Below are 144,179 nucleotides of genomic sequence, written 5' to 3' on the forward strand. Positions count from 1 at the left end.
CACAGACCCCCCACCCCATAACAGTGCCATCCACAGACCCCCCACCCCAAAACAGTGCCATCCACAGACCCCCCCACCCCATAACAGTGCCATCCACAGACCCCCCCACCCCATAACAGTGCCATCCACAGACCCCCCACCCCATAACAGTGCCATCCACAGACCCCCCCACCTCATAACAGTGCCATCCACAGACCCCCCACCCCATAACAGTGCCATCCACAGACCCCCCACCCCATAACAGTGCCATCCACAGACCCCCCACCCCATAACAGTGCCATCCACAGACCCCCCCCACCTCATAACAGTGCCATCCACAGACCCCCCCCCCCCCCCATTGCAGCTCCAGTACAGACTAGTTATAAAATGTGTACAATTAATAAGGATTCTATTCATGAGGCCCCCTCTGCAGTAGATCATTCAATACAGCCACATCCTACTCACAGGGCTGTTATCTTAATGCTGGCCGGCCGGGCAGACGAGCGGCAGCATCACGACTGACGTCACATGCCTGCGCCGCCTCCTTCATTCAGAAAGTAGGCCGGGCACATGACGTCAGTCGTGACGCTGCCGCTCGTCTGCCCGGCCGGCCAGCATTAAGATAACAGCCCTGTGAGTAGGATGTGGCTATATTGAATGTTCTACTGCAGAGGGGGCCTCATGAATAGAATCCTTATTAATTGTACACATTTTATAACTACTGGAGCTGGGGGCCGGAGCACAGTGAACGCACCGGCCCCCAGCTCCTCCTCCCAGTCCCTCCCCGCTGATACATCGCAGCCTGCCATGCTGGAGCATGGCAGGCTGCGATGTCAAAAGGTGGCAGAACGCCGTTCCGGTGCGTTCCGCCAGAAAAAAAGCCCTGCCGCTCATTATGCGATTTATTATCACTTCCTGCAGGGGCCGCCTGCAGGAAGTGATAATAAAAGGTGAAGGCTGGCGGCCGGCGGCAGCTACGTGGGCCACATGACGAGGTCTGGCGGGCCGGATTCGGCCCGCGGGCCTTGTGTTTGACACCCGTGCCCTATACAATTGTTGCATATTTAACTGTTTGTGGTGCAGCTTACCTGGAGTGTGATACTCCATATTGTTGAGCCCCAAGAGAGGCTCAGTCTTCATGTCCTGTCCCTTTTGACTCTACTTGTATTGATCGTGTTACTGTATTGAATAAAAATTATACTTTTTATCATTAAACATCCTTGTTTTTTTTTGGTGTAGTTTGTAGTTGCTTTGAGGAGTGTTGTATTGTAGCTTGGGTTGTTGTAGGTCTAAAAAATCATTTAGTCCATGACGATCTCTTTCTAACAAAGCTAGAACCAGCCCTGCACCTCACATGGATCCAGAGATCTCCACATTCATTGCTCCAGTTGCTCTGCTAGATTGATTTCAAGCCTACAGTGCAGGGGGCGTGTCCTTTCTCAGAAGGTGAGCTCAGCGAGCAGGACAGACAAAATTAGAAAAGAGCAAACAGCAGGTGGCGCTATACAGATAGATTTCATTGAATAACTCAATAGCTATAATACATTTTTCATTACAAACAATTACAAATGTTTTCAGATCCAAACCCACTGACACCAACCCCACCTACCACCAGGCAGGAAACCCCAATCCAGGGTGTGCCCTGAGGGAAAGAAAGGGTGAGCCCCTCCTTTCACCCAGGAAGAGCCAGAGTGAGGAATGCCAGCGTGAGTACTACTACCACCATCATTGCAGCCACCGCCAGTCCCATCCTCCTGCTCTCATCTGCTGGGTTTGCAGCAATTGCAAATAATAGAGAAATGTTATTATAGACTCACAAGAATGGATGTGTCAGAATTGTTATTACTCGGCGGATGAAAGTAGTTGCTAAAACGGAAATGTCAGGAGAGGGGTAGGTTTTCTTTAACCCCTTCAGCATCGCCGCCATAAACAGTGGAAGTGCGCGGTTAAAAAATGGCGGCCGCTTACAAGTACCGCAGGGTTATTGCTATTTTTAAGGCTGATCGCAGACTAATGTGACCATTGCATCCGAGAGAGGAAAACCGGAGAGCGTGGCCCCCCTGATCACCACTAGAGGATCGCCGCTCTGAAGGACCCCAGGCCTGCCACGGCTATGTTTCTATGAAGCCCTGCCTGTGGCTCCTCAGGAACATAGCGAATTTCTAATAGAGTCTATGACAGAAATGATCGGATGATCATTTGGTCAAGTTCCATAGGAGAACTTGTAAAAAGAAAAAAAAGTTTAAAAAATGTAAAAATATATAAAAATTCTAATCATCCCCTTACCACATAATAAAACTAAACATTATAGGCATCCCAAAACACCTATACTATTAAAATATATAAATATTTATCCTATACAGAGAATGGCGTATTAGAAAAAACTGCCAATTCGCCGTACGCTGTAAAAATAAAACCCATAAAACTGTGGCAGAATTGCTTTTTTTTTCCCAATCCCACCCGATTTGTTTTTTTGATTTTCCAGCTTCCCACTGCATCCTATACAATATTAAGTGGTCTGGTTGGAACGTACAACTTGTCTCGCAAAAAACAAGCCCTCCTCCAACAATGTTAAGGAAAAATCTCTGTTTTGGGGTCACAGTGAGGAACGTGGATTCAGTAGGAGACCAGTGGTGGGCACGGTCTAAACAGGTGACCATCAGGGTCTGCCTCGTCGAGGACCTCAGTGTCACACGGAGGTTGTCATAGCTCTTGGATTCAGAAGAAGAACAGCTGATAGAAGCAGGAGACGTGAACCTAAAAATGGAGAAGATCCAGACCTGGCCAAGGATGATGCAATGTGGTACCACTCAGATGAACCGAGACAAAACCATATCAGATGAGACTGGAAACATGACCGAAAGCCAAGATTCGCAAAATCAAAGGCGAGGAGATCGAGGCACTCGTAGAATAAGAGGATGGAGCGTTTCCAAGGTGCATTGATGAGACTTGTGGAACTTTATCTGCTTTCCTTATACCGTATTCTGCTACGGGATCTCTGTGAGCAAATCCGCAGCAGCTCAATTCCTCTCTCTCCCCAGTCTTGAGGTAGGACCTGGGCTGACGACCACTCTGCTTCAACCACGGGAGTGAAAGGAATCTTTTGCCCTGGGTGAAGAAAGTCCAGCTCTAGCTCTGCCGATGTGGCATCTCAGCTGATGACTAGCGTGCAGGCCCGGCCTAATACGTGACCTACATTTGCCGATCCATTTCCTTCTCCATGCGGATGTCTTATGTAAACGCAGTCAGTATTTTCTTGTGGAACACATTTAATAGCCAGAGGATCTTCTGGCAAGGAGGCCTTATGTAAAATTCACCTGAGACACCTAGAATATGTGCACCCATTGTGAAGGTGAAGAGGACTATACAAATCACCGCTGAAATCCTGGCTCCCGTCACGGAGCGGTCATGTCAGTGGCAGGACACCATGGTCATCAGCATCTGATCGGTGAGGTCTGACACCCAGCACCCCTGCCGATCACCTCCCTGTAGGGGCCGTAACACGTGGATGAGGGCTGAAGCCTTAGCACAGCGCCGCATATTGTATAGTGGCTGTGCTTGGTATTGCAGCTCCATCCCATTCACTTAATTGGGACAGAGCTGTAGATAGGTTGTGTGACCGGTGGATGTGACGTCATCAGCCAAGGACGAGGCCCCAGGGCTTGCCCAAGCATCACAGACCCTTGCAACACATGATAATAATCTTTATTTCTATAGCGCAAACATATACTGCAGCAGGTGTGCCACAAGTCAGACCCACTGATCAGATATTGATGGTCTATGAGTATAGCTCTCCTGACAGGTCTGTTTCAGAAACCACTTGCATTCCCCATATAATAATAACAATTACATAGTTACATAGTTAATACGGTTGAAAAAAGACATACGTCCATCAAGTTCAACCAAGGGATAGGTGGGGACGCGAATCCCAAGGAAGTGAGACTCAGATTTCTACACGTTTTCATAAGCATTAATGTTATTTACTTTTAAGAATTAGTCTAAACCCTTTTTAAAACTGTCCACTGTTCCTGCTGTGACCACGTCCTAAGGTAGACTATTCCACAGATTCACAGTTCTCACAGTAAAGAAGCTTTGACGCTTCTGGAGACTGAACTTTTTCTTCTCCAGTCGGAGGCAGTGCCCCCTTTTGAGGGCATTTTACATGGAACGGTTTTTTATTGTATTTTTTGTACGGCCCATTTATATACTTGCACAGGTTAATCATGTCCCCCCTTAGACGTCTCTTCTCAAGACTAAATAAATTAAATTCTTTTAATCTTTCTTCATAACTAAGGATCTCCATGCCCCTTTATCATTTTAGTCGCTCTCCTCTGTACTTTTTCCAACTGCAGTGCGTCCTTTCTATGGACTGGTGCCCAGAACTGGACTGCATATTCCAGATGAAGCCACACCAGCGCTTTGTAAAGTGGTAGTATTACATCCCTGCCCCGCGAGTCCATGCCTCGTTTAATGCACAACAATATCCTGGTGGCCTTAGAAGCAGCTGATTGACATTGTGCTGTAATTTAATCTACCATCCACAAGGACACCCAAATCCTTCTCTATAAGTGACTCCCCCAGTGCTACATCACCTGGGACATATGATGCAGAGAGATTTTTGCTACCAAGATGCAGAACTTTACATTTAAGCCTCATGCGCACGTCCGTGGAACATGGACCGTGTGATACCGGCCTGGATTTCTTCTGAGTGTAGGAGCACAGGCCGTCATTGGTTGCTATGTCGCCGTGCGCTTCCTGCTGCCGCCGCTGCTGTACAGTAATACACTGGTATAGATCATACCAGTGTATTACTGAACTGCGGCGGCGGCAGCAGGAAGCGCACGGCGTCATAGCAACCAATGACGGCCTGTGCTCCTGCACTCAGAAGAAATCCAGGCCGGTATCACACGGTCCGTGTTCCACGGACGTCTGCATGAGGCTTTATCTACATTGAACCTCATTTGCCAAGTTGATGCCCAATCACTCAGAGTGTTCAAGTCAGCTTGTAGTTTGTGGACATCTTCCATAGACCATACAGTTCTACACAGCTTAGTGTCATCTGCAAAATAGATATGGTGCTATTAATCCCGTCCTCAATATCATTAATAAATTAAATAATAAAGGTCCCAGCACTGAACCTTGGGATACACCACTTATAACCTGGGACCATTCTGAATAGGAATCATTGACCACAACTCTCTGGACACGGTCCTTCAGCCAGTTTTCAATACAATTACAAATTATACTTTCCAAGCCTATAGGTCTATAATTACCTGTGGAGGATCTTGATCCTTTTTTGAATATGGGCACCACACTTTCCTTGCGCCAATCACTTGGCACTGTACCAGTCCCTAGAGAATCTTTAAAAAAAACAGGGGCATAGAAATGACTGAACTGAGCTCTTTAAGCACTCTTGGGTGTAAACCATCTGGACCCGGAGCTTTGTTCACATTTACCCTATTTAACTTCTCTTGGACCATCTGTACAGTTAGCCAATTGAGTATATTACTGGATGTACTAACAGCCCCAGCACCACAGATATCAGCTCCTTTCTCTTCTTTTGTATATACAGAGCTAAAAAAAAACATTTAGTAACTCTGCCTTTTCCTTATCTTCAGTGACTACCCCCCACCCCCTTTACCATTATTTAGGGCACCTACCTGCTCGGACCTTTGTTTTTTAGCATTTATATATTTAAATAATTTGTGGGGCTTTGTCTTGCTCTCTTTTGCCACCTGCTATTCGTTTTGTATTTTTGAAAATGTTATCTCCTTTTATTAAGCCTTTTGTAATCTTCAAACGCTACAGCTGACCCCTCAGATTTGTATTTTTTTAAATGCCCTCTTTTTGTCTTTTATTGCCCTTTTTACAGTAGCTGTAAGCCATGGGGGGTTTAATTTTAGCCGTTTATACTTGTTACCGAAAGGGATAAATTTTTTTAGTGCAATTACTCAAACCACTGAGGAAGGGACCAAAAGTGTCCCGAAACGCGTCTGGTCTAAGGAAGCAGTGAGGACGAAAGGACATTCACCACTTGGAATTATTAAACTTCCGCAAAGAACATATTCTTCTCAGCGAGAATCTTTTCAAATACCCCGCAGCAAAAGAGATTGGCCAATCAGCAACCACATCACCGTGTGACGTTGACCCGCATCATCATCACGTGCAGCATCACATGGTAAGGCGAGAGATCACGTGGGACGCCACGCAGGTCCTTGCACAAAGGAGTACATCGTAACGGAAGAAGAGGGGTAAAGTACAACCTTCTAATTACTAAGTATTCCATTAAACAGGACGAATATGTGAATAGACTGCACCGGGAAACTATATAATATATAAAAGACTACTTCTATATATATTCTATATATATTACCAGCAAGGTACCGGCTCTACCATTAAAGGGCGGATGTTCCAATATTGGTAAATCCAACGAGTAGAAGAACAAGCAATGCAGATTCCCTACCAGCAAATATCGGACATTGTTCTTAATATCATTCACACCATTTGATTCTATAATCAGTACTGATTATCCAATTTTTTATTTTATTATTTTTTTATCGTGCACATTTATATTTGAGTAAACCAGCACCAAGTTTGCACTAATTCTTCTCCCTTTTTTCACGTTTTTCTACTATTTTCACGATTATTTTTTGATCAAAATCATACTGGAATACCTTTTACTTACAAAGTCAATGTACATGCACTGAAGAATACAAATACTCCAGAAAAACATCCCAACTATATGACTCTATATTCCAGGACTCATTGAATAGACTCTTTCAATATTTTGAACACCAGATACAACTTTATTTAAAACCTATTTTTATTATATCTTTTAACATATGTCCAGATAATTTTTTATACATATAATCAATTAAAAATTAGAAATTAAATAAGCCAATCAAATACCCAACTGAAACTAATAAATACTATTCATCCAACCAAATGTGAGTGTGCCATCACAATTCTGTTTTCAATTACTCAATGTGCATTTGAAGCTCTCCCATTTATCCTCAGTATTATTATGTGACAGTACCTGCTCCCAGTCTATGCCCTGAAATGCTGCCCTCAACCCAGGGAAATTGGCCTTTTTGAAATTCAGTGTCTTTGCTCTGCCTGACAGAGTTTGCTTCTTATAGTTTAGGGGGAATATAATTATATTGTGGTCACTATTACCTAGTGTTTCTCGAACAGTAACATTACCGACAAGCTCTGCATCATTAGAAAATATCAGATCCAACAGAGCATCGCCCCAGTGGGAGCTTCTACAAACTGGCCCATAAAGTGGTCCTGCAGCAAGTTGAGGAATTTTCCTCCCTTTGCAGTTGAGGCAGAACCATGACCCCAGTCAATTAAGTTAAAATGTCCCATTATGACCAATGTACCAGCCTGTGCCGCCTGCTCTATTTGGTTATACATTCTATCCTCTGGGGGGTCTAAAGATTACACCAAGTATTATTTTTTCAGTGTTTATATCCCTTTGAACTTCCACCCATAAGGTTTCCACATCCTCCTCATCCTCACCCACAATTGCCTCTTTCACACTTGTCTTCAGATCACTCCTCATATACAGGCACACGCCACCGCCTTTCTATTGACCTGGTCTTTCCTAAATAGTGTAAAACCCTCAATATTAACAGCCCAGTCATGCGAAGAGTCCAACCATGTCTCAGCCACACCAACTACATCTATGTGTTCTTCTAGTACCATAGCAATACTGGAGCATTTTTTCTTATACCTCTGTGTTTTGCCATTCCTTTATTATTCCTCCTAGAATCTTAAAGCGAACCTTTCACCAGGATTTCACTTAATAAACTATTACCAGTACCTTATAGATCATCCTCATTGTGTTTCAATGCATTCTTGTGCCGCTTTCCTGGGACGGATATTCATGAAAAAAACGACTTATAAAGTCCTCGTATCCAGCTCCTGAATTCCATTAGTGCCGATTTACGCAATCGCGAAAATAATGACTGGAGATCGCGAAATTCTAGAATTCACAAATTTATTGGTGAATATATCGCGAAAACAAATATTGGCTATGCCGCTCATCGCTACTCTGCAGAATACAGATGCGGTCCATGTGCATCCCGCAATTTTCATCCACTGTAAAAAAAAAGCATATGGAACAGGTTCTATAATTTGTGGCCCCACGGAGGCAGACAGCGTTTTTTTGTGGACCTGTAGAGATGAATGAAAAAAATGCAGATTGGACACGAGTCAAAAATACATTTGTATGAATGCAGCCTAATTCTGGACAACCTCTTCCGCATTTCACGTATGTATAGATCTCATACAGGACGACATCAAGATGTGCGGATGTCACCGATGGAATTAACAAAAATATACCATAAATAATAGATATATATGTGACATCTGATACTAGGGCCGGGTGTGACAGCTACATTATGGCCGCTCTCCCAGCCCGCAGACTGCACTCATTCTTTCCACATGAAATCTGATCGATGACATCACATGACGTGGATTCTGCTCACACTGTCATGTTACACTGTGTCCCAGCAGACTGTGGGCGTGACCTGGGTGTGCTTGGAGGGTGTGGCCAGCAGGAGGCGGTGTGCACAGAGCAGGAATCACTCCTGACTCCTGAGCAGCTTAAAGTTACTACTAGTCTAGGAAACCTGGTGTCTATGCTTCTCAGGTAAGTGTCCTTACTTATCCTCCCATGACTTATACCATAGGACTCAGTATAGGGAGGGGGTCTGCCTCCTCTGTCCTATTCAAACGCAATAAACTTTATTAGCGAGCTTGTAAACAGATATAGCAGAGCTGAATGTCTTTTAACTCTTTAGGTCTTCATTAGTTCAGCTAGTGTAATGCATTTACCAGCAGTCCTGTGTAAAACCACAGATCATAGTGATATCGGCATGAGTTGTGCTAGATGGCAGCCTCAGCTCTGCTACATCTGTAACTGTCCCGTTAAGTTTAGGGAATAGCAAAAAAATAGTATATATTCAGGCAGCAGGACCGAATAAGTTAATATAATGTAGTAGTAGGTTAACTTGCAGTCCTATGTAAGAAAAAAAATACCCGATAATCTTGTGGTATCATGATTTTGTGCCTGGTGACAAACTCAGCTCTACTACGTGCACAGTGAACGGAACGTCAGAGCAGATTGTTTGGAAATAGATACAGATAGGTGCGAATAGGAGACGTCTTGTGTCTGTCCGCAGCGATGACGAGTGAACTGGTTGGTGCAGTTTTCTCATTCCTAGTGTCAGATACCGTATACAGGAAGCCATGATGTCAGACCTGACACGAGCAACCTACAACTACAACTCCCAGCATGGCACTTTAATCAGCACGGTTGATTAGAACTAATTAATGATCCAATATGTTTGGGCCGTTGCTTAGCGACAGACACCATAGGCAGTGGGTGACAACACGGGACCTCTATGCTGCTGTGAAGACTCATCACTGACTATACAGGAGAGGGGATGGCGGTGTGTGTGATGCGGAGACGGCACTCACTCCTCACAAGCCTCTGTGACAGGTCACTACTCAGACATAGGTTTAAATACACCTAAACCACCAAGTGTGAACACGCACTTAGGATGCAAATACAGATTCATATCTGGCAGGAACTAGGAGGCAGTTTTTGGCAGATGCTGTCTATGAGAGCTCTCTAGAAGGAACGTATGTGGAGCAGGAGCTGTGTATGGGGCACTCTCTGACAGACATGGTGTATGGGGCACTCTCTGACAGGCATGGTGTATGGGGCACTCTCTGACAGGCATGGTGTATGGGGCACTCTCTGACAGGCATGGTGTATGGGGCACTCTCTGACAGACATGGTGTATGGGGCACTCTCTGACAGGCATGGTGTATGGGGCACTCTCTGACAGGCCATATGTATGAGGGCACTGCTTATGGAACCAATCCCACAGGGTCACAATTGCATTTAAAGAGGACCTTTCACCTGGAAAAACATTGTAAACTAAGCATCCTGACATATAGAGCGGCGCCCAGGGATCTCACTGCACTTACTATTATCCCTGGGTGCCGCTCCGTTCTCCTGCTATGCTCTCCGGTATGTTCGGGGACTTGGTTATAGTAGGAGGAGTCTGCCCTTGTTCTGCTGGGCGTCTCCTCCTCCTAGGCTGTAGCGCTGGCCAATCGCAGCGCAGAGCTCACAGCCTGGGAGAAAAAGAACTCCCAGGCTGTGAGCTCTGCGCTGCGATTGGTCAGCGCTACAGCCTAGGAGGAGGAGACGCCCAGCAGAACAAGGGCAGACTCCGCCTACTATAACCAAGTCCCCTAAGTCTCCGCCCACTATAACCAAGTGAGCGAAGATACCGGAGGGCATAGCGACCGAATGGAGCGACTCCCAGGGATAATAGTAAGTGCAATTATAGGTGCATTCTTAAAGGGGTTGGCCACGTTGCAATATTTATAGTTTACTTACTGGTTTTGTGTCTCCTTTCCTGTTATCGTCAGTAAATTTCTTCCATTAGTCTCTCTGCCCTGCTGGTTTAGGATGGGACTGCTGCTTCTGTATATAGTGCCTGTGCATCGGCCCCTCTAGGTCTGCAAAACACTGTAAAAAGGCCAGTATTACTCCCATACAGTGACCATATAGTGGTAGATATTAGTCCTACAACGGCTTTCTGCCCTATAAGACGCACCTAGGTTTCAGAGGAGGACAATAAGAATAAAATATTTTTCATTAGACCTCAGATCAGACCAGCAATCAGACCCCCAAAGTTAATCAGACATCAGCTCACAGTCCCAATCAGACCCCCGATGTTCATAAGACCCCAATACGACCTCAGATCAGGCCCACAATCAGACCTCAGCTCAGACCCCAATGTGAATGACCCCCAATCATACCTCAGCTAATAGCCCAATATAAATAAGACCCCCCCATTCAGACCTCAGATTAGCCCCCCCATGCCTCAGATCAGCCCCCCATGCCTTAGACCAGCCCCCAGCCATCAGCCATATATCAGCCTCCAGTCATATATCAGCCCCCAGCCATCAGCCATATATCAGTCCCCAGCCTCCAGTCATATATCAGCCTCCAGTCATATATCAGACCCCAGACATCTATCAGACCCCAGACATCTATCAGACCCCAGACATCTATCAGACCCCAGACATATATAAGACCCCAGCCATCAGCCTCATGTAAGCCCCCAGCCTGAGAGCAAATAAAATAAAATAAAATCAACCTAACTCTCCTTCTCTGGACGCCACCGCTCCTCACCTCCAGTGCTCTCTGTCTTCTTCCTGCCGCAGCTGTGCTGTGATCCGACGCGCTTTCCCGGTCCTCCAGTATTAATGAGTGCTTCCATAATGGAAGCACTCATTAGTATTCACTCCATAAGACGCAGGGACATTTTCCCCCCACTTTGGGGGGGGGGGTGTCTTATGAGGTGAAAAATATGGTGGCAGGGCAGTTATATCCAATGACTTACTGTCACGGTCCCTCCCATGATAGAGAGGTTAGAAGATCTGAGAGACTGGCGGCACGAGAAGTTATCTGACAGTCTCTCTGTTTTCACTTGCTGCAGTGTTGTTGTTGGTAATGCCCACACCTCTTGTCCCAGGTGCAGCTTGTGGTCATTACTGCTCTTCTATTTAGTCTGGACTCACACTTCATACCATGCGGTTGATATTATCTGCTTGAAGTTGGAAGAGCTTGTGTGTGGTTCTGATTTATAGATAAGTGTTCTTTGCTTTGTATTTTGTTGTTCTCAATTGCTCGTTGTCTACTAGGCTTAGTCTCAGACCCTGTCACTACTCCTAGGAATTTTCAGGGTTACTAGGGCCTAGGTTTCCGGTGTATGAAAATTCCCACCTTCAGGGTCTATTCATACTGACAGGAGTGAAGGCTAGGTTTAGGGTTACCTAGCTGATCACCCATTCCCTTTCCTTAGCCTTGAGGCCTACTTCCTGGTAATTTTCCTTCTGTGGTCATTCTGGTGTTTATCCCCTCCCCCGTCTTTGTGACACTTACAGTTGACTTCTCCTTTGATTGCAGTTATTCACTTTTTCTGTCTTTTCCATCCATGATGACTTCTTTAAGCTGCAGTATGTGTCTACAGAGACATATTTGGCAACTGCCCTACTTTTCCTCAAGCTACTGTGAGGCAGTGACAGGCCTCACGGCTGCTAGGGGAGAGATGTGGCAGGAGTTTCTATTTCTTCGCTGTCAGCAGAGGCCTGGGAGGCCTGTGTGCAGCAGAGGCCTAGGAAGGCTCTGTATAGGTGGGCTCAGCCGAGCTGGCTGAGGGGCCACAGGGCTAGGTGTTAGCCTGAACTTTGGGGGACTCCACGAGGTCTTGGAATCGACGGTCGCTAGGCCAGAGTCAGGAGGACTTCTGGGCCACAATCCCCCAAAAGGTACTGGACTTTGTTACAGCCTGGAAGTGCTGGATTGTTAGGCTGGGAAAAGCCGCATGTTCTTCCCGTGTGTGAACGGGGCTTTCAGTGAGGTAGGGAGTCCTCATGTTTAGTTAAATCCCAGCAGGGCAGGTGTTTTATTTGTATTGTTTGTTTTGGTTTTGCTGAGGTGCCAAATAAAAGCAATGTTTGGCCCCTAACCCTGTGGTCAATGAAGATCATTGTGAGAATGACCACCGAATATGAGGCGACCCCTTACAATTGGTGGAGGATGCGGGCATGTTGTCCATGAGAGAAGGGCAACGGTCGGTTGCTAGGGGCAATGGCGAGACAGCAGGTGCTGCTGAAAGCTGTTTTGCGAGTTTTGTGGAGTTAAAGGGCCGGAAGCCTGTTTGTTCGGTGGAGCAGGTGCTGCTCGTGCTATTGTGGACTATTTTTGCTGTGGTGCAGAGATTTAAAGAGCCAGAAGCCCAGAGAAGAGACTGACTGACTTATTGTTGTCACTATGAGGTCTGTGCAGACCCACCTGCAGCAGGACTATGCAATGGATGATTGTGAGGTCAGAAGATCTGATACAGAAAGATCCTGCGAGTTGGTGATTGGGGGAATCCCTCTGTGGATCACTTTAGATTCCCGCCAACGCGTGTCCTGGGTTAAGCCCAAAGTACTGGACTTTCTAAAGAGGGGGCCAGAGACAGATATCACCGTGTCTCTGACCTTTATCACAGACTATGGCCCTATGCAATGGGAGCTCTTAAAATGTGAGACCCTGGAAGTGGAGTTTGTGCTTGGCAAAGACTTTCCGTTCTTCTGGCAGCTATGGAGCGGAAAAAAGGCTTTGAGTTGTGCCGCTGGAGTTGCAGAGGAAAAGATGTGTGCCGTTGCCAAAGGCAACTGTCGGGAAGAAAAGGAGGTGGAGAGCAGTGCGACTCTCTGGAGATCCTATGTTTCCTGCACGTGTGCGCAAAGTCCTAAAGAGTGCGGCTGGAGTTACGGTCCAGGAAAAGTCGGGACTCCAGGCCATGCTGTTTCCGGTGGCAACGTTTGCAGTAAGGAGTCTGCGGGTGTTCGGAATACCAGGAACCAAGAGAAGGCTGGTGATCTTGGTAGAGATGTCCTGGGAATATCGTCGTCTCCCGAATCCACGACGTCAGGCGGTAAGACTGTTCCTGTTAATAGTTGTGTGGCAGATCCAGTGACCGTGAGCCGGCCGCAGTGGAAACCGGCTGGGTCAGTGACGAAAAAAATCACTGAGGCGAAAAACCGTCTCGGAAGTGTATGACATTGGGAAAAACACAGTGTCTGAACAGGCGGGTAAGCCTGTTGCGGTTACTCCCTCGCAGGAACCTGCAGGGGAGAAGGTTTCTGGGTCGCCCAAAGAGCCTGTGATCAAAGCTAGATTTGGGGTGGTGAAAGTCAGAGATCCCATGCTAGCCCAGGTAAGAGGTAGCATGATGGCCGCCTCAGAGACTGATAGAGTGTTACATGTTCGGGACAATTATGTGAATAATACGGACTCTCAGGTGGTTCTCACTGAGGGAGAGTCTCCGGTGAGAACTGGGACTTGTGAACCTGATGTTACAAATACGCTCATACATGAGGGAATGGTGGGCCGTAATTTCCCCTTATGCTTGGAGGTTTTAAGTAATGGAGACACTTCTGCAGAGAGTGACAAAACTCCTGCAGAATCTGTACCTGTCCCTTTAAATGATAATGTGAAGGAGCTGCACATTGAGAACAAGGGTGCAGATAAGGTGCAAAGTGATGGTACCATGTTTGACGAAATGCATAGTGGAAATGTGATGTCATGTGAAATATGTGATAATAATGACATGCCTTTTCCTTTGCAGGCTGTGATTGGGGAAAAAGCTCCCCCTGTTGGTAAACATGTGTCTGATATAAAAGTGTTGATAAATGTTGAAGAAACACCGCTAGGAGACCCCCTTGTAGACAATGTGGCGGGGCTAGAGGGTGTACCACACGTACCAGATGTGGGTGTGCAGTCTCCACAGGTTTCTATGATTAATAAAATGTCCCAGGTGGGGATTGACTCATAGGTGCCCCTAGAGGTCAGGGTTAATAATGACACAAGCAGTATAAGTGGCGTATGTGCCGTGACAGTTAGCAACTCCGAGAGTGAGGCTACCATGTCAAGACCCAGCAAAACTAAAGTGGTTACTAGTAGCGACCAGATGACAGTTATATCTGACGAGACGAGAGTTCAGTCGGGTGACAGCCTAGTGCCTGAAGCTCATATCCAGACAGTTGTAGATGACCTGACAGGACAGTACAGCTACAAACTTGAAGATGTTTTCGCTCGCTCTGCACAGTCCCTAGATACACTAGAGATGGGGCTAGCGGGTCTCGCAGAGCAACTGCAGGAATCTCCAGAGGAGTCACAGAAAGAGATGAATGAACTGAAGGAACTAGAGTCACTAATAGAAGCGGAAATTCTCCAACTTCAAGAGGAACTTGCAGCTTCTGAGCGATCCAGACTTCATGCAGAGCAGAAAAAAGATGAGCTGGCTGATGAGGTTCTAAACAGCGCCTCAGAAAAATCTGCTCTCTTGGAGGAGAAAAGACATTTGGAAGCCAGGATGGCTCAACTTGATCAAGAGTTGCGTGATCGGATGGTAGACCTGGACCACCAGAAACAAATTGTGTCTAAATTGGAGAAGAAACAGAAGATGTTGGACAAGCTCCTGGCTGAAGAGAAAACCACCTCGGCCAGATATGCCGAAGAACGTGACCAAGTGGAGACTGATGCTCAAGAGAAGGCGACCAAGGCCCTCTTCTTGGCCAGAGCTCTTGAAGAAGTACTTGAGGAGCGAGATGAATTTGAGAGGCTGAACAGGCAACTCAGAGCAGAGATGGAAGATCTCATGAGCTCAAAAGATGACGTCGGGAAGAACGTCTAAGAGTTGGAGAAGTCTAAGCATGCTCTCGAGCAGCAGGTGGAAAATGAGAAACCTGAAGAGGAGAGTCCTTTGAAGGATGTCAAGAGGTCTAAGCCAGAGCCTGTTAGGAGGCGGTCTGGAGATGATGGCGCTGTAGTACCGCCCGAGGCAGAGAAGATGGAAGGTCTTTCTGCTGAACCCGTTGATGGGGCTGATGTGGATGCAGAGGCCAAGAGTCTCATGACAGTGTGTAACTAGGACCAAGTCGCAAAAGACGTCCCCTCCGCCTACAAGGTCTTCCAAGTAGCCAGCAGCCTGCTGGGGAAGAAATATGAGGAGATGGACGACCAGTATGCAGATCCTGTCTACTACTGTGGGCTGGCTCTCCCGAATTCCTCCTAAAAAGAGAACAGTGTCCTGGGTGAGCCACTGAAGAAAGAGGAGAAGGACTTAAAAGGGCAAGTATATGATGCCGGGTCCAAGGAAACAAAGGCTGAAGAAGTTAAGGCCGAGGTGTTGGGGGACGTGAAGTCCTCAGGTGCTGCAGAGACCAAAGGAGTGGCTACTGATATGGAAAAAGCCACTAAAGAAGCAGAGGTCTCTGAAACTGCTGCCAAAGTGGGGGAAACCACAGCTGGGAAGATGGAAGATGTGCACCGGAGGCACATTTAAAAAATCGTGCAGGGACAAGCCTGCTCTGCTGAAGGAGAAAGGGTCGAGACACAACCATGAACTGGAACCGTTCAGTCAAGAGTTGCAGCAGTCCAAGAAAGGACATGAGGAGCATGTACAGAAGCCCGAGAATCAAAAAAGAGAGCTTGCCGATCATATAAAAACATCTTCTGAGAGAAGTTCCAGAGGCCAAAGGCCAAATGTGGAGAGAAAAAGAAAGAAAAGAAGAGGCCACGGGTGCGAAGGCGTAACATCCTCGCTCGTGAAAGAGAGTACCTGCTCATGAGATGGGGAAGAAAGTCCCATAGATATGATCTACTCCATAATAAACTCGTGTTCGTGACAAACCAAGCGCTGTTGTCCAGGGTCTGGCAGAATAAAGGGAAGACTGTATGCCAGGTAGATGCCCTCTCACAAGCATCTGGGTTTGGTGCTAGTGTTCACCCTACGGGCTTGAACAAAGGGGGGGATATGTGAGGCAGTGACAGGCCTCATGGCTGCTAGGAGGGAGATATGGCAGGAGTTTCCATTTCTTTGCTGTCAATCAGCAGGTCAGAGGCCGCACCAGGTGGAACAATCAGTCTGGGATAAGAGCCCAGTCCAGATTGTTAGGAGGAGGAAGAGTCTGTGTGCAGCAGAGGCCTGGGAAGGCTCTGTACAGGTGGGCTCAGCTGAGCTGGCTGAGGGGCCACGGGGCTAGGTGTTAGCCTGAACTTTGGGGGACTCCGCGAGGTCTTGGAATCGACGGTCACTAGGCCAGAGTCGGGAGGACTTCTGGGCCACAATCCCCCAAAAGGTGCTGGACTTTGTTACAGCCTGGAAGTGCTGGATTGTTAGGCTGGGAAAAGCTGCATGTTCTTCCCGTGTGTGAACGGGGCTTTCAGTGAGGTAGGGAGTCCTCATGTTTAGTTAGAGGCCAGCCAGGCAGGTGTTTTATTTGTATTGTTTGTTTTGGTTTTGCTGAAGTGCCAAATAAAAGCAATGTTTGGCCCCTAACCCTGTGGTCGATGAAGATCATTGTGAGAATGACCACCGAATATGAGGCGATCCCTTACACTACACAAACTCTAACTACCTGCTTTGTTTTGTGGTACTCCCCTGAAAACAGCAGTACTCCCAAAAATTTTAGAGCCGGAGACATAATTTTCCATATTGTGCCTCAGACGGTTATAGTAAAAGTACCATCTTTTATACCCCACAGAGTGATAGTGATCTTCTCAGTGTCCACACAAAGTAATGAAGCTGCTGATGTCCTACATAATATTCATGCACAATATGCGCCTATTTTACCCCCCAAGAAGCAACAGTGCCGCTGTGAGCTCCCTAGAAAGTATGTGCCCCCTAGACAGTTATAATGCCCTCTGTATATAATGCCCCATGAGTGCCCCCTAAAAAGCAATAATGACCCCTTAGTGCTCACTAAAAAGTAATAATGCTCCATAAAAAGTAATGCTTCTGGGTAGCCCTAAAACTAATAATGCCCCCTAAAGGGGTTATCCCATGAATAAGGTAAAAAATGCAAATCATACATAATCTAGTACATGACAATCTCTTTCTAACAAAGCTAAAACCAGCCCTGTACCTCACATTGATCCGGGCAGCTTAGGGGGGCTGTCCTTTCTCAGGGGGGCATGCCCTGTCTGCTGCAGCTGGTGGCAGTTGACGGATGGAACTGAGCATGTGCTTCCGTCTCAGTAAGCAGGACAGAGAAATTTGAAAAAGAGCAAACAGCAGGTGGCGCTATACTAAATATTTAATTACATGCAATTGCAAATGTATTCAGAGCCAGATGCTGGTTTGAAAACTGGAGAATATTTTTTGTGGGACATCCCCTTTTTGGGAGTTGTAGTTTTACAACAGCTGGAGGGCCGCAGGTTGAGCATGCCTGCTCTAGGAAAACCACCATGTTTTTCTAAATCTGGTTACCCTTTAAGGCTAGAGCTCCAATACAAATTTTGCAATTATTACAAAACGTTTTCCCCCTATAGAAAAACATTGAGTTGTGTTAACGTTCCTGGGAACCAAATCATTGTGGAGCCCCCTATTGGTGAACTTGCAAAGACCAGAAATCTAGATACCATAAATCATGCCCAATTCCCTGGGTGCTGATATTAGGACAGTGCATTAATCATAGTAACCCTAGTAGTAACCACGAGTAGTCACAGTGATGGGAAACTGAATTTTTCAGAAATAGATGCAGAAACATGGCTTGTGTTAGTCAGCATACCTCCTTAGATCCAAGGGGGCTCAGTTTTCTACTTCTGGCCCTAAAAATTCACTAGCCCTGTACCGCACATGGGTCCAGAGATCTCCCATTCACTGCTGCAATTGCCCTGCTACATTATCTTCAGCTTGGCAGCTCACGGGTGTGTCCTTTCTGCTGCATCTCTCACCCTGTAACTGCCACAGCTTCTAACAGAACATAGGCTGGTGGCAATCGAAGATTTAAACTGAGAACGTTCGACCGGCTCATGTGAGAAGGATAAACAATAAGGGAAAAAAAACAACCAGCAGGTGGCGCTATACAGATACATTTTATTGAATAACTCAGTGTCTATACAAAAATTTTTATTACATGCAATTACAAAAGTATTCAGATCCAGGTGCTGGTTTAATAAATGCAGAATATGAATCGTGACACAAACCCTTTAAGGGGCCGTTCACATGGAAGGTTTTACTGCAGAATTTTGACGCAGACTGCTGAAATAAAATTTTGCCAAAATCCTGTCGGCATCCGCCTGGTTTCTGCCTCCCATTAATTTTATTGGGTGGCTGAGCTGTGGATCATGGAGTCCCTTTTCGGCGCAGCTGCAGATTTAAGCTGCTGCTCCGCAATCCTTAATTACCAGAGGAACTTCAGCGCCAAAGTTCCACGGCAAAATAGGTCATGTGAACATACCCCAAGTCTTTTTATTTTTATCATGCCTTCTCCAGACATTCTGTGTTTGCATAATCTCTCGTCAAAGTAAAAAATATCCGGACGTTTCTCAGAAACTCTGACATTTGCGTAGCCTTGGCAGGACCAGACGAGGGCTTAAAAAAAAATAAAAAATCCGCCTGTGTGAGTTTATTCAGAGAGGTAAATGGGTTTAATAGGAGATATAATGGCCGCCATTCATCGCACAGGAACCTGGGGGCTGTTAGGGGCCGACTGTTTACTGGGACCACAGAGCAGTTTCTTGTATGATTCATTTTCTGGTTTTACTAAAAGCTGTGTCTGGATTTTGCTTTCCTTTCCAGTGTTTGCTCCTTACTGGCACAATGGATCCTTGCTGAATCGGAAACAAGATAATATGGGGGAAAATCACAACTGCGTCCAGGTGAGTTACAAAATCAAACTGGGATTGTAAAAGCAATTCTGGAAGATCAGCTACTGCAGGTACTAAAGAAACTGTACAGGCCAGGGGACTACTACCAATACCAGTAAACAGGGACTAAAAAAAAACACACTATGCAAAGACTAGTATTACCGCCATATAGTGGTAGTTATTCATACAGACCGTATAAGTGATTGCAGTACAGTTATATCCAGTGACTTACAGTTCACGCACGTGTTCTCCGATTGGAATCATTCACTTTTCCCATCTTTTCCATATGGCCCGGACCACCATGACAACTACTTTCAGCCTTAACTTGTGTCTGCAGAATTTGCAACACAGACATCTTTGGCTCCTCACTTTTCCAGCATGCTTCCTACACGATACCAAAATTTTGATTCGATTTCGATACCATAAAAAAGTATTGCGGTACTCGATACCGTTCGATACCACGCAAAAAAAAATAAAACACCCAAAAAATCCATTCTGTATTTTATGTAATGTCCGGCCCATAATAGAACATTCCTATCCTATTTTTTGGGGGAAATAAGGTGACTAAAAAATGGCGAATCACGTGTTTTTTTTTTTTTTTCTGTTACGGCGTTCACCGCATAGGAAATATTTTTTTATATTTTAATAGTTCGCACTTTTTCGGGCGTGGCGATATGTAATATGTTTATTTTTTATTGTTTATATATTTTATATGTAAAATTGGGAAAGGCGGGATTTAAACTATTAGTTACTTTTTACTTACTATTTCCCCCCTTAGGGGCTAGAACCTGGGATCTTTTAATATCTTGTCCTATTCACCCTAATAGAGCTCTATTAGGGTGAATAGGACTTTACTCTCTCCCTGCTGTCCTGGGCTCTGTGCACACAGCAGCAGGGAGCTGACCATGGCAGCCAGGGCTTCAGTAGCGTCCTGGTTGCCATGGTAACCTGATCGGAGCCCCAGACTTCATTGCTGGGGCTCTGATCAGAACTTCCACTGCCACCAATGAGGAGGAGGGGAGAGGACCCTGTGGCCACTGCCACCAATAAATATAACAATGAGGGGGGGGGAGCCTGTGGCCACTGCACCACCAATGATTATACTTTACAATACTGGGGTTGGGGGGACGTACTGTGCCACCAATGAATATAATTAACACATTAATTTAAGTGTAGGCAGAAGGTGCCGTCGTATCACATATCCGGCAACTGCCCTCTATGACCTGGCGTTGCGATCCCCGGCAATTAACCCCTCAGGTGCCGATCACAGCTCCCTGTCATAGAGGGTGGGTGCCAGGTATGTGATACCGCTGCCTACACTTAAATGAATGTGTTAATTATATTCATTGGTGGCGCAGTGGCCACTGCCCCTCCCCTCCTCTTCACTGCTATCAGTCACAGGGGGGGGGGGGGACTGCCTCCTTCTCCCCTGTGCTGCTGAGGAGAACATGGCATGAGCCGAGAGCAGCGCGTGCCATGTTCTCTAACAGATACGAGGCTGCGCAGCCTAGTATCATTAAATTGTGACACCCGATATCGTATCGATCCGGGTCTAAAAGTATTGATTAGGTATCGAAACTTCGATACCGGGTGCAGCTCTACTTCCTACCTTTCCCAAGCCTGCACAAACTCCCCATCCTGCTGATGTCCTTTCTCAGGGGGCATATCCTTCCTGCTGCAGCTTTCTCCCAATGACAATTAAGGGGGCCTAACCTTTCTCAATGGGTTGTTTCTGCTGTAGCTCTCTCCCTTTCACAGCTCAACGAGCATGTCCTTTCTGCTGCAGCTCTCTCACTATTACAGCTCAATGGGTGTGGCCTTTCTGCTACAGCTCTTTCCCTATCACAGCTCAGGGGAGCATGTATTTTATGCTACACCTCTCTCCCTGTAATTGTCACAGTTTCTAACAGTAGATCCGGCTGGTGGCAATTGAAAGATGGAACTGAGCATGTGTGACCACCTCACCAATGTTACTGTGGCAGACTGAGAAATAAAGACAAACAGCAGGTGGCGCTGTACAGATACATTTTATTGAATAACTCACTGGCTATACAAAATTCTTAATAACATGCAATTACGAAATTATTCGGATCCAGACGCTGATTTGAAAAATGTAGAATTTTTAATGTTTTGATCTAATAACACCCTTGGGACCTCAGATACAGGCAGTGGTTTCATAAGCAGATTAAAAAGCACTTTAAAAAGTTTCAAAGCAAACAAAATTTGTACCTTATTGTAGTCCAATCCAGAACCCCCAGCAACCCATTCAATTAGCTTCCACCTTGTCTTCATTGGACCAGTGCGGGGGTGGAAATACATCATATTTTTCTTCCATGATTAGTGGGGGGGGGGGGGGGGGGTCCAGATGAAGGTCCTGCTATTTTTTTTTTAAAACTTAAATGAAAAGACTAAAATCTGCACTATACAGTATAGGTTATACTGTAACTAATGCAGATTCATCACACATACACTGTCATAAATACATGTGAAAAAGTCCCGCTAAATGGAATGCCTGAGGCTATATGCTGGCAGAAAGTGGGACATATGGCCTCTATGGGTCTTTTTACCAGAGCTGTAGACCGCTGTGTCTCCATGCAGAACCATCCCTGGAAAGGAATGCTTCTCGGGGAGCAGAGAGAATGAGTGGGCCCTCCAGAGGGAACGATTCTGAGGGCCGCCCTTCTATCTATACAGAATATGTCTAAGTCTACTTTAAATTTCCATGATCATTTTTGTCGTTATCATTGAACACACAGGGCATTTCATAAACAAAAAATACTAATAAATAGGTCATTTATGAATCAGTTCATAAGAAATAGGCCCTGGGGGGATTCAAAATCACCTACAGATGGGAGTGTCTTCTGCTGGACCTTTGAGTCAGGCTATTATTAGCGGCCCATTATTGTGTCAGGTCCACTGGATGATCCATATGAATCCACAAGAAACAAAACCTCCAAGCAATCATACAGATGTGTGAAGAAATGGGAGCCCTCCTATATATTTCTTCATTCTTTTTGAACAATACTTTAATGGGTTCTATTATGTACAGCTTCCACATCCTAATTTTGACATAAAATGTCTTCATTGACAATCCTCACCTGCAACAGTACCGGCATTACAAGGGCAGAATCACTTAAAATAGAGTAGTACTATAGGGTTGTTCACATATCAGAACCAGGGCTGAATATGGAAAGGGCATAAGGAGCATTGACCTCCCGGTTGTCTCCATTGTTTCCCATACACTCCTGGTAGCAGTTTATTGACATAAGGAGATACAGATAGGCAGCTACTTATCTCCTGGTTCAACAAAATATTGAGCTGATGTTTGACCCCCCAGTAGAGATCAATTACGTTACGTTACGAGGGTAGACTCAATCTTCAGAACCTTTTGAGAGTCAACCTTGCTCAGGAGCTGCCATCCACCCTTCAGAACTTTCAAGATTCAGCCTTGTCCAGGAGCCTCCACCCTTCAGAACCTTTGAGATTCACCCTTGTCCAGGAGCCTACCCTCTTCAGAAATTTTTATATTCACCCTTGTCCAGGAGCCTCCACCCTTCAGAACCTTTGAGACTCACCCTTGTCCAGGAGCCTACCCTCTTCAGAACCTTTGAGATTCACCCTTATCCAAAAGCCACCCCCCTTCAGAGCTTTTGAGATTCACCCTTGCCCAGGAGCCTCCACCCTTCAGAACCTTTGATAGTCACCCTTGTCCAGGAGCCTCGACCCTTTAGAATTTGACTATCCTGTCTACACTGTACGGTTATATGACCATTTCCATATCTAGACCAACATTTGTTACTTATAGAAACATTCATTTTTAGACCATGATAGGCTCCAATAATTTCAGTGTCATGTTTATATTTATTGCCTATAAAAATTTTGTTTTTCAGCAGTTATCCGGCATGGCAGAGGAGGAGATGCCCAGTTCTTGTACCTGCAATGGCAATGTCTGGGCACCACAACAATGGAGAAGCATGGAATGCAAAATGAAGTTGGTAATATATCACAATAGTTGGTAATATATCACAATATGAATTATAGAATCTACTTTATACTCCTTGGAAGTATACTTTGTTGGGTAGTAACCTTCCTTCAAGTGGCCAAATATTCTATAACAGGGATCAGCACCCTCTGGCACTCCAGCTGTGCTGAAACTACAACTCCCATAATCTTCCTTTTATTTCTATGGGAGTTACAAGAACAATGGATTAAGTGTGCATGATGGGAGTTGTCATTTCACTGGAGAAGCTGGAGTGCCGAAAGTAGCTGATGCCTGTTCTATACCACTGTCCCTTAGTTGTATCCTTATGTGGAAAGCTGTGTGACAAGCATTATGGATTTTATCCAGCTTTTCCATACTCTTGAATGTCATAGTTGCCTGATTACAGTAGTGATTCAAATATAATCAGGTAGGTTTGCTTGTCAGAAGCCTGGGAAAGCTAGGTAATAGCCCCTGAGGCACCTAAGAACCATGATGTTTTGCACAGGAATATCCTGCAAATGGGACCTCGAAGAGCAGGGCTGATTTCCATATAAGGAGTGTTTCAATACAATGCAGGGGCGTTCCTAGGTTAAGCAGGGGTTGGGTCTAAAATATTCCACAATGTGGTGTTTAAATGTTGGAGGTTATATCACGTGGTGGTGCAACGGCAGTCAAATTCGTTGTCAACTAGGTTTACCAAAAGTGACTGAAGAGACTATTTACTAGGAGGCGAACACTCTTTAAATTTCATAAAGTATTCTGAATATAAGAGACAAGTTCTTCATTTGAGAACACAAGCATCTGCTGTTAGCCCAAACTGCAACTGTGGTGCTCTCTGCCAATGAGGAGACTGGCAAGCTCAGAACCTGGGCTCCCAGCCAGATCAGTGCCCGCACTGTACTGTTATGCAGACAGGTGTCAAAACTCCATATGAGGAGCGCAGTAACAAAAACAAAGGTGCAAAGATCTGTCGCATCAGACTCTGCACTCACAGTTTTGATTGGTCATGGGACAGATATGTGAAAGTTCCTCGGTGGGAAGCGATCAGCACTTCTTTTGTTTTCATGCTCTGCAATCAGTGAGAAGAGGACTGCAGCATAAAACGTTGTGAAAAGTGGTAATCAAGAAAGCTAAAAATAATGGAAAAACATCTTCAGACCCCCAAAATAGCGATATATTGGTCTGATGGCACATTTGTAATATACATCCATAAGCAGAGGCCTTCATTTATTAAGACTGGGGTTTCATAAAAATGTAAAATAAATGTCAGAATTTCAGTAAAAGTCAAAAAGTGAAATCTGTGCCCTCCATTAGCAGGTGCAGATTGGCACCAGAATTTGTGCTATTTTCTGTCTTTTCTATTCTGGCCCACACCCATTGTGTTTCTTCCTGGTTCTGTTATAGGTGCACTGTTCTTTGCTGGTTCTGCTATAAGTGCACTGTTCCTTCCTGGCTCTGCTATAGGTGTACTGTTCCTTGCTGGCTCTGTTATCCTTGCTGGCTCTGTTATAGGTGCACTGTTCCTTGCTGGCTCTGTTATAGGTGCACTGTTCCTTGCTGGCTCTGTTATAGGTGCACTGTTCCTTGGTGGCCCTGCTATAGGTGCACTGTTCCTTGGTGGCCCTGCTATAGGTGCACTGTTCCTTGCTGGCTCTGTTAAAGGTGCACTGTTCCTTGCTGGCTCTGTTATAGGTGCACTGTTCCTTGATGGCTCTGTTATAGGTACACTGTTCCTTGCTGGCTCTGTTATAGGTGCACTGTTCCTTGCTGGTTCTGTTATAGGTACACTGTTCCTTGCTGGCTCAGTTATTGGTGCACTGTTCCTTGCTGGTTCTGTTACAGGTGCACTGTTACTTCCTGGTTCTGTTATAGGTGCACTGTTCCTTGCCGGCTCTGTTATAGGTGCACTGTTCCTTGCTGGTTCTGTTATAGGTGCACTGTTACTTCCTGGCTCTGTTATAGCTGCACTGTTCCTTGCTGGCTCTGTTATAGGTGCACTGTTCCTTGCTGGTTCTGTTATAGGTGCACTGTTACTTCCTGGCTCAGTTATTGGTGCACTGTTCCTTGATGGCTCTGTTATAGGTGCACTGTTACTTCCTGGTTCTGTTATAGGTGCACTGTTCCTTGATGGCTCTGTTATAGGTGCACTGTTACTTCCTGGTTCTGTTATAGGTGCACTGTTCCTTGCTGGTTCTGTTATAGGTACACTGTTCCTTGCTGGCTCTGTTATAGGTGCACTGTTCCTTGCTGGCTCTGTTATAGGTGCACTGTTCCTTGATGGCTCTGTTATAGGTGCACTGTTACTTCCTGGTTCTGTTATAGGTACACTGTTCCTTGCTGGTTCTGTTATAGGTACACTGTTCCTTGCTGGCTCTGTTATAGGTGCACTGTTCCTTGCTGGTTCTGTTATAGGTGCACTGTTCCTTGCTGGCTCAGTTATTGGTGCACTGTTCCTTGCTGGTTCTGTTACAGGTGCACTGTTCCTTGATGGCTCTGTTATAAGTGCACTGTTACTTCCTGGCTCTGTTATAGGTGCACTGTTCCTTGATGGCTCTGTTATAGGTACACTGTTCCTTGCTGGCTCTGTTATAGGTGCACTGTTCCTTGCTGGTTCTGTTATAGGTGCACTGTTCCTTGCTGGCTCTGTTATAGGTGCACTGTTCCTTGCTGGTTCTGTTATAGGTGCACTGTTCCTTGCTGGCTCTGTTATAGGTGCACTGTTCCTTGCTGGTTCTGTTATAGGTGCACTGTTACTTCCTGGTTCTGTTATAGGTGCACTGTTCCTTGCTGGTTCTGTTATAGGTGCACTGTTTCTTGCTGGCTCTGTTATAGGTGCACTGTTTCTTGCTGGCTCTGTTATAGGTGCACTGTTCCTTGCTGGTTCTGTTATAGGTGCACTGTTCCTTGCTGGTTCTGTTATAGGTGCACTGTTCCTTGCTGGTTCTGTTATAGGTGCACTGTTCCTTGCTGGCTCTGTAACCCTGGGTTCACACCTGAGCGTTGCGCAAACGCGCGTTTTACGCGCGTTTTTGTCGCGCGTTTTTATGCGCGTTTTTTGTAATAGTAAACGCGCGTTTGACGCGCGTTTGTGTCATTGACTGCAGTGTCCTATGGCCACAAACGCGCGTCAAAACGCCCCAAAGAAGCTCAAGTACTTGTTTGAGCGTCGGGCGTTTTACAGCGCGTTCGTACGCGCTGTAAAACGCCCAGGTGTGAACCATTCCCATAGGGAAGCATTGGATTTCATGTCTTGAGTGTTTTACAGCGCGTTTGAACGCGCTGTAAAACGCTCAGGTGTGAACCCAGGGTTATAGGTGCACTGTTCCTTGCTGGTTCTGTTATAGGTGCACTGTTCCTTGCTGGTTCTGTTATAGGTGCACTGTTCCTTGCTGGTTCTGTTATAGGTGTACTGTTCCTTGCTGGCTCTGTTATAGGTGCACTGTTCCTTGCTGGTTCTGTTATAGGTGCACTGTTCCTTGATGGCTCTGTTATAGGTGCACTGTTCCTTGCTGGTTCTGTTATAGGTGCACTGTTCCTTGCTGGCTCAGTTATTGGTGCACTGTTCCTTGCTGGTTCTGTTACAGGTGCACTGTTCCTTGCTGGTTCTGTTACAGGTGCACTGTTCCTTGATGGCTCTGTTATAGGTGCACTGTTACTTCCTGGCTCTGTTATAGGTGCACTGTTCCTTGATGGCTCTGTTATAGGTACACTGTTCCTTGATGGCTCTGTTATAGGTGCACTGTTCCTTGCTGGTTCTGTTATAGGTGCACTGTTCCTTGCTGGTTCTGTTATAGGTGCACTGTTCCTTGCTGGTTCTGTTATAGGTGCACTGTTCCTTGCTGGCTCAGTTATTGGTGCACTGTTCCTTGCTGGTTCTGTTACAGGTGCACTGTTACTTCCTGGTTCTGTTATAGGTGCACTGTTCCTTGCCGGCTCTGTTATAGGTGCACTGTTACTTCCTGGCTCTGTTATAGCTGCACTGTTCCTTGCTGGTTCTGTTATAGGTGCACTGTTACTTCCTGGTTCTGTTATAGGTGCACTGTTCCTTGCTGGCTCAGTTATTGGTGCACTGTTCCTTGATGGCTCTGTTATAGGTGCACTGTTACTTCCTGGTTCTGTTATAGGTGCACTGTTCCTTGATGGCTCTGTTATAGGTGCACTGTTACTTCCTGGTTCTGTTATAGGTACACTGTTCCTTGCTGGTTCTGTTATAGGTACACTGTTCCTTGCTGGCTCTGTTATAGGTGCACTGTTCCTTGCTGGCTCTGTTATAGGTGCACTGTTCCTTGATGGCTCTGTTATAGGTGCACTGTTACTTCCTGGTTCTGTTATAGGTACACTGTTCCTTGCTGGTTCTGTTATAGGTACACTGTTCCTTGCTGGCTCTGTTATAGGTGCACTGTTCCTTGCTTGTTCTGTTATAGGTGCACTGTTCCTTGCTGGCTCAGTTATTGGTGCACTGTTCCTTGCTGGTTCTGTTACAGGTGCACTGTTCCTTGATGGCTCTGTTATAAGTGCACTGTTACTTCCTGGCTCTGTTATAGGTGCACTGTTCCTTGATGGCTCTGTTATAGGTACACTGTTCCTTGCTGGCTCTGTTATAGGTGCACTGTTCCTTGCTGGTTCTGTTATAGGTGCACTGTTCCTTGCTGGTTCTGTTATAGGTGCACTGTTCCTTGCTGGTTCTGTTATAGGTGCACTGTTCCTTGCTGGCTCTGTTATAGGTGCACTGTTCCTTGCTGGTTCTGTTATAGGTGCACTGTTACTTCCTGGTTCTGTTATAGGTGCACTGTTCCTTGCTGGTTCTGTTATAGGTGCACTGTTTCTTGCTGGCTCTGTTATAGGTGCACTGTTTCTTGCTGGCTCTGTTATAGGTGCACTGTTCCTTGCTGGTTCTGTTATAGGTGCACTGTTCCTTGCTGGCTCTGTTATAGGTGCACTGTTCCTTGCTGGTTCTGTTATAGGTGCACTGTTCCTTGCTGGTTCTGTTATAGGTGCACTGTTCCTTGCTGGCTCTGTAACCCTGGGTTCACACCTGAGCGTTGCGCAAACGCGCGTTTTACGCGCGTTTTTGTCGCGCGTTTTTATGCGCGTTTTTTGTAATAGTAAACGCGCGTTTGACGCGCGTTTGTGTCATTGACTGCAGTGTCCTATGGCCACAAACGCGCGTCAAAACGCCCCAAAGAAGCTCAAGTACTTGTTTGAGCGTCGGGCGTTTTACAGCGCGTTCGTACGCGCTGTAAAACGCCCAGGTGTGAACCATTCCCATAGGGAAGCATTGGATTTCATGTCTTGAGTGTTTTACAGCGCGTTTGAACGCGCTGTAAAACGCTCAGGTGTGAACCCAGGGTTATAGGTGCACTGTTCCTTGCTGGTTCTGTTATAGGTGCACTGTTACTTCCTGGTTCTGTTATAGGTGCACTGTTCCTTGCTGGTTCTGTTATAGGTGCACTGTTCCTTGCTGGTTCTGTTATAGGTGTACTGTTCCTTGCTGGCTCTGTTATAGGTGCACTGTTCCTTGCTGGTTCTGTTATAGGTGCACTGTTCCTTGCTGGCTCAGTTATTGGTGCACTGTTCCTTGCTGGTTCTGTTACAGGTGCACTGTTCCTTGCTGGTTCTGTTACAGGTGCACTGTTCCTTGATGGCTCTGTTATAGGTGCACTGTTACTTCCTGGCTCTGTTATAGGTGCACTGTTCCTTGATGGCTCTGTTATAGGTACACTGTTCCTTGCTGGCTCTGTTATAGGTGCACTGTTCCTTGCTGGTTCTGTTATAGGTGCACTGTTCCTTGCTGGTTCTGTTATAGGTGCACTGTTCCTTGCTGGTTCTGTTATAGGTGCACTGTTCCTTGCTGGCTCTGTTATAGGTGCACTGTTCCTTGCTGGTTCTGTTATAGGTGCACTGTTCCTTGCTGGTTCTGTTACAGGTGCACTGTTCCTTGCTGGTTCTGTTATAGGTGCACTGTTCCTTGCTGGTTCTGTTATAGGTGCACTGTTCCTTGCTGGTTCTGTTATAGGTGCACTGTTCCTTGCTGGCTCTGTTATAGGTGCACTGTTCCTTGCTGGTTCTGTTATAGGTGCACTGTTCCTTGCTGGTTCTGTTATAGGTACACTGTTCCTTGCTGGTTCTGTTATAGGTGCACTGTTCCTTGCTGGTTCTGTTATAGGTGTACTGTTGCTTGCTGGCTGTTCCTCGGGCTTGCTGGTAATACCCAGTTGTCAATGTATTCATAAATTCCTAGGAGGTATAACAGAGGAAAGTCACAAGAAAACATGCTCCAGAATAGTTGTTTCATGAAGGCTATAAGTATTTATTAAAATAGATATGTCGGAGGATGTGATAGATCAGAGGTCAGCAACCTCCACTACTTAAGCTTGGGAAACTACAACTCCCATCATACTCATTTAAATTCTATGGGAGTTCCTGAGAACCACCAAGCAAGTGTGCATGCTGGCATTTGTAATCTCACAATAGCTGAAGTGCTGTAGGCTGCTGAACTCTATGATAGGTCCCCATTAGAGGACACCATGGACATGCTATGTCGACTGTTGGAGGGGAGGGATCTCCAAGTGACATTTAGGACCCGGTTTACAAACCCAGTGCATTTTATTTAAGAAATATTCACAGAACTGCTTCTTTCACCACATATGCACATCACCATCTACAGGCTGCATGTGTAAAACCCTAGAGTGGTGTTACCACTTCTGCACCCTGCTACTGTCTTTATTGGTCTAACCTCATGTCATCTTGTGTATTTATTCCAAGTCCTCCACAATGTGCATTACTATTTTGTTATGCAACTGTTATGTTCACATGTAATGTGCCTGGTCACGAGCAGGTGACAACAAACACGGCAGAGCTGTATGTAGATAGAATGGAACTTACCATTCCATTCTAACCCCCCTCTGGAGAGAAGTGGGCGAGTCCTACTTCCTGCAGGAAGGGTGGGGACCAGTTAGCTTCAGTCTAGCTTACCCCCAGCTAGGTGAAGGGTGTGCAGGGTCAGTCTCTGCTGGATATGCCCATGCCAGCCAGAGCACCCTAAGCTCTGCTGGCCATGGAGGCCAAAGCTTGAAGCCTCAGGAGCCAGGAAGAAAGTATCCTGGCATAACCTAGAGTCAGACTACAAAGTGAAGTGCTGCATACAGAAGAAGCTGAGTTATACAGTCTGTCAGTACAGCAGATTCAGAGAGAAACAGATATAGCAGAGTGGAGTTTGCCTGCCAGTTTCATGCCAAAGCCTGCTGGAACCAAAACAAAGCCTGTAAACCGTTTTGGAAAAACTTTTACTCATGTAAAGCTGCCATTGAAGGTCTGGACTTAAGTTCTTCCTTAATCCCTCAATGTTTCCCTTTTATTTATTGCTTTTGAGCCAAAGCCTGGGGTACAGCCGTATCAAGGTAGGAGCACCGTAACACATATAAAGAGACATTTTAGGCTGCAACATACCACCCGGCATTTCCTACACCTGGGATGGTTATATAGAGGGCCCTAGGGAGAGGTGCCCGTTGCACATGGTCAATTACCTAAGGTGCCAGTCATGCTATTTCCCTATAGGCTCCAGACATGGAAACCCAGTACTGGCATTGTGTGCTGTTCCACTGGAGTAAATCATGAGGTTGACACCGGCTCTATCTTTGTGAATCGCAATCTACAAGCTCTTTTCCTTCATCTTTCATTGTGCTATGGCATGCGTAAAATTTTTGTCTAGAAGATCAGTCCCTGCTGTTGCATCAGCTGTTCTGTTGTGAGAGATCTAACACGTTTTTACACTGGGACAAAAACATCTAACCCTAAGTTCAGACCTGAGCGTTTTACAGCGCGTTCCTACGCGCTGTAAAACGCTCAACACGGAGAAACCAATGATTCCCTATGGGAATGGTTCTCACCTGGGCGTTTACAGCGCATACGATCGCGCTGTAAAACGCCCAACGCTCAAACAAGTTCTTGAGCTTTTTTTGGGGCGTTTGTTGCGCGTTCCTGCACATAGATATTTGGGAACGCGCGACAATGTGTGAACGCCTGTCTCTGTATGCGCGATTGTAAACGCCCGTACAATCGCGCATACAGAGCGCTCGTTTCAGAACGCTCAGGTCTGAACCCCCTGTAAGAGATCAGGGCATCCATAAAAACATCTGAGAGATCAGGGCACCCTCTCCATAGATTTACGCACGTGGACATTCAGAATTATTTACTGCAGCAATGCACATTGTGGGTTCATCTACACGGCAACCCGTGTCGCCCAAAGTTTGATATAGTGATTGTTAATGGTGTGGCGATGCGACACACGACTGCAATGTGACAGTCACAAAAAAATCCAGAGTTAAAGGGGTTGTCTCATCTTGGACATTGGAGCATATTGCACCGATATGCCCCAATGTCTCATAGGTGCAGATCCCACATCAGAATGGAGCCCGCAAAGTGATGGAGGGCGCACCGCGCATGTGCGGCTGCTCTACATAAATTTCTGTGGGAGCGCCGAAAATAGCCAAGCGCTGGCTTGGCTTTTTTCGTCAGCCCCATAGAAGTGAATGGAGCAGTGGTCTGGCTTGCGCGGTGCTCCTCCCATTCATTTCAATGTGCCCTCACTTTCTGGGCTTCATTCTAAGGGTAGGTGCAGATCTCTACGAGGTATGGCCTGCACGTTTCAGACATTGAGGGCATAGCCTAACGATATTTCTCCAATGTCCAAGATGAGAGAACCCCTTTAATAGATTTGTTGTAAGCCGGGCTCAACTTTTAATGTAAGTTGCAAGCAACACGTGACTCCAGCATAAAAGAAGTGGGCAGACACAGCAAATATATGTGCACCCTGCGGAATCATTTTGTATAAAAAAAAAAAAATATGCAGAAAGAATTAAAAAATCTAATTTTTACTCACCGATCCCCCTGCTGCCGTTCTGCTGCTGCTCTGGTTCCCGTTGATCCCCACTTCCTGTTGCTTGTCACATAGTAAAGATCTCAGGCTGCTCGCTCAGCCAATCACAAGCTAAGGAGGGTCATCTCTGTGGCCTGTGATTGGCTGAGTGGGTAATTCAGGATATTTCCTGTGTGTCAAGCCTGACATCAGATAGTGGAGGGTAGTTGAGACCGGACCAGCATCCGAACGGGATCAGAGAGCTAATTCATTATTTATAACACCGTCTGCAAAATCGTTGGAAAAACCCTTAAGGCTGGAAACGCACACAGTTTTAGCTGCAATTTGAGATGTGTTTTTTTTTTTTTTTTTTTTAATGGGAGGAGAAAAAGCTTGTTTTTTTATATTTCCCATTATCTCCCCATTTATGTGGCTAAAAAAAAATGCACCAAAAGCTGCATGTGTGATGTCAGTCTTAAACAGGGATTCTCAACCTGCGGCCCTCCAGCTGTTGCAAAACTACAACTCCTAGCATGCCCTAATAGCTGTAGGCTGTCCAGGCATGCTGGGGTTTGTAGTTTCGCAACAGCTGGAGGGCTTCAGGTTGGCCATCCCCGCTCTAAAAGGAGGGCTCCTTTAAAAAAAAAAAAGATCACTAGAAAGAAAAAAAAACACAAAAAAAGGAAAAGAAAAATATACTGTATTATAAAGTTGTATATTTTAAACTTGATGGCCAAAACTGACAGAAATGTGCTATAACCAGGGCAGTGACTGAGGAGGCGGAGCATGACACAGGTTTTCTCTTTGGTGTTCTTTGAATCCTTGTTATGCTCCGCCCCTTAGCACAGTGTAGGTATGTACAGTATGATCATAGTACATGAGTTGCAGGTACAGTCTCCTAAAAGTCCTAAGCTCCACATTCAGATGATCGGCGTGCAGCTTCCGTAATAAACATTTATAGCTCCCTTAGACTAACATTTGATCAACGATCTAGATTTTATTTCTGGACTCTGGACTTTTTTTTATTTATTTTGCATTTCAAATCCGGAAGTGATTGACGTGAAAAAAAAAATAAACAAGAGGCGATGTAGATTTGATGCTGTATTTAAGGTATCACATTGGTTTGAAAGTACAGATGCAGATGTTGCAAGTGGTAAAATTGTCAGACGGTGCACTACACCACTATTAACACAGATTGAGGTTCTAATATATTTGCTATAACAACTGCGGCTACATTAACAGCATAGCCTCACCAGGGCAGGCTTTGTTAATAGCTTAGCTCGCCATCTGACAATTTAACCCTTGCTACTGTACATTTTATAATATACTGTATGAGGGAATGCAGGTTCTCTTTGAACCATCCTTGCCCCTGACAATAAGTTAATCATAGACTGTCCTGCTGCCAGATCATCTGTAATCTGTTGGGGAATCCAGCCAACAGGTGTTTAATTTCCTCACAGCGCCCCCACAGGGGAAATTAAGCATTACACTGTTCTTGGTGACATCAGCAGTCTGTGTAATGTATGGATTTATAAACACCAATAATAAATGACTCACACAAGTGAGTACCCGTGCCAAGCCTGCACGTAGGGTTAAACGCCAAAGAAGAAAAACGGGGCTAGCACAAAATAGTAATGGATATAAACTTTATTATAGTCTCAATACGAGACAAAATGCAATAAAATACACGTAAAAAACAATGTAATGGTGGATAGAGGACACACAAGATGACATGGAACACCACTAATCACTCGACATGTCGAGGCTAGAGAAATCATATAAATATCATAAATAGTACATATGGCCGAAACAGGATGTCAAATACATATAGCCAACCAGAGCTATCAGGACAGAGTGGAGATCTAATACAGTACACAAAAAGGTATAAAGTGGATAGTGCAAATATAACAAAGTACATAGATCAATTATACTGAACTGCCCACTAAGGAGCCATGGAGTAAATACCTGAGTGGTGAACCAGAAAGCCCCAATGCTTGTTTCACGTAAGCTTCTTCAGAGGGAAAAAAGTGTGTGTGTTCACTCCAAGCTAATGTACACAAACCCCCCTCTGCCTGTGATACAATTAACAAAATACAATGGGCATTGTCTGTGACACAATTAACTAAATACAATGGGCATTGTCTGTGACACAATTGCCAAACACAATTAACTTAATCACTCACAGGCAGAAAACACTCATTTTTCCCTAAAACACAGAAAACACCTCAAAACCCCACATACCCCCATAAATTATACATCCATGGATAGCTCTGAGCTGGGCTAACAACATATCCAAAAATCACCCAATACGAGCTGGGGTTCCCGAATTCCATGGAAGTCATATTTGACCGACCGCAAGCATGGCTTTCCTGCCCAAAACAGTTCCACAGATTTAGGCTGTGCGGCCGGTCTATCTTCTCCTTAGTTAGTATATGGGACATAATCCTGAGGCAAGAGGCTGGCAAACAGGCCCCTCCAAAACCCAGTGGCGAAGTTATTTTCGCCACACATCTCCCCCTCCCAGGGAAGACTAACCAGATACCTGACCTCACGCGGGTCGGTACCTGAGTTAGTCTGGCAGCCCACCCACAACCAAATACTGGACCTGTTGAATTTGGTAGCCTGTCTCTGTCCAGTGAGTCCACCAAGGTTATGTTGGTATCTGGTACCCCGTCTCTGTGTTGCTCCCTGGCTTGGAGTGGAGGTTGCTTTGTGGGCAGGGAGGGATCAGAGGTACTCTGCCCTGGTGCCAGCGCATCAGCTAGGGTAGCCTGTGTGGAGTCAGGCTCTGGACAAGAGGATAGGGGAGGGCAGAGGCTGACTGCGCTCTGCCCAGATGCCAGCTCTTCCTCTGGGATGGGGTCAGGGAATCCTACCCCCAGGACCTGGTTGCAGATCTGCTGTGGAAAGTAGGGATCGCTTACCTCCTCCTCCTGGTATTCCTGTGGAGTTGGTTGGGGATCTGTACCGGCTGTAGGTCTGGTGCAGAGAGCGCGGTCCCATCTGCACCATCGGATTTAGGGGTGCTGTCCCCCTGTAGTTGGGGAGAGAGACTGGTTGTCTGCTCTCCCTGCAAGGTACACTGCCGCTGGGGAATGGAGACGCTGTTCTCCTCTCCTTGCAAAACATACTGCCGCTGGGGAGTAGGACCAACTGTCCCTACTCCCTGAAACTCCGGCTGCCGTTGGGGATCTGGGCCGACCGCCCAGCATCCCTGTAGGGCCGGTGGAGAGACCTCAGTCCCATCTCCACCTGCCATATGGGGTTCCCCCCAGGACCAGTCTATGAGGTCCCCTACCTCCCCAGCTGGTACTGAAGCAGGGGATACTTCAGTCGGGTCTTCCCAGCTGTAGGGTTGTAGGTCTGGGACTGCCACCCAGCTCTCCGGCAGTGTATATTGGGGCCGAATTGAGTTGAGGAAGTATTGGTAATCCTGCTCCAGCTCCCACTCCATTGTCACTAGAGATGCCAGGTCTTGTCTCACCTCTCTCGCTGTAGCCCAATCATGCATACCCTCCCTGTAGTCATAGATATCCCAGAAGCGGGACTCTCCAACATCTCCGAACTCTTCCCATAGCATCTCCATACCAGGCTCTCGAGTTCTGTCACCCACTCATCCAGGGGCTGCTCTCCCAGAAGGGGCATTCGCAGGGCCACTCACATCCACAACAGCTGCTCCTCACTGGGGAGACTCTCGCCCCGCCGACGCTGTAAGTCTTCCAGGGCCTCGTGCCAGACACCTTTCCGGACTGCATCCCTCCAGTCCGGATCATCCTCCTCGTAGCGGAACGCTGTTCGGGAACTAGCCGATTCCATACTGCTGTAGCCAGGGGTGCAACTTTGTACATCCACGAACGGTGTCTCCAAGCTGCTTTTCCTCGCACTAAGACGCCATCCCGCTGCTGCCACCACTGTAACGGATCTCCTAGCACCCCGACTGGGTACCTCCGTTGATAGATGCTCCTAGCGCTTCCCGAGGGCTCCAAGCACTCCCCTTAACACCGTAACCACCACAGACCCCACGAACCGCCAAAGCTTGGTTGGGGTTTCGCCGTCCTCCACCCACGCTGGACCAAGATCAGGCTTCAGCTTCCAGTGGGTAAACCTCTCCTAAATCCAGAAACTTAGAATCAGGAACAAGCTCTTACAAGAGCTTATACTCAGGGGAGTTGCGTGATATAGCAATCCCCAAGAGTGTAGTTATCCCATCCCCCAAACATGAGCCAAGACTTTATGAAGGGGTAAAGCAGGTCCCTTTAATGAGCACAAAGGCATTTCTTATATACAGTTTTCCCCACAAGGTTATCATCCATGTGGACCTTGTGGAGCACAGGACGCAAAGTCACAACAGCCAATCAACACAGTATTGTACAGTTAGACACTCCAAGCTAATGTACACAAACCCCCCTCTGCCTGTGACGCAATCAACAAAATACAATGGGCATTGTCTGTAATGCAATCAACAAATACAATGGGCTTTGCCTGTGACACAATTACCAATCACAATTAACTTAATCACTCACAGGCCGAAAACACACATTTTTCCCAAAACATAGAAAACGCCTCTAAACCCCACATAGCCCCATAAATTATACATCCATGGATAGCTCTGATCTGAGCGAACAACATATCCAAAAATCACCCAATACGAGCAGGGGTTCCAGAATTCCATGGAAGTCAAATTTGACCGACCGCAAGCATGGCTTTCCTTCCTGCCCAAAACAGTTCCACAGATTTAGCCTGTGTGGCCGGTCTGTCTTCTCCTTCAAAGTTAGTATATGGGCCGTAATCCTGAGAGAAGCGGCTGGCAAACAGGCCCCTCCAAAACCCAGTGGCGAGGTTATTTTCGCCACACAGCTCTTTTCTATGGAGTCCTGGAGTGGCGGCAATCTGACATGAAGGGTCTTTAGCATTCTTATAGTGTTTGAGGACACCCCTGTACATTTAACGTTTATTACTCTTTTTTCGCAGATTGTCTTTGATGGGTCTTGAACCCAGGATCTGCCGTATGGGAGACAGAAACCGTAGCTACAGGTTTAACTGTGGTCAATGGGAGGATTTACATATTCAGTGGAGAGAGAGAGACATAAAGGGGGTGGGGAGGATTTCTGATATGGAGGTTTCAGTTGGGAACATTTCCTGACAGAAACATGGGGTGCTTGTGTTTAACAGATGCCACCCATCACCCATAGGCGCCAATTTTTTAAAAATTTGTACATTTTATACATTTTTTATTGAATGTCTTTCTATGGAAAAGAGCAGTAAAGAAGAAAAATTGAAACCCCGGTGGATATCACCTAATGGAGGCAAAAAAAACCCTCATATAATGGGTGGCCTGTGGGTCCATTTAGTATATATGACGGGTGGTTTTGGTAGAAAACATACACTTGGAACTGCCTTTGCAGACATGGTTTGAAAAGACTCTTAGAATATTTTATAAAATGACAAAAGCAGACGACATGAGGTTCTCAGGTTTTAGACAAAATACGATTATGAGCTGCGCTGCTTTATGCGGCCTCATTAGTAAGGTACATGGCGGGCACTCTCCATTAACCTCCGTGTCTTCTGCCTCCCACTGCCTCATTACTGGGACTGTTCCCCTCGTTATCGTGTGAACCAGGAAAATATTGTTCCATTCAGACCATGACAATGGGTCCTGTCTCACGAGCTCAGGATGATGGCTTCTCGTGTAGCTGTCCATTTCAATTTAAGTTTACTCCTAAAAAAACTATCAAGTTGCTGAGACGTAAAAAGTTTATCTATTTACTAAAGCTTATCCCATATTGCTACACTTATCACTATTCTTCAGGACTGCTGTGTGACAACTCATATAGCCACTATTACAACTCTTGAAGGGGTTGTCACCCAAAATCCTGAGTTAGAGGTAAATCTACCTATTTATGCGGTGAAGCATATCTCAGATATATTTATTTCTGTTGGGATTCTGGAACATCTAGGTGACAACCACTCTAAGGCCCCTTTCACACGGGCGAGTTTTCCGTGCGGGTGCGATGAACGTATTGCACCCGCACTGAATCCTGACCCATTCATTTCTATGGGGCTGTGCACATGAGCGGTGATTTTCACGCATCACTTGTGCGTTGAGTGAAAATCGCAGCATGCTCTATATTGTCCGATTTTCACGCGACGCAGGCCCCATAGAAGTGATTGGGAAGCGTGAAAATCGCATAGCATCCGGAAGCAAGTACGGATGCGGTGCGATTTTCACGCACGGTTGCTAGGAGACGATCGGGATGGAGACCCGATCATTATTATTTTCCCTTATAACATGGTTATAAGGGAAAATAATAGCATTTTGAATACAGAATGCATAGTAAAACAGCACTAGAGGGGTTAAAAAAAATAAAAAAAAATTTAACTCACCTTAGTCCACATGATCGCGAAGCCCGGCATCTCCTTGTGTCTCCTCTGCTGAACAGGACCTGGGGTGAGCATTAAATAGAGGTTAAGGACCTTTGATGACGTGCAATACGGGTGCAATACGGGTGCAATACGTTCACCGCACGCATCGCACCCGCACGGAAAACTCGCCCGTGTGAAAGGGGCCTAAGAGTTGTGATAGTGGCTGTATTAGTTGTCACTCAGATTCAAAAGTTTCATTTGTTAACAATTTGACAAAAGAAGAGACAAGCTGAAGCATTTTTAGCTGGAAGTGCCCTTTAAAATGACAAACCAAGTAGTGCCAATGTTGTCCTCTGCCAAACCAGTTGTTCCTGAGCTTCACGTCAGTCCAAACATAACGTCCTGTTGTTCCCTGAGGGCACTTTGGATGACGTTCTCGCTGTGCTAGGACAATCATTCATCTCTTGTGGAAGTGAAAATGACAGGAGGATCTCGTGCATGCTAAGAGCTTATTTGTATACCCTCTAACCAGAATCCAGAGGAGCATTGCCCGGCCTATAAGACTCTTCTCACCGAATAGACGCTCTCCATAAGGAGATCTAGTATCCCCTGAATGCTTTAGGGATAGTAATCCTTTCCAACTAATGATAGTGAGTTACATGAAATTATGGAATTTATCATTCATGGAGGTTACAAGTATCTTTGAGCTCTCAGACCCCAGAGGACATACCCTGTGGTCTTGGGTGCCATCAAGAGGAGGGAAAAAGAGACAGTTTTTAGAGACCATCCATGGTTAGTGGTATCTCTATAATAATTCTGCAAAAATGTGGTCCTTGGGAGCAAGAAGAATGATGTAGTCATGATGTCGTTTTTAATTGTCAACATGCCAACGAATTTGGGGGCATAACTAAACCAAAATAGGCTCTTCCTTTATCAGTTGACTTGCATTGTTGGACTCAACACCCTATAAGAAGCTGTGAATGTTTAAGGCTATTGACACCTTTGGGATATTTTTTTGCATTTTAGTCATTTTGGGTCCAGTTCTTGCTGTGGGGAGCCAACTCCTATCGAACATTTAAGGCATATCCTTGGCTATGCCATAAATGTCCAGTTGGGAACACCCCTTTAATTTATAACGCAGAAAGCTCCTGAGCTCCCCCCAGTGGTGACTGCCAGCAGGTAGCATTTTATCATTTTGCTCTATGACTATGCAGAGAACTTAGAGTTTAGGAAAAAAATAAATAAATGCAAACACTCAGGGTTTCTTAGGAAATTAATCTGTTTAGGCTTTTGAGACTAAAAATAACATGGTGGTAAAAGTTGGGTAAAAACTTAAAATGGAGATTTTCTGTTTTTCTTTTCCTAGAGTATAATTTTGTTTCATGTTTTTATCTCGTGTCCTTTATAGAATATGGATTTACAGCTGAGCAATGACAACTGTGATCCTGACAACCTTGAAAGGGCGAATTACTATGATGTCTATGACTGGGACTCTGCCAGCATCACCGACAAGAAAATGGAACTGTTTCCAAAATGGCGACTACCAGCCAAAGTAGCGTTTTCACTGACAGTGCTCTTTTTCATATACACATTCCTCCGAGAAGTTCTGCACCCGTATCTCATGCATGAGAGAAACGAATTCTACAGAATTCCAATTCTGGTGATTAACAAGGTTTTGCCGGATGTTGCCATCACACTGCTGACTTTGGTATATTTGCCTGGAGTGTTAGCCACAATTCTTCAGCTTCACCGCGGCACCAAGTACCGAAGATTTCCACAATGGCTGAACACATGGATGCTTAGACGGAAGCAGTTCGGACTATTGGGTTTCTTCGCGGGAGCCATGCATGCCATCTACAGCCTGTCCTACCCTATGAGAAGGTCCTACAGATATAAACTTCTGAACTGGGCCTATGAGCAGGTATTTCCTATAACTATAAATGTACACAAAATGAGCACATGCCTCTACTGAAATACTCTGTGCTGCTGTGGACAATACATCTTCCTCTAACAGACTTTCCAGCAACATGCATCCATGTAGTAATCAGTAGTGTAATGAAATGCTACTTTAAGGGGGTTGTCCTGCCTTGGAGCCAACAACTCCTATGGCCTGAACATAAAAAAGCAGACCCTCGTGCCCATGGCCCCACTGCTGATTCATTTCCAGTTCCCAAGGAACCAGGAAGCGACTGGGTTCCCTGACTGATGTGACCAATCACAAGCCTCAGGGCTCCCATCGACTTGTACGTTACATCTTTGCTGTAGGCACCATTCAAGCTGATGTGACTACTGAAGCCTGTGATTGGCCGCAGTGGTCACGGGGATCCAGCCGCTTCCTGGGCCTGTGGGTACCAGAAGCGTCCGAGAATGGAGCAGCGGCGGGACCGAGGGCAGGTGAGTCTGCTTTTTTATGTTCAAAGGGAACCGGTCCAAAACATAGGGGTTGTCTGCTAGAGAGCCTCTTTAACATCTCTCTACTGACCCAATTCCTGTAGACATGTCCCAGTAATATTAGTGGAGGAGGGGGAGACAAGTGACTACCGGACACCTATAGTGCTGCTTATCTCTGGAGGAAACAAACGGGATTAGGCAGGATTACTCCATGTGAGCCAAGCAGTGAAGCACCTGGAATTCACCATAGCTATTAGATTGTTGCCAAGATCCTGCTACTAAAACCAAAACTGCAGCACCCCCACAGGAGAAATAAAGCATTACACATGTCCACAATGAGCTGTTTAACGAGCAGTCCTCCAGGACACGTCACCCTTTGTAGTCGCTCTCTGTTCAAGGTAATAGATGAGGGTTCTAAATGCGGGGACACCAACCTCCATGAACTCTAATAAAAAGGTATATGAGTATGGGTTTTGTCTACCAAAAAACTCCTCTAAAAGCTGAATGTTATAATTGTTATTGCTACAGGTTCAACAACAAAGAGAAAGCAGTTGGATTGAGCATGACGTGTGGAGGATGGAGATTTACGTGTGCCTGGGAATTATAGCACTTGCTATATTGGCTATATTGGCTGTAGCGTCAATCCCTGCCGTTGGAAACTCCTTGTCATGGCGAGAATATAATTTCATCCAGGTACTGACAATAGAGGATTTCATAAGGCTAGGATTTTATCATTTAAAGGGGTTACAGTGTCTACAGTGGATAACTCTTTACTATTAGAAGAATCCAGTGCCTATCTGACTGCAGGGAGTGCCACAGCTGGGCACATTCTCCTGGTAGTGATGCTGAGGGAGTAAAGAATTACAGGTCCAACCATGTCCTGTCTCTTCTCTCACCGTGTATGTCTCTCTTAACAACCAAGTCCTATCTAGTCTCCATCCATGTCCTGTCTCTTCTCTAACCATGTGATTTCTTCTTTCCAACCATGTCCTATTTCTTCTCCTTTTATCATGTATCTTCTCCCATTATGTCCGGTCTCTTCTGTTTCCCAACCCTGTCTCTTCTCAATCCATACCCTATCTCTTCTTCATCCATGTCCTTTCTCTTCTCAATCTATATCCTATCTTTTCTCCATCCATCCCTCTTTGTCCCATCTCTGCTCCTACTATGTCTTCTTCCTCTATGTCTCAGATCCTTTGTCCATATCCAGTTTCTTCTCCCTCCTTGTCCCTTCTCTTGTCCCACCATGCCTTGCCTCTTCTCACACCATGTTCTGTCCCTTCTACCGCCATGTCCTGTCTCTTCTCCTACCATGTCTGGCATCTTTTTCCTCCATGTTTAGCATCTTCCTCTGTGTTTCATCCCTTTTTTTTCTTCATGTCCAGTTTCTTCTCCCTCCATGTCTTTTCTCTTGTCCCACCATGTCTTGCCTCTTCTTGCACCATGCTCTGTCTCTTCTCCTTCTCTGTCCCATCTCTTCTACCATGTCTCATGTCTTCTTCCTCCAGGTCTCATCTTTTCTTTCTCTATGCCATCTTTTCTCCCTCCATGTTCTACCTCTTCCCCTCCATGTTCCATCTTTTTTCTCTCCCTGTCCCACCTGTTCTCCCACCATGTCCTATGTCTTCTGCCTCCCTTAGGCCTCTTTCAGACGGGCGTTTCGGGAAAATGTGAGGGTGCGTTGCGGGAACACACGTGATTTTTCCGCGCGAGTGCAAAACATTGTAATGCGTTTTGCACTCGCGTGAGAAAAATCGCGCATGTTTGGTACCCAAACCCGAACTTCTTCACAGAAGTTCAGGCTTGGGATCGGTGTTCTGTAGATTGTATTATTTTCCCTTGTAACATGGTTAGAAGGGAAAATAATAGCATTATGAATACAGAATGCATAGTAAAATAGTGCTGGAGGGGTTAAACTCCGGTCATCACATGATCCATCACATGATCTTTTACCATGGTGATGGATCATGTGATGACTAGAGTGACGTCACCACAGGTCCTGTTGCTGCACAGAGCTAAGATGAAGACAGAAGGAGATGCCGGCTACGCGATCAAGTAGACTAAGGTGAGTTAAATTATTTTTTATTTTTTTAACCCCTCCAGCGCTATTTTACTATGCATTCTGTATTCAGAATGCTATTATTTTCCCTTATAACCATGTTATAAGGGAAAATAATAATGATCGGGTCTCCATCCCGATCGTCTCCTAGCAACCATGCGTGAAAATCGCACCGCATCCGCACTTGCTTGCGGATGCTTGCGATTTTCACGCAACCCCATTCATTTCTATGGGGCCTGCGTTACGTGAAAAACGCACAAAGAGGAGCATGCTGCGATTTTCACGCAACGCAGAAGTGATGCGTGAAAATCACCGCTCATGTGAACAGCCCCATAGAAATTAATGGGTCGGGATTCAGTGCGGGTGCAATGCGTTCAACTTACGCATCGCATCCGTGCGGAATACTCGCTCGTGTGAAAGGGGCCTTATTGTTCTGGCTCACCTTGACTATTCAGTATTTGCTCCTTTCTTGCCTTTTTACTTTCCTACCTTGTCCTATTTTGTATTCTCTCTCTGCTCTCTCCCTGGCCTTGTTGCCCCTCCTCCATGTCTCTGTTCCTTCTTTGTCCTGTCTCTGTGTTTATTCCCTATCATCTTTTGATTGCATAGTCCCCAATGTTTACACAATAAAACTATAAAGCTGTTTTCTGCAAAGGAGCATGAAGGGAAGAGCCTTAGAAAAGCAGAAATCTATATTTCACACTGCTGTGCGGTGGAGGCAGAGATGTCATGATGTCAGCCGTCTAGGGAGTCCATGTCACTGATTTCTATCTACACCCACAAAGCCATACCATTTTATACAGGCACAGACAAAAAGTTGTAAAGCTGAAAATCCCATCTAACGGCCGCTGGGCTGTCTCACTAATCCGGTGACTCAGCACTGAAATTAAAGTGCTCCTAAAACAGCCAGCCTGGGAGGAGGACACCTCTGCCTGATATAATGGGACATAATAATAGTAGTTTACAAATTACGAAAAAGAAACTGTAAATTGTGAGATGAGGCGCCATTCGTACGCTTTATCCTCCCAGTAATGCAGCCTCTTAAAGGGGTTTTCCAAAGCCTAGTCTATGCATGGCAAAAAAAACTTTGGCACTTTTCTAATATACTTCATATTTAAATTCAAGATCTCTGCTTGCTATCAGTGAATGGGAATATTCCTGTTTCACTCCATTGGGTGAGAACCTGTACAGATCTAGTCCTGCTCGCAGACCATTCAGACAATGCTCTGAGAGCTAAACACTCTTTTGCTTCAGGCTGATACATTGTAACAAATCATTAGGACAGAGAAGAGATTTGTGCAGCTTTTGCTGATGTATTTGGCTCAAATAGGATTACAATTCCTCAACTGTATCTATCAGAAGTTTAAAAAATACCAGCAGTCTGCTATAAAGTTCCAAATGGGTGTTATCAGTTGGTGGTTGGGAGCCTCACACAGTCTGACACTATCCAATCAGTGCTGTCAGACTGTGCAGGGACACCCCCCCTCCAACTGGTAACACCCAGCTGAACCTTTATTGTAGACTGCTGCCAATTTGTTCAAAAGCTTCTAGCAGGAATAATAGAGGAAATGCACAACATAGAGTCATAGAATAGATGCATTCAGAATTGTTATTACATGGGGAAAGCAAGTAATTACTAAAACAGATGTGTCAAGAGAGGGGAGAGGTCCCCTTTAAGAAACTGAATAGAATCATCTTAATATTTAGTGAATTTTTTCATGGTCCTAGTTTTTTTTATTGCTACTTTATTTCTACTATTAGGGTGTGGTAGAAATGAAGCGATATAGACTGTTTCTTTTCTTTTTATACAGTTGTGAATAGATGAAACACTGTCCTTGACGTTACATGATTGCCAACATTTCCAAAAAGAGACTTTCAGACTTCAGATCCTTGTAAATTCCAGTTATTATTAACTTCAAAGTAAGATGAGACATTATCCTCGCCCTCCGCTGCATCCAGCCTAATCCCTGCAGACTGCATAGTGTGTAAAAGGGCATTAGAAATCCAATAAAAAGCAATATCAGGATATGCACACAGGTTGTATTGAGGTGGTGAGGTGCAGCACAGATGGCGCCTGAAATTATACCGCCATCTATTCCAACCTCTCCCTATTTAAAAATGAGCTTGCATCCCCCTTGTAATAACAATTCTGGAACATCTACTCTTATGACTCTATGGTGTGCCATCGCTTTATTATTCCTCTCAGAAGTTATGTATGGACTTGCTATTAGGGATGAGCGAATCAACTTCGGATAAAACATCCGAAGTCGATTCGCATAAAACTTTGTTTCCATACTGTACGGAGCGAGCACAGTATTAGAATGTATTGGTTCCGATGAGCCGGTTAATATAAATTGATTTGTACTGTAAAAAAATAACATTTCCCGAACTCGGGTTCGGTTCCATGCTACCACTTTCTTCATCTGAGGTCGATTCGCTCATCCCTAATTGCTAGCAGTCTAGAATGATCACCCAGATAGCTACCAGTTGGGTAGACTGACAGGTAGTGCTGCCAATGTCTGTGCAGGGACACCCCCCCCCCCCCCAACTAGTAACACCCAGCTGAACCATCATTGCAGACTCCTAGTAATTCATTCTGCTAGTTTCCAGTTATACCACCGTACATTGCCCAAGTAATATCACCAGACTGATTATTACCATTGTACAGTAGGGATAAGCAAATCGACTCTAACTTAATCGTTTTGTCTCATTAGCAAGAGTTCTTCACCTGTGTGAGGCTGTCCATTGGGGGTGAAGAAGCACCCACCTATCTGTTGATTGACATCTCACCTGGCACTGCCAATTTTGCACCTGTGCCATGCTCCGAGTAGTGGCGCAGAGGCTGTGCTTCCACTTTGGAAACAGCGACTGTTCAAGCGCCGCTACCTGGAAGTACAGTATAGGGGCGCATGCACAGTTGCATCTTCTAAAGGAGAAGCAGATCCTCTGCACTTGCACCGCTACATGGAGCAGAAGCGCAGGCACAAGATTGTCGGGGCCGGTGTTCCGTTAGATTTCCCAACCTCATGAGATTTCCCTACTCTCGTCACTTCCGTCCGCATCGGACATGACATGAGGAGGTGTGCCGCGCCGCGCACAACTACGGGGTAGGGAAGTTTGACAGCAGAGTTAGCTGGACACAGGCCGACACTGCGCATGCGCCGGGAGCCTCACCAGAAGTTAGGGTAGGGAAAAATTACGGGCCAGTGCGCAGGAACGGCGATCGGATGGATGTTCTCAGCTGGACACCGGCCAACACTGCGCCTGCGCTGGGAGCTTCACCAGCCAGTGATTTTTCCCTAACCTAACCGCTGGTGAGGCTCCCGGCGCATGCGCAGTGTCGGCCGGTGTCCAGCTAACTTTGCTGTGACATTTCCCTACCCCGTCATTGTGCGCCTGCACGGCACACCTCCTCACGTCATATCCGGTGCGGCCGGAAGTGACGAGGGTAGGGAAATCTCACGAGGTAGGGAACGCTAACGGAACACCGGGTGAGATGTCGGTCAACAGGCAGGAGGACTCTTCTTCAGCAGTGGGGACAGCCAGAAATCCTGCTAATGAGTCAAATTGATTTGCTGATGCCTACCATACAGAACTCACCCAGACAGTGGAAAGGCGATGGTACGGGACACCACCATTCCTGCCTAAATAATACCACCATGCAGGGTTCAGATAATACAACCATAGACTGGTTAATCCAGTGCTGTGCACAAAGCGCTCAGTGGTCAAAAAACCGTCCATCACAATGTCGTTACCCACAGTGAACCTGCTAGTCAATATAATTACAATGATGGATGCATACATACAGTATAATATACACACACACATCTATATGGACGCGAATTTGCTGTATATATCTATATCTCTATCTATATATGCATACACCCAACTTGCTGATCACTTATTGTCTATAGGTACCAGGATACAAGGCAATCCTATGAGACAGAATTTTTATGGGGCAGGTTCCCACATTTTGCCGTGATATGTGTATTGTATATTGACACTAAGTTTTTGGTTTTGTCCTCACAGAGTAAGCTTGGCCATATAGCATTATTCCTCTGCACGGTCCATACGCTGGTATTCGCCTGGAACAAATGGGTGGATGTGAAGCAGTTTATTTGGTACACTCCCCCCACGTTCATGGTGGTGGTCCTCCTCCCCTCGGCCGTTCTTCTCTCTAAAGCTGTATTAATATTACCCTGCTTCAGTAAAAGAATCCAGAAGATCCGGTGTGGATGGGAGTCCAGCAAAGGAACGGGCACTAGATGTGTTCTTACCCACTTGTAGTATTTATTTCCAATATATAATATTTCTACAATGTTGTCTTATTGCCCGTCTCTTCTTTGTACTATGTGAGCTCCGGACTTTTCCAAGGCCCACTTGCTGCATGGTGAATGTGACGTAGGTTTGTGTTCTTGTGGGTTATGGTTGATGACTGCATATCACATCTGCAGAATACAAACTGCTGTAAACTGCACTATGTCCTCTTTAGGCTAAGCCGGAGTGACACCATGTAGAAGTGGATTCCTTCTAGGAAATTTTTGATTGCTCCTGATGAGACGCAAAGCCTTATTGGTGATACTGACCATCATGGTCTCCATTCCACACACTCAAGTGCATGCTGCCATCCACCCTCACACACTTACCGGTATATGAACCCAGATAGGAGTCTCTTATAATTACGGCCCTCTTCCTGCTGGAAGCAAGCAAAATCTACTGCCATTTAAAGTAACAAGCAGGTAGGTGCAAGCCAGTAGATGTAGATTCAGGACTCCAGACCATACTCCAGGATTTTCGAGCAGTGAAGTTTTCCAACAGAACATCTAGGCAGGGTAAAGCCACCAAAGGCTATGAGGGCTTGATACTTTGGCCTTGCCTATAAGGCCTATTGGCCGGTATTTCAGAAACACAGTGAACATATTCAGTCGCCGAGTTTGGTGTTACCACGTGTTGCTGTTTTCCAGAAGGTATGATAAGGCAACCCAATGGAAAATAAGTCCATAGAGTCAGGGTCTTCAGAAAACCTTCTTTACTGGAGGAGCCCAAGTGCAAAACAATACAGGCAAGGCACTGAGCTGGCTTCTCCACTCCAGTCTCCTGCCTGGCAGAAGAAGGTCTCGTGCTGAGGAAAGGTTTGAGCTAGCTGTCCCTGTCTCTCAGAAGGCTAGTGATCCAGGGTCTATGGCAGAGTATCCACATCTGAGCGTTTTCTTCTGGTCACTCATGCAGTCTGGCAGAGTCTCTTCTACTAAGCTCTGGTCCCCATCTGAAGACAACTAAGGGCTCTGACTGCTCCACTTATATACAGTTCCTAGCTGAACTAGAACCTTCTATTGGGAGGGGTGGAGTGGAGAAGCACAGCTGAAACAGAAACATTGTTGCAATTTATGTCTGTCATCGATTTGTATAGAGCTTCAATGCAAGTCGATGGGAATGAATAAGCAGTTTTCCAGACATAAACAAGTCTTCAGACATAAACAACAGAGGCAAACCAGACAGTCAGAAGTTCAGTGTGTCTGTTATACAGTGCCTTGCAAAAGTATTCACCCCCCTTGACTTTTTTCGTGTTTTGTTACATTACAGCCTTAAATTCAATGTTTTGTTAATCTGAATTTTATGTGATGGATCAGAACACAATCGTCTAAGTTAGTGAAGTGAAATGAGAAAAATATATAAATAAAACTATTGATTAACCCCCTTTGTTAGGAAGCCCATAAAAAGCTCTGGTGCAACCAATTACCTTCAGAAGTCACATAATTAGTGAAATGATGTCACCTGTGTGCAATCTAAGTGTCGCATGATCTGTCATTACATATACACACCTATTTTGAAAGGCCCCAGGGGCTGCAACACCTAAGCAAGAGGCATCACTAACCAAACACTGCCATGAAGAGCAAGGAACTCTCCAAACAAGTAAGGAACAATGTTGTTAAGAAGTAGAAGTTAGGGTTAGGTTATAGAAAAACATCCCAATCTTTGATGATCCCCAGGAGCACCATCAAATCTATCATAACCAAATGGAAAGAACATGGCACAACCGTAAACCTGCCAAGAGACGGACGCCCACCAAAACTCACAGACCGGGCAAGGAGGGCATTAATCAGAGAGGCAGCACAGAGACCTAAGGTAAACCTGGAGGAGCTGCAGAGTTCCACAGCAGAGACTGGAGTATTTGTACATAGGATGACAATAAGCCATACACTCCATAGAATTGGGCTTTATGGCAGAGTGGCCAGAAGAAAGCCATTACTGTCAGCTAAAAACAAAAAAGCACATTGTGAGTTTGCGAAAAGGCATTTGGGAGACTCCCAAAATGTATGGAGGAAGGTGCTCTGGTCTGATGAGACTAAAATTTTACTTTTGGGCCATCAAAGAAAACGCTATGTCTGACCCAAACCCAACACATCACATCACTCAAAGAACACCATCCCCACAGTGAAACATGGAGGTGGCAGCATCATGCTGGGGGGATGGGACTGGGAAACTGGTCAGAGTTGAGGGAAAGATGGACGGTGCTAAATACAGGGATATTCTTGAGCAGAACCTGTACCACTCTGTGCGTGATTTGAGGCTAGGACGGAGGTTCACCTTCCAGCAGGACAATGACCCCAAACACACTGCTAAAGCAACACTTGAGTGGTTTAAGGGAAAACATGTAAATGTGTTGGAATGGCCGAGTCAAAGCCCAGATCTCAATCCAATAGAAAATCTATGGTCAGACTTAAAGGGGTTATCCGAGTTATTTTTTTGTTCTTTCTATGTTCCTAACTAAGCAAATGTAACAGCTTTCTAATTCACTCACTTTATCCTCCAATGGCTGGTTTCTCAGATTTCACTGAGGGTCACATGACCTGTGATGTCAGCTTCTCTCCCTGCTCTGATAAAGGTTGTTTACAAGCCTGTAAACCAGACGTCACTGTGCTGGCCACCCCCCCCCCCCCCCTCACTGCCGTCTACTCTCTGCTAGGATTCTTAACCCCTTCAGCTGCACAGCTCTGCAGGCAGTGAGGAGACAATTCTGGGCACTGGAGCTGAATGGCTAGAGAGAGCATTGCACAAGAAGGTAGAGGGAAGATCCTGTGTGTATTAGCAGTGTCATTATACAGCTGGGACATGTAGTTCTACACTTACAAGTAGCTGTTGATTCTCCCAGCACTCAGGGCAGCTCTTGTATCCACTCCCTTAGCAGTGTCATTATACAGCTGGGACTTGTAGTCCTACACATACAACATGCTGCAGAGTCTCCCAGCAGGCACATGTCACTCAGGGCAGCTCTTGTATTCACTCCCTTAGCAGAGCAGGGGGAGGGGCAGAGATTGTTTTTATTGCATGTAAACAAAGGGCCAAAAAGAACCAGGGAAATTAGGAAATATATATCTTATTTTTTTTGCATAAAACTTGCTTAGCTCAGTTATATATCAGATTTTCAGTGCTATATTATTTTTTTTCATAACTCGGACAACCCCATTAAAGATTGCTGTTCACAAGCGCAAACCATCCGACTTGAAGGAGCTGGAGCAGTTATGCAAGGAGGAATGGGCAAAAATCCCAGTGGTAAGATGTGGCAACTGCTCATAGAGACTTATCCAAAGCGACTTAGAGCTGTGATTGCAGCAAAAGGTGGCTCTACAAAGTATTGACTTTAGGGGGGTGAATAGTTATGCACATTGACCGTTTCTGTTATTTTGTCCAATTTGTTGATTGCGTCACAATAACAAAACAAAAAACATCCACATAGTTGTGGGCATGTTCTGTAAATTACATGATGCAAATTCTCAAACAATCCAGGTTAATTCCAGGTTGTGAGGCACCAAAATACGAAAAAAGTCAAGGGGGAAGGGGGTTGAATACTTTTGCAAGGCACTGTATGATACAGTATGAGTACACGCAACAGCATAAGTCACAATGCAAGTTAACCCTTCAAGGTGCAATAAAGTAGGGTGTTGATGGGTTTGTATTATAACAAGAGGGGCAAATGTCCATAGTCCAATGTACCCTTGCTCCACTGCACTAGACATGGCTTCTCCCTTTTATTATCTCTCCCTCTCCCCTGCTTCTCCCACACATAGTGGTGCAAGCTCCCTCTACCTCTATCACGTCAAGGGGGAAATTCTCCCTTTCAGTGATGGTGCCTCCTGAGCACACCAGCTTTGGAGAAACAAAAAAGGGGGTAAGACATTACACACTGGGCACAATCACTCTACATGGACTTACAGACTGGAGGTTAAACATGGGGACAACATTTAATAACTGTTCTGGTCTCCCCTTACAAGCAGCTCACGTCCCAAACCAGCGCTATGGGCATTTGCCAGATGGACAGGCTCACACTGAAGACTGATTACTTATACATAACAGAAAACCATATTTCCAAGTCAGAGTTGGATGGGGTTCCTTGGGCCCACCGTTGGAGACTATGCTGAGGACCACTCTCCATCTATACAGAACATATCTACTTTCATTTGCATCATAATTTCGGTTGTCATCAAGGCACACACACAACTTAACACCAGTGAGATGTAATATATTATTTGTGAATTATCCAATATGAAATTGACAAGTGATCCAAATGGAGCAGGACGTTGCAGCCTATTATTGTGCTGGAGCCCACACAGAAGAATCTTCTGGAACCGTGGTGGGCCAGTCTGACCCTTATCTGATGGTACAGACTGATAGGACTGGACACTCTCATTTGTAAACTAAATATCATTGTAGATTGAGTGCATATATGAGAGGCCAGGCTTATCTTACAGACTTTTATACCCTATTGCTGCAGTTTTTCCTTTTCCCTATTGAGTAAGCACACAGATATCTTTACATACAGTGCCACTTGTGTTTTCCTAAAAATAATCATGAGGACATTTTTCCACAGTGGTGCAGTATACAGAGCTAATGTTCAATGGAGCTATTCACATGGTTGTATGTCCTCACTTCTGTGTGTAGTCAAAATATGCAGCACGCTCCACTGGAGATCTTACTCTTCACACTTAAGTGCTTGTGTCACTAATAACACTTATCCCCATCCCCTATCCACAAGAACTCTGTGCATCTCCTTCTAGACTTGTCCTCTGCCTTCTACATTACTCTTTGCTCCTCTTTCTAGACCGGTCCTCTGGTCTCTATGCTCCTCCTTCTAGACCTGTCCTCTGACTTCTATGTTACTCTGTACTACTCCTTTTAGACCAGTTCTCTGCCTTCTATATTACGCTGTGCTCCTCCTTCTAGACTTGTGCTTCTCTTTCTAAACTGGGCCTCTGCCCTCTATGGTACTCTGTTCTCCTCCATCTAAACCTGCCTTCTATGTTACTCTGTGCACCACCTTCTAGGAATTTGTCAGGATAGACAGTGGTCTAAGGCGCAACCTTCTAGACCTGTCCTCTACCTTCTTCATTATTCTGTGCTCCTCCTTCTAGACTTGTCCTCTGCCTTCTCCATTATTCTGTGCTCCTCCTTCTAGACCTGTCCTCTGCCTTCTACATTACTCTGTGCTCCTCCTTCTAGACCTGTCCAATGCCTTTTACATGACTCTATGCTCCTCCTTCTAGACCTGTCCTCTGCCTTCTACATTACTCTGTGCTCCTCCTTCTAGACCTGTCCTCTGCCTTCTATGTTACTCTGTTTTCCTCCTTCTAGACCTGTCCTCTGCCTTCTACATTATTATGCGCTCCTCCTTCTAGACCTGTCCTGAGAACTCTGCCTTCTACATTATTATGCGCTCCTCCTTCTAGACCTGTCTTCTGCCTTCTACATTACTATGTGCTCCAGCTTCTAGACCTGTCCTTTGCCTTCCATGTTACTCTGTGCACCACCATCTAGGAATTTGTCAGGATGGCCGAGTGGTCTAAGGTGCCACCTTCTAGACGTGTCCTCCGCCTTCTAGGAATTTGTCAGGATGGACAGTGGTCTAAGGCGCAACCTTTTAGACCTGTCCTCTACCGTCTTCATTATTCTGTGCTCCTCCTTCTAGACTTGTCCTCTGCCTTCTCCATTATTCTGTGCTCCTCCTTCTAGACCTGTCCTCTGCCTTCTCCATTATGCTGTGCTCCTCCTTCTAGACCTGTCCTCTGCCTTCTACATTATTCTGCGCTCCTCCTTCTAGACCTGTCCTCTACCTTCTCCTTTATTCTGTGCTCCTCCTTCTAGACCTGTCTTCTGTCTTCTACATTACTCTGTACTCCATCTTCTAGACCTGTCCTTTTCCTTCTATGTTACTCTGTGCTCCACCTTCCAGACCTGTCCTCTGCCTTCTATGTTACTCTGTGTTTCCTCCTTCTAGATCATTCCTCTGCCTTCAGCCTCATGCGCATAACCGTGTCTGTATTGGGGTGTACAAACCATAGATCCGCAAAATACAGATACTTTCCATGTGCAATCCACATTTTTCTCACTCCCATCACTAGAAACTATTCTCATCTACAGTATAGATAAGAATATGACCTCTTCTATAATTTGCAGAACGGACATTACATTTGTGAACAGCTTACAGATGACATCCGTGTGCTCTCCGTTTTTTGCAGACCCATAGAAATGAATGGGTTTGTGTGCTATCCCCCAAAAAGTGGATCATCTGCAGATGTAAAATATGGTCATATGAATGCCTTGAGCTCTTCTACACAGTCGACCACTCCCTCTTGTTACAAACGCTTTCATCCCTCGGCATCAGAGTCTTTGTACATTCCTGGATCACTTCATACCTCACCAATGAACATTCAGTGTCTCTCAATCACACAACTACCTCCTCATTTCGTCTTCTCCATGTTGGTGTCCCTCAAGGCTCTGTCTTGGGACCACTACTATCTTTGGCCTGGAACATGCAGTCTTAAATGCTCTCAGTACCACGTCTATGCTCAAATTTACGTCTGGCCCAAACAACACTATCCAACATCCCATCATGTCTACCTGGAGAAAACCAACTTCATCACCTTTCACCCATGTCACTCAGCCCCCAGCAGACCTATCAATCAGAGTTCATGGCTCCACACTTTGTCCAGTCTTACAAGTCTTACCACTGCCTTAGGATAATATTTGATTGTGACCTGTTCTTCAAACAGTACATCCATGACCTTACCACTTCCTGCCGCCTCCAACTAAAAAATATTTATTATCCTTGAGTCGACTAAAATGCAAGTTATCTCCTGCTTAGACTACTGCAATTCACTCTTCTGTGTCCTCCCATCCCAACACTCTTGTGCCTCTTCAATCCATTCTCAACTCTGCTCCCAGTTAATCCACCTTGTCCTCCGTTTCTCCTCCCCCTCTCCCCTCTGCCAATTCTTTCACTTGCTCCCCATTGCCTTAGTGAAAATACTAACAATAACATACAAGGTTGTCCACAATCTCTCCCCTCCTTACATTTCTGACCTACTCTTCCGACACATCCCTAGATGTAATCTCCGATCCTCACAAGACCCCCTTCTTTGCGTTCCTCTTGTCTGCCCCTCATATAATCTACAAAATTTCTCCCGTGCTTCCTCCATGCTCTGAAATTCATTACCCCAGCACAGCAGACTCTCCCCTAACATACAGGCTGTCAAAACCAACCTGAAAAGCCACCTTTCCAGAAAAGCCTTGTCACGACCATGGTTATGGTCGTGACTCCTTTACCCGCATGCAGTTGTCAGCGGTTTGTTCTATGTTGTCAACCACAGGTGAGGGCTCTGGGTTTGTTGCCTCACGTGTGGTTGCCGTTGGCAACATATTGTTGTTGGCAGTGTAGCAGCTGGAGCTGTTGGCTAGGCAGCTCGCTGTCACAGCATGCGGTTGCCCCTGTCTGGTGTGCACGGGGTTTAAGTTATGTGTGCACTTCCCCTTTAAGTGGCTGCACTACCCTGTCTGGTGTTGAAAGGGTTAATTTCCTTTCCAGAGTGTGTCTGTTGGGTGTGGCTACTTGGGCTATAAAGCTTCTGCTGAGATCAGAAGTCTGAGGGGTACTCCAGCCTTCTTGTTAAGCTGGAGTCATCATCCTGGTTCATTTACCATCTGCCAGTGTGGTCATACGTTTATGTTACATGATGTTATTTTATGTTTATGTGGTGTCTGTGTGTGTCTTATGTGTGTGTGCTGTGTTGGGTGTGGACATCAGCAGTTGAGCACGGGATCCAGTCAGTGTGTCTGTGGCAGGTAGGGGTGGAAGTCTTTCACTCTCCTGCCATATCCATAGGCTGTTGATATTTCTCTTCCCTTGCAGCTTGGCCAGTTTAGACTCCTGTCCGTCCGTATCCAGGAGGAACAGGTTGTCTTATCCAGCTCCTAGCTCAGGGACCTGTCCAGGGCTAGTAGGGAAGCTAGGTTACTGAGTATGAGCCCTCCTACCATCAGGGTCGGCTCATACAGCTAGGAGTCAGGGTCAGATTAGGGATGCACTAGGAGGTGACCTGCTCCCTAATTCTGTTGTCCAGGTCAAGCAGCTTCCATTTAAGTTAACATCACACGGATTAGAGTTACTCCCACTCTAATCCGTGACAAGCCTACAACCTACTGGAGACACTACAAAGCCATCTACTGTCTACTTCTCCCTTCCCTTGTTGATTGTAAGCCCTCATGGGCACGACCCTCTCCCCTTTGTATCCATCTGTCTCTAAATTATTTGATGTTTATTGCACTTTTTGTGTTTTTTTTCTATATTATGTACAGTATATATCCTGGTACCACATCTTCCTCTGGAGATAAACACACACCATCCATATGATACAAAAGAGAATGTACTGATTCATTAGACCACTCCGCCTTCTTCCATTGCTTCATGGTCCAGTTTTGATGCTCATGTACCCATTGTGGGTGCTTTCAGCAATGGACAGAGGGTCCACATGGGTGCTCTGACTGCTCAAAAGCTATACCTGCCTCATACACAGCAAGCTGTGATGACCAGTACCGACACCTTTCAATCATAACCAGCAGTACGTTTTTTTAGAAATCTGTCCTACAGTAGCTCTTCTGTGGGATTGGACCAGACGAGCTAATCTTCACTTCCCATGGCCACCCATGACCCTGTCAGCAGTTCCTTGGACCACTTTTGGCGAGTACTAACCACTGTATGATGGGAACACCACACAAGGACCAAAGTTGCTCAGATCCTTATGCTTGCCCATTTTTCATGGGTTCTCCTGCTGCTTAATCTATTTTAATGCCTAAATGTTTTAATGTTATTGCTGGTCAATGAATATGTCAATCTGCTCTGCTTCTCCTCCTTCATAACATGGTCACTGAAAATGAGAGAGGTCAACATACCAGAACCGCTTTTCAAGCAGAATATAGACACAGTCCATATAAAGAATATAAGTCAGACATAAATGCAGAGCAAAGGAAAAATAATCAATATTCTGAGTTCTTTTTAGAAATTGGGAAAATAGTGGTGTGACTTGGGCATGAGATCTTCTGCTACTTCTGATGGAATGCAAGGTACCCTATGTGCACCAGTGGATAAGGAGAGGGCAGTGCCACCTTATAACAGCTTTCTACTATAGATTAGATTGGATATAAGGGATTCATCATAGTTGATTTTTTGAAAAAGAAAGGTATAAAAAGCTACTGGAAACCACAAGGTCCATATATTGTTCTGATGTCTGCACCCACCCCTGAGGGAAAACACAATATAAACCACACACAAATACTTGGTGTTTACTGTAGATGTGTGATTACATTAAATTGCTTCTTCCTTCACATTAATGAGCTCATAAAACCTCCCTCCATTAATCCAGAATAATTGAAACTGACCAGGAAGAAGCAATTTAACAAGAAGAACATTTACCTACAGTCATGGGAAAAACAAAGTGAGCCCTATTTTAATTCTGTGGTTCTATATATCAGGACATAATAAAAGAAATATCTTAGGTCTTAAACTTAGGCAAGTACAACCTTAGATCGACCGGGACACATGACAAATTCCACCATCTCATTATTTAACAACTAGGCCAAAATGCAGAAGTCATGTGTGAAAAATGAAGTCCACCCTTACTGCTTCCACAGGAATTAAGAGGGTGCATAACCAAATGCCCTTGAGTAGACGTTTTGGTAGTTTGCTGGTCTGGAGCATTCAGGCGTGGCAAAGAGGAAAGACATCAGCAATGGTCTTGGAGAAGCCATCAAGCTCGGAAGGGTTCTAAGGCTATTTCCAAACTATTTGAAGACCATCATTCTACAGTGAGAAGGATTATCCACAAGTGGAACACATTGAAGACTGATGACAATCTTTCCAGCAGTGGACATCCCGACAAATCCACCCCAAGATCAGACCATGCAACGTTCAGAGAAACTGCAGAGAAACCAAGAGCTACATCTAAGACTCTACAGACCACTGTTAGCATGGTGTGTGTTCAAGTTCATGCCAGAACAATTAGAAAAATACTGAAGAAGTATGGCTGGTTTGGAAGGGCTGCCAGGAGAAAGCCTCTTCTTTCTAAAGAGAACATGGCAGCACGGCTTAAAGCGGTTGTCTAACTTCAGCAAATGGCATTTACCATGTAGAGAAAGTTAACACAAGGCACTTACTAATGTATTGTGATTGTCCATCACATTATACACTACTTGTTTCCATGGTTACGACCAACCTGCAATCCATCAGTGGTGGTCGTGCTTACACACTATAGAAAAAAGCCTATGTGGGCTCCCACAGTCCCAGGCACCAGACTGGCCGGCTCTTTTTCTTATAGTGTGAAAGCACGACCACCACTTCTGGATTGCAGGGTGGACGTAACCATGGAAACGAGCAGTGTATAATGTGATGGAAAAATGAATGCAGCCAGCAAAGGAGGCAATATGGACAATCACAATACATTAGTAAGTGCCTTGTATTAAGTGTTTTTTACCATCACAGACAATGGGGACCTATCATTAGGATACGCCCCCATTGTCTGATAGGTGCGGATCTCAGAGATGGAACCCGCACCTACACAGAGAATGGAGCAGAGAAAGGTGGTGAAGGGCACACTGCGCATGCGTAGCCGCCCTCCATTTATTGCTATGGGGCCACCAAAAATAGCCGAGCCATGGAAATTAATGGGAGTGGTGGCCGCAAGTGCTAGTGCATTGGAGTCTATGATAATAGCAATCAGATGATTGATTGATATAGTCCCTATGGGAACTATAAAAAAGGGTAAAAAAAAAAAAATAATACGTTTAAAAAAATGTATAAAAAATAAAAAAATTGAATTCACCCCCCTTTTCCCAAAATAAAAATAAAAGAACTAAAAAAAAAAAAATAATTCATGGGTGTCGTGATGTGTGAAAACGGCCATAGTATAAAAATATATTCCCCAAACAGCAAAACCGAAAAAAGCGTCCAAATGGCTGAATCACCGTTTTTGGTCGCTTCATTTTCTACAAAAAGTCATACACACCCCAGAATGGTATCAATGAATAGTTCAGATCGCCCTGCAAAAAATGAGCACCCATAGAGCTCTGTACACATAATTACATAATTACAAAAAAGTTATAGGGGTCAAAATATGGCGACAAAAAAATAAAACAGATTTTTTCCCACTTTTAAAATTTTTGCATCAAAATGCAAGAAAAATGACATCTATAAGGTATCGCCGGTTTTGTACTGACCTGTAGAATAAAAGTAACTATCGCACATCGAACTTTGTAAATAAAAAACCTGTAAAACTGTGGTGGAATAGCTTTTTTTTTTTGCAATTTCACCCCATTTGTAATTTTTTTTTTCCCCACCGCTTCCCACTACATCATATGCAATATTAAATGGTGGCGTTGGAAAGTACAACTTGTCCCGCAAAAAACAAGCCCTCATATGGCTATGTGAACAGACAAATAAAAAAGTTATGGCTCTGGGAAGGCAGGGAGCGCAAATTGAAAACGCAAAAAAAAAAAAAATTCCGGGCTTGAAAGGGTTAAAGCGGTCTTCCGAGATTTTTCTACTGATGACCTATCCTCCGGGTAGGTCATCAGTGTCTGATTGGTGGGGGCCCGATACCCAGGACCCCCCGCCAATCAGGTGTTTGAGAAGGTACCGGAGCTCTACACTTCAATGGGACTGAGCGCGATACCAAGCATAGCCGCTATACAGTGTACGCCGTGGCGCTCACAGGCTGATCAGAGGGGGCTTGGATGTCGGACCCCCACCAATCAGATACTGATGACCTATCCTAAGGATAGGTCATTAGTAGTAAAATCCCAGAAGACTCTTAAGGTACTGGCTCTCCCAATTGTGAGAAAATGGTAGAGTTTCCTATGCAGTGCCCTTCATACTGGCAGTAGTAAAATCCCGGATGACCCCTTTAAGAAATTGTATTAAAAGCAACTGTCTGATATATATCTAGTAAGATACCAGCGATATCACTTTTTAATTAGTTTGATGCATTACAGAACTGTCATATACAGAATATTACAGATCATAATCATGGACCTATTCTTTGTAGAAATCCCTTTTCCACTGGCGTACCTTCAATAGAGGCAGACCACGCCGCGATCGCTATGGGGCCCGGTGTGAAAACACTGCATTTTCATGCAGCTTCCACTAGGGGGTGCGCAATGCAAAGAGATAAATAGAGGTTTTCCATGGTAGTTGTATTAACTCCTATGCACTGAGCTCCCCCTAGTGGTGGCTGCAGGCAGCTAGCTTTGTAATAGAATAGGAAGCAGATGTATCAATGTATTATGCCAGTCTTGAGAAATATAGTGTTTAGAATGAGCGCTATATTTTTGAAGCACCTGTTGGCACTTTTTCCTCCATAAAAAGTTGAATAAAGTGGGTGAGGTCAAAGGCACCTTTTTTAATAGAATGTAAATGAAATTAAAAATTTCTCCCACTTGACAAAAAAAAAGGTCAATTTATTACAAATTTTCTGCATTGTTCTGGGAGTGACTGATGCATATACACTGGGAAACTAGGTGCAGGAGGCCCATACTAAGTTTTGCTATAGGGCCCTATAAGATCTGTGTGGGCCCCTGCCCACGCGGACTAAAGGATCTTATAGGGAACTTGGCACCTGGCTGTAAAGCTGGGGCTTGGGTTCCTAAACCAGGCCCTCGCTGCAAACTATAATAAATGGAGAGGCAACTTATGAACCCAAGACTCATCTCCATCAGCATCGGGTGCATGCACATTGTGCCTATGAAGCCAAGGATGCTACCATTCTCTTCACTGCGCATGCGCCCAATGTACAGGGCAAGCACTGAACTTATTTACCATTAACTTCATTTACTATTCTTTACATGGAGGGCGGCTTTACTATGGGCAGGTTTGGGACCCTACACCCCAGCTGTATAAGGGCATGCTGGTGGTTTAGTGACCCCGATCCCTATATTTATGTGCCTGCTGATGCGGTCTGCCCCAGCCTTGCAAGCTGTCACATTTTGCATGGGAATTTAAAGAGAATGTGCTGCATTGCTAATTTCCCCAGCGGTTCATTGAACAGAGGGCGACCTGGTGGTTTGTGTCTGCCGTGCAAATTTCTGCCGCCTGACACATACAAAGTATTAAACCTCTCCAAGGGAATGTGTCATCAGAAAATGACTATCGTTTAAATCACATTTTTATGTTAAACATATTTTTTGGTGAGTTTTCTTTTTCAATTTTCCATGTCACTATCTATATTTAAAAAAAAAATAATGTTTATACAATCCTGCAATTTCCCCACCGGCCACTAGGTCTAATAATAGGTATTGATTTCCTGTTCTGTAAGGGCCCTTTCACACCTGCGTTATAGTCTTCCGGCATAGAGTTCCGTCGTCGGGGCTCTATGCCGGAAGAATACTGATCAGGATTATCCTAATGCATTCTGAATGGACAGTCCGTCCTTCAGGATGCATCAGGATGTCTTCCATTCCGGAACGGAACGTTTTTTGGCCGCAGCAAATAGCGCAGCATGCTGCGCTTTTTGCTCCGGCCAAAAATCCGGAACACTTGCCGCAAGGCCGGATCCGGAATGAATGCCCATTGAAAGGCATTGATCCGGATCCGGCCTTAAGCTAAACGTCGTTTCGGCGCATTGCCGGATGCGACGTTTAGCTTTTTCTCAATGGTTACCATGGCTGCCGGGACGCTAAAGTCCTGGCAGCCATGGTAAAGTGTAGCGGGGAGCGGGGGAGCAGTATACTTACCGTCCGTGCGGCTCCTGGGGCGCTCCAGAGTGACGTCAGGGCGCCCCAGGCGCATGGATGACGTGATCGCATGGATCGCATGGGGCGCTCTGACGTCATTCTGGAGCGCCCCGGGAGCCGCACGGACTGTAAGTATACCGCTCCCCACTACTACTATGGCAACCAGGACTTTAATAGCGTCCTGGGTGCCATAGTAACACTGAAAGCATTTTGAAGACGGATCCGTCTTCAAATGCTTTCAGTACACTTGCGTTTTTCCGGATCCGGCGTGTAATTCCGGCAAGTGGAGTACACGCCGGATCCGGACAACGCAAGTGTGAAAGAGGCCTAAGGGTAACTTTTCAGTAGCCATTATCATTATCACCATCAGGGGGCACCCTTTTTGCTTCAGCTCTCTCCCTGTCACAGTTCGGGGGGGGGGGGGGACCTTTCTGCTGCGGCTCTCTCCCTGTAAGGACTCGTTTACACGAATGTGTGAAGTCTGTGCCCGTGCTGTGGACCGCAAATTGCAGTCCGCAATGCAGGGGCACCGTCCGTGGGGCAGGCGCATGGGGCTCATGGACCCATTCACTTGAATGGGTCCGCGATCCCTCCGTTCCGCAAAAAGATAGAGCATGTTCTATATTTTTGCAGTGCGCAGGGACGGAACGGAACCCCAGGAAGCACTCCGTAGTTTTTCCGTTTCGCATCTCCGGATTTGCGGACCCATTGAAGTGAATGGGTCCGCATCCGTGAATGCAGAATGCACACAGAACAGTGCCCGTGTATTGCGAATCTGCAAATGCGGTCCACAATACGGAAACGGGCGGCACGCGTTCGTGTGAACGAGCGCTAATAGTCATAGCTTCTAACTGTGGCAGATGAAGGAAGGCAGTGGGTCCTCTCCGTCCCGACGTCCACCTCCATTACTGCACGTGAGCAAGGATGCGTACCTTAACCCCTTCACTGCCCTAAACCACCACAAATATAGGCAATAGCCCTTTCCCTAAACTAACAGGCATGCTGAACTACATTCATCCCTTCAATGGCCTAGATCACCAGGGATTTTGGCACTGACCTCCACAATACACTAGACCACCAAGGATGCTGGCGTTGACCCCTCTAATACCTAGCCCACCCTCCTTGTACAGTGGGGGATCGCCCCACCCCCAGTCTGTAATAACAGATAAATGTACTATAGATCCTGAGGCCGCAGTATGGGAATATATGGAGGCGCTGCTGGAGTGGGGGGGGCTGCTCACAGGCAGCGGTCCGGAGTCAGGGATCCCCTTTGTGCTCCAATATGACACGTAGGGTGGGCTTCATTATATAGGGGGCTGCAGGGAATTCCCAATTTCTGCTGTACCCCAGGGGCATGCCTACAGTAGAGGCCGCCCATGCGGGGCCCCAAAGAGGGCCCATTCCAAGCTGATTTCTTGAAAAAAAATGTACTTGGGTAATGTAGATGGGAGAGGGGCCCCTGGGGGTCTCCAGTGGATGTCGGTCAGGGGGTGTAATGGTGCCAGGCAGCAGGTGAAAGGGACCCTCATGTGTATCTGTGTTATGGGGGCCCTCCCCCTCCTAATGTCCTGCCTAAGTCTGCAGGACTACAAGCCTCATCATCCCCTGTAGATCTGAATTAGGACACATTTCCCAGTGAGGCCCTACACGGTACACTGGTGAGGAGGGGGCTTCTCCTTCTGTGCACTGGGAAGAAGCCGAGCCCCAGCCCCGGTGCCTCCTCCCAGCTCCTTCCCTCAGCAAAGCAACAGCAGCGGCCGAGCCAGCCAATCACCGGGCGCCTCGCGCGCACCGTGCCTCAGCCTCAGCCACAGCTGCATTCCCTGCCTGGATCACCGGCTCCGGGACCGTGAAGAGGCCGCCATGTCCCCGCAGTGCCCCGGTCACACAGGTGAGTCTGAGGCGGCGACTGCCTATGTGCGTGTGAATGTACATGACATCATCATCCTCCTCATCATCATCCTGCAACGTGATTACTAATAGTAGGAAAGACGGTAATACTGACGGATGGCGGCGGAGCGGAGGAGGAGGAGGATGGACAGCACGTCCTGTCAGGTGAAGGCTGTGCACAGAGTGATGGAGCCTATAGGTATATATATATATACTGCAGAGAGAGGTGAGGTCTGTCTATTTTCTCTATCTCTCATTTCTATCTCTCTAATTATCTATGTATTTTCTATCAACCTCATATCTATCCTCTCTCTCATATTTATGTATCTCATACCCAGTGTCAGACTGGGGTACTTAGGGCCCACCAGTGTAACTGATTCTGGGGGCCACCTTAGGGCTCCTGCGCACACACTTAATTTTTTTCTGTGTCCGTACCATTATTTTTTGTGGCCTGTATGTTAAACCATTGACTTCAATGGGGCCGCAAAAAACGGAAATGACTCCGTGTCTGTATGTCCGCATAGCCGTTATTGTGGGCATTACAGACGAGGATAGGACGGTTTCTATCAGAGGTCGGCTGTTCTGTTCCGCAAAATACGGAATGCACACACCCGGTATCCATGTTTTGCGGACTGCCGCACTCATGAGCACTTACAGTGATAGCAGAATATTAGAGTATGATGGCGGACACTCACAGCTAAATGCACAGACATACATGTGGCAGAATTTAGGCTATTTTCACACTTGCAGCCGTGGGGTCCGGCAGGATATTCCGGCGGGGGAACAGCCTGCCGCATCCGTGCTAACGCTAGCTCACCGTGCTGCCGGATGTCCGCTGTAGTTTTTGTCCGGCGGCCTCTCGGCATGTTTACCGTGCTGCGGCCGGACCTCCAGCCCACCCCCATTATAGTGAATGGGGCCGGAGCGGACCTCTGGCGGCACGGTGATCTAGCGTAAGCACGGATCTGGACGGCTGTTCCCCCACTGGAGTATCCTGCCGGACCCTGCTACCGCAAGTGTGAAAGTAGCCTTACACATATATTGATATCCTGCTCTTAAGGGTACTTTGACACTAGCGTTATTTTTTTTCCGGTATTGAAACCCGGTAAAGGGTCTCAATACCGGAAAAAAACTCATTTGTTTTGTCCTAATGCATTCTGAATGGAGAGCAATCCGTTCAGGATGCATCAGGATGTCTTCTGTTCCGTCCCTTGTACGGTATTTGACCGCAGTATGCTGCGGTATTTTTTCTGACCAAAATCCTGGAACATTACCGCACTTGCAGGATCCGGCATTAATTTTCATAGAGATGTATTAATGCCGGATCCAGTACCAAGTGTTCCGGAAATTGCTCATATCTATCTGTCTCATACATATCGCAATACATTATTGTTCCCCATAGCTTTGGCAGTCCTCCTCCAATTATCCTGTAGTTCCTGGAAACATTATAAAATATTTCCTGTATAACTTCCCGGTTGGCAGTATTCAGGGTAAGATGTCATCATGTCTAATTAGTGACTGCACCGAGCTGGTTTTGGCTTGTATCTCTTAAAGGGGTTGTGTCACTTCAGCGGGTGGCATTTATCATATAGAGGGAACCTGTCACCGGGATTTTGTGTATAGAGCTGAGGACATGGGTTGCTAGATGGCCGCTAGCACATCCGCAATACCCAGTCCCCATAGCTCTGTGTGCTTTTATTGTGTCAAAAAAAAACGATTTGATACATATGCAAATTAACCTGAGATGAGTCCTGTCCCTGACTCCTCTCACGTACAGGACTCATCTCAGGTTAATTTGCATATGTATGAAATCAGTTTTTTACACAATAAAAGCACACAGAGCTATGAGGACTGGGTATTGCGGATGTGCTAGCGGCCATCTAGAGCAGCCCATGTCCTCAGCTCTATACACAAAATCCCGGTGACAGGTTCCCTTTAATACAAGGCACTTACTAATGTATTGTGATTGTCCATATTGCCTCCTTTGCTGGTTGGATAAATTTTTCCTGGATGAGCGAATCGACTTTGCATGAACATCCGAAGTTGATTCGCATAATAACACTCACTCCGTACAGAATTAGAATGTATTGGCTCCTATGAGCCAAAGTTATTACTTTGCGAAGTCTCGCAAAACTTTGCGTAATAACTTCATAAATCAATTTCTACTGTAAAAAAACATTTCCCGAACTCGGGTTCAGTTCCAAGTGGTACCTTGGAACCGAACCCGAGACTTCGCGAAGTAATAACTTTGGCTCATAGGAGCCAATACATTTTAATACTGTATGGAGTGCTCGCTCCGTACAGTATTCAAACGAATTATTATGCGATTCGCTCATCCCTAGTTATGACCACCCTGCAGTCCAGCAGCAGTGGTCATGCTTGCACACGAAAGCTTATTTTAGTTGAAATCATCCGTTTTGATATACTTTAGACTAATCTGTATGGGCACCTGTAATATCTTCTCACAGTCATCAGGAGGACACAAATAGCTGTAAGTCTTGAGGCTCGTTCACATTGGCTTTAGTTCAGAGCTTCTCGTTTACATTGATCTGTCACATGATGGACCCCAGCAGTGCCTCACATACCTCACTGACCACAGAGGGATCCACTGAGGCTGGTGGTGTCCAGTCTCTAGATGAGACATCCCCTCAGCACCTACAAGCTTAGATTTATTAGGTCATCTTCTGAAAACCCTAATTGTCAGGTGTCTGGTATAATTCCTCCTGTAAATTCCAACACTGTTCTGCATCCCCCACCCACACATAAAGAAAGCCTGTGAGTCCTGCATCCCCCATCCACACATAAAGAAAGCCTGTGAGTCCTGCTTCCCCCATCCACACATAGAGAAAGCCTGTGAGTCCTGCATCCCCCATCCACACATAGAGAAAGCCTGTGAGTCCTGCTTGCCCCATCCACACATAGAGAAAGCCTGTGAGTCCTGCATCCCCCATCCACACATAGAGAAAGCCTGTGAGTCCTGCTTGCCCCATCCACACATAGAGAAAGCCTGTGAGTCCTGCTTCCCCCATCCACACATAGAGAAAGCCTGTGAGTCCTGCTTCCCCCATCCACACATAGGGAAAGCCTGTGAGTCCTGCCTCCCCCACCCACACATAGAGAAAGCCTGTGAGTCCTGCCTCCCCCACCCACACATAGAGAAAGCCTGTGAGTCCTGCTTCCCCCACCCACACATAGAGAAAGCCTATGAGTCCTGTTTCCCCCACCCACCACATAGAGAAAGCCTGTGAGTCCTGTTTCCCCCACCCACAAAGAGAAAACCTGTGAGTCCTGTTTCCCCCACCCACCCACATAGAGAAAGCCTGTGAGTCCTGTTTCCCCCACCCACATAGAGAAATCCTGTGAGTCCTGTTTCCCCCACTCACCCACATAGAGAAAGTCTGTGAGTCCTGTTTCCCCCACCCACATAGAGAAAGCCCGTGAGTCCTGTTTCCCCCACCCACATAGAGAAAGCCTGTGAGTCCTGTTTCCCCCACCCACATAGAGAAAGCCCGTGAGTCCTGACCCACCGATAGCTAAAGCCTATGAATCATTCTTACCCCCCCTGTGAGTCCTGTTTTGCTACCCAGAAACAGTTATTGAGAGTTCTTCCTGTATACAAACTCAGAAAAGTTGACAATCACTGTGTGTGAGCTTTCTCTGTGTATGAGTGGGTGCAGAAAGCAAGACTCACAGGCTTTCTCTATGAGTGGGTGAAAGAAGCAGGACTCACAGGCTTTCTCTTTGAGTGGGTGAAAGAAGCAGGACTCACAGGCTTTCTCTTTGAGTGGGTGAAAGAAGCAGGACTCTGGTTTTCTCTATGGGTGGGCAGGGGAAGAAGAACCAACAGGCTTTCTCTATGAGTGGGTGGAGGACGCAGGACTCACAGGCTTTCTCTGAGTGGGGGAGGAAGAAGGACTCACAGGCTTTCTCTATGAGTGAATGGAGGAAGCAGGACTCACAGGCTTTCTCTATGAGTGAATGGAGGAAGCAGGACTCACAGGCTTTCTCTATGAGTGGGTGAGGAAGCAGGACTCTGGTTTTCTCTATGAGTGGGCAGGGGAAGAAGGACTCACAGGCTTTCTCTATGAGTGGGTGAAGGAAGCAGGACTCACAGGCTTTCTCTATGAGTGAATGGAGGAAGCAGGACTCACAGGCTTTCTCTACGAGTGGGTGAGGACGCAGGACTCACAGGCTTTCTCCATGGATCCGGGCAGGACTGTCCTTCTTCTATTTTATACTGCCCTCAGATAGGAGAACTAGCACATCTGCTTCAAGCTCTAACATGAAGCTGCTATAATATTAAGGAACTTCCCTTAATATATGAGCTGTCTATAATGGCCTTGTGTCTATGTAGCCATTAGTGGACATCGTCAGCCTCAGTTCTTCCATCTGACCTCACTAGACATGGACCTTACGTTGCTGTATCCTCATATCTTGTATTTGAGAAATATTTTTGATTTTTCAGTTGCAAACACATAAAAGGCCTATCTCCTGAGAGATGGAATCCATCACCATGATGGGAAGTCCCAAGAACGTGAACGAGTCCTTCCTACCGAATGGAACAAATGGCATAAAGGAAGACAAAACCACCATAGGGATCCTGGGAAGTGGAGACTTTGCCAAGTCATTGACCATACGGCTTATAAGATGCGGCTATCACGTGGTTATCGGAAGCCGAGAGCCCAAGTGCGCTGCCGACTTCTTCCCTCACGTGGTAGACGTGACTCACCACGAAGACGCCATTTTGAAAGCAAACATTATATTTGTAGCAATACACCGAGAACATTACTCTTCCTTGTGGGACCTGAAGCATTTGCTCAGTGGGAAAATCCTGGTGGACGTCAGCAATAACATGAGAGTGGATCAGTACCCCGAGTCCAATGCTGAGTATTTGTCGTCACTCCTCCCTGACTGCTACGTGGTCAAAGGATTCAATGTGGTTTCTGCATGGACACTGCAGTTAGGCCCGAAAGACGCCAGCAGCCAAGTAAGTTCTGCGCCTCCATCCTTCAATGCCAGGTCATATCCATGGTTGCAGAAGGACCTTCTTGATGTTTTCACAGCTTTGGTGACATTTTTACCAATGCAATCAAAAAGTATCGGATGTCATCAGTATGAACATCAGGAAGGTCCTCCAACAGCCATGCTCCAAGAGAAGAGTGCTTACTGATAGCCATGTGTTTTATTAAAGGGTTTATCCCATGATTCTTGTAAAAAATAAAAATGAGACATCATATAGAACAGGGATCAGCAACCTTCGGCACTCCAGCTGTGGTCAAACTACGACTCCCAGCATGCACAATTGCTTGGCTGTTCTTAGAACTCCCAAAGAAGTGAACGGAACATGCTGGGAGTTGTAGTTTCACAACAGCTGGAGTGCCGGAGGTGGCTGACCCCTGATACAGTACATGACAATCTCTTTCTAACAAAGCTAGAACCAGCCCTGTACCTCACATGGATCCAGAGATCTCCACATTCATTGCTCTGCTAGATTTATATCAAGCTGACAGCTCAGGGAAGTGTCCTTTCTGCTGCTGCTTGGGGGTGTCCTTTCTGCTGCAGTTCTCTCCCTGTCACAGCTCAGGAGGCAATTGAAGGATGAAACTGAGCATGTGCGGCCTTTTCAGTGAGCCGGACAAAAAAAAAAAAAAAACAGCAGGTGGCGCTATACTGATAGATTTTATTGAATAGCTTAGTGGCTATGCTAAATTTTTAATTACATGTAATTACAAAAGTATTAAGATCCAGGTGCTGGTTTGAAAAATGTAGAATATTTTTCGTAGGACAACCCCTTCAACCTTTTACCAAACACTATATGATTGTTTTTTACATGGAGACTTTTTCAGATGTGCTGCATTTTTAGGCAATCCAGTCCCGATACTCAGGCCGTTGTCCTTATCTAGGACCATGGTCCTTAGGTCTTTCAGCCCCTTAGACACAGCCTCTACGTTGTTTGACAGAAGGAGGGGGCTCCTTCTGCAGTCCATCGGCACTCTGTGACACGATCATGGTGTTCTGGGGATCTAACAAACAAGTTACCAGGACCTACAGAGTAAAATTAAAGAGGTTTTCCAATTTGCATCAACATCCTTAAAGGGGTTGTCTCTCACTTCAGCAAATAGAATTTACCATGTAGAGAAAGTTAATACAAGGCACTTACTAATGTATTGTGATTGTCCATATTGCTTCGTTGGCTTGCTTGGTTAATTTCTCCATCACATTATACACTGCTCGTTTCTATGGTTACGACCACCCTGCAATTCATCAGCGGTGGTCGGGCTTGCACACTATAGGAAAAGGCACTGGCCACTCTGGTGGCCAGGACAGTGGGAGCACACGTAGGCTGGTGCTTTTTCCTATAGTGTGCATGCACGGCCACCACTGATGGATTGCAGGGTGGTCGTAACCATGGAAACGAGCAGTGTATAATGTGATGGAAAAATGAATCCAGACAGCAAAGGAGGCAATATGGACAATGACAATACATTAGTAAGTGCCTTGTATTAACTTTCTCTACATGATAAATGCCATTTACTGAAGTGAGACAACCCCTTTAGCAATAATTATTTATAAAGGTATTTCTTTTACCTTTTATTGCTCTGATCTCCCGTTCTAGGCTGTGGTCACATGACCATGTCCATGCAGCCCTTTCTTATTTCCTGTCATGTCCATGGGCAGGGGTAGTGATAGGGGAGTGTCTATGAGACTAGCTGGGTGGGAGGAGCTATAGTTGGGCGTTGTTAGGGGCGGTGCCGGAGGAGTTAAAGAGAAAGGAGAAGTCACCCCTTCCATTCCAGTGCTGCCGTTCTGATACTCTCCCCCACCCAGACTTTATTTAGATGACTGCAGCAGTGACATGCCTCTATACCGCAGGTGACTTCTGCAGTCACTGGCTTCAGCAGGCACAGTATCATTGCAGTCCAAAACCCGGCTGCAGCAGCAAGGAAAATTGGGGCGTCGGTGCTGAAACAGAGAGGGTCTGGGAGCAGAAGAATTTTTCATTATTTTAATAGCAAATTTCAAAAAGTCCACCATACCAAAAAATTACCGGTACATATTTGGTACCATTGCAACCCACACAGTAAAAATAAAATAAAATAAATCATCAAAAACAATATCGGAATGACTGTTTTTTGCACTCTCTACCAAAACAATATACATAAAAATGAATCAATAAATTATATATGGAAATAAAATGGCACATTTCCTGCAAAAAAAAAAAAGCCTTCGTACAGCTATACAGGGAGTGCAGAATTATTAGGCAAGTTGTATTTTTGAGGATTAATTTTATTATTGAGCAACAACCATGTTCTCAATGAACCCAAAAAACTCATTAATATCAAAGCTGAATATTTTTGGAAGTAGTTTTTAGTTTGTTTTTAGTTTTAGCTATTTTAGGGGGATATATGTGTGTGCAGGTGACTATTACTGTGCATAATTATTAGGCAACTTAACAAAAAACAAATATATACCCATTTCAATTATTTATTTTTACCAGTGAAACCAATATAACATCTCAACATTCACAAATATACATTTCTGACATTCAAAAACAAAACAAAAACAAATCAGTGACCAATATAGCCACCTTTCTTTGCAAGGACACTCAAAAGCCTGCCATCCATGGATTCTGTCAGTGTTTTGATCTGTTCACCATCAACATTGCGTGCAGCAGCAACCACAGCCTCCCAAACACTGTTCAGAGAGGTGTACTGTTTTCCCTCCTTGTAAATCTCACATTTGATGATGGACCACAGGTTCTCAATGGGGTTCAGATCAGGTGAACAAGGAGGCCATGTCATTAGATTTTCTTCTTTTATACCCTTTCTTGCCAGCCACGCTGTGGAGTACTTGGACGCGTGTGATGGAGCATTGTCCTGCATGAAAATCATGTTTTTCTTGAAGGATGCAGACTTCTTCCTGTACCACTGCTTGAAGAAGGTGTCTTCCAGAAACTGGCAGTAGGACTGGGAGTTGAGCTTGGCTCCATCCTCAACCCGAAAAAGGCCCCACAAGCTCATCTTTGATGATACCAGCCCAAACCAGTACTCCACCTCCACCTTGCTGGCGTCTGAGTTGGACTGGAGCTCTCTGCCCTTTACCAATCCAGCCATCTGGCCCATCAAGACTCACTCTCATTTCATCAGTCCATAAAACCTTAGAAAAATCAGTCTTGAGATATTTCTTGGCCCAGTCTTGACGTTTCAGCTTGTGTGTCTTGTTCAGTGGTGGTCGTCTTTCAGCCTTTCTTACCTTGGCCATGTCTCTGAGTATTGCACACCTTGTGCTTTTGGGCACTCCAGTGATGTTGCAGCTCTGAAATATGGCCAAACTGGTGGCAAGTGGCATCTTGGCAGCTGCACGCTTGACTTTTCTCAGTTCATGGGCAGTTATTTTGCGCCTTGGTTTTTCCACACGCTTCTTGCGACCCTGTTGACTATTTTGAATGAAACGCTTGATTGTTCGATGATCGCGCTTCAGAAGCTTTGCAATTTTAAGAGTGCTGCATCCCTCTGCAAGATATCTCACTATTTTTGACTTTTCTGAGCCTGTCAAGTCCTTCTTTTGACCCATTTTGCCAAAGGAAAGGAAGTTGCCTAATAATTATGCACACCTGATATAGGGTGTTGATGTCATTAGACCACACCCCTTCTCATTACAGAGATGCACATCACCTAATATGCTTAATTGGTAGTAGGCTTTCGAGCCTATACAGCTTGGAGTAAGACAACATGCATAAAGAGGATGATGTGGTCAAAATACTCATTTGCCTAATAATTCTGCACGTAGTGTATTGACGGAAAAATAAAAAAGTTATTGATCAGGGACTGAGGCTACACAAAAATGTCTGTTGATGATATATCATACTCTTTTATCTGCATCGGTGCTGAGTCTAATCACGCAGCATCTTGGCGTCACTTACCATTAAAAGGATTGTCCAGGAATTTGATATTGATGACCTACCTTGAGGATTGGTCATCAGTATCTAATTGTTGGGGGCTCCACTTCCGACACCCCCGCCGATCCACCTTTTGAAGAGGCCACGGTGCTCCATGAGAGCACTGCAGCCTCCTCGCACAGCGCCGTACATTGTATAGTGGCCGTGCTCGGTATTGCAGCCCCCAGGCCCTACAGCACGTGACTGATGAACTTGACTAGGAAGAGGCCTCAGCCCTCACCGCGGACTTTTCAAACAGCTGATTGTTGGGATGTCAGGAGGTCTCCACTTTTTCCGGGGGTCCTCTGTTCAGGATCCTCATCTCTTGGCCAGAGCGGAGAGCGGTTACAAAGACCATCTCTTGCTCTGGAGGACCCGTCCTGTCCTGCATTATACAGGCAGTCCATTCCTTTAAATGGACACTGTGTAATGCTTGATTTCCCCTGTGGTGGCGCTGCAGGGAAACTGAACACATGCCTATACGATACATAACCCCATTAGGTGGCAAACTGAAGCCTAGCGACTACTTAACCTGCAATTGTGGTTCATTAAAGGGGTTGTCCATGGAGAAAAAATCATGAGAAAGGGTTTAGAGTAGGATATAATAGGGTATACTCACCCATCCCTCGATGCTCCCATTCTGATGCCTTTAGAAACCCTGAGGCAGAGTCCAGCGGGGAGGACCTGGTAAGCACTGGAACAGGAGCGGGGGGGTTCGGTGATGATTAGCATCCCTATTTTTATGTTTTTTATGCTGCTTGAACGTCCCCACCTCCCCCCACGGACAGAAACCCCTATAATATATATTTTTTCTTTTTTACCGCAGGTCTATATTTGCAGCAATAACGTCCAGGCTCGGCATCACGTTATCGAACTCGCTCGCCAGATGAATTTCATCCCAATTGACATGGGGGCGTTATCGTCCTCCAGAGAGATCGAGAACCTGCCTCTGCGCCTCTTCACCCCCTGGAAGGGCCCGGTGGTCATCGCCATCAGCCTGGCTACTTTCTTCTTCGTCTATTCTTTCATCCGAGACATTATTCATCCGTACTTTAAAAACCAGCAGAGTGACTTCTACAAGATCCCCATCGAGATCGTCAATAAGACTTTGCCTGTGGTCGCCATCACTCTGCTGTCCTTGGTGTACCTGGCCGGGCTCCTGGCGGCCGCTCACCAGCTGTACTATGGCACAAAGTATAGACGGTTCCCCCCCTGGCTGGAGAATTGGCTCCAGTGTAGAAAACAGCTGGGTCTCCTCAGCTTCTTCTTTACGGTCGTGCATGTTGTGTACAGCATGTGCCTGCCCATGAGGAGGTCGGAGCGCTACTCCTTCCTCAATACGGCGTATCAGCAGGTAAGATGGCAGTGCCATACATGTAAGGGCTCATCTATGCCAGGGCCATATATTTGTTTTACACAGGTAGGAATGGATCCAAGCCGGTAGAAATATTCCCTTAGGCTTTCCTTCCCCCCTCCTGGGATCCATTCCAGTTGTGGATACAAAAACTTCAAAAATTGGATGCAGACCTGGATACGGTTTTCAAGTGCAGAAAAAGCTACTTAACCCGTTAAGGACCGCAAATTTTAAATGTATGGCACATGGTCCTGAACTTTAAGGCGTATCCAGGATTCAGCCCCTTTTTAATTAAAGGGGTATTCCAGTTATGTTAAAGGGATATTCCCATCACAGACAATAGGGGCATATTGCTAGGATACCCCCATTGTCTGATAGGTAAAATCAGAGGTTTCTAGGTAGGGGATACAGAAGGGCAGGGGACAGCAGCCTTCAGCTCAGCTTTCTAGCTGTTGTACAACTCCCATCATGCACACTTGATCGGCTGTTCTTGGTACTTCCATAGAAGTGAGTAGAGCATGATGGGAGATGTAGTTTCACAACCATAGGGAGGGCGGCCAGTGGTTGCTGACCCCTGCAGTAGGGACTCATAGTATTAGTGTCATACCTGCACATGAGGCCTTAGCAGTGCTGTATACAATATATATATATATGCGGCTGCTCTTAGGGAGACGTCACGATAAGATCCTATTGATTACTTTAATTCATGTTTCTCACCCCGTTCCTAGGTTCACGGTAATGTGGGGAACTCCTGGAATGAAGAAGAAGTGTGGAGAGTGGAAATGTATATCTCCTTTGGTATAATGAGCCTGGGTCTCCTCTCCTTGCTGGCCGTCACCTCCATCCCGTCTGTCAATAGTGCCTTAAACTGGCGGGAGTTCAGCTTCATTCAGGTACTAAGCGATGAAAAATGACGGACGTAGAAACATACGACTACAGCTTGTTAAGGGCAGAGGATGTTCAATCTGTCCTTGGTTATGCCAAGTTTGCAAGTTATGCCCTTATCCACTAACTCAGGGATGGCCAACCTGCGGCCCTCCAGCTGTTGCAAAACTACAACTCTCAGCATGCCCAGACTGACTACAGCTATCAGCCTACAGCAGGGCATGATGGGAGTTGTAGTTTTACAACAGCTGGAGAGCGGCAGGTTGGCCATCCCTGCACTACTGTAACTGATCGCTGGGGGTCTGACCACTGGGACCCCAACCAATCCCGAGAATGGCAGTCCCGTTCCCCTGATCTGATGGAGCGGCAGGTCAAACATGCTCCCTGCCGCTGCATTCATTCTAGGGGGCCACCAGAAATAGCTGAGCGCTGTACTCGGCTATCTCCACCAGGTGGGATAACCTGCCAACCCCATTACTACCTTTCTAGTATACTTTGTGCTTCAATTTCTCACCATTTGTAAGATCTCTGCTTGCTGCCAGTAAATGAAAACATTCATAACTTCGGCGCATCCACTGCTGGTGTAAATGTATGGCTACTTTCACACTAGCGTTTTAGTTTTCCGGTATTGAGATCCGTCATAGGGTCTCAATACCGTGAAAAAAAGCTTCAGCTTTGTCCCTATTAATTGTCAATGGGGACAAAACATAACTGAACAGAACGGAGTGCTCCAAAATGCATTCTGTTCCGTTTAGTTGCGTTCTCATACCGGAGAGCAAACCGCAACATGTTGTAGTTTGCTTTCCGTCCTGGCATGCGGAGCAAGACGGATCCAGCATGACGCCCAATGCAAGTCAATGGGGGCGGATCCGTATTCGCTGACACAATAGAAAACGGATCCGTCCTCCACTGACTTTCAATGGAGTTCATGACGGATCCGTCTTGGCTATGTTAAAGATAATATAACCGGATCCGTTCATAACGGATGCAGGCGGTTGTGTTATCAGTAACGAAAGCGTTTTTGCTGAACCCTGCGGGATCCAGTAAAAACGATAGTGTGAAAGTAGCCTAATGCAGATTCCTTGCTGGCGTAAATTTAGACCATTTTCTACACCTAAAATGGAGGCGTAGAAAATGATAAATGAGACGGGCCTCCCGTTCCGTCCCCGCCAACGCCACCCCCTTTATTTAGACCTGGTGTAAGCGGGGAAAAGTGGCAGATTGCAAATAACGTTTGTGTCGCAATCTGCGACAGATATATGCGTATATCAGTATGTAAATGACCCCCTTTGTGTCCTGCTATATGGTGCCTCCATGATACAACATGCAATGGAGCGCGACACTGTTGTTTTCACAGATACTCAGCACGCCTCTCTGTGTAATCAGAGGTTACGTGGCGGCACAGTATGGGCCCATAGCAATCTATCAGCGCTTCGTTACAGATCCCGCACAGCCGTACACATGAGCCTAATTTACATAAAATTAGGAAACCCCTTTAGTGACCAGTTCACACCTTGCTGAACTTTGATGTTTTGTGAAAAATCCAATACATTAAAAAAAACATTATATAATGGATGCTAATATAAAATGCTGTAGTCTGTTGGGGACGAGTTCTGTATCATTTGTCCTAAGCATTTATGATCCGAAAGTCTTGTTGACCCAGCGCTGTCTGACCGCAGCTGGGGGATGGATTCTCGCTTCTGTGTTTGAATGGGAGTCCTACTGTTAGGGTCCATTCACACACACAGCTGTCTAAATGGTCCCTAACTCTTTCTATGGCCTAGATCACCAGGGATGCTGACACTATTACCTTTACTGCCGTAGACCACCAGGCATACAGACATTACCCCTTCACTGCCCTAGACCACTGGAGATACAGAGGCTTAGAGGCATCATTGGGGCCCAAGCTGTACCTCTACACCAGGGCCCATGAGCCTTTTGCTATTCCCCTGGATTACCCCTTTAAATATTTTAGTGTCTAGCCTGACATATCTTGGTGATAGAGTCTCTTTAATATTAATGATTCAGTTTGGATTCTTTACATTTAACAACCAGCACCGACAATTTAAATTAATTTAACCTGCATTTTCTGTCTCTTAGTAGTACCACATGGAGCGAATTAGTGCACTCATAAAAACTAAAGTGCCTTTTAATCCTTACATCAACACATACCTTGGCGTGGCTTTGGTTTGCTGTAACATTCGTACGTCATGTCTCAGGCTACTTTCACACTCACGTTTTGGCTTTCCGTTTGTGAGATCTGTTCAGGGCTCTCACAAGGGGTCCAAAACGGATCAGTTTTGCCCTTAATGCATTCTGAATGGAAAAGGATCCACTCAGAATGCATCAGTTTGCCTCCGTTCCGTCTCCATTCCGCTCTGGAGGCTGCCTGCAGCGTTCGACAAAACTGAGTCAATGGGGACGGATCCGTTTTCTCTGACGCAATCTGGCACAATAGAAAACGGATCCGTCTCCCGTTGACTTTCAATAGAGTTCATGACGGATCCGTCTTGGCTATGTTACAGATAATGCAAACGGATCCGTTCTGAACTGATGCATGCGGTTGTATTATTGTAACGGATCCGCTTTTTGCAGATCCATGACGGATCCGCCCAAAACGTGAGTGTGAAAGTAGCCTCAGTTTCCTTCCTTAAAGGGGTATTCTGGTGTAAGAAAATAAAGGATATGTATTGTGTAATAGAAAGCTATAAAATCTACTGGCAACAAAAAGTGGAGGCTCCCATTCGTTGACCTGCAAGCAGGACGTATCACATTGAGTTGCATACTGGAGAAATCTAGGGATTCGCAAATCAGGGCTTCCATATAATACACCATTCATTTCCTCTGTTTCTTGCAGCATGCCAGAGAAACTGGAGAGGACAGATAAAAATCCTTCATGTAGTTAAGACCCACAGAGAATGCTGAGCAGGAAAATGAAATTATTGATAGCGAGCGATAAATGTGAAACCCAAGCTGCGGGAATAGCAATATAACACCGCCCGTGATGTGTAGCATGCCCAGGAAGGGAGAAGAGGACAAGAATGGTAGTGGCGGTAATGATGAGGGTAGTTAGTGCATGGATGGGCGGATGCTCCCTTGTTCCCTCTGTGCGCACCCTGGATTTGAGGAGTCTTTCTGCCTGACGGTGGTTCGAGGTGCCCTTGGTGTTGGGGAGTGCAAGTCAGGGTCCCCGAATATTGCAGCCATGCAATATGGCTTCGATACAGGTGTCAGGTGCACACAATGATAAGGCAGGTAACGAGTGATCTGTTTTCAATGGCAACTTCAATAGTTCACAATACGCGTATTAGCAGAGGTGGGGACTGCACTTATCACATACGTGTTACATCAGAATAAAGTTCCCCTTTGCGTCTATCTAGATATCCTACACAATCTTCCCCAGTTCGGCCAAGGGTGCAATATCTCTTTATAGCTGTAATTCAGGTGCAATTTCTCCCTCAATATTATAATATTATATGATATATAATATTATTATTAAATATTTGCTTTTCTTAAAATACAAATCTACAAGGGTAGTTTTCCAACAGATGGACAGTCTGTCTCCTTAATATGATGAGGTGTCTTCAGCTTCTCTCCCCAACCACAATGCAGCAGGACATATATATGTTACCTTTCAATGGCTTGTATTTTCCAGCACTCTCCATTTGCGATGGCCGCTAAACTTTCTGTTGTATCCAGCAGTTATTTCTCTCAGGGGCTGCTCTTTAGTCAGAGATTTCCTGCTTCTCTCTACACACAACTGAACTGCTTCTCTCTAGAGGAAGGGAAGGGGCCAGCCCACACCCAGCGATTATTACTAAGGGGCTGGCTGATAAGGTATCTCCTTACTGCCCCTACACACAGCGCACAATTTACATTACATTAACCCCTTATGCAGTGGGCCGCTGTCACTCTGCGTATGGAGCTCTCACTCAGAGCCTAAAGGCTATGTCCACCTTCACATCCAAGTTTTTATATTGCTTCAGTGTTTCTAAAATGAAGAAAAGAAGCAACTTTGCAAATAGTCTTCATTAAATATTTCCTATTGTTTTGCTTCCGCAGCTGTTGCAGACTTATGCATCTCCATGGTAACAGACAACATACAAACCTTGTGTAGTCTGATCCTATAGTCATACTCTCTTTTGTATGTCTTCTCTGCATTGAGAATATTAGCTGGACGTAAGGGGCAGATAGAAGGGAGTATGGCTGCAGGATCTGACTACACAGGATTTTGTTTACTGTCTGTTACCATGGAGACACACGGGCTTGCATAGCGGCTGTAGACAAATTTTGTAAGACAATTGACTATTTAAGTTTCTTACAATCTTAATGTTTTTGTTTCCCTCAAGTCCACTCTTGGATACGTCGCCTTGTTGATCAGCATCTTCCATGTTTTGATATACGGCTGGAAGAGGGCCTTCGAAGAAGAGTATTACCGCTTTTACACCCCTCCAAACTTTGTCTTAGCGCTAATCCTGCCCACAATAGTAATCCTTGGAAAGATTGTGTTACTCTGCCCGTGCGTCAGCAAAAAGTTACGACGGATTAAAAGAGGCTGGGAGAAGAGTCACTTCAAGGTGAATCCGAGCAGCACCGCGGCACACATATCTCCTGAGAGAGTGACGGTGATGTGATGAGACACGTACTTCTTATACCGTCAGCCAGCAGGGGGCATAAAGATAGTAGGAAATAATGCAGCACATATTGCTACTGTTCCCTCATTTTTGTTTTCATCCATACCAGCTATAGTTAAAGGGAGGCTGTCAGCAGTTTTGACCATGTTCAATAGCTGACAGAGGAGAGCAGGGCAAACAGACCTTTTGCAAATGCGTTTATGACCAGGAGTAGTGTAAATATGAAGTTTTCTGCTCCTGCACGTGGCCAGGGCGGAGCTTTACAGCCCCTCCCCTCTGCTCTGAGTGACAGCTGTAGCATCCAAACAGGAGACCAGTCTGTCACCCAGCAGAGGGGAGGAGCAGTGAAAGAGCTCAATGCAGAGAGCACTTCACAGTGAAACTCCTAAAGACTTGTAGGAGCAGAACCTGGCAGAATAAAATGTAATATTCTCTCTACTCCTGATGAGAAAAGCTCCACAAAAGGCATATTTGTCCTGCTTTCCCCACCACTACCTAGTGCTGCCAGCAGTTTAGCATAGTCAGAACTACTGACAGAATCCATTTAAAGAGTTCCTCATGTATTGGAAGCAGGGATTTCATGTGATCCATTAATGTACAGATGTAGCAGAGCTGAATATTTAAATGATTGGAGCTAATTAGGACCCATTGTGAGAGGGGGCCCAGCACTGAACTGCTACTTCTAATTACCAACTTGCTTATAACGTTTTTTTGCAGCCACTAGGGGGAGCTTACTGCATAGACATTGTACAGGTCTCATTTAGGTGGAGACATGTGGCCCAACATGAAGATTGCGGTGTTGTACTGCGGCATCGCATCTAAGGATTGTCAGTGGGGTCGCAGTGTGACACACTGACATGCAGTGACTGAGATACAGCAATTGCTAAAAAAAAATTCAACACAGTTTGAATTTTCATTGCAAGTCTCATGTGACTCTCATAGACCAAAGTGCAAGTTGCATACGACTGCGAATCGCCTGCAACTCTTCTACAGCTAGGCTGTCTATTTTACAACCGAGTCACAGCTCTAAAATAGTCGCATGACAGCAAGTTGTAGACAAGTCGGCCAAATGTTTTTAGGTTGTGTGACTTTTCAGAGATAAAGATTCAATACAAGCAGAACAAATCCATATGCGTTGAGCTCCCCCTAGTGGCGAGATTTATCACTGAAAGGGGTTGTCATTAAGACAACTTTTGTCCATATGGCCTATTAGGGCATATGAACATCATATGTTTTTGTAGTGTGGGAAGAAACCTAGAGAACCCGGAGGAAACTCACGCAAACACGAGGAGAACATACAAACTCCGTGCAGATGTTGTCCATTGGTCCAATTTGAATCCAGGTCTGTAGCACTGCAAGGCACCAGTGCTAACAACTGAGCCACCGCAGCTGTCATCTAAATGGCTACCGAGCAATCTTACATTTCCCCTGCAGCAACCACTGCAGGGGAAATGCCAGGTGAGCCCGACAGTGGTCAGCTGATTACCCCTGGGGGGCTGCAATGTGTTCCCTGATGAGACAACCCCTTTAATTCTAGGACTGTGTGAGGGAGTTAGGTCATTTGGATCTCTATGTCTGAAAATCAGACCTGTAACCCTATAAAGAGGTTAGAAAATCACAGTGGACCTTAGTATGAATAGAACGGTCGTACATTTGCTGGAGCTGGTGGGTTGGGCCCTTTCCGAGTTGTTTTATGTGTGTGGTCATGATCCCTTCGGATTATCCCACTGCTGTTGACTGACCCACATGGTGGGGTGCTAACTGGGGCTATATATTGGGATGTGCATCATGCATAAAGCATAAGTAAAGCCTCAGACAGTTGAAGGCGGCTGGTATAGCTTTGTATTAGCTACACGTTCATGCTTCATCGATGAGGGCATCTGGGTAACTCAGCTCTGCTACATCTGGTATTTTGCCAACGTATAGACTGTGTCCTCTTTAATTGTGGTTCATGGCCCCCACGGTGATGTTACTAGTGCAATATTAGATTCAGATCCCTGATGGAATGAATGGGAAAGGTCCGTTACTGGTAAGGTACAGTATTCTGTATGTATGTACTTTTTAATTCATTTCTATGAAGTTGTTCTAGACCAGAGGCCTAAACCCATAGGATCGTTGCCTCCTTTGTATATAAGAAACGGCCCAGTCTTTAGTCCCAGCTTAAAATGTAGAAATACCCAGTACATTCCGTCAACTGTGCGCACAAAAAATGTGTCCGATATTGATTTGCAACACTGGACAAAAAGAACGTGCAGTGGAGCCCTCTGGTGGCAGCGCTGATACTGTACCTTTGTATCTGCAGTTCTAAAGCCAAGATGCCATCCGCGTATTACCACAGTCCTGTGTAGTATAGAGTTTCCATAACGGCGTCATGTGGCAATAACACACACACTTCCCAAAATAAAAAAATGCACTCGTAAATATGGATCCCAGTCGTCCTATTCCATGAAAATGGAAATGTTCAGCCCTTTTTTAGTTATATCTATTAGGATGCATTTACACAAGATGTTTTTTGACCATGCGGTCAAAAAAACATATGATAACTCTTTCCTGTTATTTTAGTAAACAGAGGTGCGTCTTATAGGCCAAAAAATACGGTACATGGATTTACCGCCATTCAAGTGCATTGAAAAGAGGCGATTCACCTATACAGGTCACACGGGTGAAAACCGCATTGAAAAATTGCGGAAATTCACAAGAGGGCAGACAGGGAAACCTGTGCAGGGCGTCCCCCTCCAGAGGCCCGTAGCATTAGTTTTGGAGATTGGACCCGTGGGTTATTGGAAGAAAACAGGGGGTGGCCAACAAGCACCACGTCCTCCGCTCCCAGGTGGTGTGGGTGTAGCAGCACGAGAAGCAGACCCCCGACCTCTGCGTACATCCAGACATTTGCCAGAAGATAAGAATTGGAGGACTCTCCACTATATTTAATGGCGATTTTTTTAAAAAAAATTTGGGGGGGGATATTCAGGACTTTTCCGTGTTTTCGTGCAGTGTTAAACCTCTTATATGGTGTTACAGGGATTTCAGTATCAAAGTGTACAGTGTTTTGTATTTGCAGTAATTCATCGGAACATCCGCTTTCTAGTGACGTTGGGTTTTTCATTTTTATAAGAAATTTAAATCTCTCATAGGAAAAGTAATGTAAAATGCAGATCATGAGCTAAAAAATGGTAGAGGGGTTTTTACCACCATAGACATTTACAGTATATTCACAGGATTTGCCGTACATTTTAGGTTAGAGTGGAGTTCAACTTCTAAGGCTGTGTTCACATCATGTTTCTGTCCCATGTTTAATGTATACATATGACCAGCCCCTAAGGGTGCCACTTGTCCGGAGAAATCGGGGTCCCTTGACCAGAGGTTGGTGTCACCCCAGGTCCTGGAGTCTAAGGTGGCTCATAAGGTCCGTTTTCCCAGACCAGTACTTTGAAAGTCGTTTGCAGTTGATAGTCCTGTTACAGATTTTGGATTGTAGCCCAATTAAAGGGTTTTTTCCCGAGTTTAAAAATTGGTCCAAAAAGGGGAATGGCATAAAATAACAAAGTACCTATTAGATCACCTGATAAATCCCCTACCGTTCCAGCACCACCCGCTATGCAGCTCCTCGCTCCCCTTTGTTAAAGTAGCTGCAGGGATGGCATACCCAAATACTGACCTGACCGCTGCAAGTCAGCGATTGGCTGCAGCGATCACATCGGTATGTGGACTTGTCATCATTGCGGTCAAGCAAAAAAAGACCGGGACCACCAGAGCATTAGTGCTTGAATGGCGGGGGATTTATCAGAGGAGTAAGGCCCCTTTCACACGGGCGAGTTTTCCGCGCGGGTGCAATGCGTGAAGTAAACGCATTGCACCCGCACTGAATCCGGACCCATTCATTTCTATGGGGCTGTGCACATGAGCGGTGATTTTCACACATCACTTGTGCGTTGCGTGAAGATCGCAGCAAGCTCTATTTTGTGCGTTTTTCACGCAATGCAGGCCCCATAGAAGTAAATGGGACTGCGTGAAAATCGCAAGCAAGTGCGGATGCGGTGCGATTTTTACGCACGGTTGCTAGGAGACGATCGGGATGGGGACCCGATCATTATTTTCCCTTATGGAAAATAATAGCATTCTAAATACAGAATGCATAGTACAATAGGGCTGGAGGGGTTAAAAAAAATAATAATAGTTTAACTCGCCTTAATCCACTTGTTTGCGCAGCCGGCATCTCTTCTGTCTTCTTTCTTCAGGACCTGAATAAAGAACCTGTGGTGACGTCACTGCGCTCATCACATGGCCCGTCACATGATCCATCACCATGGTAAAAGATCATGTGATGGACTATGTGATGAGCGCAGTGACGTCACCACAGGTCCTTTACTCAGGTCCTGAAGAAAGAAGACAGAAGAGATGCCGGCTGCGCAAACAAGTGGATTAAGGCGAGTTAAAATTATTTTTTTAATTTTTTATTTTTTTTAACCCCTCCAGCCCTATTGTACTATGCATTCTGTATTCAGAATGCTATTATTTTCCCTTATAACCATGTTATAAGGGGAAATAATACAATCTACAGAACACCTAACCCAAACCCTGAACTTCTGTGAAGAAGTTCGGGTTTGGGTACCAAACATGACAATTTTCTCACGCGCGTGCAAAACGCATTGCAATGTTTTGCACTCGCGCCGTAAAAATCGTGCATTTTCCCGCAACGCACCTGTATCTTATCTGGGCAAAAAACATGATGCCCGTGTGAAAGAGGCCTAATAGGTCATTTTACATCATTTCCCCGCCTCCTTTCCAACATTTTTTTTTTTTTCAACTTGGAAGCCCCCTTTAAGCCTCCGTCCCTGGTGCTATCTTCCACATCTAGACAGTGAATGGCCAGATAGCTACTGTATGTATATCTGCAGCAGTCTCCATTTAAGTCTATGGGAGTTATGGAAACAACTGAGCAAGCTTGGCCGGACTGTTTCCATAACTCCCATAGACTTGAATGCAGAGCGCCCCACCTCTGCTGCAGTCTCCTCTTGTACATGGTGGCCAGCTCAGGCGGCGGAACACCTTTTTCCCGATAAATGTCTATGGTAGGGGAACCCCTTGCGTCCCGTTGCACCATCACATGGATATTCATTCTGCATGTGTGCCAATAAATACTGTTACAGTAGTTCATATAGATGTAGAGAAATCAATGCACTTTGACTTTTACGAGATGTCGGCATCAGGCGCAGGCCGACCTTCTCCTGTTTGTATTGATTTCCTTAATAAAACAATAATTTGTGGTTTCTTCATTTACTGAATGCTGTTCATAAGTAAGTAAAAAAACACAAGTATAATGTAAGCAGCTAAATGTAGGCGAGATTACAGCTCCGCTGTCAGGTCCTTGGCTTGGAAATCCCTATATACAAAGCTCAATGCTGTGATCCTTATACCAGACGGTAAAGATAGCTGGGCATACACGGGAAATACTATAGCTCCACCATAAACACTCAACTCCTTCAGCCAAACGTGTATATTTCAAGAGGCCACCACTAGAAAGTTCGGCAGTGGCTTATATCATGCAGACATTCCACATGCCCAAAAGACGGAAGGCCCCATACGCATTAGATAGTCGAAAGATCACGATGACATCAGCAAGTTCAGCCAAATGATATTTTAGGTGTATGGTTAGCTTTAGCAGAAATTCTAAGCATTCTGAGTCTTTGAGCATCCACTAGGCAAATCAAATTCAATGTTCTAGCTCAGGCACGGCCAACCTGCGGCTCTCCAGCTGTTGTAAAACCACAACTCCCACCATGCCCTGCTGTAGGATAATAGATGTAGGCAGTCTGGCCATGCTGGGAGTTGTAGTTTTGCAACAGCTGGGGAGCCCCAGCTTGGCCATCCCTGTTCTAGCTCATCAGCGTGAATGTGATTGAGCCTTAAAGCTGTCTCCAACCAATAACTGGAGTTTGCACACTGCCAGCGACATGCATGCTGCCGCACAAAGCACAGCCCGTCTCCTCTCCTGTGCCTTTTCCTGCTTTCGACCTGCATCTGTGGTTTAAGGCTGTAAAACGCTCAACAAGGAGAAACCAATGATTCCCTATGGGAATGGTTCTCACCTGGGCGTTTTACAGCACGTACGATCGCGCTGTAAAACGCCCGACGCCCCAAGAAGTACAGGAGCTTCTTTGGGGCGTCTTGTCGCGCGTTCCCGTACATAGACTTTCGGGAACGCGCGACAATGGGCGTTCGCTTGTCTCTGTATGCGCGATTGCAAACGCCGGTACAATCGCGCATACAGAGCGCTCCTTTCAGAACGCTCAGGTGTGAACCCAGCGTAAAGGATTATGCCACGATTGATGTAAAAATGAATATCCGACATCATGCAGTATATAACAGTGTCTTGTTAACAAAGCTAGAACCAGCCATGTGCCTCACATCGAACCAGACCCCCATTCATTGCTCCAAAAGTGTCCTTTCTCAGGGGGTATGTCCTTTCTGCTGCAGCTCATGCCCTGTAACTGCCAACAGAAGATAGGTCTGGTGATAGCTGAATATATGAACTGAGCGTTTGTGACCACCTCAGTGAGGTGGACAAGTAATAAGGAAAAGGTGGCGCTGTACAGATACATTTTATTGAATAACTCAGGGGCTACGGTATATGGAATTTTTAATTACACGCAATTACAAAAGTATTTCGATCCATTTGCTAGATATTTTTCATGGCACAACCTCTTTAACAGTATCCTGCCCACAATCTGGAAATATCTACATAACTATAGGTATTGCTAGTTATGATATGGGTTCACCTTCCATCGAGACCCCTGGGCAAGGCTTCATTGGGCATGAAGTTGCGGAGCTACAGACGGTGATTTCTACTATCAAGATGGCAGACAGAAGCTGGATAAACGGGGTTAGGGGGGTGGCTAATGATTTAATCATAGCCTTTCTCAGTGATTGCAGGAAAACCACATTATTTCAGAAATATAGACATGGGATTATAAATCATACCCAGAACCTACAACCAGCTACACAATACCTTAAATAATACAAAATACACGCGGACACCTTGAATGGGTGGAATAAATAAGGCCACGGCCACTTTATTAAAGATTAGCTTAAAATTTAATTAACAATAAATCATCATAAAATAAATTACCAATGAATTAACTCATCATCAATATCTTATTAACAAACCAATCATTAGACCAGCCATAAGCTCGGCCTAAACTACTAACTCAACTCGTCCGCTCACCTTATCAGTGAGCGACTTTTACCCTCCTTTTAACAAAGCGGCCGTGACAGAAAACAAAATAAAAGAGGGAAGGGCGGGTGGGGCAGCAAAACCTCCCTCAGGTACTCGTTCTGACAGCCCTCAGCTGTCAAACTCCTCTTTTTATCACTCCAACCTGGTCCCAGCCCCAAAACTTTCACCCAATCCCGAACCTGTTGCTGGGTATCCCTACACAATTCTGCCCAGCAACCAATCCCATAGGTCCCTTCCTGACCCAATCACTGACCTCCCCTACTCTGCCCAGCAACCTTCCTATTCTTAGCCATAAACCTTATCTTTTTGGCGGGAAAAATTCCCGCCAAAATCTCCTAAGTAAAACCTCTGGGATGATTATAATCCCATGAGGATCCCTCCATATTTCATTTTCGGGATCCCAACATTTTGTTACAAGTCAGTTGTCAAACTTCACGTTTTTAGGATTAAAAAAAACCTGCAATTTTGCTACAATGCTTCAATCAGAATATGTTTTTTTCAATCATCTCTTTTGCACAATAGTGGAATTGTTTTCTATTTTACCCCAATATTGCATAATTTTCCAGTAACTTCTGATCCAACAGGATATTGCACATCTAGAAGCCAAAGTAAATGGTTGACGCATCGATGTGTCATGCATCTCCTTACTGGAAACAGCAAATATCCTGGTGTTGTTGTGCCAAGAAGACCTTCAGCCTCCAGGTTAACAGACCCTGTTCCAGTCCATTGAGCAGTTGGTATATTTTTGTCTTTTACTTTAAGAGATGAGCTGGTGACGGTCCACTGAACTCTACTTAAGCTTATCTATTGGCAAATGTCCTGGCCACATATAAGCCGGGTCAGCTCCGCTGGGCAAAGTTTAATGCACTCTCTGCAGATATCAATGGGCGTTCACATGTCAATCATTCCCTGTGCGCTACTGCGGAGAAAATGATCCGATGTAATATTTGAAAAAGCTATTATAAGATCATCACATTTAAAGGATTATATCACCTAAAGTGTAATCTGATTCAGGATTTATCAGAAGACACTTAGGTTAAGCCTGCAAACACAGATGCCATTATTTCCAGGCATATCGGTATCAGGTGTCTGGGCTTTAATGGCACTAAATGCATACTTGCCAATTTTTTGAGAAGTGTCAAGTAGGTACCTGAAATGTTTTACCACATGGTCCACCCATTTATAAAGGACAAGACCCCCAACCAAGCAACTTGAATTGTTAGTAGTGCATATGAACCCCTTCACCGGCCCTCAAAATGAACACAGATCCAGGAACAGACACCCTAAACATTTACAGCTCCAATATCAGGCAACCTCTAAAGATGATGCATCCTAACCGAAAACAGGCCTGAATTTAAACTTCCAAACAAATACAGCCCCCTAACGAATACAGACTCCCAATGTGAGAGGTGTAACTTGAAGCCATGAGTCCCCCATGGGTCTGTAACAGGGCCTCCATCTACCATTGGCCATTTATAATACTGTCGTTTCTTGGTTTGTACCAGGGCCCTGCTACCGCTAGAGAAAAGCAGTCCCAGGCAAGACCTGCTAAACAAATACAGACCACAGACAAGACCCCCTATACAAATGCAGTCCAAGATGAGATCCCCAAACAAATACAGATCCAAGAATAGAACCCCTAAACAAATACCATAGATGAGACCCCCTAAACAAATATAGACTCTAGAGGAGACCGCCTAAGCAAATATAGACCTTAGATGAGACCCCCTAAACAAATACAGACCAAGACAAGAGCCCCTAAACTAATATGGACCCTAGCTAAAAGCCCCTAAACACGTTCAGACCCTAGACGAGACCCCCAAAACAAATACAGACCCCAGATAGGAGCCCCTAAACAAATATAGACCCTAGAGGAGACCGCCTAAGCAAATAAAGACCTTAGATGAGACCCCCTAAACAAATATAGACTCTAGAGGAGACCGCCTAAGCAAATAAAGACCTACAGACTCCTTTAATAATTCCAGTTCACACACCAGACCCCCTAGCCAAAGAAATAGTCCAGACCCAAAGTCAGCCATACACGGTATATTACCTTCACGGACATCTTGTCACAGATGTGTAAAAGACGACTTAGACCTCATGCACACAGTGTTTTTTTGCGTCCGCCAAAAAAACGGACGCGGCATCCGTTTTTTTTGGAGGATTCGTTTTTTCCCAACAGATCCCTTGTAATAAATGCCTATCCTTGTCCGCAAATGTGAAAAAAGTCGGACATGCACAATTTTTTTGGCTGAAGGGAAACACGGACAACGGACGCGGAACACAAACGGATGAACTATCAGCATTTTTTTGCTGACCCATTGAAATGAATGGGTCCCCATCCTATCCGCAAAAAAAACGGAACGGATAAAAACAACTGTCGTGTGCATGAGGCCTTAGGGTGAGTACCGCTATCAAGTAGTGATGAGCGGCAGGGGAAATATTCGAATTCGTGCTATATCACAAATATTTAGGCGAATAGTCGCCAAATATTCGTGATATTTGTTTGGATTGTGCTATTATGCGCGCGCACACGCACTATTAGCTACATAAGTGATGAAAATGGTTGGCAGCAACTTTCGAGATGGTGAGGAAGAACTCCTGATCACGGTAAGTACTGTTTTAGATTAACATTCCCTGCATGTCATAACAATAGCTTTATATGCAGATAGAGTTTTTCAAAGTATTCGAGATCGCGCAAATCGCCACCAGTGATTCGAATATTTTAGCGCAATACATACAACTGCACCTTTAATCAGGTCTGACAACATAAGGCCTCATGCACATGACCGTTGTGTGCATCCGCGTCCGTTCCGTCATTTTTCACAGTTTAGCGGAGGTCCAATTCATTTCTATGGAGCTGTGAAAAAAAACTGATAGTCCTCCGTTTTTTCTCCGCGTCCGTGATTCCAGTCCGTCAAAAAATATAACCTGTCCTATTCTTGTCAGTGGAAAACGGAGGACGGACCCATTCAAGTCAATGGGTCTGTCAAAAAAAAAAAAGGAAGACACAAGGAAACACAACTGAAGCAAAATCGGACACGGACCACTGAAGCCAAATCACTGACAGTGAAAAAACACAGTCGTGTGCATGAGGCCTAATCCTGATTGTTGTGACCTCACAGCACTATGTCTGTAGCAGGTATGTATGGACAGCAGAGCAAGCTCTCACATGCACATTTATTTTCCCGCCACACACCATAACCTACACTATCTAACACTAACTATCTGGATTATATATTTCAGCTAACTATCTCTATGTCCTACACTACACCCTGCACTGGACCCTATCAGCTATTCAGCTACACAATTCTCTATTACTATCTTAGGCTACTTTAACACTTGCGGCAGAGGATTCCGGCAGGCAGTTAAGTCGCAATCCGGACGCAAACTGATGGCATTTGTCAGACGGATCTGGATCCGTCTGACAAATGCATTGAAATACCGGCTCCGTCTCTCTGATGTCATCCGGAAAAACGGATCCGGTATTATTATTTTTTTGCATTTTTAAAGGTCTGCACATGCGCAGACTGGAAAGCCGGATCCGTTTTGCCGGAACACTTAATGCCGGATCCAGCACTAATACACTTCAATGTAAATTAATGCCGATTCCGGCAAGTGTTCAGGATTTTTGACCGGAGAGGAAACTCCAGCATGCTGCGGTATTTTCTCCGTCCAAAAAACATAAGAGGGACTGAACTGATGCATCCTGAACAGATTGCTCTCTATTCAGAATGCATTAGGGTAAGGCCTCATGCACACGGACGTTTTTTTTTTTGCGGTCCGTGTCCGTTTTTTCTTCCATGGGTCTTCCTTGATTTTTGGAGGATCCACGGACATGAAAAAAAAAAAAAAAAAAAAAAATCTAAGTCAAGTTTGCCTTTGAAATGATAGGAAAAAACGGACACGGATCACGGACGGGGATGAAAATCTTGTGTGCATCTGTGATTTTTCACATACCCATTGACTTGAATGGGTCCGTGAACCGTTGTCCGTGAAAAAAATAGGACAGGTCATATTTTTTTCACGGACTGGAAACACGGATCACGGACGCGGATGCCAAACGGTGCATTTTCCGATTTTTCCACGGACCCATTGAAAGTCAATGGGTTATTCGGAAAAAAAAAGGAACAACGGCCGCGGATGCACACAACGGGCGTGAGCATGAGGCCTAAAACTGATCATTTTTTTCCGGTATAAAGCCCCTAGGATGGAACTCAATACCGGAAAACAAAAACGCTAGTGTGAAAGTACCCTAATACTAACTATCTGGAATATTTATATGCGATTTGGAATGTAATTTGAAAAAGCGCAGCACAGTATTCCAGCTCCTCTCTCTCTCACATGAAACTCCACAAAATGGCTGCTGGGGAGTGTCTTCATTTATATAGTGAAGGGGTAGGTATTGGTTGCTAGGGATGTTGCTAAGCTGTGACAAAGCCTGATCTGTACTGTGTTACCCTGCTTTCACACCTGAGCGTTTCTCAAACGCGCGTTTTACGCGTTTGTGTCATTGACTGCAGTGTGCTATGGCCACAAACGCGCGTCAAAACGCCCCAAAGAAGCTCAAGTACTTGTTTATGCGTCGGGCGTTTTACAGCGCGTTCAAACGCGCTGTAAAACGCTCAAGTGTGAACCAGGGCCATAGGGAAGCATTGGTTTTCATGTGTTGAGCGTTTTACAGCGCGTTTGAACGCGCTGTAAAACGCTCAGGTGTGAACCCAGCGTAAGGCTACTTTCACACTAGCGTTCATGGGTCCGTTCGTGAGCTCCGTTTGAAGGGGCTCACGAGCGGACCCAAACGCCTCCGTCCAGCCCTGATGCAGTCTGAATGGATGCAGATCCGCTCAGACTGCATCAGTCTGGCGGCGTTCAGCCTCCGCTCCGCTCGCCTCCGCACGGACAGGCGGACAGCTGAACGCTGCTTGCAGCGTTCGGGTGTCCGCCTGGCCGTGCGGAGGCGAGCAGATCCGTTCAGACTTACAATGTAAGTCAATGGGAACGGATCCGCTTGAAGATGTCACCATATGGCTCAATCTTCAAGCGGATCCGTCCCCCATTGACTTTACATTGAAAGTCTGAACGGATCCGCGCAGGCTGCTTTCACACTTAGAATTTTTTCTAAGTTATTAATGCAGACGGATCCGTTCTGAACGGAGCCTCCGTCTGCATTAATATGATCGGATCCGTTCAGAACGGATCCGATCAAGCGCAAGTGTGAAAGTAGCCTTAAAAAAAAAAAAAAAAAGAATATTCGTTATTACGAATATATAGCACTATATTCTATATACTCACGAATTCTCGAAGTGACGATATTCGCAATACGAATATTTGCGCTCAACCCCACTATCAAGCTGCAAACTTTTTGGGGAAATGTTATTCAAGCTTTCAATATGAGATTTTATAGGACGTGTGATTCTGCCCCCTGCTGGTAGATCCTGGTAAAGAACCAACCAGACAAAATAACTGCAGAAGATCGCAGAAGATAGTTCATGTGTCTGTATCTTCATTTAAACATGAATTATTACTCCAGTGATAATACTCATCAGGCAGATAGATGAGCAGATACTGTCCATGGAGAGGCAGCAGCCCTGGGCATATAAAGCAGTGTCATCCAGCTTTCCATAGACTCTGAGTGACACAGTCTCTCATCCAGTACGAAGTATCACAGTGGTAATGGACGTGTCTGGATCTGGCATTAGGTCCATGAAGCAGGAAGCTTAGTATGAACAATACTATAGGTCCATGTAAATGAAGGATCGTCTGTCTATAATTTCCACTAGTCAAGGTTTTTGTCACTTGATGGCAAGAATCGCAGAGCGTGCAGCACTGTTCTGGCTGACCCTGCCGGACCCTATAGCTCAGTGCGGCCCGTTGGGTGCCGTTCAGATCTGTCATACTGGCACAGTGTTATGGATTCCATCACAAACAGAAACCGGAGCACAGATGTGAGCAAAGCTTTAAACGTGCCTATCTTGATCAGTTGGCGCCCAGGTACTGAGACTCCACACCGATCCCTATGATGAAGAGGCAGGAGCGCTCAGCTGAGTGATGTCATCTTCTGCCTCTGATCGGTTCTCCTTGGAGAGAAGCAAGAGGTGCACAGACTCCTAGAAATCCACACACTGCTCGCTCCGCTGTCATCAGAAATGGAGGGGCACCCCCCTCAGCTAAGGACTTCTACCACTTCATTTTAGCATTTGGTGGGGGTCTCAGCACCTGGGCCCCCACTGATCAATACTAACGACGTCAGATGTTCCTGAAAGTGAAAAGCTTAGGGCTCTTTCACACCTGCGTTCTTTTCTTCCGGCATAGAGTTCCGTCGTCGGGGCTCTATGCCGGAAGAATCCTGATCAGTTTTATCCTAATGCATTCTGAATGGAGAGAAATCCGTTCAGGATGCATCAGGATGTCTTCAGTTCCGGACCGGAACGTTTTTTGGCCGGAGAAAATACCGCAGCATGCTGCGCTTTTTGCTCCGGCCAAAAATCCTGAAGACTTGCCGCAAGGCCGGATCCGGAATTAATGCCCATTGAAAGGCATTAATCCGGATCCGGCCTTAAGCTAAAAGTCATTTCGGCGCATTGCCGGATCCGACGTTTAGCTTTTTCTGAATGGTTACCATGGCTGCAAGGACGCTAAAGTGCGGGGATGACGCATGGCACGTCATCCATGCGCATGGGGCGCTCTGACGTCACTCTGGAGCGCCCCGGGAGCCGCACGGGACGGTAAGTATACTGCTCCCCCGCTCCCCACTACTACTATGGCAACCAGGACTTTAATAGCGTCCTGGCTGCCATAGTAACACTGAACGCATTTTGAAGACGGATCCGTCTTCAAATGCTTTCAGTTCACTTGCGTTTTTCCGGATCCGGCGTGTAATTCCGGCAAATGGAGTACACGACGGATTTGGACAACGCAAGTGTGAAAGAGGCCTAAGGGTGCATTTACTAATATTATCTATACAAAGTGAGGACAAAGCTTAAAGATTTGACTCCCCTGATGTCTATTTTATTATTTGCATTGCCCATGTAATCATCTTTACTGATGAGCTGCAGGGGCAATATTCGAATTTTCCATATTCCGCGAATATTCATCATAAATTCTCAAATTCACGAATTTGCAATTATTTTCCTGATTGCGAAAATCAGCAATGTAATATTCGCGTATTGCGCGCACAATACAGGCGTGGGTCACTTTTGCTACATTTTTGAAGCTGCTAGAAGTTTCCTTAGACTGGAGAAAATGGTCGGCACGGCAGAACATTACAATGGCTTTATATGCAGATAGAGTCAAGTGCTCCAATATATTCACGATTGCACAAATCTACAATTAAAGAGGACCTTTCACTAGTATACAAACTAAAAACTAACTATACCTGTGGGCAGAGCGGCGCCCAGGGGTCCCCCTGCACTTACTAGTATGCCTGGGCACCGCTCCGTTCGCCCGGTATAGGCTCCGGTGTCTCAGCTCCATCTGTTGTACTGGACTGATTTTTTGTATGAGGCGTGTCCCTTGCTGCAGCACTGGCCAATCGCAGCGCACAGCTCATAGATGGGTCATGAGAGTCCCATCACCGGGAGCCCCGCTGAGAAGTTATCCCACCAAGGTTACATACTGGTTGGGTGGAGTTGTAGATAACTGGATCAGATCATCAGCCTTTGCAGTCTCCATTCACTGACAGCAAACAGATTCTAGCAAGGAAATGAAATACAAAATGATATTAGAGCATTACAGAACTTGTCATTATACAGGGAATCTGTGAAGCAGGGATTTGGTCACCTCTGTCTTCTGCGCTGGTTTTAATGAATAAACCACATCTGAGATCAGTTGTGTCTTCTGCTGATGGGCTACTTCAGATGACCCACTAAACCCAGGAGGTCAAATCAATATTCCAATAGTCTGCTGACTATAATTCCTGTTTCTGGTCCTATATTAAAATATAACTTTTATTTTCCTTTTATTAAATACTTTATTTAACATACAAAAAACAAAAAAACACACTCTTTTAAAATGTATATGGAGGGCTTGGACCTGTGGGCTCAGTATTCGTATTGGCTGATTAATCAGAGGGACATTCTCTCATAGATATCATGGACTTCTCTGTATTTAATTGTGTAGTGACACTTCAGTGCCTGTAGGTGTCACCCCGACACCAGGCAAACGCCGTACTTGGTAATAGTGTTAGGTCCGCAACTATGTATCTATTGTGTCCCTCTCTGCTGATTACACAGTTACTATATTCATTCCGTCTTTCTAATCTGGCCCTCACACAGGTTCGGCGTCTGCAGATCGCCTCTCCCTAGTCCATCCTCAGCCCTACCATCCTTATTAAAATATTACAGACACAGCTCCCCCAACATGTTTCACCGCAAACACGGCGTCTTCAGGGGGATGGAGCTACTATCAACACGAGTGCTTCCTGTCTGCGGTCTTTTATGTCAGAAGGGTGGGTCTTGTTTAGACCTCCTATCGCATTGCACTCTCATGTTGATTGATGTCTACTAATGGCCAATCGCATTCTTCCAGGGTGGGCTCTGCGCTTGTGTGAGGTGTTTGAAACTCCACTGTAGGGGGTAATACGCATGCTTCAGATCGTAGGAACCGGCAATTTAAAGCTGAACACAGAGGAGATGGGGGAAATAATTGAACATAAAGAGAAATTCAAGGTCCCGGAGCGTGCGTCCTGAAGGTACGCAACCATCTCCTGATGCATGCGTATAAACCCTTGATGGGTTCACATGTTAATTTTGAATGCAGAAGATAGGGGAAAATAATCGAATAAGGGATAGGAATTTAAAGTCCCGGAGCGTGCGCTCTGAACGTACGCAATTAGCAGTGAGTCTATCTCTTGAAGCATGCGTATTACCCCCTACAGTGGAGTTTCAAACACCTCACACAAGCGCAGAGCCCACCCTGGAAGAATGCGATTGGCCATTAGTAGACATCAATCAACATGAGAGTGCAATGCGATAGGAGGTCTAAACAAGACCCACCCTTCTGACATAAAAGACCGCAGACAGGAAGCACTCGTGTTGATAGTAGCTCCATCCCCCTGAAGACGCCGTGTTTGCGGTGAAACATGTTGGGGGAGCTGTGTCTGTAATATTTTAATAAGGATGGTAGGGCTGAGGATGGACTAGGGAGAGGCGATCTGCAGACGCCGAACCTGTGTGAGGGCCAGATTAGAAAGACGGAATGAATATAGTAACTGTGTAATCAGCAGAGAGGGACACAATAGATACATAGTTGCGGACCTAACACTATTACCAAGTACGGCGTTTGCCTGGTGTCGGGGTGACACCTACAGGCACTGAAGTGTCACTACACAATTAAATACAGAGAAGTCCATGATATCTATGAGAGAATGTCCCTCTGATTAATCAGCCAATACGAATACTGAGCCCACAGGTCCAAGCCCTCCATATACATTTTAAAAGAATGTGTTTTTTTGTTTTTTGTATGTTAAATAAAGTATTTAATAAAAGGAAAATAAAAGTTATATTTCTGCTGATGGGTCCGCACAGTTCATCCTTCTTCATTGATCAGATACTACAACCCCCAATTTACATGTTTATTAAGAAAGACCATGAGAAACAGAGAAGTGCTCCACTGTAATCATACAAAAAAGGAATAAGTATTATACATGTAAAAGCTCCTTCCGGTCAGACAAAACCTCAGCTTTACATACTGCCCCCCGATAATACAGTCAGCGCTGCTCTCAGGATCATCGGGGGTCCCGGCAGTCGACGGGGAAATCACATATTCTACCTATCTACCACCACTTCATCCGATAGAAATAACCCTCTAATGATCAACAGTTATCAATCTCAGGACATCTTCCCCATTATAGGGTTTTATTCTTTTTTCAGAGACAATTTAGAAAATAAATTACCAAGACCTGACCTTCCCCGATCCCCGCAGCTGCTTCTCAAGTCCCTGCTTCTCTCTACTTCTTGTCCCTGCTTAACACGCCGGAGATGCCAGGATAGGCTCGCTCAGCCAATCACCGATGAGGTGGGCCACCAGCAAGGCCAGTGATTGGTGTGTTAAGCTGAGCTTGGACAGGAAGTGGAGAGCCACAGGAACCAGGCCAATTTTCATTTTTTTTCTCCTCATTTTCCAAGGGCCATATTTTTTCTACTTTTCAGTTATCATAGCAGTTATTCCAAATATAGATAGCTTTTATGTTTTACGGTAATACTTTAAAAAAATAAAAACATTGAAACAACCCTTTTTTATATTTCTGTCTATGGAGCCATGAAAGGCTCATATTGTTGTGGAGCGAGCTCTAGTTTTTATTGATACCATTTTGGTATGAATGACTTTTTGATCATTTTTTATTCAGTTTTTTGGGGAGGTAAAGCAACTAAAAAAGCAAGCAATTTTCCCATTCTTTTTTTTTTCTGTTACGCCTTTCACTATCCAGGATAAATACTTTAATATTTCAGTAGTTTGGCCTTTTTCGGATATGGCAATACCAATGATGTTTATATATTTTTCTTATTATTATTATTATTTGTAAAATTGGAAAAGGAGGTGATTTGAATTGGTTGAACTTGATGGACGTTTGTCTTTTTTCAACCGTATTAACTATAAATTATTTTAATTTTTTCTATATTAAAAAAAAAAATTATTTACTTTTTTTTCTTTATTTTTAACCCCCCTACAGGACTAGAACATGTGATTTTTAGATCGCTTATACCAAAGACTGCAATGGTTTACCATTGCAATCTATGGTAAAATCGCTGTGTACCTATTAAGCCCTGCCATAGGCAAGGTTCAGTAGGAACTCTCCTATGGTGGGCCTGGGAGTTTTTACAAGGTTCCTGACTGCCGCAGCAACCAAACGCCTCCAGAATTCTTCCTGCAGGGCACCATTCGGTCACCAGGAGCAGCCCTTATCATCTGAGGGGTTAAATATTTATTCCCAATTATGGACTTCATGTTCTCAGAGGGTCCTGCTGAAGACAAGCTTTTTACAGATCTATATAGTGATTATAATGTGGGCAACATGGGACTCAGCTTCTTATTTTAACAGAGGCTCCATCGACATAGAGGATAACATGTAAGGGTTCAGTGAAGGAGGCGCGGAAGGTGTGCAAGTGTCTGATGGGGTCACACAGCTCGTAGAAGGACAGACGCCCGGCCTCATAGTCTAAGAAGACTCCAACTGTTGGACAAGTTGGATTTACATCAAGGATTATTTTGACTGAGTTATCAAATGCTAAATGTTTTTCTTCAGAAAGAAACAAACACCAAGATTTATCGTTCTGTGTAATAGCTGACTGATCTCCATTCCTTTCTATACTGGGATAGGACATTCCGATGCCACAGTCTCCTATCTGGTTCCACTCTACCTCCCAGTAATGTCTTCCTGAGGAGAAGCTACATCGGCTTAATACTTGGCAGTATGTCTGGAACCTTCCGGGAGATTCTGGTCGTTCCTGGTTTATGTCCAAATCTGATGCTGTTCTCAGATCTTCTGATAATCCTATGTATGTATGAGCCGTGTCCACATCCAGCAATATGTCAGGAACATGGATCCCGAACTTTGAGGTTACATAAGTGATAACATCCTTCAAAGATCTGTGTAATATAGATGAGATCTGAACATCTTCCAGATCATCAGCCACCTCATTGTCTCTGACTGCAGCTTCTTCTGTCACCACTCTCTTGTTACTAAGGGATGTTCTTTGGTCTGATTCTTGTAGGACAGTTTTTATATCAGTCTCATTATTCTGTACTTTGGAGTCAGACACTTGAACTTTTGCTTGTCCTGGAACCAATCCCACCTCCTCAGAATTCATCTGTCCACCATCTCCACCTGTGTCCTCATCATCTGCATGGCTACATACTGTAATGCCACTTTCTTGTAAGAGTCTTATTGGGTCAGTGATACGACACATCTCCTCCATGTGACGCATCTTCCTAAACAGCTCATCCTCTTTTATTTCCATCTTCTTCATCAGATCATCTATCTGGGACACCATCTTCATCTCCTGCCTGGAGATCTCACTCAGAACTTTCCTTTCTGCAATGTCCAGTTGCTCCCTAATGTTCATAAATAACGTATTGATGTTTTTCCTCTTCTCAGAGACTCTCTTCTGTATTTTCCCCTTATCATTGTACAGACTCTGGATTTTTGCCTGATTTTTTGCTTTTTGTGGGTTTAGTTCATCCAGATATTTCCTCAGTTTCTTCTTCTTCTTTTCTGAAGCTTCAACTAGATGTTCCACCTGATGACCCCTGTGCTTCCCGAACAGACAACAAGACACACATAGACAAGTTGCGTCCTGCAGGCAGTAATACTCCAGAACCTTCTTGTGGATGGAACATTTTTTCTTTCCAAAGGAGCTGGTGGGTTCTGATAATACATGATCCATCGTCTGGTTGTGGACGGTCAGGTGGTCATCACATAGAGAGTTCTCACACTGCAGACATGACTTCACAGCTGGTACAGGAGACTTTGTGCAGTAACTACAGAAGGTTCTGGTCTTCTCCATATCAGGCTGAGTAGATAAGAAACGCTCCACTATATTACTTAGCTTCCTGTTCTTCTCCAGGGCCGGACGCTCTGGATATTCCACTCTGCAGTCAGGACAGGAATACACTCCGCCTGCCTCCTGTGCATCCAGCACACTTACAATACACGAGCGGCAGAAGTTGTGTCCACATCTCAGGGATACGGGATCCGTATAGAGGCTCAGGCAGATGGAGCAGTTCAGCTCGTCCCTCAGCTCAGCAGACGCCATTGTAGTGAGGAAGATCAGGAATCGAAAGTGAAAAGGTTTCTTTACTTCCTACAAAGGGCGGAGATCTTCTGAGAACAAACTATTAACCCCTGCAGGTCAAGGACTGTGTTTAGTTCTGATTTATAATGTGGAAGATATAGGGGCACATTTACTGTAGTATCTGCGCCTGTTTTCATAAGTAAAAAATCTGTTTCCAACTGTCTTATTTTTTAAGTCTCATTTACCAACTGATTTTGCACCTGTTTTAAGTTTTAAAGGGGTTGTTTCATCATGGGCAATGGGGGCATATCGTTAGGATATACACCCATTATCTTATAGGTGCGGGTCCCACCGCTGGGACCCGCAACTATATCGAGAATAGAGCCCCGCCAGTGAAGGAGGCCGCACTGTGCATGCGCAGCCGCCCTCCATTCATTTTCTATGGGGCCGGCGAAAATAGCCAAGTGCATGCGCGGCCCCCGCTCCCATTCATTTCTATGGGGCCGACGAACAATAGCCGAGCCGGCGCTTGGCTATTTTCGCCGGCCCCATAGAAAATGAATGGAGGGCGGCTGCGCATGCACAGTGCGCCCTCCTTCACTGGCGGGGCTCTATTCTCGATATAGTTGCGGGTCCCAGCGGTGGGACCCGCACCTATAAGACAATGGGTGTATATCCTAGCGATATGCCCCCATTGTCCATGATGAGACAACCCCTTTAAGACTAATTCAGAAGTTTTTAAACTTTTGCACCTAATTTCCGTCCTATTTATGTAGGTGCGCCTTATTTTGCGTAAAAACAGTCTAATTTCTACTCCACCCCAGGGCTGGCATACTTTTCTGTCTCTTTTTTTGAATGGTGAGTTGCGCCGCGATTTGCTTACATGGAGACGTGTCCCAAAATTCCGCTTACTTTTGCAACATTTTCATGCGCATACTAGTTAGGCCAGTTTAACACTGGCGTTTATCTTTTGGTAGGGATTTTCACTGCAGATTTCACCAGGGCCGGACTGGGGATAAAAAACAGCCCTGGAAAAAGTTGCATACCAGCCCCACAAAGGGGGGGGGGGAGGTGTCTTTACTATTTGGTGGAATAGAGGGGGGCCTGTACTATATGGCGGCACAGAGGGAGAGCTTGTACTATATAGTGGCACAAAGGGGGAGTCTGTACTATCTGGGGGCACAAAGGGGGAATCTGTACTATCTGGGGGCACAAAGGGGGAGTCTGTACTATCTGGGGGCACAGAGGGGGGGCTGTACTATATGGGGGCACAGAGGAGGGAAATTTTAATAAATGTAGTATTGTAGTATGACAGACTTGTATGACTTTAAAGGGGTTATCCAGTAATTAAAAATGTATCCCCTATCCACAGGATGGGACTCCCCCAGCGATCTCCAGAATGGGGCCCGTATTTGTCTTGGCAGACAGTGGTGGACCACTCAGCGCTGTCCCGCTATAGCCGGTAATTGGCTGAGCGGACTCCACACGGATTGGCACTGTAAGATTCATGAAGTCACTATAAACGCATAATGCAAGCGAGATGCAGCGTGTCCGAGCCTCTGCTACATAACGCACAAACATACAGCGCAGCCGGTTCCTACAGCCCTGACACAGCCGGTATTCTGCCAGATTCCTATACCTTAGCAAAATGCTATACCCAGAAGTGACAAGGCCGCACCGGAATCAGTTGGAGGAGGGTGTGTGTGGATTCGTAAAAATAATTGCACCACCGCGGGAGAAGCACCTACTTCATTTGCATGCGCAAAACCGTACTCCGCACGTGCGCACTCAGCTCTGCTATGTGGTGACCCCACCACCCCAATATCCTGCAATCACCTCTGCTATGTGGTGAGGCTAAACTGCTCCAGATGATGTGTCCGCGCGTGCGCACTCAGGGGTAGGGAGATCTGATAGAACATTTTGCACTGAAAAATCTACCTACCCCTGAGTGCGCACGCGCGGTGTACAGTTTTGCGCATGCAAATGAAGTAGGTGCTTCTCCCACGGCAGTGCAATTATTTTCATGAATCCAGTAGATCTGCGCTTGCGCAGATCCACACACACCCTCCTCTAGCTGATCCCGGTGCGGCCGTGTCACTTCCGGGTATAGCTGTCATGCCCTGCTCAGGTTATGTGCGGAGGTCTGCCAGGTTAGCAGCACATGTGTAGCCTTTTGTTTTTGTTTTGGAGTTGAGCTGTATCTGTCTCCCTTCAGGTGCACTGGGTGGGGTCGTTGGTTTGAGTTTAAATTACGCGTACTCCCAGTGTCCTGTGCAGGTTATAGCTTCTGTCTGGCTCAGAGAAAGGAAGGAAGGATTTGTTGTTCCTGTGGTTGTCTGTCTAGGCTGTTAGAGAGACGCCTGCCCCCTCCAGGTCCTGAGGGAGCAGGCTGCCTCTTTCCCCCTTTTACCATTAGGGATTTTAGGGAATCTTCAGCCTAGGCACGGGGACACGTTCATTCCCACCTTCAGGGTCTGAATGTGGGCATAGAAGTCTAGGGAGAGCTGGTAGGGATTTGTTAGGAGGTGACCTTTATCCCCAGCTTCTTTACTAGACAATTGTTTGGTGGTATTCTGTGTATCTTGTATCCTGTCCACCATGACAATAGCATTCTGCCAGGTATAGGAATCTGGCAGAACACCGGGCCCAGTCATCAATCTTTTAAAGCTGTTGATAATTTTGGCTGGCTAGGGTTGATAATTTATATGTGATCAGGATCATTTGTGATCAATGATAGAAAACTGTTGTCTGCCAAAAGTTTGATCTCTCAGGTTGGATTTCTTTCAGGCATTGTCAGTATGGCAGGACTGCTGAATGTGGCTGATCATTTGATTATATAATTGTGCCTCTAGCCTGAGACTGTGCATCCTCGATGCTGCTATTGAAGTATTTTCATTAGAAGCATCAGTGTGGCTACTAGACCTCAAGACCTCGTCAGCCTCCTACCTGACAGCCCTGAACAGCCTGATGACAGCTCCACACAAGCAGCAGCTACCAGGCTAAAGGACCTTGTGTGGGAGGAGTCAGGCTCCGGGCAATGTCCGTGCCAGAGCCGTGCTGATGGGGGGGATGGGCTCCTCTGTTACTGCACTGACCAAGGAGCCTCAGCCTCCTCGCTGTCGGCACGGCCGGTCGTGCGTCAGTCAGAGCTACCGGCCTAACGGGAATTTTCCCGGTATCCCGGTAGGCCAGTCCGGCCCTGGATTTCACCCTCTAGAGGAAATCCGAGTCCAGATCCGTGACAACAACAAGGTAACACTGTCACGGCCATGGCTATGACCGTGACTCTCTAACTGCATGCGGTTGCCTGCGGTTTCGTGTGGGTTTAAACCACAGGTGAGGGCCGCTGGCTTGTGGCCTAACTTGTGGTTGCCGCGGGCAACTGGGTGTCTCATGTGTATGTGCAGCCTGAGCGTGGCTAGGCAGCTGGCTGCAGTTGCATGCGGTTGCGCCTAACAACCTTTCAGTTAGGTGCGTGTGTATTTATGCACTGTTGTTTGTCTGTGTGCACTCTGTGTAGTATGTGTGGTGTGCACTGACACCTTTCCCCTCACTGTGGTTGTCCGTGGCAACGTTTGCGGCTATGGTGTACATGTGGTGGCACTGTCCCGGCCTTCGGGCTGACTCCCAGGACAGGGTTGCCATCCATGTCGTTGCCAGCGGCAACAGCCACAGTGTGTCATGCTTGTTGGACACTTCCCCTTTATGTTTGTGAGTTCCCCTTCTGTGGTGTTGGAAGGGTTAACTCCCTTCCCAGTGTGTGTGATGTCACTGGGTGTGTCCTTTCGTTGGGTGTGGCCACTTGGGCCTATATAGTCTCTCTCTCTGGCAGGGCTCAGTAGGTTGCTTCAGCCCTGCTAGCTGGAGCAGCCTCCTGTGTTTTCCATCTGCCTGTGAGAGCCACCACTGTGGTCATAGATTTAATTTATGCTAAGTCTGTGTGATGTTCTGTTTTTGTTTCCCCTTATCTTCTGTGCTGCCATGTATCTGGGTTCCGGTGTGTGGATGTGTTTGTGCTGAGTATTTGTGGGCTTCAGCTTGCCTGCACCCGGATCCAGTCAGCAAGGCTGTGGCAGGTTGCTGGAACTAGTGCAGCACCTGCCATATACATGGGCTGGCACTTGTTCCCTTTCTTCATTGCTGCTTGTCCAGTGAGACTCCTGCTCCTCCGTGTCTAGGAGGAGTGGGTTGTCTTACTCTGTCTGTAGTTCAGGGCCGACTTGAGGGCTTGTAGGGACTTTGAGGTTCCGGCGTATGAGCCCTCCTACCATCAAGGTCGGCTCATGCAGACAGGAGACAGGGTCAGCGTTAGGGATGCATTAGGAGGTGACCTGCCCCCTAATCCTGTGGTCCTGTCCTAGTAGCGACCGGACATCCACCTACATCGCACGGCTGAGGGTTTCCCCCATCCTCAGCCGTGACAAACGCATGCAGATTTTGGTGCAGATTTGGTATAGAAAAGCAGGAAAAACCTCACAAAAATCAAAGCGGAAATCCACATACACTAGACTGCCCTAATGTGTTCATGAACGAGTACACGAACATGTGCGGCCCGCGCCCATGCTGGCGGTGTGCACTCCGTATCATTGTGGAAGCGCTCATCTCTATATTCATCTGTATCGCAGTCTCCCTTCCCCGTTCCTCTGGGCTCGCAGCCTATCAGAGGCCGCTGTAGGCGGCACGATGACGTTATCGTGCCGCCTGAGCCATACAGCGCGGGACACAGGCCGGAAGAGGCCTGCATCGCATCTCTGCCAGCTTCATGGAGGTAAGTATAAGTGTTTATTTATTTTTTATCTGGCACACAATGCACGGCACTATGGGGGGCATCTTTGGTTGCACTTCTTACTGGCATATTATTGGGGGGCACTATGGGGACAATTCTTACTGGCACATTATTGGGGGCACTTCTTACTGGCACATAATTGGGTGGCATTATAGGGACATTTTTGAGGGCACTTCTTACTGGCATATTATTGGGGGCACTTCTTACTCCCACATTATTGGGGGATCTATGGGGGTACTTCTTACTGGCACATTATTGGAGGATCTATGGGGGTACTTCTTACTGGCACATTATTGGGGTCATCTATGGGGGCACTTCTTACTGGTACATTATTGGAGGGCACTTCTTACAGGCACATTATTGGGGCGCACTATGGATACATCTATGGGGCACGTCTTACTGGCATTATTGGGGGGCACCATAGGGGCATCTATAAGGGGAACTTTTTACTGGCACATTATTGGGGGGCACTATGGAGGCATCTATTGAGGGCACAAAGAAGGGGTATTTTATATGGGAGGCGAGGCACTATGGGGAAGAGGGGAGTGGAACACTAAGGGGGCATCTAGGGGCAATTCTTACTGGCACATTATTGGGGGGCATCTACTGAGGGCACAAAGAAGGGGTATTTTATATGGGAGGCTCTGTATAGGGGCATTTTATACTGGGACACATTATGGGGGGGTACTATGGGGAAGGGAGAAGAGGAGCACTATGGGGGCATCTACAGGGTGCACTAATAAAGGGTATTTTATACTGGCAAATTATTGGGGACACTGAGGGCATTTACTGGGGGCACTATATACAGTGGATAAAAAAAAGTCTACACACCCTGTTAAAATCTCAGGTTTCTGTGATGTAAAAAAATGAGACAAAGATAAATCATTTCAGAACTTTTTCCACCTTTAATGTGACCTATAAACTGCACAACTCAATTGAAAAACAAACTGAAATCTTTTAGGTAGAAGGAAGAAACAATATAAAATTAAAATAATATGGTTGCATAAGTGTGCACACCCTTAAACTAATACTTTGTTGAAGCACCTTTTAATTTTATTACAGCACTCAGTCTTTTTGGGTATGAGTCTATCAGCATGGCACATTTTGACTTGCCAAGATTTGCCCACTCTTCTTTGCAAAAACACTCCAAATCTGTCAGATTGCGAGGGCATCTCCTGGGCACAGCCCTCTTCAGATCACCCACAAACTTTCAATCGGATTCAGGTCTGGGCTCTGGCTGGGCCATTCCAAAACTTTACTCTTCTTCTGGTGAAGCCATTCCTTTGTTGATTTGGATGTATGCTTTGGGTCGTTGTCATGTTGAAAGATGAAATTCCTCTTCATGTTCAGATTTCTAGCAGAAGCCTGAAGGTTTTGTGCCAATATTGACTGGTATCTGGAACTGTTCAGAATTCCCTCTAGCTTAACTAAGGCCCCAGTTCCAGCTGAAGAAAAACAGCCCCTTGGCATGATGCTGCCACCACCATGCTTCACTGTGGGGATGGTGTTCTTTGGGTGATGTGCAGTGTTGTTTTTGCGCCAAACATATCTTGTGGAATTATGGCCAAAAAGTTCAACCTTGGTTTCATCAGACCATAACACCTTTTCCCACATGCTTTTGGGAGACTTCAGATGTGTTTTTCTTGCAAAATGTAGCCTGGCTTGGATGTTTTTCTTCGTAAGAAAAGGCTTTCGTCTTGCCCCTCTACCCCATAGCCCAGACATATGAAGAATACGGGAGATTGTTGTCACATGTACCACACAGCCAGTACTTGCCAGATGTTCCTGCAGCTCCTTTAATGGTGCTGTAGGCCTCTTGGTCGCCTCCCAGACCAGTTTTCTTCTCTTCTTTTCATCAATTTTGGAGGGACGTCCAGTTCTTGTTAATGTCACTGTTGTGCCATATGTTCTCCACTTGATGATGACTGTCTTCACTGTGTTCCATGGTATATCTAATGCCTTGGAAATTCTTTTGTACCCTTCTCCTGACTGATACCTTATAACAATGAGATCCCTCTGATGCTTTGGAAGCTCTCTGTGGACCATGGCTTCTGCTGTGGGATGCGACTAAGAAAATTTCAGGAAAGACCAACTAGAGCAGCGGAACTTTATTTGGGGTTAATCAGAGGCACTTTAAATGATGTCCGGTGTATGCTGACTCCTATTTAACAGGATTCTGAATGTGATTGCTTAATTCTGAACACAACTACATCCCCAGTTATAACAGGGTGTGCACACTTATGCAACCACATTATTTTAGTTGTTTTTTTTTTTCAATTGAGTTGTACAGTTTATAGGTCACATTAAAGGTGGAAAAAGTTCTGAAATGATTTATCTTTGTCTCATTTTTTACAGCACAAAAACCTGACATTTTAACAGGGGTGTGTAGATTTTTTATATCTACTGTATGGGGCATTTTATACTGGTACATTATGGGGGGCACTATGGGGAAGGGGGAGAGGAGCACTATTGGGGTATTGACTTGGGGGCACTATATAGGGGTATTTTATATTGGCACACATTATGGTGGTATTTTTTGTACTGGTATACATTATAAGGGGGCATTTTTCTATTGTCACGTTATAAGGAGAATTATTACTACTGGGGGGCATTATGTGGGCTTTATTACTACTGGGGGACTATGGTTAACATGACTACTAGTATGGGCATTGGGCATTATTTGAGCATTATTACTTCTGGGGCACAGTGGGGACATGTTGGGGGCACTGTAGGAGCACTATTACTACCATGTGTGCAATAGCAGAGAATTATTACTATTGGTGGGACTTTGGGGACCAGTATTACTGTGGGGGCACCTTGACACAGTATTAGCCAAGCACAGTTATTTTTTACAGACATTGGGCCAGATTTATCATTACACTTACATCTTACTCCACTTTTACATATGTCCAAAGTCCCTTTTGGATAAGTCAGATTTATTAATGGGCCTTTAATACTGTGATAAATGTGGTTTGACGGTAGCAGTTTATCCTTCAGTAAGCGACTTTACAAAAGTCGCACGTCTTTACGAAAAAGTTGCATGTTCTATTAAAAAGTTGCATAAGATAAGCATATTCCTCACTGGAGTGAAATTGCGCAATTTTTTCCGCAATTGTTTGCTTCTTTTTAAATTGTCGCAATAGTAAATCTGTCTAGAGATTAATTTACATAAGAAAACACGCCCACTTTCAGAAAACTGGCGAGCATAGCGCAGAGCCAATAAAAGTCACAAAATTTTGCGCAGTTTTAGCGATTGCGCATTTTTTAAAAACTTTTTCACTCCATTATTTTGACTTGAGCTCAGGGCCGTTTTCTACAGCCGGGCGAGGGGTGCGACCGCACGGGTCACATCACTCAGGACAGAAGAGGGGCCCAGCAGGACCCAGCGCTGGAGGGGGCCCTTTCTGTCCGGAGGCAGAAGGAGATGAGCGCTGTGCTTCCATTGTGGACGCGCTCATCTCCATATTTATCTGTATCGCCTCAGGACAGCGATACAGATGAATGGTGCGGAGGAGCAGGGGAGAGGTGTCTCCCTTGCCCGTTCCTCTTTTAAGCTACGAGCAATAGGCCTGTAGCCTATCAGAGGCCGGTGCAGGCGGCGCAATGACGTCATCGCGCCGCCTGAGCCGTACAGCGCGGGACACAAGCAGGAAGAGGCCTGCATCTCGTCATTGACAGCAGCATAAGGTAAGTATAAGTGTTTATTGTTTTTATTATTTATAGTATACTGTGGCAAGAAGGGGGGTGGGGGCCCTATATACTGGCACAATATGGAGGGGTACTATGGAGAAGAGGGGAAGCACTATGGGGGCACTATGGAGAAGAGGGGAAGCACTATGGGGGCACTATGGAGAAGAGGGGAAGCGCTATGGGGGCACTATGGAGAAGAGGGGAAGAACTATGGGGGCCCTATATACTGCCACAATATGGGGGGCACTATGGAGAAGAGGGGAAGCACTACACACTGCTTACACCGTGACCGTATCTCCTACACACTGCTTACACTGTGACCGTATCTCCTACACACTGCTTACACTGTGACCGTATCTCCTACACACTGCTTACACCGTGACCGTATCTCCTACACACTGCTTACACCGTGACCGTATCTCCTACACACTGCTTACACTGTGACCGTATCTCCTACACACTGCTTACACTGTGACCGTATCTCCTACACACTGCTTACACTGTGACCGTATCTCCTACACACTGCTTACACTGTGACCGTATCACCTACACACTGCTTACACTGTGACCGTATCTCCTACACACTGCTTACACTGTGACCGTATCTCCTACACACTGCTTACACTGTGACCGTATCTCCTACACACTGCTTACACCGTGACCGTATCACCTACACACCGCTTACACTGTGACCGTATCTCCTACACACCGCTTACACCGTGACCGTATCACCTACACACTGCTTACACCGTGACCGTATCACTTACACACTGCTTACACTGTGACCGTATCACCTACACACTGCTTACACTGTGACCGTATCTCCTACACACTGCTTACACTGTGACCGTATCTCCTACACACTGCTTACACTGTGACCGTATCTCCTACACACTGCTTACACTGTGACCGTATCTCCTACACACTGCTTACACTGTGACCGTATCTCCTACACACTGCTTACACTGTGACCGTATCTCCTACACACTGCTTACACTGTGACCGTATCTCCTACACACTGCTTACACTGTGACCGTATCTCCTACACACTGCTTACACTGTGACCGTATCTCCTACACACTGCTTACACTGTGACCGTATCTCCTACACACTGCTTACACTGTGACCGTATCTCCTACACACTGCTTACACTGTGACCGTATCTCCTACACACTGCTTACACTGTGACAGTATCTCCTACACACTGCTTACACCGTGACCGTATCACCTACACACTGCTTACACTGTGACCGTATATGCACTAAAACATGTATAGTGTTAGGGAACGTGGAATCTGGGGACAGATAGTACAGCCCTGCTGCTCTATGTGGGCATCCTCTCCCTGCCTCCCTATCGGATCGCTACATATTTCACGTGCGTCCGTTGTCTATGGAGGTTTCAATGTGGTCGCCATGTCCTCCTCTTCTACCCTTTTGTGTAGGTTCCCCCTGAATGGGCTCCCTCCCTGTCGAACCATGGGAACCTTGCCTGCCTCGCCCAATCCCTGATGTAGTCGCTGGAGCGCTACCTACAAATTGCGGTCCCCCCCCCCCCCCCCCGGGTCCTCCCTGCAGATGGGCCACGCTCACGCTCAGATACAGGGTCACACAAGGAGTAGCCCACGGACCTTCCTTGGGTGGTCTCAAGTAGCTTCCACCCCTCCTCGGCATCCTCGGGTAGCCACAGGACAGGCCTGAGGCTGGTGACAAAGCCTTCTCTGTCAGTTGCCTCTGGGGACACCTCTGCACCGATTCCCTCAGAACAGAGCATCAGGCGGTCTTCCACCATGCAGAATCCCTCTGAGGTCAAGACAAACGTGCACGATGGAACCTACCCTACCCAGGTTTGGTGCCCCTCTAGTGGAAGACCTCTTTTGGATGGCGCTCTCCTGAGGGCGGCAGAGCATGCGCATTGCGCCATACTCCAATTTCGGGGACCAGTTTTCAATATAGGTGCGGGGAACAGCAGCTATAAGACAATGGGGGCATATCCAAGCGATATGCCCCTGTTGTCTGAGATGAGAAAACCCATTTTAAGGCCTCTTTCACACGACTGTATTACCTTCAAGAGGGCCATATTTCCCACACTGGCATTGATCATGCCAACAGGAGTACACACAATCCTAGATTACAATGATGCTGCGCAAGTCGAGCTTCAGGTGGGACTATTGTTTAGCACGAATAAAGAATAGATCATATGAATGCGGGACAATAGCCCATTGTGAGGCACAACATGAACAACATCAAGATGCCATGTGCTCCTGTACGCACGATCAATATGGCCCGTTAACTAACACTATACATGTTTTAGTGCATATAGTCGTGTACAAGAGTCCAAAAGGTGTGGTCCGTGATCAGAGCTGAAACCGGACATAATTGTGAAGGAGATACAGTCACGGTGTAAGCGGTGTGTAGGTGATACGGTCACAGTGTAAGCAGTGTGTAGGAGATACGGTCACGGTGTAAGCAGTGTGTAGGAGATACGGTCACGGTGTAAGCAGTGTGTAGGTGATACGGTCACGGTGTAAGCAGTGTGTAGGTGATACGGTCACGGTGTAAGCACTGTGTAGGAGATACGGTCACTGTGTAAGCAGTGTGTAGGAGATACGGTCACTGTGTAAGCAGTGTGTAAGTGATACGGTCACGGTGTAAGCAGTGTGTAGGTGATACGGTCACGGTGTAAGCGGTGTGTAGGAGATACGGTCACTGTGTAAGCGGTGTGTAGGTGATACGGTCACGGTGTAAGCAGTGTGTAGGTGATACGGTCACAGTGTAAGCGGTGTGTAGGTGATACGGTCACAGTGTAAGCGGTGTGTAGGTGATACGGTCACGGTGTAAGCAGTGTGTAGGAGATACGGTCACAATGTAAGCGGTGTGTAGGTGATACGGTCACGGTGTAAGCAGTGTGTAGGTGATACGGTCACGGTGTAAGCAGTGTGTAGGAGATACGGTCACTGTGTAAGCAGTGTGTAGGAGATACGGTCACTGTGTAAGCAGTGTGTAAGTGATACGGTCACGGTGTAAGCAGTGTGTAGGTGATACGGTCACGGTGTAAGCGGTGTGTAGGAGATACGGTCACAGTGTAAGCAGTGTGTAGGAGATACGGTCACAGTGTAAGCAGTGTGTAGGAGATACGGTCACAGTGTAAGCAGTGTGTAGGTGATACGGTCACGGTGTAAGCAGTGTGTAGGAGATACGGTCACAGTGTAAGCAGTGTGTAGGAGATACGGTCACGGTGTAAGCGGTGTGTAGGTGATACGGTCACGGTGTAAGCAGTGTGTAGGAGATACGGTCACAGTGTAAGCAGTGTGTAGGAGATACGGTCACAGTGTAAGCAGTGTGTAGGAGATACGGTCACGGTGTAAGCAGTGTGTAGGAGATACGGTCGCAGTGTAAGCAGTGTGTGCAGTGTCCCAGGGGGTCAGTAGTGTATGCTGGGCTTTGTAGTGCAGATTGACCCACTAACCTGGGATCCACTGTCGTCTTCAATGGGGCAGATACTGGAACAGGCAGGTGATTAAGAGTTCGTGACGCCAGTGTCAATTAAACGGTGACACGCCGTGTATGGTATTGTAGAAGAATGAAGCAACCACAGGATAGCCAACCAAAAACTGGAACTTTACTGAATATCAGTGATAATTATACATGGACGCAGTTGGAAGCGCCGTTCCATGAAAGACAGTTGGTTTCTATTTGAATACAGGTGGTTCTTAGAAATACAGACTGGCCGGTTATAGCAATGTTCTTTACAGAGTGTTAATTACAGGAGATGCAGTACAGGCGGCTTGCACACTATTCCTGACTGGTCCTGAAACATGTGACTTATTTCTCCAAGGTCTAATGCCCTATAGCTGGCGTATCCTTGCAGCTGTCTTTATCTAGTACCTCCTCTGTTATCTTGAGTACCTCTTGCTTTGTCAGATTGGCCTCTGTTGTATTCTGTGTCCTCAGGCTGTTTAGCTATGCCCTTCTGGTTTCTATGAATACGGACTCCGGAGGGGAACCTTCTCCTCAGAACTGGAATCCGGTTACAGGGTTTTCTCTAACCTCTCAGCACTGAGTCTAGAAACTTCTGCCCTCCTCAGCTAGGCCCTAGCCTATTTATACTGAACTGGGGGCTCCCTCTGCTGGCTGTGACAAGAATTGCCGGTAACCGGCCTGACTGGCTTAAAGGGAAATACACATTTCAACCTAGCAGTGTCGGGTAGCCTACCCGTATGCTGCACACCCCCAGACTTTAACGTGAGTAAGGCCTCGTACTCACACACATGCCTGAACCAACCTAAGCTGATGCATAATTTAAACATTACATTATAAATATGATAAACAACTATTTCACACAAAAATATAACATTTGCGACTTGAACAAATAACGCAAGAACAAGGGGCATCTTCTTTCTTCTTAGGCACGGCCGCTGACCTGGCACAGCGGACTTAAGGTGAACCAGGTTAGTCTATTTTTCTTGACTGAAGTATAATAAGGAACTACACAGGGTTTCCCCGTGGGTATAGAACAGGCAAGGGCTCACGTGGAGGAGTCCATTCTTGCGTACAAACGTCAAGCAGGCTATTTCTAGTAACAACTGTTCGGGGGGAGACACCACCAGCATAGTCAAAGTCTCCTAAATGGACTGGCGGACGTCCCCTGGTTATCCGGGTGGACCTTCTCAACACAGGGGTTTCCTCTTCTCTTAGCACCGAGGTAGAAGAGAGAGGAGCAACAGGAGGATCTCCATCCGTGAGACCTTGGTCAGGAACAACAGGAACAACAGGAACAACAGGATCCACTAGAGGGGGAACTGGATCCGGGGCATCTTGAACCGGCTCTTCTGGAAGTAAAGGTACAGTAGGTGCCGGAGCGGGCACCAACAAGTTCAACCATGGTGTCAGAAGCGTATGCATGGGATCAGCGTCATACCTTAGATTACGGACAGCCTGCATAGGATCCTCGGGCTGTATCGATGACTCTGACACAGGGGGTTCAGATATAGAACTCTCGGCACTGGGTCCTGGTATCAGGCAGAGCTTTAACCGGTTTCGGTGTACAATTTGGGATCCCCTGCCCTCCCGGGTGATCTCATAAGTGTGAGTTCCAACATTTGGGATTGCAGTGACAACATAAGGACTTTGCTCCCATTTACTGTCCAGTTTACTGGTACGGCGGTTATTTTTTAACCATACCACAGCCCCTATTGTCAAGGGTTCTGCATGGGCTGCTTGGTCATAGTCTCTCTGCTGCCGGTCTCTAGCATAGTCCATACGTTCCTGAACAATAGCTTGGGCCGTATTCAATCGCCTTTGGTGTTCAGCAACCCAGTCGGTATTAGGTAATGGGTTGATGCAATCAGGTACGAGTACGTCCAAGGAGTGGTCAGCAGGCAATAACCCTTGGCGCCCAAACATCAAATAAAAGGGGGTATACCCGGTGGAACAGTGTATGGTATGATTGTACGTGAACATGAGCTGTGGCAACAGATTAGGCCAATCTCCCCTGGTTTCAGGAGGCACGGTCCTCAGCATCTCTATCAAGGTCTGATTCATTTTTAATCCATTACCTTGCGGATGGTAGGCCGTCGTCCGGATCTTCTTACAGTTGTGCAGGCGGCACAGTTCATGGAACAGATGGGACTCAAAAGCAGGACCTTGATCGGTGAGGATCTTTTCTGGACAACCGTAGGGCAGGAGGAAGTGTTTCCAGAACAGTTCGGCTGTAGTCTTGGCCGTCTGGTCTCTCACAGGCACCGCTACAACAAACTTAGTGAAATGGTCAATAATAGTCATAGCGTACACATACCCTGAGCGACTAGGTTCCAGCTTCACATGGTCGATGGCGACAAGTTCAAGAGGACGAGTACTTACAATGGGTCGCAGTGGTGCCCTCTGATCATGGTGTTCACCTCGTTTCAAGGTACAGGCTACACACTCTCGACACCACTTCTCCATGTCTTCTCTCATGCCCACCCAGTAAAACCTCTGGCGGATATTTGCCTCAGTCTTTTGGACCCCAAAGTGACCGGATTGATTGTGGTACATCTCCAACACCATACCTGCATCTCGTCGGGGTATGAGAATCTGATGCACTCTTTCGTTGGACACTGGGTCTAGGCTTCTCCGTAGCAACAGACCCTTTTGTATGAAGAGCTGATGGCGCTGTCTCCACAGTTTGATGAGCTCAGGATCTGTACTCTTACGCCGAATCCTCTCAGGGGCTCTGCCACTGGTGATGAAATCCAACAATTCACCCAGCACTCTACTTTCAGACTGTAGTTTCACCCACCTTTCTTCTTTGAGTTCAGGTCTACTGGAGGGTGAAGGATCTGCAGCTCTGTCACTGGTAGCCCGAGCCTGATCCTGTTGAGCAAATTTATGGTAGAAGGCCGGCATTTCTACATCTTCCCAAGCATCTCGCACATCATCAGGAGCTGTCTCGGTGGGAAGCCTGGATAAAGCATCAGCATTGTCATTAGTACGTCCAGCACGATATTTTACAGAGAAATCATAGTTGGCAAGGCGAGAGGCCCATCTTTGCTCCAAAGCCCCCAATTTAGCTGTATTTAGATGTGCCAGAGGGTTATTATCAGTGAATGCAATGAAGGGGGTAGCGGCTAGATAATCTTTGAATTTCTCCGTCACTGCCCACACTAATGCCAGGAACTCTAGTTTGAAGGAACTATAATTCTGGTCATTTTTCTCAGCTCCTTTCAGGGAGCGGCTTGCATAAGCTATCACTCTTTCTTTTCCCTCTTGGATCTGGGCCAACACAGCCCCCAGGCCTCGCTTGCTAGCATCAGTATACAGATGGAAGGGCTTGCTGTAGTCTGGATAACCTAACACGGGAGGCTCGGTCAGTTTTCTTTTTAACAACTGGAACGCTATCTCTCTTTCTTCATTCCACTCAATGGGCACTGGAGTTCTAGGACTTTTCTTGGGCTGCCCCCTCAAGAGTTCCTGGATAGGATCGGCTATTTGAGCAAAATGGGGGATAAAACGTCTATGGTAGCCGGCAAAACCAAGGAAACCCCTCACCTCTTTGACGGTAGTGGGGACCGGCCAGTTACGGACAGCCGCTAACTTATCAGGGTCAGGTTGTACGCCCTCTCCGCTTACCACATGCCCCAGGTATTTTACCGCAGGTTTGAGCAAGTGGCACTTGGATGGCTTTACCTTCAGGCCATATTTGATAAGGATTTCAAAGACCTCTGCTAAGTGTTTCAGATGGTCTTCATATGTTTTTGAGTACACAATGATGTCATCTAGATACAGCAGCACTGTTTCGAAGTTTTTGTGACCCAAGCACCGCTCCATTAGTCTCTGGAAAGTTCCTGGGGCATTACATAACCCGAACGGCATACAATTGAATTCGAACAGGCCCATGGGAGTGGTGAAAGCAGTCTTTTCCCTATCTGCCGGGGCCATGGGTACTTGCCAGTAGCCACTGGTCAAGTCCAACGTGGAGAAATAGGCAGCGGAGCCTAGAGCAGTTAGTGACTCCTCAATGCGGGGCAGTGGGTACGCGTCTTTGTGGGTTATTTGATTAATTTTTCTATAGTCCACGCAGAAACGGATACCACCATCCTTCTTCTTTACAAGGACCAGGGGTGCCGCCCACGGGCTACGACTGTCCCGGATTACATTAGAGTCTTTCATCTCTTGGATCATTTCCTTTACAGTCTGATATGAAGTAGGCGGTAAGGGTCGGTATCTCTCCTTGATAGGAGGATGAGAGCCAGTAGGTATGGTGTGTTGTATGGCACTAACCTCTCCATAATCAGCAGCATGTTTACTGAAGGCCTGGTGGTGCTCTTTGACAAGCTGTAGTATCCCTTCTTGTTGATGTTGGGGGGTAGTCCCGTCCCCGACATGTAGCTCTTCCCACCAGGGTACTTGTGACTGGGGCACCGGCGGACATCCGCTGACTGCAGCTGGCGGCTTTTCTGTCACTGGAAGACGGATGATGTCTTGGAAGAACACCTGAGAAAGCTGGGCAACAGGGTAATGCTTAGTAAGCGCAACAGGATGATCACTCAGGTTAATCAGACGGACAGGTACTTTACCTTGGGAGACATTCACCAGGCACTTGGCAGCTCTCACATAAGGGTAGTTCTCCATCTGGATTGGTTCCACCAGGGCTGGATAATCTTGGCCTTGGACTCCCAGGACAGCACGACACCATAAGAGAGTTTGGGAATTAGGAGGCAAAGTCACAGGCTTATTATCACGAATCCTGGCAGTACAAATTTCTCCTTTCCCGTTAGCAAACCTCTGCTGGGCACTTAACACAGTGATAGTCTTTTGAATCACCCTCTTGGATGCAGAGGAAGCGGTGGGCAGAGTCTGGTGTAATACGGCAAGTATTTCTGCATAACAGTTTTTGAAGACATTGGTGCCTAGAATGACAGGATGTCCTCCTCTGTCGCCAGCCTGTACTACTATCACCCCCTGTTGAGGCAAGGTTACTTCTCCCACCTGCAGGCTGGGTTCCCAGTATCCATGAATCTTTACTGGTTTGCCATTGCTGGCGATAATCTCTACCCAGGATTCAGGCGGCTGGGTCAATTGGTTGGTGTCCCAGAATCTTTCAAAGGCGGGCAGCTGAATCGTAGTGACCTGAGACCCAGTATCTAATAGGGCTTCAAAGGGGACCCCGTTAATCTCCACATTGATTTTAGGATGGGATCCTACATACCGTGGCATCCAATTTGGATCTTTTGGACCTAGTGTTCTACCTCCCGAGGGGTGGTCCTCAGCCTCAGGGGTTGCCCGTTTAACTGCCAGCAAGTGGATTCTGTGTGTCCCATCTTTTTGCAGTATGTACACACGGGCCGCTTGCGACCCCTAGTGCGCCTCCCAGGATCCCTGGGGTGAGTCTCTTGGTATGGAGGTGGGAACGGCTTAGAGGGTGACAGGAACTCCTCTTCTGACATCATAGGTTTTTCCCATTCCTCCATTTTTCTGCACACTCTCTCTAGGCTTTTAGTGAGGTGATTTACTTGCTCTGTCAGCATGGCGATAGTATCGGTAGCTGTAGCTTGAACAGCTTGACCGGCCTCAGCTCGGTTAATGATAAGCGGTTTTGACCTGCAGGCTGATAACTCAGGTGGTGTGCTCAACTCTGTAGATACTGCTGACCCCAGAATTTTTATAGCCAGTTCTTTAAAGTCCAGAAAGGTACTGTTAGGGTGTTGGGCGGACAGCATCTTTAATTGGGTCCTTATTTGCTCACTAGCCACTCCGGTAATAAATTGTTCCCTCAGGGTCTGATCCTGGTTATCAGCTTCCTTGGGATCTATCTGAATTACAGCCCCCAAAGCCTCCTGAAGTGATAGGGCATAGTCACGGAGGGACTCACCGGACTTCTGTTTTTTGCCAAAGAAGTGCATCTTTATCTCTGAGACAGTCCTCGTTTCAAAAGTGGCCCTGAGGCGGGTGAATATCTGCTCTAGAGTACTCCGTTCCGCAGCAGGCCAGGATAATACCTCTCTGCGGGCAGCCCCCTCCAGTTGCGCTAGCAAGATTTCAATTTGCTGATCGGCATTTATGGGGTATAGTTTGAATAAGGCCAGCAACTTTTCTTTAAAGTCTCTTAGGGTATGGGCCTCTCCGTTATAGCGGGGAAACCATGGGGCCCCAAAATAGTAAGGCATGGTAAAGGGCATCATGCTGGGGGCTATAGGATGATTAGGAGCCGCAAGCTCTCCCGGGTCCGGCCGCTCGGCAACTCCCGGTTCTGACATGTTTCCTTATTACGAGGTGGCCGCTGGTGACTAAAGGGGCCGGAACAATCCCCTTCCCTCCGGATACAAGTTCTTACCGGTTTCGCCGGGTGTGCGCAGGCCAAATCTCGAGAGACTCCGGACTTCCTGCGACCGCGGTGACGTAGAGGAAACAGGGCAGCGGCGGTGCGATGATGAAGAGGGGCGGGCTTTTCGGTGTCCTTGAAGGGATCCGCGGGAAACTTTACTCCAGGCGGCTGGTGGCCATCTTGATCACGATTCCCTGACAGCAAGCAGGGTGTTGAAAAGTCCAATAAATCACAGTCCACAAATACGATTTTTCTCTCTGGGGGTAGCGCAACACAGTACAGCGCCTCTGATTCCTCCCAGGCACAATTTTAATCCACCGGTTCAGAAATGAAGGTTACAGTCTTTGCAATACGGTGGTGGGATAGTTAAAGCACACAGTTCACACTTCTCTGCACTTCAGAAGCATGCGGATCCTGTTCGTGACGCCAAAAAGAGCGATGCAGTGTCCCAGGGGGTCAGTAGTGTATGCTGGGCTTTGTAGTGCAGATTGACCCACTAACCTGGGATCCACTGTCGTCTTCAATGGGGCAGATACTGGAACAGGCAGGTGATTAAGAGTTCGTGACGCCAGTGTCAATTAAACGGTGACACGCCGTGTATGGTATTGTAGAAGAATGAAGCAACCACAGGATAGCCAACCAAAAACTGGAACTTTACTGAATATCAGTGATAATTATACATGGACGCAGTTGGAAGCGCAGTTCCATGAAAGACAGTTGGTTTCTATTTGAATACAGGTGGTTCTTAGAAATACAGACTGGCCGGTTATAGCAATGTTCTTTACAGAGTGTTAATTACAGGAGATGCAGTACAGGCGGCTTGCACACTATTCCTGACTGGTCCTGAAACATGTGACTTATTTCTCCAAGGTCTAATGCCCTATAGCTGGCGTATCCTTGCAGCTGTCTTTATCTAGTACCTCCTCTGTTATCTTGAGTACCTCTTGCTTTGTCAGATTGGCCTCTGTTGTATTCTGTGTCCTCAGGCTGTTTAGCTATGCCCTTCTGGCTTCTATGAATACGGACTCCGGAGGGGAACCTTCTCCTCAGAACTGGAATCCGGTTACAGGGTTTTCTCTAACCTCTCAGACCTGAGTCTAGAAACTTCTGCCCTCCTCAGCTAGGCCCTAGCCTATTTATACTGAACTGGGGGCTCCCTCTGCTGGCTGTGACAAGAATTGCCGGTAACGGTCACGGTGTAAGCGGTGTGTAGGAGATACGGTCACGGTGTAAGCCGTGTGTAGGAGATACGGTCACGGTGTAAGCAGTGTGTAGGAGATACGGTCACGGTGTAAGCAGTGTGTAGGAGATACGGTCACAGTGTAAGCAGTGTGTAGGTGATACGGTCACGGTGTAAGCAGTGTGTAGGAGATACGGTCACGGTGTAAGTGGTGTGTAGGAGATACGGTCACAGTGTAAGCAGTGTGTAGGAGATACGGTCACGGTGTAAGCAGTGTGTAGGAGATACGGTCACGGTGTAAGCAGTGTGTAGGAGATACGGTCACAGTGTAAGCAGTGTGTAGGTGATACGGTCACGGTGTAAGCAGTGTGTAGGAGATACGGTCACTGTGTAAGCGGTGTGTAGGTGATACGGTCACGGTGTAAGCAGTGTGTAGGAGATACGGTCACAGTGTAAGCAGTGTGTAGGAGATACGGTCACAGTGTAAGCAGTGTGTAGGTGATACGGTCACGGTGTAAGCGGTGTGTAGGAGATACGGTCACGGTGTAAGCAGTGTGTAGGAGATACGGTCACAGTGTAAGCAGTGTGTAGGAGATACGGTCACGGTGTAAGCAGTGTGTAGGAGATACGGTCACAGTGTAAGCAGTGTGTAGGTGATACGGTCACGGTGTAAGCGGTGTGTAGGAGATACGGTCACGGTGTAAGCCGTGTGTAGGAGATACGGTCACGGTGTAAGCAGTGTGTAGGAGATACGGTCACGGTGTAAGCAGTGTGTAGGAGATACGGTCACAGTGTAAGCAGTGTGTAGGTGATACGGTCACGGTGTAAGCGGTGTGTAGGAGATACGGTCACGGTGTAAGCCGTGTGTAGGAGATACGGTCACGGTGTAAGCAGTGTGTAGGAGATACGGTCACGGTGTAAGCAGTGTGTAGGAGATACGGTCACAGTGTAAGCAGTGTGTAGGTGATACGGTCACGGTGTAAGCAGTGTGTAGGAGATACGGTCACGGTGTAAGCGGTGTGTAGGAGATACGGTCACAGTGTAAGCAGTGTGTAGGAGATACGGTCACGGTGTAAGCAGTGTGTAGGAGATACGGTCACAGTGTAAGCAGTGTGTAGGTGATACGGTCACGGTGTAAGCAGTGTGTAGGAGATACGGTCACAGTGTAAGCGGTGTGTAGGTGATACGGTCACGGTGTAAGCAGTGTGTAGGTGATACGGTCACGGTGTAAGCAGTGTGTAGGAGATACGGTCACGGTGTAAGCCGTGTGTAGGAGATACGGTCACGGTGTAAGCAGTGTGTAGGAGATACGGTCACGGTGTAAGCAGTGTGTAGAAGATACGGTCACAGTGTAAGCAGTGTGTAGGTGATACGGTCACGGTGTAAGCGGTGTGTAGGAGATACGGTCACGGTGTAAGCCGTGTATAGGAGATACGGTCACGGTGTAAGCAGTGTGTAGGAGATACGGTCACAGTGTAAGCGGTGTGTAGGAGATACGGTCACGGTGTAAGCAGTGTGTAGGAGATACGGTCACAGTGTAAGCAGTGTGTAGGAGATACGGTCGTTTAATTCTCCATTGTCACAGTATTTATAGTTAACTAATCAGTATTAATTACAGTCACTCACATTGGTTGAATTGGCACATGGATACACATCTGAGCAGTAACGCCACTTCAAGGCTTCAACCCTTGTTACTGACCAATCACACACCATGCTTTTCATTCATACGCATTTGGTATTCCAGATGTTTTGGACTACACCTCCCATAATACTTTGCCAGCATGATGGGAGATGTAATTCACAGCATGTGGACGGCCTATGGTTGCCAACCTCTGAACTCGCGGTGATCACAGTACACAGGAGCAGCTCGTCACGTGTCAGATGCCCCTTTAATGCTCCCGCCAGGGCGCAGGCCTCACACATGGGCTTCTTCATTCCACTTCAGGTACTTCGTGTTCCATAGGAGAACATGCTGGTCAGAGTTGTGACACACAAAAAATAATTAAAATGGTTAGAGCAAATGGCAGAACAGACGCAGTGCAGCAGACTGACAGTGCACACATACACAGCAGACTGACGGTGCACACGTACACAGCAGACTGACGGTGCACACGTACACAGCAGACTGACGGTGCACACGTACACAGCAGACTGACGGTGCACACGTACACAGCAGACTGACGGTGCACACGTACACAGCAGACTGACGGTGCACACGTACACAGCAGACTGACGGTGCACACGTACACAGCAGACTGACGGTGCACACGTACACAGCAGACTGACGGTGCACACGTACACAGCAGACTGACGGTGCACACGTACACAGCAGACTGACGGTGCACACGTACACAGCAGACTGACGGTGCACACTTACACAGCAGACTGACGGTGCACACATACACAGCAGACTGACGGTGCACACATACACAGCAGACTGACGGTGCACACATACACAGCAGACTGACGGTGCACACATACACAGCAGACTGACGGTGCACACATACACAGCAGACTGACGGTGCACACATACACAGCAGACTGACGGTGCACACATACACAGCAGACTGACGGTGCACACATACACAGCAGACTGACGGTGCACACATACACAGCAGACTGACGGTGCACACATACACAGCAGACTGACGGTGCACACACATACACAGCAGACTGACGGTGCACACACATACACAGCAGACTGACGGTGCACACACATACACAGCAGACTGACGGTGCACACATACACAGCAGACGGTGATTACAGAATCCAGTGAGCGACGGATTTTGTGGCAGGTGTGTCCCTCTGGATGGGGGGCAGCTTCTCATCCTTCTCCAAGTGACGAGATGGCTGCAGTTTCGTAGTATTTGTTAAACTAACACACAGGCCACACGTGGTGCACGTGGTGCACAGCTCCACATCTAACACACAGCCCACAAATATAATACACTGCCCCCCCCCAAATATGCTGCACATACATCCCCCAATATACTTCGCAGACAGCCCCCCCATATACTTCGCAGACAGCCCCCCCATATACTTCGCAGACAGCCCCCCCATATACTGCGCAGACCTCCCTATATAATGCACAGACACCACCCCCATATAATGCAAAGAAACCCTGCATATACTGCACAGACAGCAGCCCTATATACTGCACAGACCTCCCTATATAATGCACAGACACCCCCCCATATACTGCGTAGACAGCCCCCCATATACTGCGCAGACAGCCCCCCATATACTGCGCAGACAGCCCCCCATATACTGCGCAGACAGCCCCCCCCATATACTGCGCAGACAGCCCCCACATATACTGCGCAGACAGCCCCCCCATTTAATGCGCAGACAGACCCCTATATACTGCGCAGACAGACCCCCATATACTGAGCAGACAGCCCCCCCATTTAATGCGCAGACAGCCCCCCAAATATACTGTGCAGACAGACCCCAAATATACTGTGCAGACAGACCCCCCATTTAATGCGCAGACAGACCCCTATATACTGCGCAGACAGACCCCCATATACTGCGCAGACAGCCCCCCCATTTAATGCGCAGACAGCCCCCCAAATATACTGTGCAGACAGACCCCCAAATATACTGTGCAGACAGACCCCCAAATATACTGTGCAGACAGACCCCCAAATATACTGTGCAGACAGACCCCCAAATATACTGTGCAGACAGACCCCCTATATACTGTGCAGACAGCCCCCCTATATAATAGAACCTATATATAAGAGGACAATCAATCAAGAACCAATATGAGAATAGCTCCTGCAAAGGGTTAAAAGTGCTTTTGGCATGGATAGTCATACTTACCCTTGGCGCTTGCGCACTGGGATGTAATTTTTCCCTACCACCACATTGCGCAGGCGCGTATATCGTGTGGATTTTAATAAGTTAACCGCGCTTGCGCACTGACCCGTGATTTTTCCCTACCTCGGCTCCCTGACGCATGCGCAGGTTCCCGCTGTGCTGCTCAATTCAGCCGTGAGATTTTCAGTAGAGTGTCCTTTTGGGCATGCGCAGATGGTGAAACGTAAGGCACGCCTCCCGACGTCATCGCTAATGCGACAGGAAGTCAGAGGGTAGGGAAATCTCACGAGGTAGGGTAGTATAACGCTACACCGGCAGGCATGGCATGGCAGCACCCCCTGTGTAGCTGACAGCCTGACACCCGGGGCAGTGGCTAGCAGGGCTCAAGAGGCAGCTGCCTTGGGCCCCCCAGGAGCAACTGGGCCCGGGGCAGCTGCCCCTTTTGACCGACCTTTAAAGATGGCCCTGAGTCTATCTCTTATGGTTGATCTAATGTCATCTTATGCATTTATTCCAGATCCTGCACAATGTGTATCTCTATTTCTATGCAACTGTTTATGTCAAATGTAATGTGCCTGGTTAACCAGCAGATGGCGGCAACATTGGCAGAGCTAGTTTATCTGGAATGGAACCTTTTTGTCCTTTCTAGCCCTCGCTAGAGAGTGAGGAGTGCAGTCTAGCTAGTGAAGGTCAGTCTATAGGACCCCCGGTTCCAGGGAGGTTGTGAGGGAGTTTGTCCCTTCTGGGTGAGCCCTGCCTAAGTCTGCAGAACACCTTCTGTTGGACCCAGAGGCCCAGGTACAAGCCTCACAAGCCAGGAAGTGTAGTTCCCTGGAAGAAAATAAGAATACAGATCAAGATAAAGATACAGATAAAGACAGAGTCAGACTACAGAAAGTAAAGTTCAGCAGAAAGTAAAAGTTCCTATTTAATCCAGTCAGCATAGCAGAGCCAAAAAGTGACAGATGTAGCAGCGCTGAGAGTGTTTGCCTGCCAAAACCTATGTCAAAATCTGCTGAGGACCAAGATAAAGTTTGAAGATTGTTGCTTATGTAAGTTTTTTCCAGTAAAGCTGTTAACTGCTTCAATACAAGTCTGGACTCAATTAATTCTGCAAATCCCTCAACTATTCACCCTATTTGCACTGCTTTGGACTACAACGCCTGGGGTTCCAGGATATCCAGGTAGGAGCACCGTGACACATGCTACACCACCAAGGGACATTAGGCCACCCTTACACCACTCTGGCATTCCTACCCTGGGTACCACCATATCTACTAAAAGGGGGACTCTGTCCCTCGTTGCTGAAATGCAACTGGCGTCACGAAAAATTACATTTACCACATCTTAGAGGGACCCCTGGCCCATGTCACCAGTAGTCCGCTGCACAAACACATTAGTTAATGTGCCCCATGACTTCAAGGCCTGTAACTGAGTCAGCTGTATAGCAATTACGTCTCAGAACATAGATATCAGTGGGCGGGGCACACAATCAGGTCCCTCCCACAGAGTAAAAATGATGTCATGGAGCCTGAGAGACACAAACCTAGGGGGATTTTATATTATAGTTCTATACAAGCCCACAGGGGGGTTGCTAGGTTAAAACATTCGGGGCCTGGGCCCCTGATGTTTTGTCCCAGGGCCCTAATGTACTGCCTGCCTGCTAGATACAACTGTATGGCCATCCTCAGGACAGCAATACAATTAAATCTAATGCCCTGCAAGAGCTGAAGGACCTGTGATGACATCGCAGTCCATGTGATCAGTTCTAAATGCAGTAGCTGAAAAGGACCTGCAATGATGTCACCATTATGTGACCAATGCAGGAGAGGAGGGCGCAGCAGTGAGGAGGAGAAGTTCTGAGAAGAAGCTGTGGGGAGTTCTTCTACATGAAGAGAGGTAAGTGAAGGGGTAGATTACTCAGTGTGAGAAGCAGAGCAATGTTGGGAGTTGTAGTTATTTAACTGGGACTGTATGTTAGGTCTATGGGAAGAAAGTTATTTACATGGGACTGAAAGTTGAGGGGGTGATGTTATTTACATGGGACTGTGTGTTAAAGGCGGCTGTGGGAGGGAGTCATATTATTTACATGGGACTAAATGTTGAGGGGTAATGCTATTTACATGGGACTGTATGTTGAAGGTGTCTGGGGAGGGAGTGATGTTATTTACATGGGACTGAATATTGAGGGGTGATGTTATTTACATGGGACTGTATGTTGAAGGTGGCTGGAGAGGGGGTGATGTTATTTACATGGGACTGTATGTTGAAGGTGGCTGGAGAGATAGTGTGATGGTATTTACATGGGACTCTATGGTGGAGGAGGGAAATAATGTTATTTACATGGGACTGTATGGTGGAGGGGCTGAGGCATTATAATTTCTGAAGACAGTTAACCAAGGAATATTGGTCGATTTAGAGAATTATGCATTGGGGCTTGGGCCCCGGATCTTTTGAGACCCTAGCAACGCCCCTTACAAGCCCCATCATCACTGGTGTTGTGATAGTATCATACAGGGGGGATCTGTGTATGTTTCTTATACTGACTCTGAGGACTGCACAGCTCTGTAGTTATGGCAGCACAGGCTGCGTCCTAGTAAGGGACAGCATGGGATCTCTGTAATGGCACTACCTAGGTAAATGAAACTTTGGGAGCATGTATAGCTGTCACGGAAGGTGTACAGGAAACAAGACAATGCAAAATGAATATATGACTCACTGGATCCAAAACTAAGGAACAAAAGGGAGACCCCTGCATCAGACCTGGCTCTCTCCCTGTCTGCTCAGCCTATGCAAAAATCCCAATGGTGGATGATCGCATATCCACGTACCTCGACTATATACCACCTGAACACCCTACAATAGTGAGGGGACACGACCACCGGCTCCCTACACTAGACACGGAGGGAGTCAGGGTCACCTGGGATCCAGCAAACAGAAAATCACAAATAAATGTACAGCACTTATCTTGTAGAAGGCAGGAAAATAGGATCAGCATGCACACACACTCCAGGAAGTTGTATAAGCCGCACACTAATGCATTATGGGGAGGAATTTAAAGGGATGCAATCAGTCCAACTACATGACAGCTGAGAGAGGCTAACGAGATGAGGAACTGAAAACCAAAACAAAGGAAGCTCAAGGAGGAGGTTCTGAAAGGCTTCTGTCAGAGCTTCTCAGCTGTCTGGTTGTGACAGTACCCCTCCCTCTACGAGTGGACTCCGGACACTCAGAGCCCACCTTCTCAGGATGGGACCTATGGAAAGCCCTGATGAGACGAGTGGCCTTAATGTCCGTCACTGGGACCCACATCCTCTCCTCAGGACCATAACCCTCCCAATGAACGAGGTACTGGAGAGAACCGCGGACAAGACGAGAATCCACAATCCTAGAGACCTGAAATTCAAGATTCCCATCAACCATAATCGGAGGAGGAGGCAAAGGCGAGGGTACAATGGGTTGAACATAAGGTCTCAATAAGGACTTATGAAAAACATTATGGATCTTCCAAGTCTGAGGAAGATCAAGACGGTAGGCAACAGGATTGATGACAGACAGGATTTTGTAAGGCCCAATAAACCTAGGACCCAACTTCCAGGAGGGAACCTTCAATTTGATATTCTTGGTAGACAACCACACCAGATCACCAACATTCAGGTCCGGACCAGGCACACGTCTCTTATCTGCCACACGCTTATATCTCTCACTCATGCTCTTTAGATTATCCTGAATCTTTTGCCAAATAGAAGACAAAGACGAGGAGAATCTGTCCTCATCAGGTAAACCAGAAGACCCCTCTCCCGAGAAAGTCCCAAACTGCGGATGAAACCCATATGCACCAAAAAATGGTGACTTATCAGAGGACTCCTGACGACGGTTATTTAAAGCAAACTCAGCAAGGGACAAAAAAGAACACCAATCCTCCTGATTCTCCGCCACAAAACAGCGCAGATATGTCTCCAGATTCTGATTGACGCGCTCTGTCTGGCCATTCGACTGCGGGTGGAAAGAATGACAACCGAACCCCCAAGCGAGAACAGAAAGCCTTCCAGAATCTGGAAACAAACTGCGTGCCCCTATCAGAGACTATGTCTGAAGGAATACCATGCAATTTGACAATGTGATCAACAAATGCCTGCGCCAGCGTCTTAGCATTGGGCAAACCAGGAAAAGGGATGAAATGCACCATTTTGCTAAAACGGTCCACCACCACCAGAATCACAGTCTTCCCCGAGGAACGAGGCAGGTCCGTTATGAAGTCCATGGACAGATGTGTCCAAGGACGGGAAGGAATGGGTAAGGGAAGGAGAGGACCTGATGGCCGTGAATGAGGGACTTTGGCACGAGCGCAAGTCTCGCAGGCTGCCACAAAACCCTCAACCGACTTACGAAGCGCAGGCCACCAGAATCTCCGAGCGATGAGATCCACTGTGGCTCTTGCCCCCGGGTGCCCAGCAAGGACCGTATCGTGGTGTTCCTTAAAAATCTTGTGTCTTAAAGCGAGAGGCACAAACAACCTCCCAGGAGGACAAAGATCAGGAGCCTCTGACTGGGCTGCCTGCACCTCTGCCTCCAATTCAGGAAAAAGAGCAGAGACCACCACACCTTCAGCCAAAATGGGACCCGGGTCTTCAAAATTACCACCTCCCGGAAAACAACGTGACAGGGCATCTGCCTTCACATTCTTAACCCCAGGGCGGAACGTGACAACAAAATTAAACCTTGAAAAGAACAAAGACCATCTGGCCTGTCTCGGGTTCAGCCGCTTGGCTGACTCCAAGTAGGCCAGATTTTTATGGTCAGTAAACACGGTAATGGGGTGTCTGGCTCCCTCTAGCCAATGGCGCCATTCCTCAAAAGCCAACTTGATGGCCAACAATTCCCTATCTCCCACATCGTAATTTCTCTCTGCGGAGGAGAGTTTCTTCGAGAAAAAGGCACACGGTCGCCATTTGGCAGGAGAGGAACCCTGAGACAAGACCGCACCCACACCCACCTCAGAAGCATCAACCTCAACTATGAAGGGTAGAGAAATATCAGGTTGTACCAAGATGGGAGCGGAAGCAAAACTCTCCTTGATATTAGAAAAGGCCTTACGCGCCTCTACCGACCAGGAAGAAAAATCTACCCCCTTTCTGGTCATATCAGTGAGTGGTTTAACAATAGAGGAATAATTCAAAATAAACTTCCTGTAATAATTGGCAAAGCCCAAAAAACGCATCAGCGCCTTCTGATTCTCAGGAAGCTCCCACTCAAGCACAGCGCGGACGTTCTCGGGGTCCATGCGAAAACCAGAAGCGGAGAGAAGAAACCCCAGAAATTTAATTTCTGGAACCGCAAACACATTTTTCCAGTTTCGCGTATAATTTATTCTCCCGCAGGATGAGCAAGACCTGACGTAAGTGTTCCTTATGAGTTTTGAATTAAACGAATATTGTGAACTATGCTCTTTAACGATTTCTGAGAAAGTGGAGCGGAATCAATAGCAAAAACAGGAATATCCTTTCCCAAAGTGCACACCTGGAAACCATGAGTTATCGCAAAATGATTATCAATGAGATTGACAGCAGCTCCACTATCTACAAAAATCTCACAAAAAATGTTCTTGCTCTCTAGCGCCACCCTGGCAGGCAGGACAAAACGGGAACTACAAGCAAACGAAAAACCTTCAATTTCCGCCTCAACCCTGCCAATAGTAATAGATGGAACATTTTAAAAAGATTTTTTCCTTTTTGTTTCTTTATTACTCCCAGAAAACTGCCTGAATCTCCTAGAGGGACAAACATTTGCCAAATGATTTATACCTCCACAACAAAAACAAACCTTCCCATGCGGGCTGAATCTTCTATTGTCAGAGGCAATCAACCCCAGCTGCATGGGCTCCTGCTCAGAAGGGGCTGACAGCGACTGAGACCCCTGCGCATAGAATGAGACCGCTGCACTGTCCTGGGACTGAGTATGACAGGAAGGAGAGATCTCTCCTCTCTCTCTAAGACGCCTTTCAATACAAACGGCCTGAGACATAGCAGAGTCCAAGGAGATAGGCCTCTCATGAAAGGCAAATGCATCTTTCAATCCCTCTGAAAGACCATAGCAAAATTGACTTCGGAGTGCAGCATCATTCCAACCAGTATCAGCTTCCCATCTCCGAAATTCTGAGCAGTATATCTCTGCGGATTGTTTACCCTGGCATAACAGACGTAGTCTAGACTCAGCCAAAGCAACACGATCCGGATCATCATATATCTGACCCAGGGCTAAAAAGAAATCATCCACTGAACGGAGGGGCCGTGCCCCCACCGGCAGCAAAAAGGCCCACGACTGAGCGTTACCCCTGAGCAGCGATATAATGATCCCCACCCTCCGTTCCTCATCACCAGAGGAATGGGGAAGAAGGCGAAAATGGAGTTGGCAAGCCTCTCTGAAACACACAAAATTCTCACTACCCCCGGAGAACGTATCCGGGAGCGAGATCTTAGGCTCAGAACAAACTCCATGAACGCAAGCTGAACCGGTTACTAGAAACTGAGAAAGAGTCTTACGGAGATCAGCTACCTCCAATGAAAGACCCTGGAAACGTTCAGTCAAAAATGAAACCGGATCCATGCTTGAGACGGTTTTGGCGGCTTATAATGTCACAGAAGGTATACAGGAAACAAGACAATGCAAAATGAATATATGACTCACTGGATCCAAAACTAAGGAGCAAAAGGGAGACCCCTGCATCAGACCTGGCTCTCTCCCTGTCTGCTCAGCCTATGCAAAAATCCCAATGGTGGATGATCGCATATCCACGTACCTCGACTATATACCACCTGAACACCCTACAATAGTGAGGGGACACGACCACCGGCTCCCTACACTAGACACGGAGGGAGTCAGGGTCACCTGGGATCCAGCAAACAGAAAATCACAAATAAATGTACAGCACTTATCTTGTAGAAGGCAGGAAAATAGGATCAGCATGCACACACACTCCAGGAAGAAGTATAAGCCGCACACTAATGCATTATGGGGAGGAATTTAAAGGGATGCAATCAGTCCAACTACATGACAGCTGAGAGAGGCTAACGAGATGAGGAACTGAAAACCAAAACAAAGGAAGCTCAAGGAGGAGGTTCTGAAAGGCTTCTGTCAGAGCTTCTCAGCTGTCTGGTTGTGACAATAGCTCCATGACTCCAGGATTCATTTTTAGTTTATGCCTGAAGTGGCCCTTTAAAGGGGTTCTCCAGGAATTATAAAAATGAAAATACTTCAATATTACTTTCTTATAAATACATTCCCAAATACCTTTCATTAGTTATAATGGCTCGTTTTGTCTAGGGAGCAACCATTAAGAGAAAAAAAAAGGCCGCCGTCCTATAAGCACACACAGAACCTGTCCTAGTCACACAGCAGGACAAGTTACCTCACAACACTGAGCTAAAGAGCTGCCTCATCCTCCTCTCTGCTCTGCTTATCAGGAATCATGATCCTGAATACAGATGATAATATCTTCAGCTGAATCTCTATAGGAATGGAGTTCATTTGTTGCAATAACACCTCTACATGTGTTATGTGTGTATAATATTTATATAGTATGTGTATATATTTTTGTATACCTCATGCGCTGGTATGTATTGGTGTGTGCGGTATATTCACTGCTGGTATATATTAGTGTGTGCGGTATATTCACTGCTGCTAGTTATTTGTGTGTGCGGTATATTCACTGCTGGTAGATATTTACTTGTATGGTATATTCAGTAGATTACTTGGCTTTCATACTTTTTTTTTAATGGGGGGGGGGCATTTCAATTTTCGCCTCTTGAGGCAGAAGAGCTAGAATGGGCCCTGCTGCTAATATTACAGCAGCAGGCAGGGCTTAGCTAGAATTGACTGGGCCTCACAGCAAATGTGAACACTCATGCTTTATGAGATGTGTTATCTAAACTAAATGTGTTAAGCAAACACCTTCAATTGCTTTCTCTGTATATTTCTCTCTTCTTTCTGGTTGTGACTTTCCTTGTAATCTTCAGAACTATATGTATTATGAGTAATATCACCAACAACCAGATGGGGGCAGCAGAGCCCAGACTATGGACAGCACATTGGTCCTCATGTCTTTATCATTCTAGTTATTAATTATCTGTTCCAGTTGATGTGCAGCAAAGATTGATGGAGAGATGTGAGCGTTCTAAAGAAAGTGGCCGGACATTACAGCAATGGCGTTGTATCCTTTTCCTGGAGGAATAAGTGATGGAGTGAAGATGCCCCAGCTAAACACTGAATATCTGTGTGTTGTATAGGGAGCGTTTCAGGGCGGTAGAAGCTGAGCGTCTTCTATTCAGATCCCTCCAGATGTTAGTAGATATTATAGGGTCACTCTGGTTATTTCTACACAAACAGAATTATCTAGTCAGGAACCCGATCGGTGATTGAAAATGATAAAACAGAAAATATTCCAGGAAGCTGCAGAACTTGTCATTAGAATTAGGGCTCATGCACACTGACCGTTGTTCTGGTCCGAGATGCAGTTTTTGCGGCTCGGGTGCGGACCCATTCACTTCAATGGGGCCGCAAAAGATGCGGACAGCACTCCGTGTGCTGTCCACATCCGTTGCTCCGTTCCGTGGCCCCAAATATAACCTGTCCTATTCTTATCCGTTTTGCGGACAAGAATAGGCATTTCTACAATGGGCCGCCTGTTCCGTTCTGCAAATTGCGGAAGGCACATGGGCGGCTTCCGTGTTTTGCGGATCCGCAAAAAAAACGGAACGGTCGTGTGCATGAGGCCTTAAGCTGTAGAAACCAGAAACCTTGTAACATGCGATGACTTTTCTCCCTGTAACGCTTTCTTCTATACAGAGATCACGCGGCCTACAGACTCTGCTCTCCGCCTCAGTGACCGCGATCCCTCAGGACAACTACTGCCCCTTTCTTCTGGACTCGGGGCCTAAAAGGATGTGATGGATCAGATGAATGACATGGAGTGTATCTGGTGAGCTGCGTTCAGGACCCGCACTTATACGTCCCTGCAGGAAGATGCAGCAGATGTGAGAGGGCAGCGGCTCTTTGATTTTTACTGTATGATGCCGACCCTTTAAATGCTTGACGGAAAAGTCACCTCAGGCAGCAGAAAGGCCACGACTGCTGCCCACACCTCATGTGGGTGAGAGGTTGGAGGAATGACTTCCAATCACTTGGTGCCCTGGTAGGAGGCATGAGTGACCCTTGCTGGCGGCCCTGGTCTGGGGATGAGTGACTGAGTGACCATTGGTGGTCCACAGAGGCAGAAGACCACGGAAACCATTGTCAGGTGCCACAGAAGGAGGTTCTTCTCACCAGGCTAAGGGACACAGGCCGCGAGAGAGCTGCACTGCGGAGAGGCTGCTGTACAGTATTTCATGTTAGGAGCAGCAGATAATCCTGTGAACAAACTAGCAGCCTCCCAGCAGAAAAACGACTTGTCATAAAAAAAAAAATGTTCAAATATCTTGTTTTTTTACAGCATATTTGAGAAAAGCACAGCAAAAATGATGCTGCTACAGACATAAAATGCAGTAGAAATACTGTATGATAGAGTAAGCAGGAGAGTTATTACCAGCAAAAAAATGTATACGTGGATGCGTCAGACTGATGCCATACAGCGGCATCCATTCACCATAGAGTTCCATTGTAAAAAAAAAAAATAACCAGACTCTGCAGAATACAAGAACATGGTTATGCTGCGTTTTTGTCTCCTCTTTTTTCTAACATATACGTACGTCAAACGGGGGCATAAAACGTGATGTGAACCCACCCTTATTAGCCTCGACGTGACCCCCAAATTAGGGTTATGATGAGTTTACATCACCACATTATATTTCCATTGTTCTGCTCCTTTATAGGAGCCAAACAATTAAAATGACAGAGGTGCCAGATTTGGCACATAACCGAAACAATCATCGCTGCGCTCCGTTGACTACAATTGAAGTCATTCCGTTCCCAGACAGGATGAGGATCCTGTGTTTTTACTGGACAAAAAACCCACACGCAGGACTTTGTTGTTCAGTCTTTTTGACAGAATCTGCAACAGAGTCCCGAACAGAGCACTTAGAGTATTTGTGTACGATAATGTTCATACGGACATTCTGTCAGATTATTGTTATTATTATTGTTGTTACTGATTGTTTTTATTCTACTTTGTTGCATGCACTAAAACAAAATGGCGTGTGGGGACACTAAGAGGGCATAACTACTGAGGGGTTCTGTGGCAAGCCTGGGCGGTCTTGACTAGGAGGGGGGAAGGTTGCAGGGAAGTTGCTCAGGTGGAGGAGTCAAAACTTTGCTATTGGGCCCCGCCTTTTCTATTTACTCCCCTGCCAAATACCACAGTGCAGAAAAATATACTATTCCAGCAGAGGTTCTGATAGGACAGTATATTGTGTTGCACTGTGGCATCTGCTTCTGCTGGCGTGGTATATTGAGCAGAACCTAATACCACAGTGCAGAACAAAATACTGCCACAACTGAAACAAACACCAAAGTGCAGCACAAAATACTGTCCCGAACAGAACAAAATACTACAGTGCAGAACAATATACTGCCCCAGCACAACCAAATACCACAATGTAGCACGATATACTGTCCCAGCAGCACAAAATACCTCCGCAAATGCTGCTCTGCAGTGGCCAGTGCCACCTGCCATGACCTGTTGCTGCTACGCAGTTGAATCTATATAGTTTAATATATGATATTCTATATTTGATTATATGCTCCCATCTAGTGGCCGTTTTTAGCAATGCACTTGTTTTTCTGGTTTGTGATATCTGTCATTCATTTCATTGCTCCACCTCTTCTGTGTACCTCACTTCCTGTTTCTTTATACTGCTCCCGGCATTTGCACAAGGTACACATGTATTCTCATGTAAGCTTACAAAAGCATTATCTTTTGACCGCACAATACCAGAATCCATCTGTTCTGCTGTACTCTGTTATCTGGCTTACAGAATAAAGCAACTTACACGGATAAACTCGGTGTTGGTGAGTTCAAGCTATCTGAAAAGGATTGTCCGCAGTGATTATATCTGCTTATACAGGCCAGGCATAGAGGTCTCACTAGGGATAAATCGCTATTACAACAATCTGAGTCAGAATACCTGTCCTCCTTCTCCAGTTATCTCTAATTAAGATATGAAGGAGGGGGCTAAGGTGGTGATATGCAGGCTATAGCACAGCACCAGCCCTTCTGTTAGCATGCTGTCTGGTCATGCAGGAGAAAACAGAACGACTTACCTCTTACATCCAGTGTTGTCTTCTCTGATGTAGATGCTCTCGTTCCTCATCTCCATTCGGTAAAAACCACCAAGTCCCATTCCTGCAGAGTTTGTTACACAGACATCTTAGATATCCTCACTTTTGCATTATCGTCACCACCTCCTTCTCAGCACAGTCTCCACATCCTATTGTCCCAAGTGTGTCGTCCTTTTGCCATCACCAATACTGTCCCTGCTGTGCTCCACAATGCCCCCAAATACTGTACTACAGAAAAAAAAATGCCTCACTTATAATAATGCCCCCTAAAATGCCTCCATTAATAATAACCGTGTGCCCAGTAAAAGTAATGCCCCCTAAAATAACCTGATAATAAACATTTCCCTATAGTACCCCTACTATGAAAAAATGCCACCTATAGTGTACCCGGTATTAAACTTTCCCCCATAGTGCCCCCAGTGAGTGATGCCCCTATAGTGCCCCAGTAACTAATGCCCCTTATAGTGCTGCCAATAATGCCCCCTATATGGCCCAGTGACTAATGGCCCCTATAGTGTATAGTTGCCTGAAGTATCAGACAAAGAGACTTTGGGAATTTCTAGCTGTTCACTAAGATGCTAGAGATTTTACACTGCACTCATAAGAGACTATGCAAAGCTAAGTTTTGGAGGGAAAAGCTAGACACACTGAACTTTTGACAATCTGGTTTAGCCCTTTCACACTGTTGTTTGCAACTGAAAACTATTTGCTCATTCCCATTGACTTGTACAAGAAAAAAGGAAGCGGTCAACACGCCTCCGTCGATGCAGTGGTGGGTGCACGTCTCCAGCGGATAGTGGTAAGGTTCCCCTAACTGTTGGGTATATCCGTAAATACCAAAGAGGTACGGAGACAGCACTGTCCTTTCTTTGAAGAAAGAACGCGCTGTCTCCGTACCGCTTCCCATTGACTTGTATTGAGGCCCAGTGCAAGTCTATAGCAGCCTTGAACTGCAACATTGTTTAGGCTGTACTTCTCTAGCTTAACTCCTCCCACTAGAAGGCTCTGGATAAGTTAGAAACTGTATAAAAGTAGAACAGTCAGAGCCCCTAGTGGTCTGTGGATAGAGATCAGTGTTAGGGCTCATTCACACGACCGTATGAATAGGTTCACATCCGTTCCGCAATATTGCGGAATGGGTGCGGACCCATTCATTTCAATGGGGCGGCAAAAGATGTGGACAGCACACCTGTCTACGAATAACCAGGAATCTTCTCAGGTGGCCGGGACTCTTTTCCAGGCCCAGTCTGCAATGATTGTGATGTTGGTTCTCGGCAACCACTTACTTTTAACTTTTAAACGACAGACCGCTGAAATCATCTCTCCTGTCTCTACTTTATGCTGCTGTTAGTTTTGGCAGTATAAAGTTGATGACAGGTTCCCTTTAACTTGGAGAACACCTTGGTACCAACAATCTGGTTAAACAAATCAGGAATCAAAGGAAGGGGGTAAGGATTACAGACAGTAATCTGATGGAGTTCACGGAAATCCAGACAAAAGAAAACCCTGCTGCCACTGGAGACTTGGAAGGTCTTACTTGTCCATTAGCCAAACTCTGGGTAATATACTCTCTCATGGCCAGTCTCTCAGGTCCAGAAAGGTTATACAATCTAGATTTGGGCAATTTGGCTTCAGGAATAAGGTTGATAGGACAATCATATTCCAGATGCAGAGGTAAATCCTGGCATACATCTGCAAAATCAGATATAAAAGAGGGTAATGTCTTAGGCTACTTTCACACTGGCGTTTCTGGGTCCGCTTGTGTGATCCGTTTCAGAGCTCTCACAAGCGGCCCAACATGGATCAGTTTTGCCCTAATGCATTCTGAATGGAAAAGGATCCGCTCAGAATGCATCAGTTTGCCTCTGTTCAGCCTCCATTCCGCTCTGGAGGCGGTCACAAAAACGCTGCTTGATGTCCACCTGATAATGCGGAGCCAAACGGATCCGTCCTGACTTACAATGTAAGTCAATGGGGACGGATCCGTTTTCACTGACACAATATGGTGCAATTGAAAATGGATCTGCCTACTATTGACTTTCAGTGCAAGTCAAAACGGATCCGTTTGCATTATCATGAACAAAAAAATCATATTTTTTTTTTCATGGGGTAATGAAAACGCATCCGTTCTGAACGGATATAAGCGTTTGCATTATAGGTGCGGATCCGTCTGTGCAGATACCAGACAGGATCCGCACCGAACGCAGGTGTGAAAGTAGCCTTAGTTAAAACAGAAAATGTTTCTATGTTTACACTAGAACTAGAGTTTCTATTTCTGAGAGAGTAGTGGATGCATGGAATAGCCTTCCTGCAGAAGTGGCAGCTGCAAATACAGTGAAGGAGTTTAAGCATGCATGGGATAGGCATAAGGCCATCCTTCATATAAGATAGGGCCAGGGGCTATCCATAGTATTCAGTATATTGGGCAGACTAGATGGGCCAAATGGTTCTTATCTGCCGACACATTCTATGTTTCTAAAAAGATGTATTCAGACAATTGTCAATGCAATAATCACCCCAATCCAGAATCTGTCTAGCTTGCCAATCGATGGTTGGATTGTGCTTGCTCAACCACGGCAATCCAGAACCACCGGAGCATGGAGACCCTCCAACATAAAGCACTAGATAAATTCCTGATGAAAGTTTCTTAATCTGATATCATGCACCTCTTGCGATAAACACTTCTGAGTTAGAGGTGCAGAATCATTAGCAAAAATGGAAATATTTTTCTCTAATGCACTCGGTCACAACCCGTGCATACAGACGAACTGAGCATCAATAAGGTTCACCCCGGCCTCGCTGTCGATAAACACCTCAATCCCCACAGTTTCTGAGTTTAGCGCCACCTCAGCAGTCAGGAGAAATTGGGTACTACCAGTCAAAGACAAATGCACATTTTCTGACTCTCCTCTCACCCCTCCAAGAAACAGATGGGAATTAAACGCCCTTTTTTTTTTTTTTTTACGATGAATGTATGGACATACTCTGATAAAATGTCCCTCCTTCTACTCAGAAAAAACACACTCCCTTCTTACGACCAGTATGCTTAAAATCAGATCCAGGAGTAGCTCGCCCTAAGTGCATGGGTTCGTCCCCAGACCTAAACTCAGGAGTAGCATCACCCAAAGTGTCAGAGGAGGATGATACATCATGTGAAAGTACGTCCTGAGAGTGGCCCCTAGATCTTTCTCTCAGGCTACCAATGCATATGGCAAGAGACATAGCATCCTCCAGAGACACAGGAGTTTCATGAAAGGCCAAAGCGTCCTTCAGCCTCCCTGATAAACCCTGACAAAACTGGCTTTGGAGAGCCGGATGGTTCCACTCAGTAGCTGTAGCCCACCTCCTAAACTCAGAGCAATAAATCTCAGCAGAATGATCTCCCTGATGAAGGCAATGCAGCTTGGTTTCAGCCAGGGATGTCTAATCTGGATCGTCATGGATAAGACCCAAAGCTTAGAAAAATTCATCCACCGTTCAGAGAGACTGCAATCCGGTCGGTGGAGAAGAAGACCATGACTGTGCACCCCCATTAAACAATTAATAATAACCACACCGACTCACTGTTTCTCACCCCCAGATGAGTGTGGATGTAGTTTAAAATACAGTTTTCACGCCTCTCTAAACAAAATGAAATTATCACGTCCCCCAGAGAATCTGTCCAGGAGGGCAACTTTAGGCCTCCAGATAGGCCTGGTTTCCACCATCACCACCACCAGGACCAACAGCCTGTGATCTCTGCATCTGCAAGACGGTCATGCGGAGATTGGCTACTTCCAAAGACAGCTCTTGAACTGTCCTGCCAGTGCAGCTAATTGGATCCATGGCTGCACTCGAACAAACAAACAAAAATGACGGTTTGGGCGGTTTATAATGTCACGCTCTAGTGTGGGAGGGAGACACCACCCAGAGCATAGGAGGTAAAGGGGAAAGGAAATAAGGCCTGAAAACTAGGGAAGGGAGATGGACACCTCCTAGTGAAAACTCTAATCAAAGCCCCGACTGACTACCAGTATGAACAGACCCCAGAGGTAGGTGAGTTCATACACAGGAATACCTAAAGTCCTATCTAACCCTAAAGGACCCTGGTACTAATGACAGGAATGAGACATCCTGATCCTCCAAAAGGAAGGGTGAACAGGAGCGTCCCTAAGGCCTAATACAAAACAACAAGGAAATGCAACCCACAGCATAGCCAAAATACAAAGGGAAAGGGAACATTTATGGTTCAATCTCTTTTTATTGTAGCATTTTAAGAATAGAGCTTTACAAACGTTTGTCAGTCTTGGAATGATCAAGTACCAGAAACTTCCAAGGTATTGTATGAATACACATAACACAATCTGAGAAGTCAGAATAAAGTATAGTACAATACAATGCATCTATATAAAAGGGAAATACTTCCAAATACAATGTAAATCTATCCACTAGCACATTTTGTGGTACAGAGACTGTTATAGAAAGGTATATAAGTGCAACAAAATACTCTAAGAAGGCTTGCAATGTATTAATCAGCACCTATCAGACATAACATAATTCCAGTTCAAATCCAACCTTTAGATGTACTGGAGCAAGTGAAAGTAGACTATTGATAATATGCATATATTCTTGTGAACGAAAGGTAACACTTAACCTCCAAGAAGCTATGGCAGCACCAGGCACTCAGCTGAGATCCAAACACCAGCTATAAACCGCACAGCATAGTGGGAGAAACAACTATAAATAGGGAAAGGTAAATGACCACAATAGCAACACTGTCACAACCAGACATCTGAGAAGCTCTGACAGATGCCTTTCAGAACCTCCTCCTTGAGCTTTCTTTGTTTTGGTTTTCAGTTCCTCATCTCGTTAGCCTCTCTCAGCTGTCATGTAGTTGGACTGATTGCATCCCTTTAAATTCCTCCCCATAATGCATTAGTGTGTGGTTTATGCAACTTCCTGGAGTGTGTGTGCATGCTGATCCTATTTCCCAGTCTTCTACAAGATAAGTGTTGTACATTCATTTGTGATCTTCTGTTTGCTGGATCCCAGGTGACCCTGACTTCCTCCGTGTCTAGTGTAGGGAGCCGGTGGTCGTGTCCCCTCACTATTGTAGGGTGTTCAGGTGTTATATAGTCGAGGTATGAGGATATGCAATCATCCACCATTGGGGTGTTCGCATAGGCTGAGCAGTAAGGGAGAGAGCCAGTTCTTATGCAGGGGTCTCCCTTTTGTTCCTTAGTTTTGGATCCAGTGAGTCATATATTCATTTTGCATTGTCTTGTTTCCTGTACACCTTCCGTGACATTATAAACCGCCAAAACCGTCTCAAGCATGGATCCGGTTTCACTTTTGACTGAACGCTTCCAGGGTCTTTCATTGGAGGTAGCTGATCTCCGTAAGACTCTTTTTCAGTTTCTAGTGACCGGTTCAGCTTGCGTTCATGGAGTTTGTTCTGAGCCTAAGATCTCGCTCCTTGATACGTTCTCCGGGGGTAGTGAGAATTTTGTGCGTTTTAGAGAGGCTTGCAAACTCCATTTTCGCCTTCTTCCCCATTCCTCTGGTGATGAGGAACGGAGGGTGGGGACCATTATAACGCTGCTCAGGGGTAACGCTCAGTCGTGGGCCTTTTCGCTGCCGGTGGGGGCACGGCCCCTCCGTTCAGTGGATGAATTCTTTTTAGCCCTGGGTCAGATATATGATGATCCGGATCGTATTGCTCTGGCTGAGTCTAGACTACGTCTGTTATGCCAGGGTAAACAATCCGCAGAGATATACTGCTCAGAATTTCGGAGATGGGCAGCTGATACTGGTTGGAATGATGCTGCACTCCGAAGTCAATTTTGCCATGGTCTTTCAGAGGGATTGAAAGATGCATTTGCCTTTCATGAGAGGCCTATCTCCTTGAACTCTGCTATGTCTCAGGCCGTTCGTATTGACAGGCGTCTTAGAGAGAGAGGAGAGATCTCTCCTTCCTGTCATACTCAATCCCAGGACAGTGCAGCGGTCTCATTCTGTGCGCAGGGGTCTCAGTCGCTGTCAGCCCCTTCTGAGCAGGAGCCCATGCAGCTGGGGTTGATTGCCTCTGACAATAGAAGATTCAGCCCGCATGGGAAGGTTTGTTTTTGTTGTGGAGGTATAAATCATTTGGCAAATGTTTGTCCCTCTAGGAGATTCAGGCAGTTTTTTGGAAGTAATAAAGAAACAAAAAGGAAAAAATCTTTTAAAAATGTTCCATCTGTTACTATTGGCAGGGTTGAGGTGGAAATTGAAGGTTTTCCGTTTGCTTGTCGTTCCCGTTTTGTCCTGCTTGCCAGGGTGGCGCTAGAGAGCAAGAACATTTTTTGTGAGATTTTTGTAGATAGTGGAGCAGCTGTCAATCTCATTGATAATCAATTTGCGATAACTCATGGTTTCCAGGTGCGCACTTTGGGAAAGGATATTCCTGTTTTTGCTATTGATTCCACTCCACTTTCTCAGAAATCATTAAAGGGCATAGTTCCCAATATCCGTTTAATTGTGAGTGATGCTCATGTTGAGAATGTGTCATGTTTCGTCCTTAGCGGATTACCTACTCCTCTTGTGTTGGGGCTACCCTGGCTCACTAAACATAACCCCACCATTGATTGGCAAGCGAGGCAAATAAATGGTTGGAGTGACTTTTGCTGAGAGAATTGCCTCACGACATCTGTTTCTGAGGTTTCTACTAAGACTGTACCACCTTTTCTCTCTGAATTTTCGGATGTCTTCTCTGAGAGTGGAGTTCAGGATTTGCCCCCGCACAGGGAGTACGATTGCCCTATTAATCTCATCCCAGGCGCCAAGCTGCCTAAATCTCTTTTATACAATCTCTCCCAACCTGAAAGGGTCGCTATGCGTGCTTATATCTCTGAGAGTCTGAGAAAAGGACACATACGACCCTCAAAGTCACCTGTTGCCGCTGGTTTTTTCTTTGTTAAGAAAAAAGATGGTTCTTTAAGACCTTGTCTGGATTTCAGGGAGCTGAACAGTATCACGTATTCGTGACCCTTATCCGCTTCCTCTGATCCCGGACCTGTTTAACCAGATTGTTGGGGCTAAAGTCTTTTCCAAATTAGATCTAAGAGGGGCATACAACCTGGTCAGGGTCAGAGAAGGAGACGAATGGAAGACGGCCTTCAATACCCCTGAGGGCCATTTTGAGAATTTGGTTATGCCTTTTGGTTTGATGAATGCCCCAGCCGTTTTTCAGCATTTCGTGAACAGCATTTTTTATCATTTAATGGGAAAATTTGTATTAGTGTATTTGGATGACATTTTGATTTTTTCCTCCTGATTTCAAAACTCATAAGGAACACTTACGTCAGGTCTTGCTCATCCTGCGGGAGAATAAATTATACGCAAAACTGGAAAAATGTGTGTTTGCGGTTCCAGAAATTCAATTTCTGGGGTTTCTTCTCTCCGCTTCTGGTTTTCGCATGGACCCCGAGAAGGTCCGCGCTGTGCATGAGTGGGAGCTTCCTGAGAATCAGAAGGCGCTGATGCGTTTTTTGGGCTTTGCCAATTATTACAGGAAGTTTATTTTGAATTATTCCTCTGTTGTTAAACCACTCACTGATATGACCAGAAAGGGGGTAGATTTTTCTTCCTGGTCGGTAGAGGCGCGTAAGGCCTTTTCTAATATCAAGGAGAGTTTTGCTTCCGCTCCTATCTTGGTACAACCTGATATTTCTCTACCCTTCATAGTTGAGGTTGATGCTTCTGAGGTGGGTGTGGGTGCGGTCTTGTCTCAGGGTTCCTCTCCTGCCAAATGGCGACCGTGTGCCTTTTTCTCGAAGAAACTCTCCTCCGCAGAGAGAAATTACGATGTGGGAGATAGGGAGTTGTTGGCCATCAAGTTGGCTTTTGAAGAATGGCGCCATTGGCTAGAGGGAGCCAGACACCCTATTACCGTGTTTACTGACCATAAAAATCTGGCCTACTTGGAGTCAGCCAAGCGTCTGAACCCGAGACAGGCCAGATGGTCTTTGTTCTTTTCAAGGTTTAATTTTGTTGTCACGTTCCACCCTGGGGTTAAGAATGTGAAGGCAGATGCCCTGTCACGTTGTTTTCCGGGAGGTGGGAATTTTGAAGACCCGGGTCCCATTTTGGCTGAAGGTGTGGTGGTCTCTGCTCTCTATCCTGAATTGGAGGCAGAGGTGCAGGTAGCCCAGTCAGAGGCTCCTGATCTTTGTCCTCCTGGGAGGTTGTTTGTGCCTTTCGCTCTAAGACACAAGATTTTGAAGGAACACCACGATACTGTCCTTGCTGGGCACCCTGGGGCAAGAGCCACAGTGGATCTCATCGCTCGGAGATTCTGGTGGCCTGCGCTTCGTAAGTCGGTTGAGGGTTTTGTGGCAGCCTGCGAGACTTGCGCTTGTGCCAAAGTCCCTCATTCATGGCCATCAGGTCCTCTCCTTCCCTTACCCATTCCTTCCCGTCCTTGGACACATCTGTCCATGGACTTCATAACGGACCTGCCTCGTTCCTCGGGGAAGACTGTGATTCTGGTGGTGGTGGACCGTTTTAGCAAAATGATGCATTTCATCCCTTTTCCTGGTTTGCCCAATGCTAAGACGCTGGCGCAGGCATTTATTGATCACATTGTCAAATTGCATGGTATTCCTTCAGACATAGTCTATGATAGGGGCACGCAGTTTGTTTCCAGATTCTGGAAGGCTTTCTGTTCTCGCTTGGGGGTTCGGTTGTCATTCTCTTCTGCTTTCCACCCGCAGTCGAATGGCCAGACAGAGCGCGTCAATCAGAATCTGGAGACATATCTGCGCTGTTTTGTGGCGGAGAATCAGGAGGATTGGTGTTATTTTTTGTCCCTTGCTGAGTTTGCTTTAAATAACCGTCGTCAGGAGTCCTCTGATAAGTCACCATTTTTTGGTGCATATGGGTTTCATCCGCAGTTTGGGACTTTCTCGGGAGAGGGGTCTTCTGGTTTACCTGATGAGGACAGATTCTCCTCGTCTTTGTCATCTATTTGGCAAAAGATTCAGGATAATCTAAAGAGCATGAGTGAGAGATATAAGCGTGTGGCAGATAAGAGACGTGTGCCTGGTCCGGACCTGAATGTTGGTGATCTGGTGTGGTTGTCTACCAAGAATATCAAATTGAAGGTTCCCTCCTGGAAGTTGGGTCCTAAGTTTATTGGGCCTTACAAAATCCTGTCTGTCATCAATCCTGTTGCCTACCGTCTTGATCTTCCTCAAACTTGGAAGATCCATAATGTTTTTCATAAGTCCTTATTAAAACCTTATGTTCAACCCATTGTACCCTCGCCTTTGCCTCCTCCTCAGATTATGGTTGATGGGAATCTTGAATTTCAGGTCTCTAGGATTGTGGATTCTCGTGTTGTCCGCGGTTCTCTCCAGTACCTCGTTCATTGGGAGGGTTATGGTCCTGAGGAGAGGATGTGGGTCCCAATGACGGACATTAAGGCCACTCGTCTCATCAGGGCTTACCATAGGTCCCATCCTGAGAAGGTGGGCTCTGAGTGTCCGGAGTCCACTCGTAGAGGGAGGGGTACTGTCACAACCAGACATCTGAGAAGCTCTGACAGATGCCTTTCAGAACCTCCTCCTTGAGCTTTCTTTGTTTTGGTTTTCAGTTCCTCATCTCGTTAGTCTCTCTCAGCTGTCATGTAGTTGGACTGATTGCATCCCTTTAAATTCCTCCCTATAATGCATTAGTGTGCGGTTTGTACAACTTCCTGGAGTGTGTGTGCATGCTGATCCTATTTCCCAGTCTTCTACAAGATAAGTGTTGTATATTCATTTGTGATTTTCTGTTTGCTGGATCCCAGGTGACCCTGACTCCCTCCGTGTCTAGTGTAGGGAGCCGGTGGTCGTGTCCCCTCACTATTGTAGGGTGTTCAGGTGTTATATAGTCGAGGTACGAGGATATGCGATCATCCACCATTGGGGTGTTCGCATAGGCTGAGCAGTCAGGGAGAGTGCCAGGTCTTATGCAGGGGTCTCCCTTTTGTTCCTTAGTTTTGGATCCAGTGAGTCATATATTCATTTTGCATTGTCTTGTTTCCTGTACACCTTCCGTGACAAACACTTGGAGGTTAAGGGTCAGGCCAGTGCCAGAAACAACACAGACGCCGACTGATCCACAAGGTAAACATGTCAAATCAAACCACGTCTCCTGCCACTCACTGTCGCGGGGACGTCCATATGTCTCGGTATGTCCGTGACACTCTGGTGCTATTTCTTGATTTTGACTTTAGAATCTTTCTCTTATTGACCTTGTCTTTTTAATAAAGGCAACGGCGTCAGCCCATGCCATCAAAGGGTTCTCCCAAAACTCACAAGTATCAAAGTCAATTTTCCACTTTCTTGGTGTTCTCTACACCAGACATGTCTGCAGGTAATTATATAAGGTCATCAGCCCTGCTGGTTGGTTGGTGTACCCCAGGGAGTTTGGGCAGATGACTCCCTTTGAGGTGCAGCCCCGGACAACAGTAGTGCAAGCAGCAAGGCCTTGTTCAGCATGGCAGACCGATCGCTAAAGTCTGATGGAGATGGAATTAAAGACAAACTTGAACAGTTCCTCATAATCTGGCAGGAAATACTCAGTTTCAAAATACATTTAGTTCGGGATTAAAGGCGTTTTTCATGCTTTTCATATTGATGATGATTAGGGATGAGCGAATCGACTTCGGATGAAACAAAGGGGTAAACTGTGCCTGGATGGGACGAGCTCACCAGAGGTGTTTTGTAAAGACAGAATGTCCCTGCATTGACATCTGTCCTGATTTGCTAATGACCTGGAGCAACAGAAAAACGCCTTATATAAAGCCTGAAATCAGCGGACGGTCGTGGTTGCGGTAAAAGAGCTGAAGAACCCACTTGTAAAAGAGCTAGCCTTACAGACCGCAACCTGTGAAAAAGCAATAACCTAAAGATCGGAGATATATATATATTTTATTTATTTTTTGTCTTCCATTTTTTGACTTAGGTGAACCATCTATTGTTTTTTTTTTCTATTATTCTAGAATGGTGGGATGACCGGAGGTTCTAT

The 144,179-nt window shown here is 46.1% G+C and overlaps 3 protein-coding genes across 9 annotated transcripts; 2 read left to right on the forward strand and 1 right to left on the reverse strand.

The window, feature by feature from the left end:
- Positions 1–8,533: 8,533 nt before the first annotated feature.
- On the forward strand, positions 8,534–47,193 carry STEAP1 (STEAP family member 1). 4 transcript variants are annotated; one of them, XM_044294299.1, is made up of 6 exons: positions 8,534–8,638; positions 19,152–19,231; positions 23,113–23,214; positions 39,830–40,342; positions 41,341–41,505; positions 46,901–47,193. In XM_044294299.1, the coding sequence occupies exons 2-6, from the start codon at positions 19,205–19,207 to the stop codon at positions 47,156–47,158; spliced, it is 1,065 nt and encodes a 354-aa protein (XP_044150234.1). In that variant the 5' UTR covers positions 8,534–8,638; positions 19,152–19,204; the 3' UTR covers positions 47,159–47,193. The 4 variants fall into 4 exon arrangements, with proteins under 4 accessions (XP_044150234.1, XP_044150233.1, XP_044150236.1 ...); XM_044294298.1 differs by having other exon boundaries at positions 8,535–8,638; positions 23,110–23,214; XM_044294301.1 differs by lacking the exon at positions 8,534–8,638 and having other exon boundaries at positions 19,153–19,231; positions 23,110–23,210.
- Positions 47,194–62,689: 15,496 nt separating this feature from the next.
- On the forward strand, positions 62,690–82,536 carry STEAP2 (STEAP2 metalloreductase). Of its 4 annotated transcripts, none has more exons than XM_044294946.1 (5): positions 62,690–62,816; positions 67,281–67,802; positions 72,580–73,107; positions 73,836–74,000; positions 78,342–82,536. In XM_044294946.1, the coding sequence occupies exons 2-5, from the start codon at positions 67,314–67,316 to the stop codon at positions 78,624–78,626; spliced, it is 1,467 nt and encodes a 488-aa protein (XP_044150881.1). In that variant the 5' UTR covers positions 62,690–62,816; positions 67,281–67,313; the 3' UTR covers positions 78,627–82,536. The 4 variants fall into 4 exon arrangements, with proteins under 4 accessions (XP_044150881.1, XP_044150882.1, XP_044150883.1 ...); XM_044294947.1 differs by lacking the exon at positions 62,690–62,816 and adding an exon at positions 62,939–63,041; XM_044294948.1 differs by lacking the exon at positions 62,690–62,816 and adding an exon at positions 62,962–63,014.
- A 12,887-nt stretch (positions 82,537–95,423) lies between these two features.
- LOC122938364 (E3 ubiquitin-protein ligase TRIM11-like) lies at positions 95,424–98,651 on the reverse strand. Its single transcript, XM_044293825.1, has one exon. The coding sequence runs from the start codon at positions 98,616–98,618 to the stop codon at positions 96,885–96,887; it is 1,734 nt and encodes a 577-aa protein (XP_044149760.1). The 5' UTR covers positions 98,619–98,651; the 3' UTR covers positions 95,424–96,884.
- Positions 98,652–144,179: the final 45,528 nt, after the last annotated feature.

This window comes from Bufo gargarizans, chromosome 5 (genome assembly GCF_014858855.1).
Source record: "Bufo gargarizans isolate SCDJY-AF-19 chromosome 5, ASM1485885v1, whole genome shotgun sequence".
Classification (NCBI taxonomy): domain Eukaryota; kingdom Metazoa; phylum Chordata; class Amphibia; order Anura; family Bufonidae; genus Bufo; species Bufo gargarizans.

What these genes read in the sequence shown, in the direction of transcription:
- STEAP1 (XM_044294298.1), top strand. Translation starts at nt 19,205, where the DNA reads ATGGGGGAAAATCACAACTGCGTCCAG. An exon ending in TGGAATGCAAAATGAAGTTG is followed by an intron (nt 23,215 to 39,829) that starts GTAATATATCAC and finishes TGTCCTTTATAG; the next exon opens with AATATGGATTTACAGCTGAG. An exon ending in GAGAATATAATTTCATCCAG is followed by an intron (nt 41,506 to 46,900) that starts GTACTGACAATA and finishes TTGTCCTCACAG; the next exon opens with AGTAAGCTTGGCCATATAGC.
- STEAP2 (XM_044294946.1), top strand. Translation starts at nt 67,314, where the DNA reads ATGGAATCCATCACCATGATGGGAAGTCCCAAGAACGTGAACGAGTCC. An exon ending in CGAAAGACGCCAGCAGCCAA is followed by an intron (nt 67,803 to 72,579) that starts GTAAGTTCTGCG and finishes TTTTTACCGCAG; the next exon opens with GTCTATATTTGCAGCAATAA. An exon ending in GGGAGTTCAGCTTCATTCAG is followed by an intron (nt 74,001 to 78,341) that starts GTACTAAGCGAT and finishes GTTTCCCTCAAG; the next exon opens with TCCACTCTTGGATACGTCGC.
- LOC122938364 (XM_044293825.1), bottom strand. Translation starts at nt 98,618, where the DNA reads ATGGCGTCTGCTGAGCTGAGGGACGAGCTGAACTGCTCCATCTGCCTG.